This window comes from Elephas maximus, chromosome 6 (genome assembly GCF_024166365.1).
Source record: "Elephas maximus indicus isolate mEleMax1 chromosome 6, mEleMax1 primary haplotype, whole genome shotgun sequence".
NCBI classification, from domain to species: Eukaryota; Metazoa; Chordata; class Mammalia; order Proboscidea; family Elephantidae; genus Elephas; species Elephas maximus.
In genome coordinates, this window is record NC_064824.1 from 71,971,791 (window position 1) to 72,115,969 (window position 144,179).

Sequence of the window (144,179 nt, forward strand, 5' to 3'; positions counted from 1 at the left end):
GTTCAGCTGCTCACCAAATGGTCACCAGTTCCAATCCACCAGCCACTCCTTGGGAACCCTATGGGGCCCCTCTACTCTGTCCTATAGGGTCGCTATGAGTTGGAATCGACTCGGCGGCAAGAGGTCTGGGTTTTTTGGTTTAAACAGCAACTCAGTACCCTTTAAGTAATAACTCCCCAATTTACCATTCTCTTAGCCTCTGGAAACTGCTAATAATCTTTTGTCTCTCTATATTTGCCTATTTGGAGTATTTCATGTAGGCGTGGGTCATACAAAGGAGCCCTGGTGGCACAGTGGTTAAGCGCTCTGCTGGTAACTGAAAGGTTAGTGGTTCAAACCCACCAGCTGCTTCACAGGAGAGAGATGTGGTAGTCTTTTTCAGTAAAGATTACATCCTTAGAAACCCTATGGGGCAGTTCTACTCTGTCCTACAGGGTTGCTGAGTCAGAATCAACTCAATGGCAGTGGGTTTGAGGTCATACAGTATTTCTCCTTTTGTGTCTGACTTATTTTACTCAGCATAATGTTTTCAGGGTTCACCCACATTGTGGCATGTATCAGAACTTCATTTCTCTTTACGGCTGAGTAATATCCCATTGTATGTATGTACCACACTTTGTTTACCCATTCGTCTGTTGATGGACGTTTAGGTTGTTTCCATCTTTTGGCTATTACGAATAGTGGTGCAGTGAATATCAGCGTACCGGTTTCCGTTTGCGTTCCTGCTTTCAATTCTTTTGGGTTTTTTTTTTATGATAACCGTAAAAGTCCATGAAACATGATGATCTTTCACGTTTCTTGGAAACCTTGGCTAAGAGACATCCACTTCAATGCTCTGTGGAAAGAGAGAACACCACCTCACCGGGCAGCAGCCTCAGTCACGTGACCATGTCAGGCCTACTCAGGCTCCGCAAGGAAGCTGACAGCTCCACACCTTGTGGACTGTGACTGATTTCCTCACGTTAAAAGTTTGAAGTTGCTCTGAAGCTCTGAAATGTTTGTTTTGTTTATTGAATTTATTTTCTCATTTCTAGATCTACTTTTTAAAATCTTTTAGATCCAATAAATCTTAAAATCTTTTTAGGAATAAGATGTATCTAAGACTGGCCTGGAAGAAAGGCCTGTCGATCTACTTCCAAAAATCAGCCAATGAAAATTCTATGGAGCGCAACAGTTTCATCCACAGCGGATGATGGTGATGGTGCAGGACCGGATGACGTTTCCTTCTGACGTGCAAGGGTCGCCGTGAGTTGGGGCCGACTTGATGCAGCTAACAACAAGGTTGGCCTAAAGAACACATTCAGTAAGCACGTATTGCATGAATCATTGTAATTAAAGTTTTAAAAGCCTGATGACGAAATTAAAAAATGATCATATCCGACATCAGCTTTTTTCACAGAGAACTTTTCTAAGGAGTAAGAAAAATAGTAACGAGTTTATTCACTAAAAACCAAACAGCAAATACTATTTGTCTTTAAAAAAAAAACAACTGGTTTTACTGTGACTGAGTCCAGCAGATACCATCGAGGCACTGTCGTCAGATCATGTGATGCGGTATGTAGAATATTTGCTTAATAATCCACAGAATATGCAAAAACAGACAAAATGGTCATGTTTCCATCTCTGCTTCCCATTACGCTTCTTTATCCAAAAATGATGTCAACTACATCGCAATGACTATAGCATTTGGAACATTGGTAAACCCTTCCAATTAGAAATGTGCAACTGTAAATTAGATGGGTTTACATACTTTGCACCACTGTGCGCTCTCCTGGGATTTCTATCAAGCACAGAGAACTCAGATCGATTGAAGAGTTACTCAGTTGAAAGTTTCACCTCTGCTCTTATGTTTAAACTCCTCCTCTACCTCTACCTCTTTCCTCAGGGGAAGGGAGGTACCCACACAGAGTGTCACATCTGACTTCATATGGGTATGCAATCGCTACTTACCCAAAATAAGTTAAACAATATGTTCTTTATATTGAAAAAAAAAAAAAAAAGAGTCCTTCGTTACTCTGAGTAAGCACTCACATACGTAAAAGACATTCTACAGCTCTGCAAATGGACTGTGTGAGTTGCTAGTAGATTTCTCAGAAACAATACCTCAGGAGATAGGTCACCCTGGATTGCTGCCCCTGTAATACACAAGCACGCAACTGATTTCCTCACCTGCCGCACCTGCCGATGCCTGTCAGTGACCTTCTGGCAATCCTGTGCCGTATTGGTAAGTACATATTTCTGTTGCTTACCCATTCCTCTATCTCGTCTCGGGTGCTGAATTATAATAAAACCCCAAACCAAACCAGTGGCTGTCAAGCGCATTCTGACTCACTGCAAGCCCATGTGTGTCAGAGTGGAACTGTGTGACATAAGGTTTTCGGTGGTCGATTTTTCAAAAGTAGATCACCAGGCCTTTCTTCTAAGGCGCCTCTGGGTGGACCCAAACCTCCAACTTTCCCGTTAGCACCTGTCTTAATTATCTAGTGTTGCTATAACAGAGATACCACAAGTGGATGGCTTTAACAAAAAGAAATTTATTCTTTCATAGTCTAGTAGACTAGAAGTCCAGGGGAAGGCTTTTTCTCTGTGTCAGCTCTGGAGGAAGGTCTATGTCGTCAATCTTCCCCTGGTCTAGGAGTTTCTCAGGCACAGGGACCGCCCCCATCCAAAGGATGTGCTCTGCTCCCGGTCCTGCTTTCTTGGTGGTATGAGGTCCCCCTGTCTCTCTGCTCTTCTCTCTTTTATATCCCAAAAGAGGTTTGTTTAAATTATAGATTAATCTTGTAGATTGAGTCTATTTAACTGCCGGTAGTCCCATCTCATTAACATCATAGAGGTAGGATTTACAACACTTAGGAAAATCAAATCAGATGACAAAATGGTGGACAATCACACAACACTGAGTCATGACCTAGCCAAGGTGAGAGAGATTTTGGGGGACACAATTCAATCCACGACAGCAACCAAGTTCATTAACCATTTGCACTACCCACAGGCTCCTGAGTTATAATAACTATCCTTTAATATGTCACCCCTCCAGCACAGCCCAGTAATCAGTGCTGCATGCCCTCTGAAGCCTCGCTGTTTCTTGATAGGGGCCGGCAGAAGACTTCACTTCTTAGCCCTCTTGCATTTGGGCTGAGCCGTGTGAGTATTCCTGGCCATGGCCTGTGAGTCAAAAGGAGTGTCATTGCTGGAGTGAAACACAGAAAATGCCCTGAGGATCCTCCCAGCTAATGAGGAGGCAACATACTCGAGGTGGTGTTACAAGATGGTGTAGCCTCTGTTATCATGGAGTCCTGAGTCACCGTGTGGAGCAGAGCCCCCTACCAATTTGAGTGGAACATGTAACAAAAGCTAGAAGTAAATTGCTACTGTGTTAAACCATTGAGGTTTGGGGGTTGTTTATTTCCATAGTATCCTGGTGAATCCAGTGACTTTAGCTGGTATTGCTTTTGAGCCACCTGGACCAAATATTTCTCCTGTATATCTTCTGCCCATGCTTCAACAAGTTCCACTCTCCACCCTGGAGAAGGACACATGGTTTTTGATGCACAGACTCAGAACTTCTCTAGGAGGTGCTTTCTACCTAAAGAAACACCACATCCTTCTGCCCCACCTCAGAACATCTCTCCAGCTCTGCCCAAATGTGTTCATGGAATTCTTGGAAGATAATTGCTGGGACTTACTTTCAGGATCTTCCTCCCAGGGGAAAGCTCATGCCCAAATACCAGTTCTCTCAGGAAACTACCCTATCCTTCTTTGACCCCCCTGGCTCCTCTCCAGCCTCCTCTCTGAGTTCGATTCATTGCCGTTTTCCTAAAAATCAATCTAAGACTTGGAGCAGTATCTATTAGAGATGTTACATTCTCCCTCTATTCATAAGTAAACACTCGTATTTCTGTATTTTATCTCTTCTGTACAATAAATCAGCCACTTGCCACCAAGAGCCAAAAGCTGAAATCTGAAATTGAGTCCTGAAGTCACAAGGATGATTTCATACATTGGATCATCTATTTCAACTCAAGAGATTTCTGTGCAGACCTTCCAGCTAACACTCTTCCATACTCCACTTCTCATTTTCCAGGGTTTTCCTGCCTGTGGGTTTAAGTCTGCCCCTCTCCTGTTATTTTTAGATTTGATTTTACTCCTTTTAAAAGGCCAAGGGCAGAGGCTTAGGGAGGATAACAAGTGCCCAGAGGCAATCTCTAAACTGCTCCCTCTCCTGATTTCAAGATGAATAGACGTTGATACTCGGCAATGTCAGCAGAAATGCCCTCCCCATCTTGTCCGGCTTCCTCAGTCAGACACCTTTCATATTTGTGGCGCCTCGGATGCAGCTCTGTGCCTCATTTGGCATCTCTTTGGTCTTTTGCACAGGGGCGAGTGCCCTCCTCTGCCTCTCCTCGCTACGCCTCTGGCTAGGGGTGGAGAGGGAACAAAAAAATTTTCTTTTTAATTAAAAGCAGATGACTAATACATCTCAGTCATGGAAAATAATAGGAGTCAAACTGTCTCTCTGGCTCTCATCGGTGCACTCCCTCCATTGGCCTTGACTGAGCAGAGCAGCAACAACGCTAATCCAGCCTCCTCTGCTTTTTCCAGAAGATAGACATTATTTAAGCAGATGTCCACAGGGATTCCATTAGAAAGCTGTGCCTGTTCTTTCTTTTCCATTCACCCTCACGAAACAATTTCAGAGGTGGAAGGGAGCTTCTACAAGTATCTTATGAGGAGCTTCTATGACTGTCTTATCATATCTCCTATGAGGAGCCCAAGGACCAAAGAGGAAGGACAAGGGATATGACCAAGATGGTTCAGTCTATTAAGGTCTCTAGTTCCACCTTCCAAACGCTGAAACTGTCTGATGAATCAATGCTTCTCAGCTGCCCTAATACTCAAAATAGATGGAGACCCTGCCTTGTATGTTGGGTTCCTCAAGTCCTTGGGAGTGAGAGAGGTATAGCACATGCAGATAAATGCCTGTGGCTAAGCATCAGGCTTTCTCTCATTCTTCCAAACAATTTTGATGTTGTTACCTCCTTTTCGACCACTTTGTTTTTTGTTTTTTTTTTTCCCTCTCTCTCTCTCTCAACCAAATTCAGCCTTGTGCATACTCTATGAGCTTGAATGGTTTGTTTGCTTGCCTGTTTATTAACTTAAAGACAGTCTAATTCCAGATTTTTTTTACTTCATTTAGATTCAGACTTCCAAGTCACACTTTTAAATGTGTTTACTGTTAAAATGTTCTATTATCATATGTAATAATTCCAAAGGCCTGGTCTTTGCTCCAGGTTTCTCACACTTAGAATGGAATGCAACATTTTTTGTAGTGATAGCACTGAATACAGTTTTCTGTTATTAAACTCTTGCCTTCCTTCCTTTCCCCACCAAATGTAAGAAGACCATGGGGTGAGAGTGACCAAGTGAACTCACCTGTAGGTTATCAAAGAGACTAAGCCAGAGAAGTTCTGATGAAGACAAACTCTATCCATGTGGTGTGGCAGACAAAGAGAACAAGTGTTCTGGACTCTGTTGTGCACACTGGGAAATTTAGTTAGGACTCTTGATTGCAAAAGACAGAAACCTAACCCAAACTAGCTTGAGCAAAAGGAAAACTTTATTTGCAGGCTCACATACCCATATGGGAAGAGCAGGCATGCCACTGGACATCAGAGACCGCTGGGACCAAGGACTCAAAAGCCCTCAGCATGCTCTCTTTTCTCTGCACCTGTCTGAGTTGGCTTTCTTTCTCCCAGACTGGCTTTGTCCATGTAGTGAAACCATGAGGGATTAGCTCTCTCTCACCAATTCTAGTTTCAAAATCCTTGGCCTGATAAAGGTTAGGTACCTACTCCTACTCCTGGGTATGGGGGGTTCTTTCTCAGAGGAGGGGAAATCATTGAGGCCTCCATAGTCACCCTAATTCACATAAACCACATGTGTGGCCAAGGGCAAGTTCCTTAACTTCTCTAAGACTTGATTTCTTCATTGCAAAATGAAAAAATGGGAGGGAGCCAAAACAAACCTTCAAAGAGCTGTTGATCATTTTACATAGATGACCAATTTCAAAGGCTGGTGCAGTGCCTGGAATATACATGAGGCATCAATAAATGTTCATTTTCCTTCTAAGGTGAGTCTTAAAGTCAAGGAAGAAGTTATCCCATTAAAATGGAGAGGCAAATTATCTGTAGCAGATGGAACCAAATGGGAAATGATAAACAATTCAGAGTAAGAGCTGCTACAGGAGTTGTTAAAAGGAGGGTGTTACCTTAAATCATTCCTGCCCCGAAATCAGCCGCAAGATCTGTGTTCTAGTAATGGGGGGGCCAGCATTAGCTATTGAGGACCTGAAAAGCCAAATCGACCAATTAATCTGTAGTTCACGAGGCATTCTTTGGTATCGAGGGGAGGATTATTTCAGTCAAGTAACATTTTAGGGCCAACATAAAAAGAATTGTAAAAGACTTGGATTTTGATGAACTCTGAGAAGCAAAAGCTGCATGTGCTCATATTCCCTTTATCAGTCTTTGGAGGCAGGCCAGTGAGCATACCCAGCTGTGCAATAGCATAATCTCAATTCACTACAAGTTCTCCGAAAATATTCCCTATGTTGTCTCCCCTCATAGATTTCATCCTTAAGTTTTATGAGAGGTAAAATAGATTTCATATTATGCATTTCTTAGGTAAGATTACTACACCAATGGAGCACTGAAATCAGTAGATCATAAAATTTCCAGTTTTCCCAAAGCTTCGAGAGTTTAGTACATTTAAGATTTGGCACTTTTGCATTTGAATCAATTTGACTCACACTGACATCTGTTCTTGCTATAATCATATGAAATGAAGTGTCTTAATGATGGCACAAACTAAACTCTACCTCCTTTCCTTGCTCCTCATCCCTTTCTTTGCTATCTCTCATATCATCTGCTCCTCTAGTGTGTGATGTCTGAAACTCACCAGAATTCATGTGTTCCAGATTTTCATTTCCCTAAAAACTTGTGGAGTACTAATTGCACTGGCCATGCTCTTCATTGCCTAAGGTGTATGGAGTCTTGGTGCACCTGAATCTCACCACTGGTCAGGCTTTGACTCTGCCCAAATCCTGTCTCCAAGAGCCATCCCCTCCACGATGCCTTCTCTTACCCCTCCAGCGCACAGTCACATTTTTCTTTAAACTCTTACCACATCAGTATTTTAATCTTAATCAAAGCCTGTTGGGTATTACAATTTAATTTTTACACGCCTGTGTCATTTTCCCCAATATGTTCTACACTAATGGAGGTATAGGGCCTTGCTGTGTACTTGTTCCCAAGTGCCTTCCACAATGCGATAATGTTGTTAGGTGCCATTGAGTCGATTACAAATCATAGTGACCCCATATGACAGAGTAGAACTGCCCCATGGGGTCTTCTAGACTATAATTTTACAAGAGCAGGTCTTTCTCCTGTGGAGCCACTGGGTGCGTGCAAACCACCAACCTTTCAGTTAGCAGCTGAGTGCTTAATATTTGCGCCATTAGGGTTCCTTAATGCTGATAATAGAGACCCATAAATGAATGAATGAGTTAACAGAATAAACATTTCTATACAGGTTAGCATTTTTAGTCTGTGGGAATTAAGCCTATGTCAGACTTGAGTCTAATGACTAGCTCTGGGCTCAATCCTCCGGAGCAGAAGTATATGAAGGTAGAATAAAACCAGGGGCCATTAGGGATCACATGGAGCTGTGGATGGGCACGGGGCAGGAGAGAAAGGAGGAGATAGGCGAGGATTCAAACATCCTGGTCCAGGAACCAAGAGCCCTGCGTTCTGTCCCTCGTTAATCACTAAAAAGCAGACCTCACCAATGTATCTGCAGATTGCCACCCATTCCACCAGCCATAACCAGCTGCTGTTGAGTCAGCTCCGACTCACGGTGACCCCACGCACGGCAGAGTGGAACTGTGCTCCATAGGGTTTTCAACGGCTGGTTTTTTGGACATAGGTCTCCAGGCCTTTCTTTTAAGGTACTTCCAGGTAGACTCGAACTTCCAACCTTTTATAATGATTTGTACCACCCAGGAACTCCCCCAACTGTTTGTGAACCAAAATCTACTATCTTTGACTCAAATCTGACATAGACTTCAATTCCCAAAGACTGAAAATCCTAGCTTGTGTAAAGCTTGTGTAGGAGTATTTATTCTATGAGCAGAATAAATTCCTGGAGGGCTCCAGAAGCACTCATTCAAAGTATGAGTAATTGGCCCATTGTTGATCCAGCACAAGGCTTGCCACCCAAAAGAAAAACCACTTGCGGGCCTGAGGGATGCTGGGGTAATCTTGACAACTGTGGGCATGGCCATTAACACCACTGACTGGTGACCTTCAGAATTAAAGACAAATTTACTTAGAAAGGAAGACATTTTAGAGAAGCACTGATCGAGTTGACTTTACTACATACCTGAGAAGAACCACAACTGAGCATTGTGGGAAATGAGAGAAATTTGGTCGAATTTCTTTACCTCTTTAGAATCTACCCATGAATTCTTAACTCTTTAGAAGCAACAGCAACAAAACAAGCTAATATTATTATAATTACAAGATTCTCTAAAACTCAAACAGAAGCACTTCAGTTCCCCTTTTATTCTGATGCCCTAGGGAAGGAGAGGGCTGTTACTACATGGAGCATGAAAGTCCATAGGGTGAAGAAGAAAGCTATGGCATGGAGAAAGTCCCATGGAGGGAGGAGAAGTACAGTGGAGGAAGGAGACACCAGGAAAGGAGGAGAGATCTGACATTTGACACTCGTGTCCTGGTTCCCTCTTGAGGCCAAAAGCCAGGAATGGGGACCACCAGAGCAGTTTAGAGGAAATCCCAGAGCAGTTGGTCCCAGCTCCCCCCATACCCCCAAACACAGACTGAAAACCCTACAAGCTCCCCTTAGCGGAGCACTACAAACAGTTTGGCACCACCCAGGCAGGAGTTTGGAAACTGAGAAGTAGCCTCACAAAGTGTGGAGAGGGTCCTCTTCTTTCCATCAAAGCCAAGGCTGGTGTTGAGGGTGTAAAAGGCAAATTCCAGACAAATAAGGAGACTGATTTGGTCAGGCTGCTGCAATAGGCAGAGCACCCCAGACTTGAAGATCAGTTGGTGGTTTCCCCTAGATTTTATAGGGAGGATTCAACAAGTTACAGGTGGGGTGATTTATAGCTGAGATGGTTTTGCAAGCAGTAGAGTCGATCAGTTATTTGAACAGAAAATGTGTTTCTCTATGGCTTCTCTATGGACAAGCAGTTCTAATCCTAGCTAATCAACCGTGAGACAAAGAAGGGGAAGTTGGGGCGCCTGTGTCTGGCCTTATTCGTAGGTTCAGGCAAAAGGGCAAAGATCTGTGTTTGCCAAACACTGTTTGGCCTTGTCAGGGGGACGCCTGGATTTTCTGTGGGTCTTCGGAAAGCAGAGGAAGGGGCAGCCTGGACACCAGCTGGCTCACCGGTACCCTACCCACACCCGAGGGACCGCCAGAAGGAATCTGTGGAGTGGAACACAAGCTAGCATGGGAAGTGGTTGTGCCCATGTATCAGGCGGCTGCTGAAGGGATGCCCATGAATCTGCCCTACAGTAGAGCCCACAGCTACACGGCACTGTGGCCAATGCACATGTGGGGTGAGAACACCAGCCAGCTGCCAGTAGAGGAGAGACCTCAGCAGCAAATGCCGACAGGGCATCCCATGACCTGCCAGACTGGGGTCACAATGGAGGCAAGGACCCATAGGACCACTCAAAGACCTGGCACAGACCAGCTACTACCCCTCAACCCACCCCCACCCCCACCCACAAACACACACAGAACACCCAATCATCCCCTACACCAGCTTGGCTAGAGGAAGGGGGAGGAGGGAGAAACTTCCAAAAATTGATCATTTACCAGCAAGAACTTGACCTAACTGTAAACCAGACAATACTGAGGTATCTGTCTTTAGATTTCAAATCCAAATTGTTTCCCAGCCACCAAATCATCTGCTAAGTGGGGGTTCAAGAATAAACTGAGATCAGCTATACTCCATAAAAGAAAGCCATACTCCAGTACTGGCCAAAGTATGGCAATAGATTCACTGCTTTGGCTAAGTCATGCCGTACTGTGCTTTAGAAGATCTAGTACTACCTAAGGCTAAGTTTAGGATGAAAGGAGAGGGAAAAGCCTAAAACATGGGGGAAAAAAGCACACATTCAGCATCTCTCTATAAATATATTTACTTTAGCCTTTTTTTAACCAGATAAACCACTAAAAAAAACCCATTGCCATCAAGTCAGTTCTGACTCATCCTGACCCTATAGGACAGAGTAGGGTTTCCAAGGCTGTAATCTTTATAGAGACAGACTGCCACATATTTCTCCTGCAGAGCAGCTGGTGGGGTCAAACCTCTGAGCTTTTGGTTAGCAGTCTAGTGCTTAACCACTGCACCACCAGGGCTCCTTGCTAAACAACTAGCAACTCCAGGAACCTGAACTCTAAGTATTTGTTGTTCTAACATAGGCTTGTGGGTCTGACTCTACGCTCAGTGTAGCTTTAAGGCTGCATTTCCCAAACCTCCCTGATGCTAAAAACCAGGAGGTGTCAGCTAACAAAACTACAAACTGTGTCCAGGCTCCTCCCCTGGAGAAGTCTGCCTCAGCAGGGTAGAGTGGTAGGCAAGAATCTTTGTTTTTAACAAGTGCCCCCGAAAAAGGTTGGGAAAGACTGCTTAAGGCAATAGTTCTCCAAGCAGGGTCCCTGAACCAGCAGCATCAACATCACCTGGGAACTTATTAGGAATACTAATTCTCACCCATCCCCCACCTATTGAATCAGAAACTCTGGGGGTATTTTAACAAATCCAGGGAATGATTCTCATGCACAGTAAAGTTTGAGAACTACTACCTTAAAGGAGTCCCTGGATTGTGCAAAGGGTTGACATGCTCGCTCAGCTGCTAACAGAAAGGTTGGCATTTTGAGTCCACCCAGAGGCACCGCAGAAGAAAGCTCTGTCAATCTACTTTCAAAAAATCAGCCACTGAAAATCCTGTGGAGCACAGTTCTACTCTGACACACACGGCGCTGCCACGAGTTGGAATCGACTCAGAGTCGACTGGATGGCAACTGGTTACCTTAAGGAGGTCATGATAAGCAGGGAGTGAACAAGTTTCTTATTACAACTAAATACCATTCATCAATCCACACCCCACCCCCAAAATCGGCAAGGATATATCCAGTATCTCTGTGCCCACACTGTGTTAGATCACTACAACAGCAACCCCCAGATTTTTACAAGCACCTGGGCTGCTTTTTAAAGCTCGTGATGCCCAGGTAGCGCCTGTTGTTGTTAGGTGTCCTCAAGTCTGTTTCAGCTCATAGTGGCCCCGTATGACAGAGTAGAACTGCCCCATATGACAGAGTAGAACTGCCCCATAGGGTGTGCACCAGGTCTTCCTCCCATGGTGCCACTGGGTGGGTTCAAACTGCCAATTTTAAGCTGAGGGCTTAACTATTCGGGCCACCAGGGCACCTCAGGTAATATCTAATACCAATCAAACCAGAATGGGTGGGCGGGTAGGAGACGGGTGCCAGTGGTTTGTTTTGTTTTGTTTTTTTTAAAGATACTCACATGATTCCAATGAGCAGCAAAGCTTGGGAACCACCCTCAGAGCACTTAACAGGGCCTCTGAGATCAGACTTGCCAGAACAGTTAGCGATGGCAAAACACAAGCAAGTAAGAGACTAGGATAACATCTAGAAGGCCCATCACGGAGGTTTTTTGATTTATCCACTACTTCAAAAGAAGCATTTAGAAGTATAGTAGCGTAGGCAGCTATCCTTTATGGAATAAAAAGGTAGGAGCTGCTTCCCAGAAGTCACGGAGAATTGGGAACACGTCCTCTCCTCTGGAATGTTCCCCAAGACTCCTGAATTCCAGCTGGAGAATTCAGAGGGAGAAGAATAAAGGAGCCCTTCCCCCCACCCTTTCTAAACACTCCTGAGCACTATTAGCATTATAATTAACATCACATGCCCTAGGTGGTTAAGTGCTACGGCTGCTAACCAAAGGGATGGCACTTTGAATTCACCAGGCGCTCATTGGAAACTCTGTGGGGGCAGTTCTACTCTGTCCTATAGGGTCACTATGAGTTGGAATCGACTCGATGGCACTGGGTTTAGTTTGGTTGGTTTTTTGCCCTACGTGCTAGGTAAATAGTAACTGAGAAGGAGACGGAGTTCCCGGGCACAGAATGATGGTGAAGATGATGGTGAGGAAGAGGCTAGCTAGCCTTTAGTGAGAAGTTCCCGAAAGCCAAGCACAGGGCCTCACCAAAAAAGAAAGAAAAAAAAAACAAAGCCATTGCCATCGAAGTCCATTCAGACTCATAGTGACCCTACAGGACAGAGTGGAACTGCCCCACAGGGTTTCCAAGGCTTGTCATTTTTATGGAAGCAGATGGTCAGGTCTTTCTCCCACACAGGACTGGTAGGTTCCAATCGACAGGATCTTTCCTGTTAGCAGCTGAGCACTTAACCACTGAGCCTCCAGGGTCCTTTTCCAGCTTCAGGGACTTCAGTCACTTTCTTAGTTAATCCTCACACAGCAACTTCATTTTGCAGTGGGCAATCTGAGGCCACAGGACTTTTGTAACTTGCCCCTGGGTCACAACTGTGAGTGGCAGAAGCACTCACAAATCAAGATGCAGAAGGCTGCTGTGAGACAAAGACGCCAGCGGGCAGGAAAAAGGCTCAGGAATGCTCCAGTTCCCCTGGGGCCAGATGCATTGCCTGGTGAGGCACTTGGGAACTCGACCTCACCATCTGGTTTAATCCAGAAACGGAGGGTCCCGGAGAGTCCGGACGGTGGCGAGTGGTGGTGGGGGTTCGGGCAGTAGCCACGTCCCAACCACATGGAATACTTCCACGTACGCACAACCAGTACAGCCATAGCCAAGTATACCAGCCAAACAGGACCCCTGGCTTAGCCGGTGCAGATAAAGAGCGTAAGGTTTGTTGTGGTTTAGTAGATGTAAATTTTTTAAAAGCCCTTTAGCATCCACCTTAACCTTTAATGAGTTCCCAGACGTCTCTGTGGGGCCCGGGGCACGAACACTTCTAACACCGTCGTGAGGACACCCGCGGCTTCCCTCCCCCTCGGCCGGAAGGGCACCCGATCTGGGATCTGTTTGGAAGCAGATGCAAATTGGTGCAGACAGAAGAACCTGCCGGGAGGGTGGCTGGGAGAGAAGAGGAGAAATTCCTAAAACATGACACAGATTTATCTCAAATTTCACATTTGAGCTGGGAAAACACACCCAAAATTTAACCAACAGGAACGGCTCGTTGTTTCAATGTTGCAGGTTTTCTGTGGGCTAAGCAACAGGATCACAGTTTGGGCAACTTCAGAGCCAAAGTCGTCCAGCTGGGAGGGAGGGCGGAGGCCACCTACAGGACGGTCTGGACAGGGTGGGGCATCTCGGGAATACAACCAAAACACAGCCCGAGATTGCCGCTTCAAGGGATGTTAACCCAATAAAAGTTCGTGAGAAAGGACGGACTGTTGTATATTGTTTATTCAATACTATGGCCATTTTTTGCACAGATTTAAGGAAATCTGAGCAAAAGAAATAGAGGGGGCATCCAATGTGAGTGCCTATGTCAGGCAAAAGGCTCAGAACCCCAGTTTTGAATTTAAGGCAAGCATCAAACTAGCAACTATCAGTCAATAATTTATAGGGAAAACAGAGCTATTTGGATGCAAAATTCACCTAAAAAAGCTAAAAGTTAGCACTGCAAAGATCCCAATGATTGACACAGCATTTACAACTATTCCAGCCAGCCCACATGGAGTGCGCCCTCAAACACACACACCTGTCCTGAGGAAATTACATACAGTATCTCAGGTCACCCATGGTAACCCCACATGCTAGTTACCAATACTATTCTTTCAAAGGAAGAAACTAAGGAGGCCACATAAGAAGTAAGTATAGTGTCAGGGTTTGAGCCAGGCAGCCTGATTCCATAGCCCATCGTTTCTTTATATCTATATGACCTTTGCTTATAATATTAACCGCTGCTAGCCTTTAGCGGGCACCACCTATGTTCCAGGCACTGTCCTGCCCAGTTTATAGGTGCTAACTTAATTAATTTTCATTGTTATGAGATACTATCATTATTTTTTATGAATGAGGAAACTGAGACAGAGGGGAGAGGTGAATTTCCCCAGATGTCATTGGTAAGTGGTAGAGCCAGGGTTCAAAGCTAGGTAGCCTGACTCCGGGGCTCAAGCTCCTACCCAGTCTGTACAGCTTAAGAAACACAACAGGGTTGAGGGAAAGCACTCTTTGAGATCTGAAAGCATCAAAGAACTTCCCAAAAACTGATAAAGGGAATGAGAGAAAATTTCTATCTTATTGCCCATATTAAGAGGTATAAGGATTGTTATGAATTGAAATGTGTCCCCTCGAAAGTTATGCTGAATTCCTTGCCCCTATACCTGTATGACCCTGTTTGGAAATACGGGTTTTCTTTTGTTATGTTAATAAGGTCATACTAGAGTGCAGTGGGTCCTGAACCTCATTGCTTCTACCAGTACAGCCAATTGCTGTCAAGTCGATTCCAACTCGTGATAACCCCATGTGTATCACAGTAGAATGGTGCACCAAGACAACCCACATATTAAATATTAAATTCACATGTTGGCCAGGGGAATATGACAATCCACATATTAAATATTACTAAATCTTAATGTCTCTCATTTTAGGATGAAAAATGATTAAAAAGCAATCTATTTTCTTCCTGCTGCTGTTGTTAGGTGCCATTGAGTCGATTCTGACTCATTGAGACCCTGTGCGATAGAGTAGAATTGCCCCATAGGGTTTTCTAGGCTAAATCTTTTTTTCCAGGTCTTTCTCCCTCAGAGCCTGTGGGTAGGCTCAAACTGCCAACCTTCTCGTTAGCAGCCAAGCACTTAACCATTGCACCACCAGGACTCCTTTGTCTTCCAGTACTACAGTTTGAGTTCCTGTAGGCACGCCATTCTGGAACTCATCTGTTTGTGCCTCTGCCTGTCTTTACCATCTCCTAGTCCTGACATCCTACTCCTAGATCTTTTCTTATCCACACTTTTTATTCTTATTTATATTGATCATTACTTTTTGGCTGGGTTCTCCTTAAATCCTATCTGGAATGAGCATGTACATTCCTATATGTTGTGAATAGAAGGGATGTTAAGAAACTTCTTCCATTTAAAGACCTGCTATTTATAACACCCAGGGATATTTAAAACAAGAATTATATCAGGAATACATCGTACATTGTAACCCCATTGCCGTCTAGACAATTCCAACTCATAGCGACCCTATAAGACAGAGTAGAACTGCCCCATAGGGTTTCCGAGGAGCGGCTGGTGAATTTGAACTGCCGACCTTTTGGTTAGCAGCCAAGCGCTTAATCACTGCGCCACCCAGGATCCATCTGTACCTTGTAGAAGCCCTGAAAAATGGCCCTGTGAATGTACGGTTAATATTAGCCATGGTGTTAGGCCATACTGAAAGACCAACTTTTTCTAATAGAAACCTACCATTGCTTTATACAATAGGTATCTTCCTAAGAAGTTGTTATACATCTAGTTTTGCAAACCTGATTCTCCTTCGTGTGCATTAGGGAAGTTAACTGTTGAAAGGAACCTGCAGTGAATTTTAGGGGAAAGACTTGCATCTTATAATGTGAATAAACACATCCCTAGGTGGTGCAAATGGTTAACGCGCTCAGCTGCTAACTGAAAGTTCAGAGGTTCCAGTCCACCCAGTAACACTTCAGAAGAAATGCCTGGCAATCTGCTTCCAAAAAAATCAGCCGTTGAAAACTCTATGGAGCACAGTTCTACTCTGACACACATGGAATCACCAGGAGTCAGAGTCTCCTGGACGGAGATTGGCTCCTGGCTAACACATCTGCATCAGAATTTGAAATCTTCACTTAATGGATTTTCCTAGGATAAGGCAATCTCAGCAGACTAAAAGAAAGCCCCTAAAACAAACCCAAAATGCAAATCCTTTCCCTTTTAAGTCCTGTCTCAAGCCCCGTCCTGTATTCTCTCATGGTGGTCCCACTGCTTTCCCATGGAACTGACTCCATCAGCTGGAGATGCGGGCAGATGCTGACTGATGATCTTGCTTGTGCTGCTGAACTCGACTTAGGAAGAGAGTTCACTGTGCAAAAGCACACATTTCTCATCTCTCAGATGCCAAGTGTTCCAAGTATAAAAATACATCAACTGGCCACTCACCAGAATAAGATAGGCAGTGATCCAATGACGAGCTCGGAGGACATCAGTGACGTCACATTCTAACCAGGTGGAGAGCTGCAGTTCATAACAGCTAATCAACCAGAGAGCCTCAAATAGACAAGTTCTCCTTTTCTGGGCCTAATTCCTGCCTTCCCAAACTGGGAGTGCTTCCTCACAAAGCCCAGAAATCTGGATAGCTCCATGGAGCTGAAGACTAAAACATGCTGGAGGGGAGCCATGATTTTAACTGCGTACCATATGAGTAATGGAATTGCCATAGCAAGAGATGTGGTTTCCAGAAAGCTCACCCCATATGAGTGCACTCACACACCCCACCAGCATTACCTCCAACTCCTAAGGAGGTGGGTAACCTCTCTCTCTCTCTCTTTTTTTCCCCCTTCTCTGAATTTTAAGGGAAAATTATAAAATCAGGAGCCTGTATATCCCCTGAGACATTTAAACTTAAGCTGGACCCAGAACTACCCATGTATCACAGGCAACAATTTCACCCTGGCAGGGAAACGGACTAAGTGACTTAATGGGTATTTTCCATCTCTAATTTCCATGATTAAAAGAAAGAGGTTGAGAGGGGTACATGTGGAGCCTATTGTGAGTTTGCCAATGAATCCTAATTTAGATCAAAGAGAGTCTATGTGACACTGAACCATAAACACCCTAGTGTGCGTTACTTCAAGGAAGTTGTTAGTGTGTCCCCGATGGCTATTATGTGATATGGTTGCGCTCTAGAGCCTGCACCCTTTAATTACTAATATAGAAGAAAATCCCATATAAGAGAGAGGAATGTAAATGAGACCTCTGCTCTTTTGAACATTTTATGCATTTGCCAAATTAAAATTTGCTGTGGACTTTGGTTTTCCCCTGATCGCTGTTGGTAGGGATCATTTGGCTCTTGGGATTAAATCCGTCTTCCCAAAAACCATTTCCAATCAGCGTGCAGATTTCAGATCTTTGTGTATGCTTTGCAGTGAGACATGGATCATCAGAACCAGACTGGGAACCATTTCTTTGAAGTTTTCAAAGGTAGGCAAGAAATCCTCGTTCAAGCTCATCTTTCTTTGTGTCATTCGTTGTTAAAGGGCAGGTCACAGGGGCTGCAGCTGAGAGGCGGGCTCGTGGAGTCCAGAGGCACACTAATCCCACACCACTCCTGCACCACCCCCAGCGCGTCAATGGGGCTTCTGTGCAGAGCATGGGGTCTGGGTCTGTTGGGGACGTGGGTCTGGATCAGTGAGCGTGACCACACTCATTGAAGTGGAGGTTGCTCACAGTTAGTTTGAAAGCACAATTTCAAGATGAGGAGAGCCACAAATGTCCACTCAAACAGCACAGTTTTAATGATACTTCCTTCTCTAGGATTTATCTGCCCTCAGCCTATGTGTAGGAAAAAAAAAAAGAATTGATCACAGCTTTGCACACAAATGAAGGTCTGAGTTTAAGACCAGGCTCTGTACAAAGGCAAAGATGCTTATTAGACAGAATGACTACTGAAGATATTAACTATTCAGGGAGATTTGCCATCCCCAACGCTGCATCTCGTTCAGTAAAGCAAACGCCTTTTTTGCCATCTGTCTCCTACTACAAAGAGATAATAATAATAAAATCATTGCTTAATGAGTAAACTAAGTAGAGGATAATTCCCTGGTAGACCATATTGGTGTTCTTCTCCAAAGGATGCTATATTCTCAATGAGGCAGAGAACACTGGGGAGAGAGCGTGATCATGCACAAACAGGGACGCCTAAAATCAAAACCCAGTGCAGCATATGTCAGTATTTAAAGCCCCATCAAAGAAACATCCAACTTTTCAGCTGTAACCCAAATATAAATTTTCCTTACCCTGTCAATTAGCAGATTACAAAACTTCTGTAGCAGGAAGACCATTCTGGCAGCAAAGCCGTAGTGTTTGGAATGGGTCCAGGTCAGACAGATGGTGTGGAAAAGGGGTGCAATGAGACGTTCCATATCTGAGAGTCGACTGTTCTTCCATGCAACAAATGTAACCTTGGAAAGGCTGAGCCCCAAGGTAAGGTCGCCAGCCTCCCACACAGCTGGAGGAGCACACAGATGTCTAGACACACCCAAGTAGACCGTGGCAAGCATGACAATGGACTGGCCTGAGGGATGTGTTGAGGGAAAGGAAATATGGGGGAAAAAGTAAAGTCATATCTTCTCCTAGTAAGATATGATTGTTTAAATGAAGATGATAGAGAGTTCTTGCTCTCTTTGGAATGCTTACTGTGCTACAAGTACTCGGATGGTATAATTATGGGAAAAAACAAAGGATATTTGCTGCACTATTGTTCAATGCCATCGCTACCTGTCACAAGGTCCCTGGGTGGCACAAATGGTTTGGGCTAGACTACTGATGTCAACTAACAGCAACAACTAACCCCCTGTTATTGGCAGTTGGAACTCACCCAGCAGCACTACAGAAGAAAGGCCTGGCGATCTGCTTCTGTAAAGATTGCAGCCAAGACAACCCTATGGAGCAGCTCTACTCTGTAGCACATAGAGTTGCCATGAGTTAGAATTGACTTGTTGGCAACAGGTTTGGATTTTTGGTTTTGGTTTTGGTTTTTGGTACATGTCACAGTCTATTTGCACAACTGGCTTACTTACAAACAGCACCTACCCAGTTGCCTGATTCAGGAGCCAATGATTAATGAAGTTATTGTGCATAGTAATGATAAGGATGATAATCTCTGAGTTGAAAAGTGAGTTTTAAAATGTAAACATGAATTGGTGGCTTTTTTTTAATTAAAAAAATTAAATTCCCTTTCATTAAGATCAAAAACAAAACGACTTCATTAACTTAAATATTTTTAGGTCAGTAAAAGTGTCTTTGTTGCTTTCTCTTTAAATGAGCAGCCACTTGGAAACACCAACAATGTGCCAGACACTTTATATGTGCCAACACACTTAATCCTCTAAACTGCCCTGCAAAATGAAATTATCCTCACACTTCAGAGATGAGAAAGTTACGATCCAAGAAAGGGTCCTGGCTACACTCTGGCAGTAACTCTCAGCACTGGTATTCAAATTCAAGTGGTCTGGCTCAAAACCTGTTTTCTCTCTGTTGGTATTGTTAGGTGCCATCGAGTCAATTCTGACTCATAGCAAACCTATACGACGACAGAGTAGAACCATACGGTTTTCTAGGCTGTAATCTTTACAGGAGCAGATCTCCAGGTCTTTTCTCCCTCGGAGCCACTGGGTGAGTTTGAACCACCAACCTTTTGGTTAACGGCTAAGCACTTAATGACTGAGCCACCAGGGTTCCTACCAATTCACCAAGGAGAGAGAAGGCTATTTGTTGCAAGTTCCAAGTCAAGATTTTCTCTTCAAACAGAGGACTATCTGATGCTGAGATCAACTGGCCTAAATGCAAATGAACGGGTTGAGTTTATATCATACATATTTTGGCTAGCTCCAGATCTTGGCTAGTGAAACATGAATTTTGCACTATGAAGTGTTTTGTGCCCAACTACATGTTGTATTCCTTTAGTTAGTTATTCCTGAAGGCTCCCTGCATAACCGGGAACCTGGTTCCACCCACTGTCTGTCTTCTGCCAAGTGAGAAAGATAGGCAAACACTTAAGGTGGTTAAGGCATTTTGATCTTCTCTGTGCTCTTCTGATACCAAATCCCGATCCTTTTCCTTCTGCTACCTGAGTCCACTCACCCGTGCAGGCTGTGGAGGCAGAAATGGCGCAGAGAGGAAGACATTGAGGCCATGATCCTGACAATGCTGGACTAGGTTCTTTTTAGCTGCTTTAGCACAAATAGAACCTGTCTTCAGGCAGAGGCTGGGTTTTGTTTGACATGATCTGTATTGAACAAAATAGGAGAGAATTAACACATCAGCTCTGTCTACAATAAAACCCATTGCCATAGAGTCAATTCCAACTCATAGCCACCCCAATAGGACTGGATAGAACTGCCCCATAGGGTTTCTAAGGAGCAGCTGGTAGATTCGAGCTGCCAACTTTTTAGTTAGCAGCCAAGCTCTTAACCACTGCGCCACCAGGGCTCCCTGTCTGTGATAAAAAAAAAATTTTTTAGCTTCTGATTAAAGAGAACATAAGCCTTGCATTGAATTTTATGCTCTGGAGGCTTCAGAACCAAGGCAAAGTTGACCTGCCAAGCCTGGAATGAAATTTAATGGCTAGTGCCACTGTTTTCACTTCTGAACAACCTATAAGAAAGACAATCCAACGATTAAAGCAGCGGTGAACCTGGTCATCAGTGTAAACTTTTTAATCCAGACCCCTGCCCTCTATCCACAGCCTATGAAGAGGGTGAAAAAAGACCAAAAAAAAAAAGCACAAAAGGCTTATAAAAGTAACAATTGCTTATTTTAATGTTGGCAACTTATAACTGACAATTATGTTGTTAATTGATAGTTATTTCAATGAGTTGTCATCCATGTAGATTATTCAGATTAGCAATGTTGTTTTTGCATTGTGATTAAACCACTGGGTAACTGCACAAAGACTGTTGTATTTTATTATCGATTCATTCTACCATTTCAGAAGAGAAAAAGGGCCAAGCCCCTTTAAAGACACAGATGACTTTTAAAATAGGGTGGGATTTATAAAGCCTTGTTAAAATGTGATTTTTAGCAGCATGCTAGATTAATGAAATGCAATGTTTAATTAAAGAAATTCCTTTCTATGTAAATGAAGTATTAATTAGGAAGAAGGAAGTAAAAGAAGCGATCATTAACAGCATGGTTAGCAAGCATACCAAGGGAAAACATTGTTCCTGCCTAGGAAGAGACTAACGAAGAGACGCCAGGTTTGTCTTGGGACATAAGACAGATGGCTGAATAAAGGATGTAGCTGATTTCTTGTTAAGGCTGGGACAAGAGCAAGTAAATCCTCAAAGGAATCTGACCTGAAGGAAAGATTTAGAATAAATTCACAGCCCAAGACTCAACACCAATTAACACAACACCTTAAAAAAAAAAGCAACTTGCCTAAAAGTTTTCTGTGGCTTTTAAATCGTATAACAAGAGGTTGAATTTCTAAGTTTTTCTGCTGTATAGAAGCTTTAAGCCTTGTCCTTTTAATAGTAACATGAAAAATTGATCTTAGACATCAGCTGACAACTCAGGAAGGCCAGCATGCCACTCCTATCCTATGGGGCAGTGCTGGCCACAAGGTGGCAGCTGCCCAACTCTTGGGCAGAGTGACCTATTGGAACTAAACAGAGTCTAGAGGGCATGTCATAGTTTCTGCATGAGTCTGGATTAAAAGTATTCAAGTTATCAAGCTTCTCTTTATTTCCTCTTAAACTAGGTCAAGCTAAAAAGCCTGGCAGAAACCCTTGTTAAACTGGGGCAATAGTCCTTTTCATATTAACTGTACATAACCAGTTGCAGTTGAGTTTTTTGGTTTTTTTTTTTTTTCTCTTCTTTTTTTTAAATAATACTCTGTTGTGGTTTAGGTAAAAGTTTACACAGCAAATTAGATTCCCCTTTAGCAATCTTTACACAAATTGTTCCATGTCATTGGTTACAATTTTCACAATGTGTCATCATTCTCGTTATTTCCATTCTGTTTGTTCTGTTTCTACTGGTCTAGCTTCGCTTCCCTTCCTTGCCTTCTCATCTTTGCTTTCGGGTAAATGTTGACCGTTTGATCTCATGTAGTTAATTGTTTAAGGGAGCATATTACTCACGGGTAATGTTGTTTATTTTAAAAGTCAATCTACTATTTGGCTGAAAGGTGACCTACAGAAATAGCTGCCAATCTAAGTTCAAAGGTTATCTGAGGGCAATATTTTCTGGGTTCCTTTAGTCTCTATCAATCCAGTAAATTTGCCCTCTTTGAGGACTTTGAGTTTTGTTCTACATTTTTCTCCCATTCTCTCCAGGACCTTCTATTGTGTCCCTGATCAGAATGATAGGTAGTAGTAGCTGGGCACCATCTAGTTCTTCTGGTCTCAAGTTAGAGAAGGCTATGGTTTGTGTCAGCGATTATCATATTTTTATGCAAATAATGCACATCTTCTGCGTTTGTTTGCTGGTTGCTCTCTTCCCTCTTCTCCCCTGAGATATTTTCTTAGGTGCTGTATGCTAAATTTTTTTTTTCACAGCAACACGTGGAGAAGGATTGGCATAGCAGCACTTGTGAGGGTGCCTTGCGAGCAGGAGGGAACAGCCATCAAACGAATTTAGAAGGCATGCGTTATTTGCTTAAAAACCCCAGAGTCCTGTGGACTAGTTTCTGCTTTGAGCCTTGACTACCTTCATGCTGTTTTGTTACAGAGTAGAACTGCTCAGAGAGTTTTCCTGGCTGTAAAATTTTTTTTTTTTTTTTTTTAATCTTTACAGCAGCGGATCACCAGGCCTTTCTTCGATGATGCCACTGGGTGGGTACAAACCACCAACCTTTTAGGTTAGTATTCATCCACAAAACATTTGTGCCTGAGAGTTGAACAAATAAATAAATATATTGTAGATAAAGACATCCAGGTTTCTCACTGTCTGAGAAAGAAGTTAAAAATAAGGAAAGAGAGAAGGCAAGAATGGACATTGAGATTTTGGATTAGAATTGGAGGTACCAGTATGAATTTACGGTTTTTTAATATATACCCAGATGGCAGATACAGCAATGAATATAGATACATGTGTATGCGTGACTTAGTATGTATGTATTTCCTAGCTCCATCTCCTGAGAAGGCTTAGACGCAATGATACCCCAGTATCGTTAAGCACACCTAGCACTCTAATCTTGGGTTTTATTCTCCAGTAAAAATAACTGAAGCTCCTTGGAGAGGCGATTGCTTCCAGGGTTGGGGTAGAGAAAATATAGGATGAATCTGTGGCATCTTGTGGTGCCAAAAAGTAGGGAAGGACTCAAAAAAGGGATGAGGGTCTATCAAAGGGCATGGAAAACCTCCCAATAGCCAAAGTTGGAACAATTTGAACAACAAAATAGAGTATAGAATTATAATCCATAGAATAATACCCACAAGTCCATAATGACATCAATAAATAATTGAATACATAAATAAAGGAGAAGGGATAGCTCTTCCTTACTGAAAAATACCAACAACAGATGTTACAGGAATGAAGAAAACAGAAAATTACTATTAAAATAATATGGTGATAATTGTTGCAGACAAAATCCATCGATGGTTTCTAATATTAGTGGGTAAGAGTTTGAGGAGAAATGAAATATTTGCATAGTCTCAAAGTATCTTTCCCAAGATATTTACTAATTACAAAGAGAAAAATAGTAACTTTTCATCAGAGAAACTTAGCAGACACTGCTTTAAATTAACATTACCAGTAACAAGACAATGGACATCATTACCCGCAACATGCTATACTGAGAAGAGCATATCATTTCTGAAGTACCCTTACCAAAATTGCATAACTCAGTCTAATCCTGAGAAAACATCAGACAAACCCACACTGAAGGATGTTCTAAAAATGGCTGCCCAGTACTCTTCAAAAGTGTCAAGGTCATGAAAGAGGAACTGTCATAGAATGGAGAAGATGAAGGAGACATGACAACTGAATGTGATGTGAGACCCTGGGTTGGATCCTGGAATACAAAAATGCCATCAGTGGAAAAACTGGTGAAATTCCAATAAAGCCCTTAGTTTACTAGTGTCAGTGTAAATTTCTTAGTTTTGATTATTTTACGATTCTCATGCAAGACGTTAATATTAGGGGAAGTTGGGTGAAGGGTATACAGGAACTCTGTACTATTTTTGCAACTTCTCTGTAAGTTTAAAATTATTTCAAAATAGTTTTTTTTTAAGCTACGGGATGGAAGTGGAGGGTCTTTGAAGATTAAAGGGCAATCAAGGGGAAGAGAACAGGGCCTGGTGACATTTTATGAACTCCTGGACCTCTGTCTGAAGCTGGCTTACCCCAGGATTTTCCATTGTTCCTAGACAAGGATGTAAATAAACTTACTACACCTAACTCTATACTAGGGGCCCTGGTGGCACAGTGATTAAGAGCTCAGCTGTTACTCAAAAAGTCAGTAATTAGAATCCACCAGCAACTCCTTGGAAGCCCTGTAAGGCAGTTCTACACTGTCCTATGTGGTTGCTATGAGTCGGAGTCCACTCGAAGGCAACGAGTTTGATTTTGGTTTTGTAACTATACTAAAGATCACTGGTGGTGCAATGGTTAAAGTGCTCAGCTGCTGATGGAAACGTCAGTGGTTCAAACCTAGCAGCCACTCTACAGGAGAAAAGACTTCGTGATCTGCTCCCATAAAGATTAAAAAACCCATTGCCATTGAGTCGATTCGATTCTGACTCATAACAACCCTACAGGACAGAGTAGAACTGCCTCATATGGTTTCCAAGGCACATCTGGTGGATTTGAACTGCTGACCTTTTGGTTAGGAGCCCTAGCTCTTAACCACTGTGCCACCAGGGTTCCTAGGAAACCCCATGGGGCAATTGTACTCTGTTCTATAGGGTCACTATGAGTTGGAATCACTGATGGCACACAACAACAACTCTACACTAAATTTAGATACCAAAACTAAACCTGTTGCCAGCCAGGTTGATTAACATATTAAAAAGCCTTTAAGTGTTTATAAATATGCCCTTCCAATTGGCCCAACACTTCTGAATGCCACTATTGTCTATCAACAGAAATAGCTTTTTGCATAGAGGAACTACCTACCCAGATAGTGTGCTAAGAAATGTGGGAAAATTCAGCCCTAAAACGTCTTTTTATTGGCTGTGCCATAGTATATGAGATTCATACCTTCCATCTCCTTTTGGGTTAAGGCCTTGCAGGTCTCTGTTAAAATGTAAATACTGTGGCCCAATCTATAAATATTTATACAGCTTCTATCTAAAGATTTAATACATTATTTTTGTGGTAAAAATACATGTAATAAAGGAGTAATATACTACTAATCTATTATCAACCATCAGCAACTTAGCACCAATTTATTAACCAGATGAATTTCTGCCCCCTGGTAGGGTCCTGGAGGAATGGGACATAGGATGAGTAATTTTTCATGAAAGATCTGAAAGCGGGGGAGAAGAAGGGTTTGAAGTCTAAGGGGCAAGACTTGTCTAGCTCAAAGTTAGCAGGTGGAAGAAGAGAAAGCCTCGGGACAAAAAGGAATAAAGAATGTGACAAGGGACCTCACTGTCACCCACTCCGCTGTGCATCCAGGCTACTGTCAGACCAATCCTGACATTTAGGACTGTGTTAGAGGTCATAGAAGACAAAGAACAAGAGGCGGTAGTTCAGGGAAGAACTTTGCAGCAGCCATCAGATTCTCTTCAGTGGCAGAGCTACTGAAGCGAGGTCTGTACTGGAAAATTTTGTGTATACTGATATCTTTAAATTAGCATTGCCAGTAACGAGGCAGTGGACATCGTGTACCCCCAATATGATGTGCTGAGAAAAGCATATCGTTTCTGAGGTATTCTTACTGAAATTGCATAACTCAGGCTAATTCTGAGAAAACCTAAGACAAACCCAAATTGAAGGATGTTCCAAAAAATAACTGACCAGTGCTCTTCAAAAGTGTCAAGGGGTGGTGAAGAAAAAAGGACATGGAGGAAAACTTCCATTCTACCAGCATTCTACTCAACGAAAATAGAAAATGAAACATCTGTGTCCCTTCCCTCAGGGGCCCATGTACAGAAAATAGTGCCTATGGCAATTTAGTTTTAGATTGCTGAATGATCTCTCAAAACTGGCATGGAAACTGAGATGGCCAATAGAAGCTGCTCATTAGCGCCCCTCCTCAAGCGGCACCCAGGGAGCGCACACTACCTGCCATACCTTACTCACGCCTCCGCCCTCTTTTTTCTGCTAAGGTATTTACTGCAAAAATACTAGAGTTAGAGAGTTAGGGAAATCACCCCCCCCCCCCCCCCCCCCCGCCACCCCGAGTTGTTTCTCCCTACTGCTTTCAGGACAGTGTTAATGTGCAGGCCTCCTTCTAACATATTTTGACAAGGAGAAAGTGGCAAATTAGTACATTTCCTCTTTATAACGGTACAGACATATAAGCTCCTACCTATTATTTCACTAAAACAGAGGTTCAGAAGAAATTCCCTCCAGCCTTAGAGAATATAACCTGATGAAGATAACAAGCAAATGCCCCTTTTGGTTTTGCCCAAACTCTTTTCTTTTCTGCTGAGTTTTTTCTGGCTAGTGGTTGAAGCTGAGGCTCACTTTGGACCAATGGTCATCTGGCATCTTCTCAGGACTGCAGCCAACACCTCCATAAAGCACCACGGGTCCTTGGTGAGCCCAGATGAGAGCCTGAATTCCACTCAGTAAGGGAGCTCGGGCGATCATCGTAAGCATTTACCTCTTTGGTTTTTCCTTTCAGTATTCCCAATCGATTACATAATGCAGATGCTGGAAATAGAGGAGACAGCCACCTAGGAAGACTTAATTCGAGGCACAATCTGCCCTTAAGCTCTTCCCAATAGTCTATTCCTGCCCAATTTTTTTGCATTGAAGTTAAGGTATTGTGTTTCTAAACAATCTTACTAACTGCAGTGTGTTACTTTGGAAGATCTGCACGTTAGTAGCCCTACCTCAATCGTTGGACAAATATTTATTGACTGCCCACTATAGCCAAGCAGGAGTCCCTGGGTAATCTGCTCGGCTGCTAGCCAAAACGTTGGAGCTTTGAGTCCACCCAGAGGGACCTTGGACAAAAGGCCTGGAGATCTACTTCCAAAAAATCAGCCAAGGAAAACCCTATGGAGCGTAGTTTTACTCCGACACACACATGGGGTCGTCATGAGTTGGAATGGACTCAGCGGAAACTGGTTTTATACCTAAGCAGGTCCTCTGCTAAGCCCTGAAGAAATAGTGGTAACCGAGTAGATATGTAGTTTACTGCTGTCCCAGTTATCTAGTGCTGCTATAACACAAATACCGCAAGTAGATGGCTTTAACAAAGAAGAATTTATTCTCTCACAGTCTAGGAGGCCAGAGGTCAGAATTTAGGGTGCCAGCAGCTCTAGGGGAAGACTTTCTCTTTCTGTTGACTCTGGAAGAAGGTCTTTGTCATCAATCTTCCCCTGGTCAAGGAGCTTCTCAGTGCAGGGACCCCATGTCCAAAGGAGTGCTACTCTCCCGGTGCTTCTTTCTTGGTAGTATGAGGTCCCCATGTCTCTCTACTCGCTTCTGTCTTTTATATCTCAAAAGAGATTGGCTTAAGACGCAACCCAATCTTGTAGGTTGAGTTCTGCCTCATTAACATAATCGCTTCTAATCCTGCCTCATTAACATCATAAAGGTAGGATTCACAACACACAGAAAAATCACATCAGATGACAATATGCTGGAACATCACACAATACTGGGAATCGTGGCCTAGCCAAGTTGACACATATTTTCGGGGGACACAATTCAACTCATAACAACTATTTAATTTGCTCTTCTTTATCTATCCAACTCTTTTTCATTTTCAGCTTCTGAGACTCATCCAGAAACCCCAACTCTAGTTTAGATGAGCCCTCATTTACTGTCCCATAATATTCTGTGCAAAACTGCTCTGCCACTTAACAGTAAGGAGAACTTCCAGTTCCAAGGTTAGTTTACACATCTCAAAATCTCTTGTCATTTTCATTTCAGTTGTAAAGGACCACCACATAAAGTAACTCTTAAAACATCATTCTCAAGCACTACTCAGAGGGAAAAATTGATATTCATTGCACAAAACCCAGAAAAAATAACGTCTATATTGCTCATAATGGCAAATGCAGTTGTGGGTCATGGATTTGGTCTAAATCACTAAAATCCATAAAAATAGTTAGAACTTATTCATAAAACACCTCTTGTGAGACTTTCCATAAGAAAACTTTAGAAGGTAATGAAACATCAGGTAACAGGAAGAGCTAATTAACTTTGGCAAAATCCTTGATAGACTCTGCTTTATTATATTAATTAGGTACATCATGAACCCTACACCCATAGACACATGCCTTCTTCACCCAAGTTTCCAATATTGATGGGCAATAGAATTAGAGCCCTTCCTGCCACCAGACTTACATAGTCCGGATTTTATTTTTAAGTCTCACAATGTACCTTCTTATACCTTCCTGCATATTCCTGGGCCACCAGATAGGGTGGTTTCTGTAAGCAGATTCAATAGTTGAGAATTAAGACTGTTCAGGCCCCAAGTCCTACATTCAAAAATTGAAATTAAAACCAGACCTATAAATCATCGTGGAAAATGTAAAATCAACACAAAACTAGAGGGAAGAAAAATGATCATACAGGCTAAGAAAACCCTTTTATGTCTAGTTTCTTTCATTAAATATGGGGTCTTGGGGAAATTCCCAATATCTTGGGTTCAAAGCGCCCTTTCTACTCTTTCTCTTCCTTGTATTTTTTTATTGCTGATGGCCTTGGTCTAAGTTCTTAGATTTCTCAGCCCCATTAGCCATTTTGTATCCATGGTATTTATTATCATCTTGAGCTCTTGACGAAAGCAGAGAGGCAATTTTCCAGCACGATGAAACATTTGCTAAGGAATGACAAATACAATTTGCACATCTTCAAATGCAGCTGATTTTGACAAGATAAAATAAAATAAGATTACTGAGTATCTGGGCTTTATAATGACCCACTTGATTTCACAAACTAATTCAAAGGGAGTAGAGAAATCCACCAATTACCAACTGTCAAAAACATATTAAAAGGCATAGCAGCAAGCATGAAGTTAGTAGGTTAGTCTACGGAAACTTTGCTTTTTCTTGATTTTCCTCCCAATCTTCTGTTCAGTGCTTACTCTGTTGACAGTGCCCGTTAATGCCTAAGAACTGCTTTAATAATCTTGGAACAGGAAAATTAATTAGCATGTATTTATAACAAAGGGTGTATAGACATTGATGCTGTAATTGTATATTACAATAAAGAATATAATTCAATGTACTAAAAGACAGCTTGCCTGAAAACATGTTGTTGATTTGGGGATGTGTTCAGGGACGTAGCAATTTGGTAGTTGAAAAATAATTTAGGCAGCAAGCAATGCGGTCTGCTTACCCACACCACAGAGCAAATGTAATTAAAAGGGGGAATGGAAAATCCTGTGGGTTTGACTAAAAAAATTGAACAGGGACTTTTCCTAACTACAATCTTCTCTTGTTAAGGATGTCTGCATAGGAAAGTACTGATGGAAAGAACATGAAACAATCTGTCCAGACCCTTCCTTTCAACCACCTAGTCTACAGACAAATAATGAGAAAGGCAAAGATGGGTCTAGACTGTAAGACTAGTAAATTTAGATTCTTCATCTCCTTTGATAACACCCTCTGTTGGTCCCCTTTCAGTCTTTTGGCTGATTTAATATTCAAGAAGAAGAAGGAAAATAAAGCAGCTTGGGGTTAACATAAAAAGAGAAAGAATATTATTGACACAAAGCACGGCTTTCCTCTCCCTTTCCTGCTACCATTGGGTTCCTGCAAAAAGAACCAGAGATACATGATGGAGTGCTAGGAAGTCACCCTGCCTTCTCTTATAATTTATTCTACTTTCTTCATAAAGTTCGACATCTACTAGAGACTTCCCAGTTAACACGAGTTTATTATCCCAAGGTCTTGGAAAAAACGTTAGGTCAGCACGACTTGGTTATACTTTACAATCGACCCCCATCAGTGTCATACTCAACTAGAGGGAATGATCATTTTTCTTTTTTTTAAAGTTAGGCTTCTCCAAGGGGAGGTAGCTGAGGTGGGGTGGAAAACACATGAAAGCCAAGAGGACCCCGGCCACCTACAAGCTAGCCAGGAGCTGGGGACCTGGCAGGAAACAGAGGGACAGGCTCCCCATCCTCAGATTTCAGCTGAGGGAGCCGGGAAGTGAGCTGATTATGCAGCTGTGGAGTTCTTTGCTCTGAGCTCTGACTACTGCCATCCATTTCTGTTCCTCCCTGGGATGGGCATTGAGACTAGATCCACGCTCTGCCCTACTCAGTGGCTACATCCCCTTTACAAGGCATAGTTGTTGTCAGGTGCCATCAAGTTGATTCTGACTCGTACAGACCCCATGTGACAACAGAACTGCCCCATTAGGTTTTCTTGGCTGTAATCTTTATGGAAGCACATCGCAAGTTCTTTCTACTGTGGAGCCGCTGGATGTGTTCAAACTGTCAACCTTTCAATTAGTAGCCAAGCATTTAACTGTTGTACCACCAGGGCTCCTTCAAGGCCCGATAGGTCTTCCCAATTGACACATTGCTAGCTGGGGCTGTCCTGCTCCTGGTGCAGTGAAGGTGCAAAGGATGTATTTCTGACAGAAGGAATATAAGGCAGGGCCAACTGAACCATCAGGCACAGTGGGCACAGTGCCTAGGGCTCATGATACCTTTTGGGGTCCACAAAAATGTTTTAATATTTTTTTAATCTGAAGAAAAAAATGTATAATGATGAATACAACCTGGGATATATTTGTCTTTGTACCAATGCAGCCATAAAATATAATTAATTTTATTATTATTTTTTAAATGAAGGGGCCCCATGAAGGCCAAAGTGCCTAGAGGCCACAAAAGTCATAATATGGCCCTGACAGAATGTACAAAGCCAGAGGCAAGCAGGAAGGAACGTGAGGTATCTGAGGCAGTGAGAGAAAGCCAGTGTGGCTAGAGCAGCTAAGGAGGTGCAGACTCATCTGAGGAGAGGCTGAAGTGAGCAGAGGCCAGGCTATGATGAAGACTCCGAATGTTTTTTTAAGTACCAATAACAATGTACTAAGGAGTCATGGAGGTGCAGTGGTTAAGCGCTTGGCTGCTAAGCAAAAAGTTGGTTCGAGCCCACCAGACACTCCATGGGAGAAAGATGTGGCAGTCTGCTTCCATAAAAATTACAGTCTTGGAAACCCTATGGGGTAGTTCTACTCCATCTTGTAGGGTCACTGGGAGTCAGAATTGACTAGATGGCAACGGGTTAGGGTTTTATCAATGTACTAATGGATACCAATGATCATGAAAATGGCCCAGGACCAGGCAACGTTATACGCGAAGTTGCCATGTGTTAGAGCCGACTTCACAGCAACTAACTAAGGAGTCTGTGGGTGCTGCAAACAGTTAACACACTCAGCTGCTAGCCTAGAGGTTGGAGATTCAAGTCCACCCAGAGGCACTGGCAATCTACTTCTGAAAAATTAGTCACCGAAAACCGTACGGAGCACAGTGCTGCTCTGACACACATGGGATTGCCATGAGTCGAAAACGACTTGACAGCAACTGGTTTGTACTGCGTTAAGGCAATAAGAGCATTTTAGTGGAGTCAGGAGGCAGAAAGCGAATGAGAGTAAGTTGAGAATGAGAGATGAGAATGTGGGAAAAGTGTGGGCAACTCTTTCAAGAAGCTGATTGTGAAACAAGGCAAACCTCTCTCAAACTTCACTTACCCATGGGGCAATAGGGAAACTAAGACAGAAGAAACATTACTAAAAACAAAGGAGTTAGCAACCAGCGTGGTACTGCTAATTCTTAGAGGTCAGTGACGAGCAAGACCGAGGTCCTTCTGCAGCTGGGTACCTGACCATCTAGCAACTTGACTGAAGCCACCCCACGATTCTGTTAATTTTATGGCTGTCTGCAAAGGAACCGTTTTCTCTGCCCTTAGAGAGCAAAACCAGAGAGGAATTTAAGCCTGCAGATTGCTCCCCAGTATCCTTCAGAGCTGTGGGGAAAACCTCGGAAACGAAGGTGTGATCACACTGGGTCAGAGTCCAAAACACCAGCTCCAAATAATGCGGAGACTCCACAACAGCAGCGAGAAGTAGCCTCCTATAAACTCCTTTGGAGGTTCTTTCCATAAATCTGCTAAAAGGTCACGTAGCACCAGTGCTGAAGGGAGGCCTTGCCCCCACATCTTCGAGCATAGTCCACCATGCTGTGGTGGTCCACACAGGTAGTTGTGAACTGCTCCTTTCTTCCCCTCAAGCTTCTCCTCCCAGCGTCCTAAGTTTAAATTCGGGAATAGAGAAATTTTTCAAAAACTTTCTTTATCCTTTTTTTTTTTTTTTTATCAGGGAGATAATATGGGGTTGAGTGGGGAACCTAGAGACTTAGTAGGACAGAGAACAGAGGGGCCCCCAAATCTGCAAACAAAATAACAAGAAATGGGCCAGGGTGCAGAAACAAAGCCATTCCCCAGAACAGTGGGGCAGGGTATCTAAAAATAGCCCGCAAACTTCTTTAAAGTTGCCTTTCAGAAACAGTTGGAAAAGACCAGGCCCAGGGACAGGCACAGAACATCCACCTGTGACCGCTGTGTGACCTTCCACCAGGGGCAGTGAGGGGCTACAGCCCCAGCCGGGGAATTGAACCCAGTAAACGAGAGACTGCACAGGCACAACACCCCATAATAAGTCCTGCTACAAATCTCAGAGGCCTCTGGGGCAGGAGCCATCTTGGAAAGCTACTGCGTTAAATAAAGCTACCTTATTTAACATATCCCCGCCTGTGCCTATGAATAAACATGAATCTTTTCCCTCAAGAACTTTTAAAAACTCGGGCCTGTCTTCATTCTGTGAGATGAGGCCCTCCTTGTCTCTGCTTGCAAGCCTCTTCAATAAAGCTTTGCTCGTGTGGAAAACCGCGTGTCTTACCTGCTCATTCTTCACCAGTGAAAGGCAAGAACCTTATTCCGGTAACATTTACACCTACTACCCCTTCCTTGGAAACCCTGGTAGTGTAGTGGTTAAGGGTTACAGCTGCTAACCAGAGGGTTGGCAGTTCAAATCCGCCAGGGGCTCCTTGGAAACTCTATGGGGCAGTTCTACTCTGTCCTATAGGGCCACTATGAGTCGGGCTCGACGGCACTGGGTTTGGTTTTTTTTGGCCCCTTCCACCGTGACTCATCATTCTAATGATGACTTACTTAAAGGGCAGAATATTACTTTTTACTTCTTCACCAGCTGTGACTCTAGCTGCTTTGTAGTCTCTAGCCTCCATTTTAGGGTTAACTGTCTCCAATATTAGAACCTATCTGAAGAGACTTTGTCTAGAACAACAGGCCCCACAAGCACCTTCTCTTTCTCTTTGTTTTTCCTTACTCTGAGTTTGGCCTATCAAGTAGTCTTGGGCTTAACCCTAGAGTTTGAGCAAGTGAGCCCTTATGTTCTTTCTTTGTATGTCGTAAAAGGTTTATTAGGTACCCTCATAGATATAACTCTGTGCCAAGCAGACAGAGGCCCTACACTCAGGCTCTCACATGCTTGGGGGTATGATGTTCCAGATGTCACATCTGTGGACACTTAGCAGAGTTTTGCTGTAGCTTTTGGAGGAACACATTTAAGGGGGGGAAAAAAGTTAGTCCTCCCCTAACTTTGCAATAAAGGGAATATTTTGTTAGAGTTGAAAAGTGCAGGCAACTAGAGGAGTCAGACACAATTTTTAAGTCAGAAAGGTTGTGGAGTCAGAACGCCACCAGCCTCTGACTACACTCCTTCAGTAGAGAGACTATGAGTGAATTTTATCCCAAGCGACAAGCTTATAGTGTGCATTCAAATGTTTGTTGAATGAAGGAATAAATGCCCTTAATCCTATAATTCCATGAAGACAGCGGTGGTACTTGGGGTAATCATACAGGATGTGAACCCAGATCTGGATTTGAGTTCACATTCTGACATTTACTGGCTTTGTGAGTTTGAGTGATACTTTACCTAAGCCTGATCTATAAATGGAGATAATGCCTACTCCACCTATATCATAATGTCATAAGAATCAAATGAGGTTACATGTAAAAAAAAAAAAAAAAAAGGTTAGGCGAGGACTAACTTTTAAAGTATAAAACCTTTCACAAAAGGAGCCCTGGTGGTGCAATGGTTAAGTGCTCAGCTGCCAACCAAAGCTTGGTGGTTCAAACTCACCCAGCCGCTCTGTGGGAGAAAGACCTGACGATCTGTTCCCGTAAAGATTACAATAAAAAAACCCTTATGGGGCAGTTCTACTCTGTCACATGGGGTTGCTATGAGTTGAAATTGACTTGACGGCACCTAACAATAACAAAACCTTTCACAGTATTACATAACAATTAAGTGTATACATTTTGGATTTAAACATACCTGGGCTTGTGTCCTGGCTCCGCTGTTTACTAGCTATATGACTGTGGGCTATTTACCTTTCCAGTCCAAGCCTGGGCTTTCTAATCCATAAATGGGGGTTATAGTAGCATCATCTTTATAGGGTGATTGTAAAGAGTAAGTAAATTAATGCATGTAAACCACTTCCCACTGTGCCTGGCACATATAAACTACTAGTAAATATAAGCCCTGGAGAAATTGGTATTCGTACACTTGGAAATAATTATGGTCATCAGTTGTCTGTCAGCAAATATTAACAAAACTGCTAGTTTTTGTATTGTACCTTTTCCCTTTTTATTATGAAGCATTTCAAGCATACATAAACATAGAAAACAATATGAACACCTACGTGTCCACCATCTAGCTTTAAGAACCTTAACATTTTTTAACATATTTTGCTTATTTTATTTAAAAAGAAACCATTGTAGTTGAAATCTACCGCATAGCCCTGACTCATTTCATTCCTCTCATTTCCCACAGGAGTAACTGCTGCCCTGATTTTGATGTTTATCAATACCATGAGTGGTTTTATATGCTTATATGTATGCATGCATAAGCAATATATATATAGGATTGTTTTCAGGTTTTGAAACTATATAGATGATATACTGTACATAGCTTTCTGGGACTTTTTTTTTTAACATTTTATTGTGATTTAGGTAAAAGTTTACAGAACAAATTATCTCTGTATCTCCAATCAACAATTAATACACAGCTTGTTTGGTGACATTGGTGGCAAACCCCTGAATGTGTCAGCACTCTCCCCCCTTCCTCCCTGGGCTCCCCATGTCCATTCGCCCAGCTTTCCTGCCCCTACTGTCCTTCTGAACTTTGCTTCTTAGGCAAATGTTACCCTGTAGGTCTCATGCAGTCGATTGTTCTGTACATTCCTTACTGGTGTTATTGTTCATTTTATAGGCCTGTCTATAGCATGGATGTAATGTGATATCTGGGGATTATTTCAGTTCCAAGTTTGAAGGGTGTCTAAGGGTCATAGTCTCAGGGTTTCCACCGGTCTCTATCACAGCAGTAAGTCTGGTCTTATTTATGAATTTGAATGCTGTTCTACATTTCTCTGCCACTCTCAGAATGGTTGGTAGTGGTAATCGGGCACTTCTGGTGCCAGGCTAGTGGAGGCTTTGGACTAATTGTTTCCTTGAGTCTTCCATTTTCTTCATTCTCCTTTGCTCCAGATGGGAAGAGACCAATGGTGGGACTTGTTTTTTCACTCGTGCTTTTGAGATTTACCCATGTTAACATACGTTTCTCTAATTTATTTTAAATGTTGTTTGGCCATTGAATGACTAGTATATCAGTTTACCCATTTTCTTGTTGATGGGCATTTCAGTTATTTCCAATTTTTGGCCATTATAAACAATGCTGTAATGAAGTACTTGACATGTTCCCTTGTGCCTGTGTGTGAGTTCTCTGAGGCATATATCTAGAAGTTGAACTGCTGGCCAGTAGGATATTCTTATCTTTATCAGATATTGCCAAATTGTTGATCTCCACAGTGTACGTACCAAATTACACTCCCACCAGCAGTGTATGGGAGTTCACATTTTTCCAGACCTTCCCCAATCCTTGACCTTGACAGATTTTTTTCCAGTGAAAAACAATAAAGAAATTTTATTTAGGAATTTGATGAAATGATTCTAAATTCATCTGGGAGGACATCAAGCAAGTATAACTATGAAATTTAAAAGTGACCAGAAATCCTAAGCCAATATATATAAATTAATACCAGTTTGTATAACCAAACAGTCAAAAAGATCAAAGCGTTACTCATTAACTATAGTGTAGTTTTCTGACTCTCCTTCGACCCCTGTCCAGGTAAGGTATCCTCATGCAGCAAAAGCCCTCTTGGCTGGGATACTGTAAGGAAGGTTCAATTCCATCTAGCTACCTTCCCTTGTATACACCTCGCCAAAGGAATGGAAGTATCCTGAGACCAGAAGGACTAGATGGTGCCTGGCTACCACTACCAACTATTCTGACCAGAGACAAAATAGATAGTCCCAATTAGAATGGGAGAAAAATGTAGAACAAAAGTCAAACTCCTAAAAATGGCCAGATTTACTAGACCAGTAGATACTAGAGGAACCCCTGAGACTATCAGCCTTAAAAACTTAGATACCCTTTAAATGTGGAAATGTGCCACTCCCGGAGGTCACCTTTCAGCCAAATAACAGATTGGCTCATGAAATAAACAATTATCACGCATGAGTACTGCGCCTCTTTTAATGAGACCAAATGGTCAATGTTTACCCCAAAGCAAAGATGAGATGGTAAGGGGGGAGGGCAGCGAAGCAAGATTAATGAAAACAGAACAACCAGAATGGAAATCATGAGAATGCTGACACACTGTGAAAAATGTAATCAATGTCACTGAACAATAGGTATAGAAATTGCTAAATGAGAACGTAATTTGCTGTGCAAACTTTCACCAAAAAACACATTATATTTTTGAAAAAACTCAAAGTGGATGCTATGGATTGAATTATGCTTCCCCCCCACCCCCCCAATTATGTGTTGGAATCCTAGCCCCTATACCTGTGGATGTAATCCTATTTGGGAATAGGGTTTTTTTTGTTATGTTAATAAGACCATATCATTGTAGGTGTGTCTGAAACCTAATGACTTTTGAGAAATAAAAAGCAGTTTAGACACAGAAGCATAGAAGCACAAATGGGGAAAGGATAAATGCCATGTGGAGATCACCAAGGAACGCCAGGGCTAGAGAAGCTGAGACAAAGATATTCCCCTAGAGTGAATGAATAAAGCCTTCCCCTAGAACCAATACCCTGAATTTAGACTTCAAGCCTCCTAAACTGTGAGAAAATAAATTTCTGTTCATTAAAGCCACCCACTTGTGGTATTTTTGTTAAGGAGCACTAGCTAAGACAGTGGGTTAATAAGATAATTTGAAAAGCAAAATCATAAAATTTTTACAGGAAAATATTTTTATCACACTAGGTAATTACTTCAGAAAGACAGAAAAGCCACAAATCATAGATACAATAAAACTTGTGCAAAGCAACACATACCTAAAACACCGTAAAAAGATAAGCCCCTAAGTTATCAGCCCACACATCCCTGAAATAATACACAGAATTTATTAGGAATATTTAAAAACCAATGCAAAACGCAAATAACCCAGGAAAAAATGTGCACAGGATTTGAACAGGCAATTTTTCAGAGAAAGAATGAATGGATTACAAACTCATGAAAATATGCTCAATCTCACCGGAAAACAGGGAAATTAGAATTAAAATCACAAATGAATTATCATTTCACATCCATCATGCTGGCTAAAAATATAAATGGCAATATTAGGATCTCTGTAAAAAGAGATTCCCCAGTTTGCAATCCACTTATACAGCAGACTGGGTGATCAACGTCTATCTGGGCGGGACAGGGGAAGAGATATGGAGGCCACAGTTGGGTATCCAATACTTCTGTTCCTTGGATGAAGTGAACACCACGTAAGGTAGGTAGCAGGAATTGAACCTTCTTTACAATATCTCAGCCAAGAGGGCTGTTTGCTACATGAGGATACCATACCTGGACAGGGGTTGAAGGACAGTGAGAAAAGTGTGCATTGTTTCTACTACAGTTAACGAGTAATGCTTTAATCTTTCCTACTATTTGGTTATACTAACTGGTACCAGTTTATACATATATATATATGCCAAAAAACCAAACGAAACCCACTGCTGTCAAGTCGATTCTGACTCATAGCGACCCTATAGGACAGAGTAGAACTGCCCATCTTTTGGTTAGCAGCTAAGCGCTTAACCACTGTACCACCATATTTACCTATCTGGCATAGGATTTATCATTCCTTTTTAATTTCATAGTTATACTTGCTTGTTGTCCTCCCAGATGAATTTAGAATCATTTCATCAAATTCCAAAATAAAATTGCTTTTTTGTTTTTCATTGGAAAAAAAATCTGTCAAGGTCAAGGATTGGGGAAGGTGAGGAAAAATGTGAACTCCCATACACTGCTGGTGGGAGTGTACTTTGGCACATACACTGTGGAGATCAACAATTTGGCAATATCTGATAAAATTAAAGAATACCCTATTGGACAGCAATTAAACTTCCAGATACATGCCTCAGAGAACGCTCACACACAAGCACACGGAACATGTCAAGTACTTCATTACAGTATTGTTTCTAATGGCCAAAAATTGGAATGTCCATCAACAAGAAAATGGATGAACTGATACACTACTCATTCAATGGCCTGACATCTAAAATAAATTAGAGAAACGCATGTTAACATGAATTTCAAAAACATGAGAGAAAAAACAAGTCCCAGAAGGCTATGTACAGTATACCATTTATATAGTTTCAAAAACATGAAAACAATCCTATACATATATTGCTTATGCATGCATACATATAAGCATATAAAACCACTCATGGTATTGATAAACATCAAAATCAGGGCAGCAGCTACCCCTGTGGGAAAAAGGAAAGGAATGAAATGAGACAGGGCTATGCAGTAGATTTTAACTATGTACCTACTCCTCACTTACCAACATGGTTAGGTTTCGAAGATGAGATTGTTATGCGAAAATCGGCATTATACAAAAATGGAAGATGACCACATCAGATCACAAAATGGACAATGACTACCTCATTATGTAACTGCCAAATTATAACATTGCATAGCAGCCAATTTACATCATTACATAACTGCCAAACCACTGAGAATCATGGCCCAGACAAGTTGACACATAACCTTAACCATCACAACCAACATTACTCTTGCCTCATAACTCGGTTTGTTACCTAACTCGGTTTGTTACAGCCAGACATACGCAGTTAATGTGCAAAATAGGATAGTTGACTTTTTACTATCGTCAGAAATGAGAAACGTAGGATGAGACGGTCAGTGAGTAGTAGGTGTATAATGGTTTCTTTTTAAGGAAAACGAGCAAACCTGTAAAAAATGTTAAGATTCTTAAAGCTAGATGGTGGACACACAGATGTTGATATTGTTTTGTTTCTGTATGTTTGAAATGTTTCATAATAAAGAAGGTACAATACAAATACTAACAGTTTTATTAATAACTGCTGACAACCAGGGTGATAGGTGAATGAATTCATTAATGCATGATGAGCACAATTATTTCCAAGTGTAGGAAGAATATTGATTCCTCCAAAGCGTGTATTTACGGATACTTAATATATGCCAAAAGCCCTGGTAGCACAGTGGTTAAGCATTTGGCTGCTAACCAAAAGGTCCACAGTTCAAATCTACCACTCTTCTGTGGGAGAAAGATGTGCCAGGCTGCTTCTATAAAGATTGCAGCCTTTTGAAAACCCTATGGGCAGTTCTACTCTGTCCTATAGCGTTACTATGAGTTAGAATTGACTTGACAGCAGTGGATTCAGGTTTGGGTCTTTAATATGTGCCAGGCACAGTGGGAAGTGGTTTACATGCATTAATTTATTTACTCTCCACAGTCACTCTATAAAGATGATGCTACTATAATTCCCATTTTATAGATTAGAAAACCTAGGCTTGGATTGGAAAGGTAAATAGCCCATGGTCATACAGCTAGTAAACAGCGGAGCCAGGACACAAGCCCAAGTATGCCTAAGTCCAAAACCTATACACTTAATTGCTAGGTTATACTGTGAAAGGTTTTGCTATTGTTAGGTGCTGTCAAGTCAATTTTGACTCATAGCAACCCCATGTGACAGAGTAGAACCGCCCTATAGGGTTTTCTTGGCTGTAACCTTTTACAGAGGCAGATTGTCAGGTCTTTCTCCCTCAGAACCTGGGTGAGTTTGAACCACTAACCTTTTGGTTGGCAGCTGAGCGCTTAACCATTGCACCCCCAGGGCTCTTTTTGTGACAGGTTTTACCTTTACTGAGGAGCCCTGGTAGGGTAGTGGTTCACAGCTTGGCTGCTAACCGAAAAGTCTGCACTTTGAACCCACCAGCTGCTCCAAGGGAGAAATACATAGCAGTCTGCTTCCGTAAAGATCACAGCCTTGGAAACCCTGTGGGGCAGCTCAACTGCATCCTATAGGGTCAGTATGAGTCAGAATCAACTTGAAGGTAACAGATTTACCTGCACTAACGAATCGAGATGAAAACGTCAAAGAAAGTTATCAACAGTAAAAATGGAAAAGATGCAATTAGCGTAACTTAGAATTTTTAAAGGGTCAGAATGTAAGGAAGAATATTGTTGGTTGTTGTTAGGTGCCGTTGAGTCGGTTCCGACTCATAGCGACCCTACGCACACCAGGATGAAACACAGCCCAGTCCTGAGCCATCCTTACAACCATTGTTATGCTTGAGCTCATTGTTGCAGCCACTGTGTCAATCCACCTCGTTGAGGGTCTTCCTCTTTCCCACTGACCCTGTACTCTGCCAAGTGTGATGTCCTTCTCCAGGGACTGATCCCTCCTGACATGTCCAATGTAAGACTCAGTCTCGCCATCCTTGCTTCTAAGGAGCATTCTGGTTGTACTTACAAGACAGATTTGTTCGTTCTTTTGGCAGTCCATGGTATATTCAATATTCTTCGCCAACACCACAATTCAAGGGCGTCAATTCTTCCTCAGTCTTCCTTATTCATATTAGGTAAACAATATTAAAAGTTTGAGACCTGTTGAGTCCAAATAATGAAAAAAGAGACACCCATGTGGTTGAAATATTAATTCTAAGGCTAATGCTGGCAGAGTCAATATACCCAAAACCAAAACAGACACAGACACAGCCCTGATAAGAGAGTGTCTTTTGAGTGTAGACGAGCAACTAAGTCTTTTAATCATGGGCATTTTACTGGCCTTCAAGACCTACCTCTTCTGACTCATTCAGCCTTGATAGTAAACTCTCCCTCATCAAAACCTGACTCATCTGGCACTAATCATGACAGTTAGCATTTTTTACAGCAGGAAGTCACCAACTACTTCAAACATTTGTAGATCTTATTCAAGAAGGGGCTGTATCTCAGATGTCTTTGTTGGCATTATTTAAGTAAGGGGGGAGGCATCTCAATGTAAGGTTTTAAGGGCATCTTATCAAAGCCAAAGGCAGGAAATGCAGACGGCCACAGAACACTGAGACAAAAGCTCCAAAGGCAACAGAGACAAATGAAGCCTTCTCTTCCTCTTTTCTGGGGTGCTATTCTCTCATTGTTTGCTTTCTTCTCTCTGCTCCACACACGGATTCTGTACGTAACCTCCCAATACATCAGTTTTCCAATTCCAAATTCTCAGGAGAAGTAACGAATTAGCCCAAGTTTAACCAGATGTTCACTCCTTGTCCAGTCATCTAATCAGTCTATCCCTGAAGGTAGCAGAAATAATACTCAGGAAAGGGAACATAAATTGGACAGATATGCTAAAAGGTGTCTACTCCAACACTTCCTATTTCACTGTTGTCTATTAATTGTAGACTGAGACATTTTTTAGAGAAATAAGTTGTATTTCTTTGATGACCTTTTTCAAGTTTAAAACCACTAAATTCTATATATTATCTTTCAATCAAAAGGAACCTAAAGATTTTTGCCTGGTTCCTAGAAACGTTAAAATAGTATAGAGAATAACTTCTTCAAGAAGATACACTTTCACGTGCTTCATTCTTTTCATCCTTTTAAACAGGACAATCACTTCAGGCACATTGCCCACTATCTGTTTAGATTCTAAATATTCTCTTTTCACATCTGACATACACACACACACAAACTCCCTTATTATGAACGAGAAAAGCCAATGTATGACCCGTATTAAAGCAACGGATCTCCAAAGCACTGGCCCCATCACTACAGCAGTATGAAATCCCGAGTTCATAAACACATTTAGAAAGAAAAAAGGTACCATTTATTCAGTCCCTACTATATATATCCTAGGCGCTATGCTTAATGCTTATCATTTAATCCTCACAACTCTATGAAGAGGGCTAGTTATCAGATTTTTAAGGGTAATGAAAAAAAATTTTTTTTTGTACTTTAAGGTTTACAGAACTAGTTTCTCATTAAACAGTACACATTATCTTATGACATTGGTTACCCACCCCATGACATGTCAAAACTCTCTTCTCGACCTTGGGTTCCCTTTTACCAGCTTTCCTGTTCCCTCCTGCCTTCTAGTCCTTGCTCCTGGTCTGGTGTGCCCCTTTAGTCTTGTTCTATTTTATAGGCCTGTCTAATCTTTGGATGAAAGGTGAACCTCGGGCGTGACTTCATTACTGAGCTAAAAGGGCGTCTGTGAGCCACATTCTCGGGGTTTCTCCAGTTTCTGTCAGGCCAGTTAGAATTTTGTTCTACATTTTTCTCCAGCTCTGTCTGGGATCCTCTATTGTGATGCCTGTCAGAGCAGTCGGCGGTGGTACCCAGGCACCATCTAGTTGTACTGGACTCAGTCTGGTGAAGGCGGTGGTAAATATGGTCTATTAGTCCTTTGGACTAATCTTTCCCTTGTATCTTTTTTTTTTTTTTTTAACTTTTATTGAGCTTCAAGTGAACATTTACAAATCAAGTCAGACTGTCACATATAAGTTTATATATACCTTACTCCGTTCTGCCACTTGCTCTCCCCCTAATGAGTCAGCCCTTCCAGTCTCTCCTTTCGTGACAATTTTGCCAGCTTCCAACTCTATCTTCTCATCCCCCCTCCAGACAGGAGATGCCAACACAGTCTCAAGTGTCCACCTGATATCGTTAGCTCACTCTTCATCAGCATCTCTCTCCTACCCACTGTCCAGTCCCTTTCATGTCTGCTGAGTTGTCTTTGGGAATGGTTCCTGTCCTGGGCCAACAGAAGGTTTGGGGGCCATGACCGCCGGGATTCCTCTAGTCTCAGTAAGACCATTAAGTACGGTCTTTTTGTGAGAATTTGGGGTCCCTTGTATCTTTAGTTTTCTTCATTCTCCCATATTCCCAGAAGGGTGAGACCAATGTTTTCTCTCCGACAGCTGAAAATTAGGTTCTAAGAAGGTAAGAAACCTATTATCAGACATCTAATATGTAGCTTAACAATGATTTTGAAGAGAAAGGAATTAAAAGGTAGAGATTACACAGCTGAAGGAGGCAGAGAAGATCCCCTTTGCAGCATATTGTTTGTAACACCATAACTGTAATTTACAGTAGTGAAATGGTATGAATCATGTTACATGACAGCATACCATGCAGCTTTTTAAAAACATTCAAAAAATTTGTTATGGAGAAAAGTTATTTTATAACTGCAAATAAAAATAGGAGAAAAAGCTTGTGTATCTTCTAAACCCCGATTTTGCTATGCATTTTAGAAAAGCAAAATGAACAATGGTTATTTCTGGGCAGCTTAGAGATCATTTTAATTCTTTTATACTCTTAACAGTCAATATAAAATCACTTTCATATAGTCAGAAAATGCTTTCCAAGACCTTCCTCAACCAAGCATCTGCCCATCTTTCCTTCACCACTATTCCACGCTGTCTCCATAGCGGTTTCTCCTGCGCGCTCAACTGACCAGTCTAACTTTTACACTCTTAAATTGCTTAGAAAGATGTGGAGGTGACTCCTTATTGTCAAAATCAAGGCTTTTCTCACTCTTCATCTGACTTAACCTCTCTACTGCATTTGATGTTTGTCACCACACTACAACTTCTTTACCAGTAGCCTTGACTGCTAGCCTTCCTCCCCCAGTTCCTTAAGTGTGGTTGTTTCCAAAGTGCAGTACTTTAGCTCACAGATTCCCAGTGCAGCGTTTGGATGCTCTGGCATTGAATGAATTTAACATTTTTCTCAGGAAAAAGCTCATGATTTCAAAAAGATTAGGAATCAGGCAAAGATTAAATTCTGAACCCCTCTACAATTTAATAGCCTCTCCTCCGAAACTTTTCCACTTCACCTCTCACAAATTCCTCAATCCCTCTTAAACCATACTGACCCTTTGTTAATGCCACTTCCTTTGCTGACCGTTCACCATACTTCTCCATGTAGAATTTCCCTCTGCAAAACACTAGTATACATTTAAATTATACTGAACTGCATGCAATCTGTCTGAACAAGTGGCCAAATCAGTATTTGTCTTCCCAACACTAAATAAAGGCTGATTTCACTGAACTATCAAGTTTTGTCCCCAAAATATAAGCTACCTTGTTTTACACTGATTGTCAGACAACTAAAGACTTACTACAAATTCACGGTAACAAGTTTTACATGCACTATTAAGTAAAAAATTCCTTTATGTTGAAGATACTTCTTCACATAATTAAAATTGAAAACCAAAATGTCTACTAGCTGGTAACATAAGCAACAATGTGTCAATTTTAAGACCAAATGCTATTAATAAATTCCAAAATCATTCATATAAAAACCCCCAAATTTCAAACGACACTGAATAAAAAACTTTATACAACAAAAATTCTGGAATCCTAATCAAGCAGTATAAAGATTTGAACTTTAAGACTCAAAGGGGAGGCTTGCTCTACTTACGTGATTTTCACTCAGGAGTGTTCAGCAGAGCAACTTGAGAAGCTGTTTAAAAATATACTTCACCCCCAGAGATGCTGATTTAGTAAAGGGTTGGCAGGTCAGTGGATTTCCTAAACTGCCTCCCAGCATTCTCTGATAACAACACTGGTTAAGAACTATCTCCTATGAAATGTCTGTCATGCTGTCAGCTTATATGCACATGTATTTCCAAGTATCTTAAGTATTTTCACTATTTTGAAAGACCAAAGTTATTTACAGGTCACATAACTTATTGCAATAGGGGTAGTTCTTTTTAAAGTTTTTTTTGCTTATGTGTTTTTTGAGTAACTGGAAGTTATTAAGTGTTGATCTAGGAAAAAAGATTTTTTAAGTGATAAAAAAAAATTGTACTGTATACACAGTACAGACACCTAGTCTACTAGTAAGAATATGTGATAGATTTGTACGTAAATATACTGAATATGCACCAAAAAATTAAAGCAGTTGACAAAACACTTATTAGTTCAAGAGTATGCTTGAACTTAAAATCTTATACATAATATCAAGAATAGAAATTTTATAACTAGGAAAAAACTGACTTCAGAGTAATTCTCCACATATTGTTTCTGGAGTATATTTAACATTTTTGATATAAAAATATTTAAAATCACCTGCACTGAGGCTGAATGCTAACTTCTGTTAGGTAAAAGATCTAAAGCTCACTGGTATACCCCTAACAGAATCACAATATATCTTAAAAATGAAAAACAATTTTTAAGACTACTTACTTTCTTCATTGCATTCATGCTCCAAGAACTCTTAAATAGGCTTGGAAACCCATGGATGAAAAATGCTCACTAAACTTATCATAAAAATTTCAATATTATTTAAAAACACATCTACTGTAACACTCTAAAAAGTTTTATGTTCTGACCTGAGCATTTTGCTCAACTGAGCAACCTCCTCACATAAGCCTCTTTATATAATCCTCAATAATAAAAAATTAGAGATTATCTGAAGTTTTTAAGTTCAACTTCTAATCCTGAAAGAACATCAGAGCATTCCACTGATTCATTTCTATGATTCCAATAGTTCCTATTTCACATCACACACTTCAGTCTTACATTTAGAAAAATTTTGTCCATGTTTGTGTATCTAAAGTTGTCCTATGCATTCAAAGATATTACTGATAGTGTTTATTTAGATCGGACCTGGAGAAGACAATGAAAATCATAATCCCCACTGTAAATATATGAAAAAGAATTTGGTTTTTACTTTGAAATATCCAAAATACAGTCATACTTTCTATTTTTCCTTTCCTGGTATCTTGCCCTCATCATGATTAGACATACACAACCCAAAACACAATCTTTTCTAATAATTCTTGCCACAGTTACCAAAACATGGCTTCTGTTATCTTTTCTCAGGAGTCTTAATTAAATTCAGGTTTTCGATAAATCAAAATATTCTGCATTGTTTTAACAGGAGAAGCAAAAAAGGTTTGCAAAAGAGCAATGATAAAACTGATGAGTCAATGAGTTAAGGGTTAAAAGGTTTTTTTTTTTTCCTAAGTTACATCTTACACACTCCCTCTTAGGTGAAAAATTAGTAAGCTGCCAATGGCTCCACACATTCCTTTTGAAATAAATATACCTGTTTACAATAATTTTAGTGCCTGACACATAGAAGAATGAAGGGCTGGGATGAAAGGCCACACAAATTTTCTTACCCCTACCACTGCAATATTTTAAATGCATAGGAATACAACAAACTCAAAAGAAAAAAAAAAATAGTGTTTTATTAACTACCACACTGTTATAATACACTTTAAACGTACAATAAGGTAGCCTTTAAATTTGAGGTGGTCTTAAGAATAACAAATGAACAGAATTCCAAATTTTTCAAATAGGTGAACTGTTGCAGTTGTAAGTATACATTGAGGAAAATTATATAGCTCTTACAAGACGACCAGCAATGTAATTTTATTTTGTACATTTTAATAACTGAAAATATAAACAATAATTAAAAGATAAAAAGAAAATACAGCATAATAAAAACATATGTTTCTCAATTAAATGTACTGGATACATATAAATTTTAAGGGAAGAAGCAAAAAAGAAAAATGGTTGATATTTAAGTGCAGACTGACTACCTAGACAAGACAAAAAAAAAAAAAAACCCTTAAAAAAATATCATAAAACCTCTAGTTTTCTATGACTAATATCCATATGGTTGGAGTATTGTCACTATGGAAGTGATTTTGTTATGTTTGCATATGTTATTATACTTTACTGGTAATTTACATGATGGCTTTTAAGGCCCTGGCAGACATGGTTTTTGGAAACAAGATTGAGTAAAAATCACTGCTAAGACGCAATACACCTTATTTTTTTGGTCCTCCAATATTCAAGAAAAGGGATAATTCACTATAACATCTTTCTTACCACCCAAATGCCTCAACCTATACATTTTAAACTTTTTTAAACATTGGTTATATTGCCCAACTTCGTTATTGAAAGAATATTAACGAGACATTATTTTGGCAAATTAAATCTTAAACATGGCTTTTCAACAGGATTTAAAAGGTGACTATCCCTAGAGTTCCATGTTAAAATGTAGTTTTCAAAATCTTACAAGAGTAATGCTTAAAATATTGTACATAGTTAACCTAATTAAAAGAATTAGCTTCAAAATGACAAATTGATAAGCTAAGTAAAGCCTACACTATGTAACATTTGCTTGGAAACTTGATTTGTCAGTTATGCATAATAAAAATTCCAGTCATCAAGAAAATTACAAAAAAATTTTTTTATCATAACATGATTTCTTTCACCCACCAACTTTTTATCTTACAATAGATAAATACCAACATGTTCTCATTTTTACACTAAACCACACAGGATTGATGCATTTGGTTAGACTACCATTCGCATTGTTAAATTCAATTTTCTCTTTATATAACTTGGTAAAATTTCATTTCTTCTAGATTCCAAAAGTACCTACAAAACCCATGCAATTTTACCATTTTTAATATACTATGGAATATCATACAAAGTAAGGCATTTCAGTGTCATGTATAACCAAGTTACTGTCAATCCAAAAATTTTTGCACATCAATAAAAAGATATCTAAGAACTTAGGAACAATATTCTTCTCACTACTGTATAAAAATAACCACAATGAATAAGTATTTGCGTAGTATTTACTCCATTGTCTCATTTCCAGAAACTGTGACAAGCTGTAAAGGTATTTCAGTGTTGGTAAGGATATCTTGATTGCTGGTGGCGGAAGTATTAACAGTTCCTATCCCTGAAACAGAACCTTGTTGAATATTTGCAAGGATAAGTGTTGTTCCTCCTGCAGTAATCAAAGTATCATCTCGCGCAGCTTCCACAGAGGCCAGCACTGTACTGCTAGAGTGAATACCTTTTTTATTCTGATGTGTTTTAATATGTTTGGCAAGGTGGTCACTTCTCATAAAGCGTTTTGAACATTCTGGGCAAACAAATTTCTTCTCACCTGTTAGGAACAAAATAAAATAGTCACTTAGTTTTAAAAATTCAACATTAATATACAAATCATCCTCTCGAACAAAGTAAGCCAACACCGATGGATGGGGAAGATCTATTACAATTGTATTCGGTTCATGAGCTATTCCCACAAGCTCTCAAAGGATAGCTCTTCCTCAAAATAAATCTGTCACCTTTATTTTTTGATGAAAAGCAACCTTCAAAGTTATTAAATACATGGGATACTCAAATTTGACTTTAATGCGTCAACTATGCTAAAATTTTGCAATACCGGTATATTACAAGACACCAGTTTAAATATTACCATCTCCTGTAACACCTATTTAACCACTAAATAAAAAGTACATTGTTTGAAACTATATTTAGGATGTTAATATGCCATATCTATAATACTAAATCTTCAACAGTTAAATCTGAATTCAAGTAACTAAACAGAGTACTTCTGGATTAAACTAAAAGACAAGCAAGCTTGAGGTCCAAGGAGATTTGAGTTATCCCAAGAATTAATAGAGACAGCTAGCTGATGTGATTTCAGCTGGAAATATCAAGAGCAAGCCTAATCTATCAGTATATTGTTACAAGTTAGTAATAAGACCCTGGTGTCTAAATTTATTGCCCACCATAAATAAACTTTTCAAGTACAAAAGATAGGCTCAACATTTGTTATACTGAAGACCCACTTAGCAAGAGAATTACTATAAGAGAAGGCAAAAGGCTAACCTAAAAGGAGTTCAGATAGAAATCAATCAATAAACAAAAATCTAGTAAACAATTATTTTCTTCAAAATGTCTTAAAAAGCTCTTGTTCCAGCACCTCTACTCTAGGTAGGTCCTCAGACCTCATGTCTGAATTACTGCAATGATATCCTACTTTTTCTCTCCAATCCAACAATCAACGCTAGACAAATTTTCCTTAAATACCCATTTTATTTACATTACAAAACACCATTGTACTAAGTGGTGTAGGAATGCAAGGGAAACTTGTAGCCAACAACCAAATAGTTCAGATATTCCCTGCCTAACTTAGAAGAACCTCTATAATGTGGCACAACCATACTCAACAGAAATATGTAAAACTCCATCTTCACACATGTTGTTCTAATTACAAGATAGTTTTTCACCTCTTCTATTCACATATATCTTACTCGTTTTGGAAGTGTTTCCCTGATCTTAGAGCATCAGTCCTGAGAGATGTTCCATGACAAACAAGGATTGATTGGGTTTAGAAAATGCAACGGGTTTTTTTTATACATTCTACGTCCATCCCTTCCCCCACAAAAAGATCCACGGTCATCTTTAGCATCCAATTAAAGGTCCCAACAGAGATATGCTGCAGTGAAAGTACTTGTAACCCACACTTATTTGATCATAAACCTTGTTCCCTTTTTCTGTTATTCTTTTTTTTTTACATTCTGCTGATCAAATTCCACCGAGGGAAATTCTGTTAGGGCTACCTTAAGGTCTAATGTACCAGCCCACCACCAATGGCTACACCTTATTATTTCAGGCTATAATCATCTCTGGCTCTGATTATACAAAGCAGCACAGACTATAACACAAAACCGTTCACTTTCTTAGACTACTTGGAACACTTACATGCAGGTAAACCTTGTGTCTCTAGCTACCTGATGAAAGAGATAGGAAATAAAACAAGTAGAGCATCTGTGTACTACTCCATATGTCTCAAATTATTTCATATAATATTTAAAGTCAATATAGGAGGTGTGAAAGCAGTCAGAGATGTGAGCTTATTTGCTTAATAGAGAACTTGGATTTGAATCCAGATCTGGTAGGCTTAAAAACCCATGCTCTTCATTTTACCATGCTTCTTCCTTCTAAGCTCTCTAGGGGCTGTAAATACATAATGTATTTTTAATTCTCCAGTGTTAAGCATTGACTGATTGAGCACCTAGATCGTTTACATGGTATCAGGAGAAAAACATCTCCAAGCTATATTAAGTTAGGCTTCAGGCTGAGTCAGTCCCAGATGCATTTCATGTAATAACCACACAACACTATCTTAAGAACAATCAGATAAAAGAAAAAGAGTCATAACAACAACAATGCCTAGGTTATTCCTCAGTGAAACAGAAGTAATGTCTTTTGCTTACCTCACAGATACTAAAACAATGGAAAATGACTGAACTTGTCAGAAGGGATTATTCTTTCTGATAGTGTTAATGGGAATGAAGGATCATGAGTAAAAGCAGACAACTAATTAAAAATTTTAACAAAATAAATAATAGTATAAATGTGGCCCAAGACACTCAACAGTATCAACAAAAACTAACCACAGTCTGCACAAAATTAAACTTCCTAAGATGAGCCATGACGGCTTGTTCTTTGAAATTAGTGTTTTAAAACTGGTACTACTAAAGATAGAATATTAATATAATTAGTTATATATATATTTTCAATTCTTTCATTTAAGTATGCTAAAAGAAAATTTCAAAGATGTACATATCCCTACTGTATTCATTTTAATCTATTAAAAGCATCAGTAACCTGTATGTGTTCTTCTGTGCCTCTGTAATTCATCACTTCGAGTGAATCTTTTACCACAGAACATCCAGTTACAAACAAAAGGACGCTCCCCAGAATGCCAACGCAGATGAGCTCTCAGATGTGAGGTCTTCCCATAGACTTTACCGCATCCTGGTATGTGACAAATGTGTTGCTTCTTTTTCCCAAGATTGGTACCTCTAAAAAACACACACAGAATAATATATACTTATTTGAAAATATTCAAATGGTCATTAACACTATATCATATACCCTCATGTTGAATTTCAAATAGAAGGCAGTGAGGGTCGACTGGAAACCAAGACCATTTTAAATCAATTTAAATAAAATCTATGTATTTCAAACATAGAGGTTTTATCTATTATTTTTACTCAAGAATCAATGTGATACTGCTGTCCAAATATGTAAACATATATAAAAACTGTGTTATTAAAATGACATTCATACATAAAAACTGTATAATAAAGTTATTTACTAGTCTATCAGAACCATTTACAAATTCTATGCATAGGCCCAATCCAACTAAGTTAGGTGTATGGGTACTTGAATGGTCTTTATTCAAAAGTCATGATGTCATCTAATTAAAAAATAAATAAATCAAAGATTGAATGCATAATTGATCACAGGCACAACTGAAACATAGATAGCTTAAGCAGACTTTAAGTTAACACAATTTAAGCATATTCGTGTATTTGTATGGCCCACCTCTGAATATACACTGACTTGGATAAAGTCAAAGAAAAAAATCTAGCTAAAGCTATGGCATTAGCTCCTTTAGCACTATATGAAATAAGTATAAACCAAAATTACATTTACAGTTAAAATTTCCTTCATATTAACTATGCAAAGATATCCAAAATTATATTATATACAAGAGATATCCTAACCATTTCAACATTGTGAATATAATAAAGTTTTCTCCACATGCCCAAATCTGACTGTTATATTTCAGCACTTGATATCAAGAACAGGGTTTGCAAAGTATGTGCTCAGATGGGTTAAAGGAGGTATCTTAAGACTAAGCAAGAAGAAAACTGTTTTGATTCCAGAAATGATATTCGAATAGTATTAAATAGCTATACAAAATGTTATTCCTCAGGCTTTTAAAAACAAAAAAATCAGACTAGTTATTGAATAAAGTAAATTTTTAGAAAATATGACATTTCCACACATGGATTCTCAAAATCATATTGTATAAACTTTGCAATGCTTCTCTGTGAGATTTTTTTAAGTTCATTTTTAAAACTCCCCAGCCCTCCCTCCCCCAATCTCACAATCTCAGTGTATCCTATAAACCTTCCAGAGCCTGCAAATCTTCCTGTATACAATATACCTATCGTTCTTCTAATTTTACTGGAAAAATGCATATTTCCCCACATTTATATTTTAATGTACTCACACTCAGTAGCATGTGAAATTGCCATAGGACAAACAGTGCTAAACGGTGCAGTGCTGGCTGTTAGATGCCATAGGTGTTCTGAACAGGGAGACATCAATGTGGGCTCCAGTAGTTAGAGAAGGCTTCGTGGAGAAGGTGGGTAGGATTTAGATAGAAAGGAGGGAAGGCATTCCAGGCAGAGGAATAGCATAAGTAAAGACAAGGAGGAGTCATGCTGTTGTCTCAAGGGCAAGGATGTCATAATCTAACACAATTCTAGTTTCTGCTCCAGTCCACCCCCAATTTCTCTTGAAACTCTCTTCAAAGAGTTGAGATGAGTAAAACAGGTTTTTCTGGCTCATTTGCAATGCCAAAGTCTTAACCAAAGTCAGTATTGTTTCCATTTAATTTACTTTATTCTTAAATAGCCCTAAGAAAAAGAGCAAGGTTTCTAGTTATTGGTGTACAAATCAATTTTACATATTGTATTCACCATAGCAATTTCACAGAGAACCCAATTGAATTCATTCTTGTACTCAATGGCTTCTTGCTTCTCTTCTAAGTCTGTCACTCAGGTGTAACGATGTGTTTTTATAAACTCGAAAGTGCTATTTCATGAACTTAGCAAAATCTAGCTTGGGAGCACTCACGAAACACAAGACTGTAACTGATTAAAGCAACAAATCTGGGCTCTCAAAGAACCAAGAAGTTAGGGAAAGACATTTTCAAATGAATTATAAGGAAACACAAGAGCAAAACAGTCATAGTTTGAAAGTGGGACAGGCATCTAAGAAAAAAAAAAAATGGAGGAAGGGACAAATATATAATTTCGGGGGAAAGGCCTAGGTTCAAGTTCCTATTTAAAAAGACAGGAACTAGATATGCATTTACCGTATGTGATATAAAGGAAGGGAAAGAACTGAGGTGAATTTCTCAACAAACTTCAGATAGGAAAAGACTTAGTCATAAATTTTCTCGTGATTTACATAACCACACCACTAATAAAAAAAACCAAACCAAACCCTAATACCTATTTCCAAAAAAAAAAAAAAAAAAAAGGCCCCAAGGCCTTACAGCCTTATAGTCGAATCCGACTCATACGGACCCCCCATAGGGTTTCCAAGATTATGTAAATCTCTACATAAGCAGACTGTCAGTTCTTTCTCCCACGGAGCCACTGGTAGTTTAGAACCACCAATCTTTCAGTTAGCAGTCGACTGCTTTTAACCACTGTGCCGCCAGGGCTCCTTAGTAATACCTACTACATAACCCTGAGAAGTTTTAGGTTTCTAGTCTTGAGTGCCTAAATTTGCTCCCAATAATTTAATAATGCTAAGATAAACTAAATTCTGGATAGAGGGACTAAAGAAACTAAGTAAATCCTTTTGTTTCCGTCTTTCTTTTGTACAGGTGGGAGAAATAGGACACGAACTAAAATGCTGACAGAAGAAAACAGACTTTGAAAAATTATTTTTAAAATACAAATTGATGTTTAAGCTACACAAAACCTACATAATGATAATGCTTTAGAATTTATTCTACTTTATTATAATATTTGTCTCCTCTACTAGATTAAAACCTTTTTGAATGTTGGTTCTGCTCAGTAAAAACTGGCTAAATGATCAAATAAATGGCAGAATGAAAAAAATTCTGTTTATATCTTACCTTAAGTAAAACGTAAGCAAGTAAAATTTAGCTCTCTAAAGGTGAATAAAATTTAGTTTTTTTAAGACATCACCTTCCCAATATTATTTTGTTTTTAAGAAAATTGCTGAGAAAAAGGCCAATATTTAAATTTTTTTTAATGTAACACCTATTTCACCCGTGCAGAACACTTTCAAATATTTTAAACTTACAATATATGTTATGCTTTTACTAATAAGATGTAACAATCGTCATTGATATAATTGTACCTATGGTATATATAAACTGAATTTTGTTCAAATGAGCTCTAAGAAATCTAGTTTTTTTTTTACGCCAATTTTGATTGTTTAAAATACTAAGTTATCAAAAAGTGAACTCACAAAAGACCTAGAAAAAATATAATTACTTTTATAATCCTTGAGATACAGAAGACTTAACTTTAAATGATGGAACTCTTTCTTTACTTGCATAATAATACATTTTGCAAACCACTGACATAAACAAAGATGAAAGACAATGTAGAACTGGGCAAAATGCAGTTGCACATATGACAGAGTTAACACAAAACAGTCACAAAATACAATTCACAAAGAAAAAACGACATGCAAAAAAGTTAAATCTCACTAATTAAAAAAAAAAAACATAACAATACTGAGATACTATTTTTCATCTATCAGACTTTAAAAGGCTGGCGGGGGGCGGGGGGGCACGGAGATAATATCCAGTGCTGGCAAGGGTGTGGGAACGCAGATATTCCCGTACACCATTTGTGGGGTACAAACTGATACAGCCTTTCTAACAAATTACCTTTGACCCAGCAATGCCACTTTTGCCAAATTGTATTAATGTAATAATCAGACATATGTGTAAGAACTATAATGATGACAATAAACAGCCTAAATGCTCAACAAAAGATGTTAAATTATTACACATCCACACAATAGAAAACTATACCAAACCAAACCTGTTGCTGTCCGATCAACTCCGACTCAGCAACCCTACAGGACAGAGCAGAACTGCCCCATAAGGTTCCCAAGGAACAGCTGGTGGATTTGAACTACTGACCTTTTGGTTAGCAGCCGAGCTTTTAACCACTGTGCCTCTAGAGCTCCACAGAACACTATATTGTACAGCCAAAAAAAAGATGTAGATTCTATATAGACTTGCAAATTCGGTCACATTTTTCAGAACAAAAGCAGACATGTAAAATAGTGAGAATAAGACGATTCTACTTTAAGTATTTATAAAGTCTAAAAGGATTATCTACAAAAATGTTACAGTGGTTATCCTGAAGCGGGGTAGGATTTTAGTGGTTTTGTTATTTTTTTTTAAATACTCTTCCATATCTCTGAATTTTTAATGAGTATGTATTAATTTTATAAACATAAATGTAAAAGATTTTCACTTTAAATAAAAGAATAAGTGAAACACAGGCCAGGCCCTGACCTTCAATTAGATTTGATTTTCATAAATTATTTATCTTGAAAGCTCCTTTGAAATGATTACTGAATTTCAGAGAAAATTACTATATACACAGAATTTCATGCTTACTATTTAAATGGATCAAAACATTTTACAGGACAAATAGGAATTTTAACAATTAGTTGCCAGTAAATACAAATTATCTAAACATCAGAAGATCCACTTGGGAAGTAGTACAGTATAGCGGTTACAAGTTTGGAGTAAGAAACTAGGCCCACCATAAAACAAAACGAGACTAAAGGGGTACACCAGCCCAGGGGCAAAGGCTAGGAGGCAGGAGGGACAGGAAAGCTGGTTAATAGGGAACCCCAGGTTGAGAAGGGAGAGTGTTGACATGTTGGGGGGGTTGTTAACCAATGTCATAATATGTGTACTAACTGTTTAATGAGAAGTTCTGTTTTGTAAGCCTTCATTTAAAGTATAATAAAAAAGAAACCGGGCCAAAATTCCAGTTGTGTGTGCTCTTTTAAGGGTCATTCGACCTCTCTACACCTCACTTACATAACATTGTCTGAAAAACAGCAAGCTGACAACGTTGGCAGTTATTACCCATTTTATTAACGAAATCACTGGCCGGTATGCAAATCAGCTAATAAGACAAACTCAAAGACAAAGTTAACTGTGTTAATAGTACACGTTTACTCATTATTTTTCTACTTAAACTGTGTATTTCTGAGAGGTGTATTAAGGCCTTTCACTATGACAGGGGATTTGGTTAGTATATCTTCAGCTTTTTAAACAATCTGAGTTATAAACTTTTGTTCTATATTTTAAAGCTGTGCGAAGAGGCACCAAGACTATTAAATCTTCTTGGCAGAATCTCATATTATTAACAAGAAATTTATCTGCATCTATCTGATGCTTTTTACCTTAATCCTACCCTGCCTGATATTAACATTGCTATATAAATTCTTTTTTGTTAGCATTTGTCTAATAAATCATTTTTCTATTCCTTTATCTTCAATATTCCTTTGACAATTCATTTGAGGCGTTCCTTATAATCAACATAGGGCAGGATTTTGTTTTTTAAGTATGATCTCAGAGTCTCGACCTCTTCATCGTTAAACTTTAGCTATTCACACTTAATATATCACATTAGTAATCTGTTTTCAGTTTATTCCTGTCATGTTATTCTGTCTTAAAACTTATTTTTACAACACTGGCTTGAAATACTACAGTCTCACTTTTCAAAAAATTTCACCATTAAGACTTATTATTCATATTTGTTTAAAATGGAAATGCTTATGCTTATCGACTATTTCTGAAATTCGTAACTTATTTTTATATTACTTCCATTCTTAAGCTAAGAATCAACTTTTTATCTGTGTTTTAGCAAGTCCCATTGCTGGTTTGCGAACAGGCTAAATTCTGACATGGACCTGTTAAATGACATCAGCCAGCACTTTTAAAAAGTGCAAACTGAATAATTTCAATTTTTCAAAACCTGTTAAATGGCATCAGCTAACACTTTTAAAAAATGCAAACTGAATAATTTCAATTTTTCAAAAAGTCATTTACATCTGAAAATTCAATTTCATATATTTTGTTCTGTAACCTTTTCTGCCACACTCATACAGACACACATCCAAAATGATCATGTAACGAATACTTTTCCATATTAAGTAGCATGATGGCATGCAGTACTTTCAACATTAGGGTGATATTAGCACTCTTTATATATAAAAAAAAAAAAATAGAGTATGTTTCATATGTGCATACCTCCCACCACCTTCTTTACAGTTGGGACAGGTGCAAGCTACCCTTCGAAGTCTTTTTCCTTCTTGATGTTGTTGGTCCCCTTCTTCATCTACCACCTGTACTCTTAAATGTGTTAAATCATTGGTATTCAATGTAGAATCACCACTGAGCTGCCACTCTTCAGGATCAGGTTCCTCTTCCTTGATCCTAATATCTGAAGAAAAAAAACAGATACAGATGAGAAGCAGCCCACTGGCCCAAAAAGAGAGCATGAGATTTGAACCTCTCTAAGGTAATGTAAATAATGTGTAAGAGTCAAAAATCTGTTTATGGAGCAGTCACTGTTCCTCATCGTGGAGTATTCTTTTCAAAATAAACTATTTTATTCTAAATGTCCCAAAAAAGGGAATAAAGACAGCATGACAACCTGATTTGAATAGATTCAATAAGAAAAATAGGGAATGTTTTTTGAGCAAGATGAGTTATAAGCTGAAAGCAATATGAAACTTCAATTATAGTTGTTCGTCAATAAATCCAATGGTCGATTCAGAGTGGGACAAAGTCTAATGCCTTAAACGTCTCTTTGACAGCCTGAATCAATTGTGCCTATGTGTAGGTACTATATATGATGCAAAAGAAGGCAACATTCACTTGACACTGCTACTCCTAAACTTAGGCTTTAAAAGTCAACCATTACTAAAATATCTGTAGTAGCCACAAAATATCACTGTAGGCAGGAGCTACAGAAGTCCAAGAAACAGTTTCTATTTTCAAGGAACTTTATTGCAAACAACACTGAAAAACAAAATAGGCATGCAATGGTGAAGAATGGACATGGCAGGAATTGTCATTTCTCAGCAGAGACAAACATCTTTAAATCGATGATGATAAATGCAAAGCAAACCCATCGCCATCAAGTCGATTCTGACTCATAGCGACCCTAACGGACGGAGTAGAACTGCGCCATAAAGTTTCTAAGGCTGTAAATCTTTACGAAGCAGACGGCCACATCTTTCTCCCATGGAGCCACAGATGGTTTTGAACTGCTGAGCTTTCGCTTAGCGGCCAAGCACTTACCCAACTAACCACTAGAGCATCAGCATTTTCTAAGTGAAACTAAGAGAACAGATCAACTGAACTTTCTTTTCATTTCAGGAGAGTGATTTTTTAAAAAGAAACAATAAAATCATTTAGAACACTGACTATAACCACCTTCAATGAAACATGAACTCCTGTAGATTTTTATTGATATAAACTAAAAATCTTAATGAAAACTGATTATTTTAGGTCTACATTTTGGCAAAAATAACCAAGGCACTTAACTGTTTGCACCACCCAGGGACTCCTCAACTAAGGTGAAGACTGAGAAATGATTCTTGGATTTAATAACAATGTAGTAATCACTGATGATCTTGACAAGAGCTGTTTCAGTAGAGAAGGGAGAAAAAAACTCTGTTCAGTTTCAGGAGGATGGAAGACCAATTAGAGACAAGAAGTACAGATGGCTCTTTCTAAGAGCTTTGTTGTAGAAGTAAGCATTATAAAATGGCATTAAAGTTCCTAGGCTAATCTGAAAACTCCCTTTGTCTCACTCCTTTGGGAGCAAGGGAGAATGAAGAAAACTAAAGACACAAGGGGAAGATTAGTCCAAAGGACTAATGGACTGTATCTACCATGGCCTCTACCAGACTGAGTCCAGTACAGCTAAATGGTGCCTGGCTACCACCACTGACTGCTCTGCTCTGACAGGGATCACAATAAAGGGTCATGGACAGAGCTGGAGAGAAATGCAGAACAAAATTCTAACTCACAAAAAAAGACCAGACTTCCTGGCCTGACAGAGAACGAAGAAACCGCGAGAGTATGGCCCCTGGACGCCCTTTTAACTCGGTAATGAAGTCACTCCTGAGGTTTACCCTTCATCCAAAGATTAGACAGGCCCATAAAACAAAACGAGGCTAAAGGGGCACACTAGCCCTGGGACAAGGACTGGAAGGCAGGAGGGGACAGGAAAGCTGGTAATAGGGAACCCAAGGTCGAGAAGGGAGACTGTTGACATGTCATGGGGTTGGTATGTGTATTAACTGCTTAATGAGAAGTTAGTTTGTTCCATAAACCTTCAACTAAAGTATAATTAATAAAAAAAAAAGCTCCTAGGCTAGCCCGTAAGATAGATTTAATACATAAGAGTACCTGAAATAGTGTAAACTTGCCATTATATTCAGTAGAAATACTTGTATATTGGAAGTATTGAGATCCATATTTATCCCTATTCCCAAGAAAGGTTACCCAGCCGAATGCAGAAATTATCGAACAATATCATTTGTATCACATATAAGCAAAATTTTGCTGAAGATCATTCAAAAGCAGCTAAAGCAGTCTACCGACAGGGAACTGCCAGAAATTCAAGTCGGATTTAGAAGAGGACATGGAACCAGGGATACCATTGCTGATATCAGATAGATCCTGGCTGAAAACAGAACACCGGAAAGATGTTTACCTGTGTTTTCTTGACTATGCTAAGGTATTGGACTGCATAGGTTTTAACAAATTATGGGTAACATTGGGGAAAATGGGAATTCTGGAACACTTAATTGTATTCATGAGGAATCTGTACATGGATCAAGAGGTAGTCTTTTGAACAGAACAAGGAGATACTACATGGTTTAAAGTTAGGAAAGGTATGTGTCAGCGTTGTATCATTTCACCATACCTATTCAATCTGGATGCTGAGCAGATAATCCGAGACGCTGGATTATATGAAGAACGAGCATCAAGATTGGAGGAAGACTCATTAATAACCTGCGTTATGCAAATGACACAATCTCGCATGCTGAAAGTAAAGGGGACTTGAAGCACTTACTGATGAAGATCAAACACCACAGCTTTCAGTATGGATTACACCTCAACATAAAGAAAACACAAATCCTCACAACTGGACCAATAAGCAACATCATGATAAATGGAATAAAGATTGAGGTTGTCAAGGATTTCACCTTACTTGGATCCACAATCAACATCCATGGAAGCAGCAGTCAAGAAATCAAAATAACGCATCGCATTGGGCAAATCGGCTCCAAGAGATCTCTTTAAAGTGTTAAAAAGCAAAGATGTCACCTTGAGGACTACAGTGCGCCTGACCCAAACCATGGTGTTTTCAATCCCTTCATATGCATGTAAAAGCTGGACAATGCGTAATAAAGACCAAAGAAGAACTGATGCCTTTGAATTCTGGTGTTGGCAAAGAATACTGAATACACTGCCAAAAGAATGAACACATCTGTCTTGAAGGAAGTACAACCAGAATGCTCCTTGGAAGCAAGGATGGTGAGACATGTTGTCAGGTGGGATCAGTCCCTGGACAAGGACATCATGCTTGGTAACATGCAGGGTCAACAAAAAAAGGGGAAGACCCTCAACAAGATGGACTGACACAGCAGCTGCAACAATGGACTCAAGCACAGCAACAATTGTGAGGATGGTACAGGACCAAGCAGTGTTTCATTCTGTTGTGCACAGGGTCGCTATGAGTCAGAGCCGCCTCAACAGCACCTAACAACAACAACAACAACAATATATGACCACTGCGGATTGAATTGTGTTCCCCAAAAAGATGTGTTCTTATCCCTGTAACCTGTGAATGTGTCCATATTTGGGGAAACAGTCTTTCTTTGAAGATAAACCAAAAACCTGCCCCATCGAGCTGATTCAGATTCATAGCAACCCTACAGGACAGAGTATAACTGCCCCATAGAGTTTCCAAGGAGCGGCTGGTGGATTCGAATTGCCAACCTTTTGGTTAGCAGCCAAACTCTTATCCACTGTGCCACCGAGGATAGTATCATTGAAATCATACAGAGTAGGGTGGATCCTAATCCCTTCTGAATGGTGAGTTAAAAAAGGGGAGAACAACAGAGATAGGGAGACACACGGGAAAGACACCATGTGAAAATATACATGTAAGCAGGAAACGAACGCCAAGAAATGCCAGGAGCCACTAAAAAAAGAAGCTAGGAAATAGGCATGGAAGCACGAACAATATGGTCAATACACCAATTTAGACTTTTAGCCCCCAGAACTGTGAGAAAATTAATTTCTGTTCTTTAAAAACGCACAGTCTGTGGTATTTCGTTATGGCAGCCCTAGGAGACGAAGGATTCCATCTTACTTGGAATCCACAATCAATATTTGTCAAGCATTAATAACTCAGGGCATGCTGAGATTTCTATTAAAAATATTACCAGAGGGAAACATAAATGCCTTCCTCCTAAAACTAATTGCTAATTATTTATCAATAGAGCTAATAGAATATTTAAGATAAATTCTAAACTTGTTTATCCAGAACAGAACATGCATACTTAATAAATACGAATTACATCACTGTTGATAAAATGAGACATTCTCCTTTATCAATAGCATATCATTAGGATTTTGTTGCTCTTATCAAAGTCTTTCATATTCTCTGCCTTCAATTTTTTTAAGCACTGATGAAATTACTTCATTTGATTTCTAAAAATTTTGTTTACATTTTCCCTTCCATCAGTTTCACCTGCCATAAAAATTACCTAAACAACTAGGAAAAATATCTGCCTTAAGCATTACGCTTTTTTAAGAACTATCTATATGGGATCAAATTGATTAACAGCAACCAGAAAGATGCAACAGGGGCATGGGGGGCAGTGAATTTATGTCAATAGGGGACGAACAACTCAGAAAAAGAAGGTGGGAATGGTTATACAACTCAAACAATGTAATCGTGACACTAAATGGTACATGTAGAAACTGTTGGATTGATCTATGTTTTGCTGACCATATTCTCAACAACAACAAAGAAATAAAATTATATTTAAAAATAATTGGGGCAAAGAAAAAAATCACCTAAACAGAATTATAGGATAATCCTTCCTGTAAGACCTCATATATTATTTTAGTTAAATTTCCATTCATAGCTATTTAGATTACTATGGACATTTCAGAGTTAGGGACATTCCAATTTTTCTTTTAAGGGGATAATGCTAAATTATAGGCATGAGTCCCTAAAAATATAACTTCACTAGCATAACCAAAAGGAGCTAACATTTTAGGGGAAAGTTTCAAAAGTAAATTTTCATTCCTTTGCCAAATATAATCAAAACACATACTATCTCTGCGTTAATATTAAGTAAATCTCTTTCCCCTAAAGCCCTATCTCCTCAGATTTAGATTGTTACTTTTCTGTAACTAATCCCTCCCTTCTCCCCCGCCATGTGAAACAAACCTTTAACTTTATCTCTATCTTTAAAAAAAGACTACTTTTCTATAGTAGTTTTCCAAATTAGCTTCAGTTTTTCTACCCAATTGGGGATTATACACTAGTAGCACTAGTCCTCCTATTATATCTAGATAACAAACTTTTATAGGATACACACATATAAACAATTGTAAATGACTAGTTCTCTAACATGCCTTTCAGAGTATCTCATTTTATAATCGTACCACAAACACATGAAAAAAACAGAGTTGCAATTAATACATTACTGATAGTGAAATATTAAGTTCACCTTATGTAATCTGAAGTATTAGAGTAGGTCCCCATTAAGGGAACAGTGTTCTACTCTATCAAATGATAGCTAATAACACGTAAAATGTTCTGCTTGTCAGACACTGCTGTAAGCGCCTAACAAATATTAACTCACTTCATTCCCCTATCCCAAGATTAGTATTATTCCCCATTTTCTAGATGAGAAAACAGAAAGTTAAGTAGTCTGCCTGAGGTCACATAGTTGATAATGGATGGAGCCAGGATATTAGACAAAGAATTGTGCACAACTATACTGCAAGTGGAAACCCTGGTGGCATAGTGGTTAAGTGCTATGGCTGCTAACCAAAAGGTCAGCAGTTCGAATCCACCAGGCGCTCCTTGGAAACTCTACGGGGCAGTTCTACTCTGTCCTATAGGGTCGCTATGAGTTGGAATCGACTCAACTGCAATGGACAGTTTGGGGGGGGGGGCGGATATTGCAAGTATTGCTATAGTTCAGTTCCCTACCAGGGTCAGCTGATAAGAACAGCAGTTTTAAGTTCGTGTGTGTTGTGATTTTAATTACAGTTTGAGCAAATCAAATTATTATGACTTAAAAGATCTGGGAAAATCTCCCCTGTTGCTTCCTAGTCCCATGAAGGACTTACTTTAGGAATTTCACAGATAAAATCTTCAATTTCACAGGTAAGAAATTGAGAACAACTACAAAGAATACACAACATATTATTGCTGATAGTCCCTGGGTTGTGTAAATGGTTAATAAGCTTGGTGCTAACTGAAAGAAAAGTTGGAAGTTCAAGTTCATCCAGAGGCTCCTTGGAAGAAAGGTCTGGTGTTCTATTTCCAAACAATCAGCCACTGAAAACGCTATGGAGCTCAGTCACACTCGGACAAGCACAAGGCCGCCGTGAGTCAGAGGCAACTGGACAAGAACTGGTTACTCTTCCCTAAGGTGCCTCTCTTTTTCCATTAGCTTTAGGGGCTAGCTTTCTTCTTCAGATTCAAAAAACAATAAAGAAAAAATACCTTAAAGTTACTGTAAATCCACTGCCGTCGAGTCCAACTCATAATGAACCCCATAGGGTTTCCAAGGCCGTAAATCTTTACAGAAGCAGACTGACACATCTTTCTCTCACAGAGCCACAGCCAACCTTTCCGTTAACAGTCAAACACTTCACCACTGCACCAACCAGGCTACTAAAGTTACTACACAGGGTTTAAAAAAAAAATACGCTGTTCTCCCACCATTCCCAAAGGTTAATACAACACCAAAAAGGATGCTAGTTCCTAGTAAGTCCTAAGTGCTATTCAAGAAACAGCAGGAACGTGATTTGTTATAAGCACTGATCATTCACAACTCTCACTATTCAAATCGTAACAGCACTGACTATTCATCGTTTAAGAAATTGATTCAACTTTTAGAGACAACTAAAGATGATCTGAAGCCCTGTTATGAATAAGTATTTAAACTGGGTGATACAACATTGCTCTCAATTCAAACGAGCAATAGCTATAGCATAAACTGGATCCTAAAGTAGTATAAATTCATTTTATCAACATCAAACAGCCTGGGGTTCTTTTCATTAAGTGTTAATTAACTTACTACTTACTCAAGCTACAACGAATGCGAGTTACGGGTTTTTTTTTTTTTTTGGTACATCGCATTGTTAGTACTGTGTACTACATAAATGTTGCAGTGCGTAATTTGCTGATACTATCCTGCTTAGGTATTCACTGGCTGATGTTCAAAGATCAGATTTATAAAGATACTGATAATAAAAGGCAGGAACAATGAAAACTATTAAGATAAAAAAAGAGGTACGTGACTTACATCAGAACCGACTTACAACAGAGTCATCACAAGGGAGCCCCATTTTAAGTCGGGGGCTACCTGTATATCATGTTTTTTTTTTTGTACATTAGGTGAAAAAGAGGATAAGCAAAAAAAAAAAGAGGAAGATCCTCAATGAAAGGGACCGACATAGTGGCTGCAACAATGGGCTCCAGTGTAACAATCGTGAGGACGGCACAGGACCGGGCAGTGTTCCGCACTGTCGGACAAAGGGTCGCTACGTGTGGGAACTGGCTCAACGACACCTAGCAAGAGGTGAAAGTTTACAGAGCAAGCTAGTTTCCCATTCAATAGTTTGTGTACAAAGTGTTTCATGACCTTGGTTTTACTCCCCACAATGTGTCAGCACTCTCCCCATTTCCACCCCGGGTTCCCCATTTTCTTTCATCCTGATTTTCTACCCCGCTCCTGCCTTCTCACCTTTGCTTTTATCTCATATAATTGATTACTCTAAGGACTGCATTCCTCTCTGGTGTTCCTGTTTATCTTATGTGCCTGTTTATTGTTTGGCTGAGAGGTGGTCTCCAGGAGTGGCTTCAGTTTCAGGTCAGACGGGTGTTTCAGGGCCATAGTCTTGGGGGTTTCTCCCGCCAGACCAGTAATTCTAGTCATTTTTGTGAATTTGATTTTTTGTTCTACAACTTTCTCCCACTCTGTTCAGGACCCTCTTTTGTGATCCCAGTCAGAGCAGTTTTGGTAGTGGAAGCTGGGCACCATCTAGTACTTCTGGTTGGTCTCAGGGTTCTATAGGCGGTGGTTCATGTGGTCCGTTGGTCCTTTGGACTAATTATTCCCTTGATTCTTTGGTTTTCTTCACTCTCCTTTAATCCAGACGGGAACAGACCAACCGCTCTATCCTAAATCACCGTTCGCAAGCTTTTAAGACCCCAGACGCTATTCACCAAAGTAGGATGCAGAATGTCTTTATGTACCATATTGTGCCAACTGACATAGATGTCCCCTGAATCTTTTAGCCTAGAAACTTCATCCTCCAAGGTATTTGGTTATGTCTAAGACATTTCCCTAACTATATCCCTTGTGTGCTCTGAGTCACACCTACAGTCAATGTATGCAGAAATACCACCAAATTTCAATGTGCCGATGGGTGTGTTCCCTTACATCCTACATGCTTCTTGGCGTATGTATCTACCTATTTGTCCATTCGTAAATTATTGTTTGTTAATACTATTGCTGCAGGATTATCTATGCTATAGGTTACCATAGTTACCCTTTATCCTTGCATTGCATTACTTTCAGTGTTCTCTCTTGCCTTGGTCGTACCATGCTGACTTCCCCCTTACTATGTATTGTCTTTTCCTTCTCCAATATTAACTTGTGTTTTCTATCTAATTGGTAATTTTCCCTCCCTCCCCTTTCCGTCTTGGTAACCCTCAAAAACCTTTTTTTTCCAGTGTGTAAACCTTATATTGTTACTTTACAGTAGTGGTCTCATACGGTATTTGTCCTTTTGTGACTGACTTATTTCACTTAGCATCATGTCCTCCAAACTCATCCACACTGAGATGTTTTGCAGATTCATCATTATTCTTCATCATTGAGTAGCATTCCATTGTGTATATGTAGCACAGTCTGTTAATCCATTCATCTGTTGATGGGCATTTAGGCTGCTTCTATCTTTTTGCTATTGTGAATAATGATGCGATGAACATGGGTGTGCGTGTCTATTTGTGTCAAAGCTCTGATTTCTTTAGGGTAGATACCTAGAAGTGGAGTTGCTGGATCATATGGTATTTCTATTTGTAGTTATTTTGAGGAAGCACCATACCATTTTCCAAAGTGGTTGTACCATTTTACACCCCCCGCCACCAACAGTGGGTAATAGTTCTAATCTCCCCACAACATCAACATTTGTTATTTTTGATTAGTGCCAGTAATACCCAGGTGAGATGGTGTAAAAATGGCATGGAGGTGGCATCTGACTCCTCTAGCTTCACAAGAGGGATGGAAAATCAAGATCAACAGCCCAAGACTAATTCCTATGAGGCAGAACTCAGACATGCCTCATCTCTCTGCCATCTTTACCAATTCTGACATGAACCGTCCCTCCCCACAGCACTCTCTACTTCTCTGCTGGGTTCGATAATTCATTGCAGTGGCCACACAGAACTCACAGACAATACTCATGATTATGTGGCTTATTAGAGAAGTGACATGTTACAATTCAGGAACTCTCAGGACACAGTTCTTCGCTCAGGACTGCCTCTTCTCAGGACGCAGGCACACCTCTCTCTGGCCCCGCAGCCTCTGCCCTGCTTGGGCAATCGTTACCAAGCACTTTTAGCTCTGGTGGTAAGTACCTAGAGGTACCCCACTCTGCCAGTAAGCCTCAACCCAAAGGCACTCAGCTCTAGCTCCATGAGTTGGCAAACCTAGCTCCACGAAATGCCCAGATGGGTCCTACTCCACCAGCAAGCCTCCTGCCAGAAGGAACTCAGCGTTCTCACTCCATAGGATGGGAAGCCCACCACACTGTCTCCTGCCACAGTTTCTCTGCCACTGCTTCTCACCATCTTCAGTGTTAGACCTCTCTCATCAGTCTCCTGGTTCTAGGAGCTTCTTGGCGCAGGGACCCAGGTCCAAGGGGCGAACTCTGCTCTTGGCTCTTCTTCCTTGGTGGTGGTGAGATCCTCTCTTCCCACCTCTGGATGGCTCATTTTTAAGCCTAGCAGGGTAGCAAAACTGACCAATCCCCTTGATGGGCCACAATTAGCTTATTTGCAGAGTTACAAGACCATGGTGAGAAAGGGCATATAAAAGCGATCCATCGCACTGCAGGCCACCCCCTTGTTTTTCTAACCAAGGCTCCTTCATACTTGGAGGATAACTTCCCCCTCCCAATCATTTTACCAGTCCAAAACAGTCATTAACAAATCAGTCCCTCAGTAGGGCAAAGGAGACCTAAGGCTGAAGTTACCCAGGTACCAGCAGCCATTCAGGTCTGCTACAGGTGTCCATCTGATCTGGTGAGGTTCTCCAAGAGTGATTTCAGCTTCACCCTTTCTGGTGTCTGATAGAATTTAACTGAGAAGATCGTTCCCTTGCTCTGAAACTAACAAGGTATCAGCACAGCAAAACCTTTAAGGGACTTTAGATTCAGCCACTGTACTCAAGTTCACCAGTGCCTCCCCCTTGGTCCGCTCTTTCACACTTAGCCCAAGCCCGGTGCCGTTGAGTCGATTCTGACTCATAGCGACCCTACAGGACAGAGCAGAGCTGCCCCACAGAGTTTCCAAGGAGCACCTGGCAGATTTGAACAGTGGACCCTTTGGTTAGCAGCTGTAGCACTTAACCACTACGCCACCACGGTTTCCTTCACACTTAGAGCTTCTACAATTAACAGTTTTTACAATTACAATTAACCTTGTTAACGACCAACACTCACAAATGAATCATATAATCCTATCGGCATCTTCCCCCGCCTTCTCTTCCCCAGACCCATCAGAAAAACAGCGATCTATTCAGTGGGGATCTTCCTGTGTACCCCTCAATCTGAGTGTGGGCACACCCACAAAAGCATGTAAGCCAGCCATTTCATGTCTTTATTCCCCCTCATCCCCTCCTCGTTTTAGACAGCCAACATTTAAATTGCCCATCCCCATCAAATCAGTGCTCTGAGGAGAAAAACATGTTTCTTGGTCTTGAAGAATCTTCTGTTCAAGTTGGAACTTTTGAGCATCTGCATCCATATACCAAGTCTAGTCCACAGCAAGCCATCAAATTGCAGCAATCTACACTAGCTCACAGTGTCAAACATCTTTCTCTTCATTTGGTCGCATTCTGACCAGCTCATTCCTAGCCATTCAAGCTAGGTCAATGGGCTCCGCCCATAAACTAATGAGTCCACACAACTCTCTGCACTTCTGACCAGCCAACCGTTCCTCTTACTCACTCATCCCTAGCATGTGCGGGCTAAGCCAACGGGTGCTAATGGAACATGTCAAATTCAACCCATTTCTTCCTTGCTGAACTTCCCCCACTTCCACTCATGAGTGGACCCAGGTGGCCACCTGAGGTAAGCATACTAGGTAGGCTGCCTACTCATCAGCTCCCTTTAACTTCTAGAAGGAGGTTCTGATGGGCACTTACTTTTCCTGCCTTGATGCATCCAAGGGCAAACCCCTAGCTCTAAATTAAAAAAAAAAAAGTCACTTTTTTCTCCTGCAGGTCCTTCCTTCAAATGCAAATCTCCTGACTCCCAAAGTGTTTGGGTGAGGCTACTGCATTCAAACTAACAGCCTGCTGCTTCTTTCTGGCAAATACTTCGCAGCTAGCAAATTAAAAAGGCGCACATTTTTTTACATAAAAATACTGTACACATTTACCTAATTTCTGCAGCAGGAATGTCAGAATACAGTTTAATATGGTATTAAATGAATCTCTGAACACTGTACTAAAAACCTCCAAAGTCTAGTGTTTAAGGTCTTGTATCTACTTTTGAAGTTTTTCTGCCTTCTTCCCATCTCTGGTGATATCAACACTCCCCATCCCCCACCTGCCAGGCTACCACACAGATCACCCCTTCTGTGATCCTCAATTAAGGTTTTTGTCACCTTAGGTGGGCCATGATTTTCAGTGGTTTGGCAGTAGCAGTATGATAATATGATCATGATGATCAGATTTTGATATAATGTCATCACCTCCATGGTGGAATCTGCTGTAAGTGGCCAAACAGGGAGTTTCGGGCGGTGGGGGGCGGGGGGGGGGGGGCCTGCATCCAATATAGGCAGACTTTCTGGCAAAGCTGGTAGCTTTTGCTCGCTCTGGATCCTGCAGCTGGTTCCTGTTCGTCTTACCTCTGGTTCTTGGGACTTGAGCTAACAGCTTACCCAAGGTCTTGTCTGCAGACCTTGGGATTTACAGGTCTTCACAGACTGTCAGCCAGAGCCTTGCTATATGACTTGCCGATCTTGGGTTTGCTAGTCCCTGTGGATATGTGAATCAGGAATCTCCATCCCAACCCATGAATTTGGCCAGCCTCTGCAACTGCATGAGCCGTTTCCTTCATATAAATCTCTGTATATACACTTTGCTGGTTCTGCTTCTCTAGAGAATCCAGCCTGAGACATCTCCTAATGGACATCTTCCATGTCAATTTTAAACCTGAAAATTAGCAAGGATTGCTAAAACTGTATATATAAAAAAACTATAATGTAAAAACTGCATAAATAGGTCTGAAGAACAGATTTGAGGCTTCTCCCATTGTTGTTAGGTGCCAAGGAGTTGGTTCCGACTCATAATGACCCTATACAAAATGGATCGAAACCATGCCCAGTCCTGTGCCATCCTCACAATCATTATTATGTTTGAGCCCATTGTTGCAACCACTGTGTCAATCTATCTTGTTGAGGGTCTTCCTCTTTTTCACTGACCCTCTACTCTACACCAAGCATTATGTCCTTCTCCAGGGACTGGTCCCTCCTGATAACGTGTCCAACATACGTGAGACAAAGTCTTGCCATCCTCGGTGCTACAGAGCATTCTGGCTGTACTTCTTCCAAGACAGATTAGTTCATTCTTCTGGCATCCATGGTATATTCAATATTCTTCACCAACACCATAATTCAAAAGTGTCAGTTCTTCCTATTTCGTTGTCCAGCTTTCAGGTGCATATAAGGTGATTTAAAATACCATGGCTTGGGTCAGTCGCACCTTAGTCCACAAAGTAACATTCTTGATTTTTAACACTTTAAAAGGTCTTTTGCAGCAGACTTGCCCAGTGCAATATGTCTTTCATTTCTTGGCTGCTGCTTCCATGGGCATTGATTGTGGATCCAAGTAGAATGAAATCCTCAACAACTTCAATCTTCTCCATTTATCATGATGTTGCTTAGCGGTTCAGTTGTGAGGGTTTTTGTTTTCTTTATGACGAGGTATAATCCATACTAAAAGCTGCAGTATGATCTTCATCAATAAGTGCTTCCAATCCTCTTTCAGCAAGGTTGTGGCATCTGCGTATCACAGGCTGTTAAAGAGGCTCCCTCCAATTCAGATGCCATGTTCTTCTTCATATAGTCCAGCTCCTCTGATTACTTCCTCAGCATACATATTAAGTAAGTTTAGTGAAAGGATTCAACCTTGACGCACATCTTTCCTAAACCACACAGTAACCTGCTGTTCTTTTCAAATGACTACCCCTTAGTCTATGTACAGGTTTTGCATGTGCACAATTAAGTGTTCTACAATTCCCCTTCTTTGCAATGTTATTCATAATTTGTTAGGATCCACACAGTCGAATGCCTTTGCATAGTTCATAAAACAGAGGTAAAGAGCTTTCTAGTATTCTCTGCTTTCAGCCAAGATCCATGTGACGTCAGCAATGATATATATCCCTCATCCCATGCCCTCTTCTGAATCCAGCTTGAACTTCTGGCCGTTCCCTGTGTTTATACTGCTGCAACCGTTTTTGAATTATCTTCTGCAAAATTTTACTCGTGTGTGATATTAAGGATTATAAAAATGGCTCGAGGGCACTGTCTGAGCTCCTCCAACCCCACAGGGAGAACCAAGATCAACAGTCCAAGGCTGATTCTCATGAGGCGGAGTCAGGCATGCCTCCTCTCTCCCTTATCGCTACCAGTTCTGATGCTAACTGGCCCTCCCACAGCACACTCTACTGGGTTCGATAATTCATTGCAATGGCCACACAGAATTCACGGACCATACTCACAATTATGGGGTTTATTAGGGAAGTAACAGTTACAATTCAGGCTCAAGAACACTCAGGATACAGTTCTTCAATCAGGATAGCCTCTTCCCAGCTGTGCTCGCAGGCACACCACACTCTGGCCCTCAGTCTCTGTCCAGAGGCACTCAGCTTTCTCTCTCTGTGGGCTAAGAAGCCCACGGCGCCATCTCCTGCCGCCAGGTCTCTCCTGTTGGTCACTCCTTCTTTGGTGGTGGTGGGCTCTTCCTCCCTGCTCTGGAATTGGCTCTCTTTTAATGTAAAACTGGCCAATCCTCTTGGTAGGCCACAATTACCCTATCATATAATCACCTGGGTGGGAGTTACAAGCCCATGGCTAGAAAGGCCACACAAAAGTAATTAATGGCACCACAATGATATTGTTTGATAAATTCCATTCTGTTGCATCACCTTTCTTTGGAATGGGCACAAATATGGATCTCTTCCAGTCAGTTGGCCAGGTAGTTGTTTTCTAAAGAAACACCAATTCTCAAAAAGAAATAAAGAAAAAGATGGCCACAGTGGCTATATCTGTGTTCCAGCATAGCGGCTCTCGAAGAGTTTCCTTTCAGAGAGGAGCCTCAAAGGACACTATAGGTGTCGTCGGAGAACAGAAACATATGAGGTACCAAGGTCTCATATAAATCAGAGCAATCTCATTAGGATTCGTTTTATACAATGGGGTTCTCCACCTAAGATTTCATTTAAGGAAATGGTTCTCCTGTAAGAGTGAAATAAGAGTGATGTCACTGCCACTGCTGCTATGGCTAGACAAAATAACCGTTTGCATTTTTCCTGGTTATTTAAAAAGACTCCCTTTTAAACAAAAAGATTCCCTTTCCTCAATTCTGTGTTCGAAAGGATTTATTTTTTCCTAAGGATTAATCACTTTCTGTAGACTGTCAAAAATCTTAATTTGAGTTGATACCACCGGAAACAGGAAACACTGCCCTGAATGATCCAGGAATCACACCTGTATACAGCTCTGAACAGCTATTATATTACAAGTTTCATTTTTTTCTATTTTTCCTGTCTTTTGCCTAATCTTTTTGCATATTATCTATGTAAGAGAATACTTAGCCCATGTGTGGGCTGGCTATTTTGAAAAACATAAACCAAAAAAGAGGAATCTTGGCAGTTTTAAATTGTACATTTGAACTGTACATTTCTCTTTTGTCCTCACATTTCAATGTACTCAATTCAAGCATTTACTGAGCACCTACCAAGACAAAAATTATAATGTAACGCAGTAAGGACTAGTGAGATTGTGCTACAGTAATAATCCCAAAGTCTCAATGGCTTAACATACACACTAATTTCTAACTAGTGTTTACATATCCATTTTAGATTGGTAGGAGGATCTCATCAGTCCCTCAGGAAACTAGGCTCCACTTGACACATGCTTGCAAGACCACCTTGCCAAGGAAGGTAAAATGGAATGTGGTGAATCACATTCTGCTCTTAAGCCCACAATGTATTGGCCACAATATGTCACGTGCCGTGCCTAACTTCAAAAATGACGGAAAAGCGTAATCTTATCCTGTACTTGGAAGAAGAAAAGTGGACTACTTACAAAGAATCGTAAGTCATCCTTCTGGTCAAATATTCAATTTACTCTTCTTCCCATGTGCAGAATACACCTCTTCTCTTCTTGCTGAAAATAACCCAAAAATCCCATCTAGTTACAGCATCAAGCTGAAGGACCAAGATCTATGGGTGATGTTGTCCAGACATGGTCCCTTCCATCCAGAGACTTATTTACTAAAAAGAAAAGTTGTCTACCTCGCTTCACACACAAAAAAACACAACGGTAAAACAAGGTAGGTACAATCATTATTAAAAAAAAAAAAAGACTCCTGTTCGGAAAAGAGGAAGAATGGGAAACGTAACAGTCACTGGTTCACAGCAATTTGTGAACCTAGCTGAACAGATAGTGCAAGGGCCCTCTCTCCTGGGGTTGGGGAATGCTCTGACCGCTCCTTGACAGAAGTTCCTCAAGTACAATATTCTCTGTCTCTTGGCTCTGCCCTGAGTTTTTCCTTAACTGTTCTCTTCCACCACAAGGGAAGCAGACATCAGAGAAGAAGTCCTCCTCAGCTGAGGAGCATTCTAAGCCAATTTGTTAAAAAAAAAAAAGGTGGGTGGGCAGGGAAGGGGAGGACAAGATCATTAAGGCTTAAGTGGTTACATTTTTGTCAGGCTTTGTGCCATGCTTGTGGTTTCTTTGGCTATACTACTCCCTGAAAAATTTGGGGCTCTGTTAGATTCTAGCCAGTTTCAAGTTCATGTCTAGAACCACAAATTTTTGTAGATATGCTTCTTAACCAAAAAACCAAAACCCGTTGCCATCGAGTCAATTCCGACTCATAACGACCCTATAGGACAGAGTAGAACTGCTTCACAGAGTTTCCAAGGAGTGCCTGGTGGATTAGAACCGCCAACCTTTTGGTTAATAGCCGTAGCTCTTAACCACTATGCCACTAGGGTTCCATAAATAATGCAGTACTGATAATATCTAGACCTGATAGGCAATCCATGTAGATGCTTTTCTGAGGAAAATTAATAAGTAGGCAAAACTGAAAATCAACCAACAAAGTAACCCAAATCAAAACCATCTGCTCAATCCAAACCAAACTTTCCAATGCCAGACATCAGGGAAAAGAGACACTTGTTTCCCTATTGCCCCAAAAATATATTTCCCACTAATATTTTATAATTCTAGAAAATAACAAAATGACAGAACATTCTCATGTTTTTCTGCAAGCTTTATTTATGCTAACAGGGTAGCTAATTAACTTGTAGCCCCCTCAAAACTATTTCCAAAAAAAATTCATTTTTATAATTCTCTTGGCTCAGTTTATCTATTCCAATCCTCTCTATCACACTCAATCCTTCCAGTTTTTTGTCCTGAGATCCAGTCCTATATCTGTAAAAAAAAAAAAAATTGCCATCAAGTTTGATTCCGATTCATAGCAACCCTACAGGTCAGAGTAAAACTGCCCCACAGGCTTTCCAAGAAGCACCTGGTGGATTTGAACTGCTGACCTTTTGGTTAGCAGCTGTAGCTCTTAACCACTGCTCCACCAGGGTTTCCATATCTATACTACCAACGGTCATTTCAACACTGCACCACAAATTCAATCAATTAAAACGAGAATCGCTTTACCTTCCCACCAGCTGTTTCCCCTCGCAACTCTGCCAACTATATGACCTTGCTTAAAACAATGGACTCGTCTTTTATCCCCGATGGCCAATCACCAAAACCTGTAAATTCAGCCTTTGCAATTTCTGGCATTCCTCCTTAATACCTTGATTACTTTATCCCTGTATAACTGAAGTGGCCTATCTTCTTTTGTAATAATTTTCTCCCATTCCAACCTATCACTGAAGTATGTCTTCCATAGTATTGATTTATACTCATGTTATTCCTTTGTTCAAAAAACTTCCAAGGGTTCCTAAAGTCAAGTAATAATAAAATTTTCACCAATAGTATTCACCTCTCCACACTCCCTCACCATACTTACCGAAATGCATTCTATTAGCCACTACTGCCAAACAGCCCAAGTTCTATTTAAGCTATTACAGCCATTTCCTAAAATGTTCCTCACAATTATCCAATGAAATACTAATCTCTACAGATGTATGATCTAAAAAAGGAAAAAAAAAAAAAAAAAGATGCTTTCTTTTCTTAAACAGAGGTTTATTTTCCATAGGATTTCTCAGAAACTTTAATATGCTCATGAGTATTTTTATAACTTATTTAATAATACTTATTAAGATCTAAGAGAGCCCTGGTGGTACAGTGGTTAAGCACCCAGCTACTAACCTAAAGGTTGGTGGTTTGAACCCACCGGTTGATCTGCAGGAGAAAGATGTGGCAGTCTGCTTCTGTAAAGATTTACAGCCTTGGTCTGACAACAGAGGGTCCCGGCCAGAGCAAGAGAAAAATGTAGAACAAAATTCTAACTCACACACACACACAAAAAAAGACCAGACGTACTGGTCTGACAGACTGGAGAAACCCCAAGAGTACCCTTTTAAAACTCAGTACTGAAGTCACTCCTGAGCATTACCCTTCAGCCAAAGACTAGATAGGCCCCTAAAACAAACAAGTAATACACGTAGCTCAACCATGTATACAAGACTAAACAGGCACAACAACCCAGGGGCAAGGCCGAGAAGGCAGGAGTGGACAGGAAAGCTGGACGAATGCAAACGGGGAACCCAAGGTCAAGAAGGGGAGAATGCTGACATGTCGTGGGGTTGGCAACCAATGTCACAAAACAGTACGTATATTGTTTAATAAGAAACTAATTTGCTCTGTAAACCTTCATCTAAAGCACAATAAAAAACTAAACAAAACAAAGATTTACAGCCTTGAAAACCCTATAGGGCAGTTCCATTCTGTCGTGTAGGGTTGCTATGAGTCGGAATCGAATCAATGGCAAGAGATCTGGTATTAATATCTGACAAACCATTTTGGGGGAGACATGCTGGGCTAATAAACTATCTTCTGAACAGGCTGTCTCTCTCATATTGCTTTCCCTCGTTAAGAAAACATCTTCCCCTCATCTCCCTACCTATCCAAATCCTGATCCTCCCTTCAAATTTTCCCTCCTCTAACAAGTGGCCTCATACGACTGGAGTCCTCTTTGATCTCTCACTCCTCTGAACTTCTACACAACTATTTGTATCATGCAATTTGGGAACTTGTTACACTGATTCATACTGACATCTATCCATTGATTTATATTGTCGATTTTTGCTTATGTCTGCTTTAAATGTTTGAACAAATTTGTAACATCCTTGAGAATATGGACATGTACACACTTCTCCAGAAACCCTGGTGGCATAGTGGTTAAGTGCTACGGCTGCTAACCAAAAAGGTAAGCAGTTCAAATCTGCCAGGCATTCCTTGGAAACCCTATGGGGCAGTCTACTCTGCCCTATAGGGTTGCTATGAGCCAGAATCGACTCGACGGCAGCGGGGTTTACATACTTCTCCTGCAGATCACAAGTAACATTTATTTGACTAAATACAGTTCATCCCAGGAAACTTGTTCACCTCTTCTCTAAAGTTTTTGAGCTCTTACTATCCCTTTGCTCAAACAAAGGTACCAAAATAAGCATGAAGAGCATTTATAAAAACAAACAATTATCTAGCTTTCCCCTTCATACACAAGAAAAACCAAGAATTCTAGGACACGGGACAGCATCAGCCAGATACCAGCCTAGGTAAAGAACTCTCAATAACAAAACAAAGCTAAAAAACATAAAATATGGAAACACAGACGTCAATCTGTAAATGATGACAACGTCAAAACAGTAAAAGGGGGAATAAATGGTATAGGTATAGAACTTTCAAACGGAGAGGAAGTCAAGGTGCTATCAAGTAATAAAAAACTGGTTCAAACTTAGGATGGATAAATTTCAAGGTAACCACAAAAAAAAAGTTAACAAACTCATAAAAAAAAGAAGAAAATCACGGACTCAGTAAACACAAAATCTGTGATAATGAAAGAAACGGGGGGAAAAAAAATCCACAAACAAAAGGAAATCAGCACAGGAAAGAAAGAGAAACAAGGAAAACATCATCACCACACACAAAAAATAGGTACAACAATATGACGGCAGTAAGCTCATACCCATCAATAATCACACCAAATATAAATGGCCTAAATGCACCTGTAAAGAGACAAAGTGGCAGAATGGATTAAAAAAAATATATATATATGACCCATCAATATGCTGTCTTCAAGAGTCACAGCTTAGACACGAAGACATAAATAAAAATCAAACGTTAAAAAAAAAATCAACTAAAAATACACTAATCTCAGATAAAATAGACTGTGAGGCAAAAATTAACCATAAAAGACAAGGAAGGACATTATATAATGATTAAAGGGATAATCCACAAGAAGACATAATGTTAATCAACATCCACACGCCCAACAAAAGGGCTCCAAAATATACAAAACAAGCTTTAACAGCAATGAAAAGAGAAATACAGTTCCACAGTGAGAGTAAGGAGACTTCAACACACCACTCTCGGTAAAGGACGGAATATCTAGAAAGAAATTCAACAATGATACAGAAGATCTAAAGGCCACAGTCAATCAACTTGATCTCACAGACATTCATAGAACACATCACCAAACAGCAGCAAAGTATACATTCTTTTCCAACACACATGGAACATTCTCCAGAATAGACTACCTTTAAGGCTACAAAGCAACCCCCAATAAAATCCAAAACATCAAAATAATATAAAGCATCTTCTCTGATCACAATGCCATAAAAGCAGAAATCAGTAACAGGAAGAGCAAGGAAAAAAAATCAAATACATGGAAATTGAATAACACCTTGCTTAAAAACAACCAATAAATAGATCAAAGAGGTTATAATAAAAAAAATTCCTAAAATCAAATGACAAAACATATCACACCAAAACCTTTGAGATACAACAAAGACAGTGTTAAGAGGTCAATTTATAGCAATAGATGCACACATCAAAAAAGGCACAAAATAAAAACACTGGCTATACAACTCAAACAAAAAGAAAGAGAACAGCAAAAGAAGCCACAGCCACCAGAAGAAAGGAAATAATAAAGACCAAAGCAGAAATAAATGAAATAGAGAAACAATGGAAACAATCAACAAAACCAATAGTTGGTTCTTTGAAAGGATCAACAAGTAGTAGACAAACCATCTGCCAAAATGACAAAACAAAAACTAGAGAGGATGCAAATAGCCCAAATAAGAAACGAAATGGAGGACACTGCAACAGATCTAACTGAAATAAAAAGGATCATAACGGAGTACTATGAAAAACTATACTCTAACAAATTTTAAAACTTAGAGGAAATGGACAAATTTCTAGAAACATGCTACCTACCCAAACTAACACAAACTGAAACAGAAAATCTGAACAGACCCATAAGAAGGGAAGAGATAATTTAAAAAAAAAAAAAAAAAATCCCAACAACAACAAAAAAGCCCTGGCCCAGACAGTTTCACTGGAGAATCCTACCAAACATTGAGAGAAGAGGTCACACCAAACCAAAACCAAACCCACTGCTGTGGAGTCAATTCCAACTCATAGCGACCCTACAGAATAGAACAGAACTGCCCCATAGAGTTTCCAAGGAGCGCCTGGTGAATTCGAACTGCCGACCTCTTGGTGAGCAGCTGTAGCACTTAACTACTATGCCACCAGGGTTTCCGCCAATACTACTCAAACTATTTCAGAGATAAGAAAAGAAGAAATACCCCTGAATTCATTCTATGAAGCCAGCATAAGCCTGATACCAAAGGCAGACAAAGACCACAAAAAAAGAAAATTACATACCAATATCTCTCATGAATATCAATACAAAAATTCTCAACAAAATTCAGCATCGTATCAAAAAAATAACACACCATGACCAGGTGGGATTCACAGCAGGTATGCAAGGACAGTTCAACATTAGAAAACCAATCAACATAATCCATCACATAAACAAAACAGAATAAAAAAACCATATGACCATCTCAATTGATGCAGAAAAGGCATTTAATAAGGTCCAATGTGCACTTCTGATAAAAACCAACAAAATAGAAATTACAGGGAAATTTCCTTAACATATAAAGGACATCTATACAAAATCAACAGCCAACACCATTCTCAACAGAGAAAGGCTGAAAGCATTCCCCTTGAAAACGGGAACAAGACAAAGACGCCCTTTATTACCACTCCTATTTAACATTGTGCTGGAAGTCATAGCTAAAGCAGTAAGGCAGGAAAAGGAAATAAAGGGTATCCAAGTTGGAAAGGAAGAAGCAAAACTATATTCACAGATGAGACAATACCATACACAGAGAACCCCAAAGATTCCATAAGAAAACTACAGGAACTAATACATTCAGCAGAGTAGCAAGATACAAGATCAACATACAAAAATCAGTTAGATTCCCCTACACTAACAAAGACAACTCTGAGAGGGAAATGAGGAGAACAATACCATTTACAACAGCTCCCCGAAAGATAAAATACTTAGCAATAAACGTTATCTAGGGGTGTAGAAAACATACAAAGAAAACTACAGAACACTGCTGCAAGAAACCAAAAGAGACCTACATAAATGGAAAAACATACCATGTTCTTGGACAGGAAGACTTAACACTGTGAAAATGTCAATACTACCCAAAGCAATCTACAAATACAATGCAATCCTGACCCACATTCTAACAACATTCTTTAATGAGACGGTAAAACTAATCACCAACTTCATATGGAAAGGAAAGAGGCCCCATACAAGTAAAGCATTTTTAAAGAACAAGGTAGAAAGGTAGGAGGTCTCACACTTTCCGATCTCAGAACCTGCTATACCGCCACAGTGGTCAAAACAGCCTTGTACTGGTACAACGACATACATAGAACAATGAAACAGAATTTGGGAACCCAGAAGTAAATCCATCTACCTATGCACAGCTGATCTTTGACAAAGGGTTGAAGTCCATTAAACAGGGAAGAGAAAGTTTCTTTAACAAATGCTGCTGGCAAAACTAGATATTCACCTGGAAAAAACGAAACAGGATCCGTATCTTATACCATACACAAAAACTAACTCAAAATGGATCAAAGACCTAAACATAAAACCTAAAATGATAAAGATCACGGAAGAAAAACTAGGGACAATGTTAGGAGACCTAATACATGGCATAAATATAATACAAACCATAACTAACAGTGTTGAAATACCCTAAGAGAAACCAGAGAACTAGGCACACCTAAAAATTAAACACTTATGCTCATCCAAAGACTTCAACAAAAGAGAACCTACGGACTGGGAAAAAAATTTTGGCTACAACATATCCAACAAGGGACTAACCTCTAAAATCTATAGAATACTTCAACACCTCAACAACAAAAAAACAAATAATCCAATTTAAAAATGGGCAAAGGATATGAACATACACTTCACCAAAGATGACATTTAGGCGGCTAACAGACAAACGAGGAAATGCTCGAGATCATTCACCGTTAGAGAAATGCAAATCAAAACTACAACGAGATACCATTTCATGCTCACATTACCAGCACGAATTAAAGTAACATGTTGGAGAAGTTGCAGGGTGACTGAAATTTTCATGCACTGTGGTGGAAATGTAGAATTGTACAACCACTGTTTTAGTCATCTAGTGCTGCTGTAACAGAAATACAAGCGGATGGCTTCAACAAAGAGAAGTTTATTTCCTCACAGTAAAGTTGGCTAGAAGTCCAAATTCAGGGCATCAGCTCCAGGGGAAGGCTTTGTCTCTCTGCCAGCTCTGGACAAAAGTCTTTGCCATCAGTCTCCCCTTGGTCTGGGAACATCTCAGCGCAGGAACCTCAGGTCCAAAGGACATGTTATGCTCCCAGCGCTGCTTTCTTGGTAGTATGAGGTCTCTCTGCTCACTTCTCTTTTATATCTCAAAGAGACTGGCTTAAGACACTATCTAATCTTGTATATGTCATCAATATAACTGCCACTAACCCATCTTATTACATGGTAGTGATAGGATTTACAACACACAGGGAAATCATAGCAGATGATAAAATGGTAGACAATCATACAATCAAACAAGGGAATCATGACCCACCCAAGCTGACAAATATTTTGGGGGGACACAATTCAATCCATGACAGCCACTATGGAAAACAATATGGCGCATCCTTAAAAAGCTAGAAGCAGAAATACCATACAATCCAGCCATTTCACTCCCAGGAAATACCCTAGGGAAATAAAAGCCGTCACACAAACAGACATATGCACACCCATGTTCACTGCAGCATTATTCAAAATAACAAAAACACGGAAGTGACCTACATGCCCATCAACAGATGAACAGATAAACAAATTATGGTACATACACACAACAGAATGGTACAGAACAATTAAAAACAATGCTGAACCCACAAAACAATCTCACAACACGGATGAACCTGGAGGGCATTATGCTGAGTGAAATAAGTCAACCACAAAAGGACAAATATTGCGTGAAACTATTATTGTAAAACTCATGAAAAGGTTTACACACAGAAACAATCTTTTTGGTTACGATGGGAGGAATCACTTATCAGATAGCAGACAAGCATTAATTTTGGGGAAAGCAAAGACAACACCTGATATAGGGGAAGTCAGTACAAATTGACCAAGGCAGTCATAGAAGCTTCCTAGACACATCCAAACACCTTGAGCAACTGAGTTACTGAGGCTGAGGGCTGGGGACCACAGTCTCGAGGGACATCTAGGTCAAATTGGCATAGCACAGTTTATAAAGAAAATGTTCTACATTCTACTTTGGTGAGTAGCGCCTGGGATCTTAAAAGGCTGTGAGCAGCCGTCTAAGATACATCTATTGGTTTCATCCTGTCTGGAACAAGGGAGAATGTAAAAAAAAAAAAAAAAATCAAAGACACAGGAAAGTATTAGTTCAAAGGACTAATGGAACACATTAACCACAGCCTCCACCAGCCTGAGCCCAGAACTAGATGGTGCTCGTCTATCACCACTCACTGCTCTTACAGGGATCACAACAGAGGGTCCCATACAGAGCAGGAAAAATACAGAACAAAATTCTAAATCACAAAAAAAGGCCAGACTTACTGGTCTGACAGAGACTGCAGGAACCCCCAGAACTATGGCTCCTGAACCCACTGCTAACTGAGAACTAGACCCACTCCTGAAGGCCTCACAGCCTCCACCAGCCTGAGCCCAGAACTAGATGGTGCTCGTCTATCACCACTCACTGCTCTTACAGGGATCACAACAGAGGGTCCCATACAGAGCAGGAAAAATACAGAACAAAATTCTAATTCACAAAAAAAGGCCAGACTTACTGGTCTGACAGAGACTGCAGGAACCCCCAGAACTATGGCTCCTGAACCCACTGCTAACTGAGAACTAGACCCACTCCTGAAGGCCTATGAAACAAACAATAACACACATGAGGAACACGGTTCTTAATTCAATCTCTTAATTCAATCGGGTAATGGACACAGGGAACCCGGGGAGTAAAGGGAACGGGAGAGAGTGCTAACATATTGCAGGGATTGCAACCAGTGTCACAAAACAATTTATATATAATGTTTTGAATGAGAAACTCTAGTTTGTACTGTAAACTTTCACCTAAAGCAGATTAAAATTAAAAAATAAAAGAAAAACCAAGAACACTCCACAGTTTAGTATGACTGGCTAGCCCCTGAAATTTATCAACTAGCATTTTTATAGTAGAGGAAATAAAGCAGGGAAACAGCCTCAATTGTCAAAATCCATCTTCGAAGTTTTAATAGAGCCATAAAATCTTCTTGCCACTTATAGAACAAGTATTCACACCCAGTCTAAGCTATTATTATGAACAAGGCTCACTAGCCCCACCCTCCCCAGGAATTTTTATCATAATAAAGGTTCAATCCTACTTCCATGTTAAATTTCTTTAAAAATAAGATTTTAATAATCCAAGATTTCCATTACTTGGTATCACAGATTGAATTGTGTCACTCCCCCCCCCCCCCCACCAAAATGTCTGTCAACTTTGCTAGGCCATAATTCCCAGTATTGTGTCCACCATTTTGTCATCTGATGTGATTTTCCTGTGTTGTAAATCCTATCTCTACGATGTTGTGAGGTAGGATTAGTGGCAGTTATGTTAAAGAGCCAGGACTCAATCTACAAAATCGGACTGTGTCTTAGGCCAATCTCTTTTGAGATATGAAAGAGAGAAGTGAGCAGCGAGACAGGCAGGGGGACCTCATATACCACCGAAAAAACATTGCTGGGGTTCCTGCGCAGAGAAACTCCTAGACCAGGGGAATACTGACAAGGACCTTCCTCCAGGGCCAACAGAGAGAGAAAGCCTTCCCCTGGAGCTGGTGCCCTGAATTCAGACTTCTAGCCTCCTAGAGAGTAAGTTTCTCTTTGTTGAAGCCATTCACTTGTGGTATTTCTGTTACAGCAGCACTAGATAACTAAGACACTCGGTAACATTTTAGACTTTTTATTACAGAAAATCACAAACATGCAAAAGTAGAACAGCATAACAAACCTCAGCGTACCCATCACTCGGCTTCAACAATCAACTCTGAGCCAACTGTTTTCATCTACACACTATGCTGCCTCCATATATTTTGAAACAAGTTCCAGATATAACATTTTAACCACGAATATTTTATTTAACACTGAAGAACATTTTCCAATCTCATTATGTTATTTTTAGAATATGTACATGAAATCTATAGTGTTGAAAAAAAATATTTGGGGGGAGATAACTGAATTCTTCTATATTCCCTCGTATACAAGGACAATCTAAAATTCTTTTTTCCTTCTTAGGTTTTCCCCACAGGTTTTTAGGTTGGTTTCTGAAACACAATTCTAATTGTCAAGGTTTTTAAAAGGCTACATATTTAACACAATTACACAATTAGTGGTGTGAAATAAACAGATACCTAACGTCTCACCTATCAGAACAAAGTTAGTTACTTTGAAAGCAAATAGGTAAAATTTACACAAATCAATGTGTATTCTGCATCTATTACTGATATCATTTATTCATCCATTCTCCAAAAGAAAAGCACAGAGATAGATGAATAAGAAATAATGGCTGCATTCCAAAAAGAGACAAGTTAACTCTAACAGAAAACAAAAGAAACACGTGCTATTACACATGCAGTAATTTAAAGGATGCAGGAATGAGGAAAGGCTGGGATGAGGCAGTCTCTGAGCTAGGTCTTGAAGATGTCAGCAAGAAGGTTACTCTTCTACCCTTCTCTGTTCCAAAAGTTCAATGTTAGCATACCATTTACTACATTATATCAAAATCATCTACTTGTCTGTCTAATCCAATGGTTCACAACGGGGAAGTGGGGTGGGGTGCTGGTAGGGATGTTTGCCCTTCAGGGACATTTGGCAATGTCTGAAGCCATTTTCTGTAATGACTGGTATCTTGGTCTGTGTGTATGATACTTGTTATCTAGTAAGCAGAAGCCAGGGATGCTGTTAAACATCATACAATGCAGAGGACTGCCCTCGACAACAAGGTATCATCAGACCCAAAACGTCAATAGTATGGAGGTTGAAAAATCCTGCTCTAACCTGTTAGATTATGAGCAACTTGAGCGCAAGAAGTATCATACTCATCTTTGTACCTCCAGCATCTGGCACACAATAGGAGTTCTACATATATTTGGACACTCAAAAGACCAATTTTAAGGCAATGAAAAAGTCAGGAGAGTTTTTAAAAAGGGAGTACAAATCAGTGTTTAGAGAAGGTGACTGATACAAAGGATATACTGGAACTTCCAGTATCTCCCAAAATTAAAAATGCAAATATTCTTTTTTAAAAAATGTATATATTCTCTAACACAGGAATTTTGCTTCTAGGTGTATACGCTTCAAATACACACACTTGCTCTGGGGCGGGGGGGGATACATGTGTATAAGGAAATTCACTGCAGCATTATTAGAAGTGATAAAAGACTGAAAACAAATGCTCATCGACAACGGTCCTACTGAGTTAACTGCAAGACATCTGTTCCATAGATTACTGTTGTGTTCAACAGATTACTCTGCCACTGCTAAGAACAATGTAGCTCTGTACTTGTAATACCAAGAAATTCAACATAAAGTGGGCAGCCTCACTCTACCTGATTTTAGAACCTATTATGCTGCCACAGTAGTCAAAACAGCCTGGTACTGGTACAACGGATACACAGACCAATGGAAAAGAATTGAGAATCCAGGCATAAATCCATCCACGTATGAGCAGCTGACACTTGACAAAGGCCCCAAATCAGTTAAATGGGGAAAAGGCAGTCTCTTTTAACACATGGTGCTGGCATAACTGGATATCCACCTGCAAAAAAAAAATCAAACAAGATCCATACCTCACACCACACATAAAAACTGACTCAAAATGGATCAAAAACCTAAATATAAAATCTAAAATGATAAAGATCATGGAAGAAAAAAAATAGGGACAACGTTAGGAACCCTAATACATGGCATAAACAGTATACAAAACATTACTAACAATGTACAAACACCAGAAGAGAAACTAGATAACTGGGAGCCCCAAAAAAATCAAACACCTATGATCATCTAAAGACTTCACCAAGAGTAAAAAGATTACCTACAGACTGGGAAAAAGTTTTTAGCTGTGACATTTCCGATCAGCGTCTCATCTCTGAAATCTATATAACACTGCAAAAACTCAACAACAAAAAGACAAATAACCCAATGAAAAATGGGCAAAGGATACAAACATGCACTTTGCTAAAGATGACATTCAGGTAGCTAACAGATACACAAGGAAATGCTCAGGATCATGAGCCATTAGAGAAATGCAAATCAAAACTACAATGAGATTCCATCTCACTCCAACAAGGCTGACATTAATCCAAAAAACACAAAATAATAAATGCTGGAGAGGAAGAACAAGACGGTGCCCGGCCATAACAGACAACTGCGCTGACAGGGAACACAACAGAGAACCCCAGAGGGAGCAGGAGAGCAGGAGGATGCAGACCCCAAATTCTCATAAAAAGACCAGACTTAATGGTCTGACTGAGACTGAAAGGACCCCGGTGATCATGGCCCCCAGACCTTCTGTCGGCCCACAACAGGAACCATCTCCGAAGCCAGCTTGTCAGACATGGATTGGACTGGACAATGGGTTGGAGAGGGATGCTGGTGAGGTGTGAGTACCTGGTTCGGGTGGACACTTGAGACAATGTTGGCACCTCCTGCCTGGAGCGGATATGCAAGGGCAGAGGGGCTTAAAAGCTGGCAAAATGGTCATGAAAAGAGAAAGTGGAAGGAGGGAGCGGGCTGTCTCATGGTGGGGGGAGTTAATTGGGAGTATGTAGCAAGTTGTGTATCGGTTTCTGTGTGAGAGACTGACTTGATTTGTAAACTTTCACTTAAAGCACAATACAAAGTATTTATTAAAAAAAAAAGATGGATTTAAGACACACACACACACACACAAAGAAAATGCTGGAGAGGCTACAGAGAGACTGAAACACTTATACAGTGCTGGTAAAAAAAAGAAAAAAAATTTTTTTTTAATGGTACAATCACTTTGGAAATCAATTTGGTGCTTCCTTAAAAAGCTAGAAGTAGAACTACCACACGATCCAGCAATCCCACTCCTTGGGATATATCCTAGAGAAATAAGAGCCTTTACACGAACAGATACATGCACACCCATGTTCACTGCAGCACCGTTTACAATAGCAAAAAGATGGAAGCAACCAAGGTGCCCATCAACAGATGAACAGATAAATTATGGTATACTGACATAATGGAATACTATGCATCGATAGAGAACAATGATGAATCTGTGAAACATTTCACAACATGGAGGAATCTGGAAGGCCTTATGCTGAGTGAAATTAGTCAGCTGCAAAGGAGAAATACTGTATGAGACTACTATTTTAAGAACTCAAGCAACAGTTTCAATGGAGAAGAAAATGTTCTTTGATGGTTACGAGAGTGGGGAGGCAGGGAGGGAGTGAAGTATTCACTAGTTAGATAGTAGACAAGAACTAACTTAGGTGAAGGGAAAGACAACACACAATACAGGAGAGGTCAGCACAACTGGACTAAACCAAAAGCAGTTTCCTGAATAAACTGAATGCTCCAAATGCCAGCACAGCAGGGGCGCGGGCTTGGGGACCATGGTTTCAGGGGACATTTAGGTCAACTGGCATAACAAAATCTATTAAGAAAACATTCTGCATCCCACTTTGTAGAGTGGCATTTGGGGTCTTAAACGCTATCAAGTGGCCGTCTAAGATGCATCAATTGGTCTCAACCTACCTGGAACAAAGGAAAATGGAGAACACCAAAGACACAAGGTAATTATGCGTCCAAGAGACAGAAAGGGCCACATAAACCAGAGACTACATCAGCCCAAGACCAGAAGAACTAGATGGTGCCCAGCTACAATCGATGACTGCCCTGACAGTGAACACAGCAGAGAACCCCTGAATGAGCAGGAGAGCAGTGGGATAAAAAAACAAAATGCAGACCTCAAATTCTTATAAAAAGACCAGACTTAATAGTCTGACTGAGACTAGAAGGACCCTGGAGGTCATGGTCCCCAGGCCTTCTGTTAGCCCAAGACAGGAACCATTCCCAAAGCCAACTCTTCAGACAGGGATTGGACTGGACTTTGGGATAGAAAATGATATTGGTGAAAAGTGAGCTTCTTGGATCAAGTAGACACATGAGACTGTGTGGGCAGCTCCTGTCAGGAGGGGAGATGAGAAGGCAGAGGGGGGTCAGAAGCTGGCTGAATGGACATGAAAACAGAGGGTGGAGAGGAGGGTGCTATCTCATTAGGTGGAGAGCAACTAGGAGTGTATAGCAAGGTGTATATAAATTTTTGTGTGAGAGACTGGCTTGATTTGTAAACTTTCACTTAATGCACAATAAAATTAAAAGAAAAAAAAAAAAAGAAATTCAACGAAGTTTTAAAATGCCAAAGCATGGCCATAGCATAGGACAATTTCAGGGAATAGGGGAGAATATGTAGATATGGTAGTGTTTGTAAACATATCCTTCCTTCCAGAGATATTCTATACAGAGACGAACCGGTGGATTAAGATGAAGGAAAAGAGACTTAACTTTTTAGATTATCCTTTTACACCTTCTGAATTTGTGTCTTGTGCCAGGTATTACCTATTCAGACAATAAATCTTAAATGCACGGGAAAGAGGAAAGACTTACAGGCACAGACACAGACTAGATGCTGTAACAATACCCCAGGAGACCAGTAAGAGCCAGACTAACAAAACGAAATGGAGAGGAAAAAGAGAACGCAGGAATATGACAGAGAACCAAAGGACCTGACACTTTTACCAATGAACAGAGGAGTTAATCCTGAACCTATATCCAAGCAGCTAAAAGTAATGAGGAAAAACACCACTATGTATTTAAGTGGGCACCCAGTACTGTCCTGTAATTCTACATTTCACCAGTAATTTCACTGTCCAACTGAGATAACTATTTCATACCTCCTCTCCTTCTCCTCAAATTTCTAACATCTGCCCCCCCAACCCATCTAAGCTGTTCTGACAAAAGGAAATTAGAAACAATCTGACAAGAAACATCTTATTTTCTTACCAACATATCTGCATCTGTACATCTCTACCCTATTTCCTTCCCCCATTATTACATATGTTATCCCCACACCTACCTGTGGCCAACCACCATACCTGTGGTCCTGAATTTCATCTTGCTTGCCTTCTTAACAACCTTCTATTACACTCTCTTCTTCTGCATCATTAATTTCTCAATCTTCACTGAAACTTTCCCAGAAAAATCCTCCCTTGACCTTAAGTCCACCTCCAGCTACATGTCTTATTTCCACATTCCTCCTCTTTTCAGAAAAACATTTAAAAATATTTGTCTGTAATTAGCGTCACTACTTCCTCTTCCCTCATTCTCCTTTTAAGCCTTTCTACTGATGCTTTCTTTCCTACCACTCCCTCCACAGAAAGCTCTTGTAAAGGGTCACCAACAACCACTATCTTGCCAAATCCAATATCCTCGTTCTCTCCCATCTTATGGAACCCTCTCCACAATATCTGTCATTAACCAGTTAAGCATTCTCTCTTCCTCAAGTAGTTTATTCATTTGGCTTCCAGGATATCACTCTCTCCTGGAAGCTCCTCCTGTTTCCTTTGTTGGCTCCTCTAACTTCTCACCCTTTAAATATTGGGAATGCCCTAGGACTCAATTTTTAAGACTTTCTCAATTTTAGTTATTTTACATTTCAGTCTTTAAAAGTCCCATTTGGTTGTTTTTCAAATCTGTTATGCCACTTTTGCTATACACCTAACTCCTCACTTATCGACCATCTCATTATTCGACATTTCACATTTACAGAATAGTAAAAAAATCTACTGACTATTTTGCACATTAACTAGGCAGCAGCTTTGGTGCATCCTCTCCCTCAAGCAGGGTTTCCAAGTGGCCTCCAGGAAGCTGCGTCCTGCTGCCCCGTGCCCTCCTGCCAGTGGGTGTGCGTGTGGCTGGCCTCCTCCACGGCCACAGCCTCCAGGTGCAGCACAGGTAACACTGACGCAAGTGCCTGTTCTAAGTTTCCAGCTCCTATGCAGTCTGAGGCCCTGCAATTCAAAACTGCTGAGGTGGGAAGGAAGGAAACAGGCACCTGAGAGGGTGTCTCAAAGAAATGCAGCAAATTTAATAACATCCCAAAGTGAGCAGAACTGGGCCTGAAGCTTCCACCTCAGCAGGCCAGAGGCGCAGGCAGGCTCCCAGAGCCCTTGAAGGCTCACCAAGCCCAGAGGGCAGAGCAGGCTACTCACAGCAGATCTCATCCATGGGGGTGATCACATTATCAAATCTCAACGGGGAATTGACTATGAACTCAGGGCTTGTAGGGGTGGGAGGGGAGCCCTGGAAGCAGCTCTGTGGAAGAGGCTCTGATCCATCACAGGAGGAAGGTGAAGTGGGTAAACCACAGGCCCTCTAGGCACACAGCCCTGCTTTCTTCAGCTTTGTCTCCTCTACACCTCCTTCTCCTCAGAGAAATAATCCAAAAGTGGACTTGTCACAGTAAACCTTCATTATTTATTATTTCTATGATTATGTTTTCTAAATTAAAAAAAAAATCAGACAAAAGGATGGGCTGAAAACAAGAAGACCCATTTTCACATAAGGCCAGTTTCCGTATAACAACCTGATCTTTGGAATCTAACCTGATCTTTGGAACCTATACCCAGGATAAGTGAGGAGTGGGTATAGTTTCCAGCACTCCTGTCAAACATTTTCAAGCTTGCCTTTTATCTCCTTGACCACAGTAAACATAGCTGTTTTAGTCTGTTTGATAATTCTACAATCTGGAGTTTCAATGGGACCACTGTCTGTTGTTTCTGCTGGTTCTCACTCAAAATGTCTTGTCTCTTTATGCCTGGTCATCTTTGACTGTTTGCTACACACCACACTTGAAAAATCTGGAGAAATAATTTGAGGCCCTGGATGATGTCATTTTCCAACTTCTTCATCAGCACCTATATTCTTTCCCTACTAAATTAGTAATTCTCAAACCAGCTGCACTACGAATCACTTGGTAACTTCTAAAATACATCTTTCTTAGGCCTCATGGAGAGAAATTAAATTAGAAGGAGGGTGAGCACAAGTTATCGGCATTTCTTAAGGTTCCCTGAGGATTTTTACCATGCAGCCAAAGGCTGAAAAGATATGATCTGAATGATTTCAACTACATAGTCACATTTACATACATTAGCGACTCCCAAATTTTTATCTCCAGTCTAATCTGAAATCCAGATTTTGATGGTATCTATTTACCTGAACCATCCGGCTAAATGGATAGACAGATCTAGTTGGAACTAGATGGTTCAAGTAAACATTTGGATACCTCATACCTACTACACACCCACTGCCGTCAAGTCAATTCTGACTCATAGCGACCCTACAGAGTAGAACTGCCCCACAGAGTTTCCAAAGAGCGCCTGGCGGATTCGAACTGTCGACCTCTTGGTTAGCAGCTGATGCACTTAACCACTACGCCACCAGGGTTTCCTGGATACCTCATGGGCATTTCAAATTTAACACAGCCAAAACAGAACTCTTTTCACCCTACCCCTCCTCAGGCTTTCCCTATTACTATTCTAGCCAAACTTAACTATCTTCCTTTGCCTTATTACATCAGCCTTGCGCTTATTCTTGTTACCATCTCGCTCCACCACCCAATCTGCCATAGGGATCTGAAGTGATCTTTTAAAAACATAAAATCAAACCATGTCATTTGCTCAAAACACTCCAAAGTTTCCTATTAAACATGAAATAAAATTCAAATTCCTTACCATTAAGGGCAATATTATCTGGTCCCTGCCTATTTCCAATCTCATGTTTTCATAACCCTCATTCATTAAATTCCAGCCACCTTGACTCAGACTCTCTTCCTGGAAACACTTTCCTCTAGATCTCAATAAGGCAGGCTCCTTCTCAATGTTCAGTTCTATACCTGAATTCCATCTCCATACGAGAGATATTTCCTTACCATCCTATCTAAGATAGCCATCCATCCTCTATGGTTTTTCTATAGTCCTTGCTATTCCATAGCCCTGTTTTACTTTTACCACAACATTAATTATCTAAAATTACACTACTGGCTTGTCTGTCTTCTCCCCCTAGAACACAAGACTCTTAAGAGTGGGGACTTTGTCTTTTTCACTGTGTAGCCAAAGACCCTAGAGAACATCACCTGAAATATTGCAGTATACCCTCAAATATTTGTTGAATGAATAAATAATAAATAACGGCTGACCTCTCTGGGCTACTGGGAGGATGATGATATATTCATAAAAGAACTTATAAGATTTATGGAAAAAGCCATCATGTATCAAGTACCCTCAAAAAATGAAGTTGAATACAAAAACTGTCCCCCAAAACCACTAAGTAACTTAGAGAACAAGCTATAATAAAGTTCTTCTCTTAGACTAAAAGTAACATGGCACTTTACATATATAAAAATAATGTATCAAAAAAGCATTCTATCTGACAAGGATCACAACAGAGGGTCCCAGGACAGAGCTGGAGAAAAATGCATAACAAAATTCTAACTCAAAAAGAAAAGACCAGACTTCCTGGCCTGACAGACACTGGAGAAACCCTGAGCCCATGGCTTCCAGACACCCTTTTAGCTCTGTAATGAAGTCACTCCTGAGGTTCACTCTTCAGCCACCAAAGACTGGACAGGAATGTAAAACAAAATAAGACTAAAGGGGCACACCAGCCCAGGGGCAAGGACTAGAAGGCAGGAGGGGGCAGGAAAGCTGGTGATATGAAACCCAAGGCTGGGAACGGAGAGTGCTGACATGTTGCGGGGTTGTTAACCAATGTCATAAAACAAAATGTGTACTAAATGTTTAATGAGAAACTAGTTTTTTCTATAAATCTTTGTTTAAAGTACTATTAAAAAATAATAATAAAGAAAGCATTCTAAGAAAGATCAGATATCAGGTGATTTCCATTTTGTTGTGTCCACCCAGAATTCTAACTTTGCATTCTTATTCAAGGCTACACTGTGGGATAAATTTGGTTAAGGATAAATGGAGTATACTACTTCAGAAAACAGAGAGAAAATTAATGAGAAAAACAGCCATTTTTTGAAGATGCATTTAATGAGTTGAATTAGTTGACCTAGTATTCCACAGTTTAAATCACGTAGCACAAATTAATACCGTACTGTTACTTACCAATGTTACATTAAACATGTTTGGAACTGCTAGAAAGTATCACCGTCAAGAAATTAATCCTAGACCTTTTCCATAAAATACTAAGTAGAAACAAGTGTGACCAGAAACATATATTTTAAAATGATTTTATTTTAAAAGTTACATGATGTAGACATTTTCCTAGTCACAGATATTATAATTTAAAATTCTCATTTTCTTCCACAATCTGTTACCACTGCACCAGAAGACTTGTGAATCAGTACAAACCAGACTTCAAAGTTTCTAAACTCTTTTAGAAAAAAAAAAAAAAGTCTATTAAGAACTTATATGTACTAAAACTCACCATGGCCAAAGTTAAAGGCAAACGATGGGGAAAATATATGTAGTGTGTGACAAAAGATTAATATCCTTAAGGTATAAAAATGGCTAACAAATTAGCAGCGGGGAGAAAACACTCAAAGGGACAAAGGACAAAAATATGAAAGGCAATTTGCCAAAGAAACATAACCAATAATCATGCAAACACATGTTCAACTTCCCTGATAATCAAATGCATAAAATTCTATTTTTAACCACTCCAAAATCTGTCTGTTTGATAAAATATTCCAATGTTGGAGAAGTATGCAAAGCCTATACTCATTCAATGCTGGGCAAAGGGCATTTTTGCATTATGTATAAAAGCCTTAAATATAGTAACACTCTCTAACTCAGTAACTCAACTTTTAGTAAGTTAATTCTGCATTAAGGGAATAATCAGGGACATGAGTGAAGATTTCTGTATAATAGAAAAAATAAAAAATAACCTAAACACCCAACAAAAGATTAGCTGAATAAATGATGAAATACCCATACCACACTTACTAATGCAACCAAGTTATAATATTGTAGAAAACCACTGATGTGGGGAAATGAAAACAATACATTGATCAGCTGAAAAGCTGTAAAGCTGTGGTGTGTAACAGATATGCCCCTCAGTGGCGCACACAGTTCGGACTCGGCTACTAACGTAAACGTTGGCGGTTGCAACCCACCCAACAGTACCACAGAAGAAAGCCCTGAGGACCTGCAACCATTAAAATTACAGCCAGGAAAACGCTATAGCACAGTTCTACTGTGTCACACACAGGGATTTCAGGAGCCGCAATGGACTCAATGGCAACAGGTTTGCTATTTTTTAGTACAGTAGAAAACACCAATTTTCTAAAAATGCTTAGTATATAATCCCCAGTACCGTCAAGTCAATGCACAGAAAAAAAAGACTGGAAGACTATATAGCAGAATAAATCAGTAAAACCAGTTGTGACTGAGTCAATCCTGACGCATGGCGACCCCAAATATTGCAGAGAACTGTGCTCCACAAGGTTTTCAATGACTGATTTTTTCAAAGCAGACAGCTAAACCTTCTTCCGAAGTGACTCTAGGTGGACTCAACCTCCAGCCTTTTCTTTAGTGGCCGAGTGCACTGATCATTTGCATCACCCAGGACTCCATACTGCACAAAAAGAATTTACCAGGTTTTCTGGCTGTGAGATCACTAATATATTTTTTTCCTGTTTTCTTTTTAGGGCTTTCCTGAATTTCTACATCTACTACTACTTTTTCTTTGCTACATTTCTTCTCTTTTCCTGTTTTCTAATGGATTGATAATTTTCTACCTCCTGTCCCAATTTAGGAGCCCTGGTGGCGCAGTGGTTAAGAGATTGGCTGCTAACCAAAGAGTCCTCAGTCTGAATCCACCAGCTGCTCCTTCGAAACCCTATGGGGCAGTTCTACTCTGTCCTACACGGTTGCTATGTGTCGGAACGGACTCCACGGAAATGGGTTTGCTTTTTTTGGTTTGGTCCCAATTTAGAAGCTAAAGATTAATTTTTATTTTCTCGGTAGTTACTTATATCCAAACTATCAATTTTTGTAAAACAGCTAAAACTATTCCTTATAATTATCCTAAAAATGACAAGAACCTTTACCCACAACCAATCCTTCATGAACTCCCCCGCCCATTTCGTTGTTTTCAACTGTAGATTTAATTCTATTTCAACAGATTAATAATGATTACTATGGATTAGAACACACAGACTTTAAAAAAGTACAGCTCACGATGACACTTAAAAAGAGAATCTCTGATGGTCGCTAAAACACCAATTCATCCTGAGAACAGACAGAGGAGTGAACCTCACAGTTGACCTTTGGTTATCCTTATTTCTGGATAACCAAACACCTTACGGGGAAAAGGTTTTTATAGAAGAATCGCAGCTTCGAACACAAAAAGAATAAGAGAATTAGAAAATAACCACTTCGCAACCCTTAATAATGAGTTCAATGTCAACAAGCAGAAGTTGCTAAGACTCAGGAGCACATCAAATGCAATATAGTCCTTGTTTGAATCCTAATGTAAACAAACAATTCTAAAAAACACATTTTTTAATCAATAGGGGAAAACTGAACACTGCCAGGACACTAGGTAACATTAACAGATTGATGTAAATTTGGGGAGTCTGATAAAGGTATTTTGTTTATACAAAAATCCTGAACTCATTCGAGCAGCACTTCTCAGACTTTCTGATCTCAGAATCACTTTGTTGTTGTGCTGGACTCAGAGCAACCCTATAAGGACAGAGTAGAACTGCCCAATAAGGGTTCCTGGACTGAAATCTTTACAAGAATAGATCATCAAGTCTTTTCATTCATGGAGCCACTAGGTGGGTTCAAACCGCACCTTTGGGTTAGCAGCCTAGCACTTAACCACCGTGCCAGCAGGGCTCCTTAGTATCACTTTAACTCTTAAAAACTACTAAGGACCCTCAAAGAGTTTTTGTTTTTGTCTCACACCTATTTAGAAAGACTGGGGCTGGGGCGAAGGAGCCCTAGTAACACAGCAGTTAAAGCGCTCAGCCGCCAACCAAAAGGTCAGTGGTTCAAACCCACCAGCCGCTCCGCAAGAAAAAGACGTGCCAATCAGCTTCCATGAAGATTACCGCCTTGGAAACCTATGGGGCAGTTCTACTCTGTCCTATAGGGTCGCTGTGAGTCCAAATCGACTTGATGGCAGTGAGGTTTTCATTTGGGGCTGGGGAAAAAGAGTTGACTACAAAGCGGCCCTTCGGGGGATGTATGTGATGAATGTATGATGTATAATGAACCTCTCTGAAGGAATTTGGAGTGTGCAGGTGTGATGAATATTACAGCTTGATTGTGGTGGCAGTTACACACTATACATTTGTCAAAATATACAAAAAAACTTTAATTAAAAAAAATAACTGCACTGAAAAGGGTGAGCTTTACATAAATTATAAAAACTGGGAAAAATTTGTTTTAAAAAATTTGAGTTCAAATCCACTCAGAGGCACCTTCAAAGAAAGGCCTGGCAACTAAAAGGGACCTACTTAAGTAGAAAAACATACCTTGCTCATGAATAGGAAGACTTAACATTATAAAAATGTCTATTCTATCAAAAGCCACCTATGTATACAATGCACTTCTGATCCAAATTCCAACTACATTTTTTAATGTGATGGAGAAACAAATCACCAACTTCATATGGAAGGGAAAGAACCCCCAGAGAAGCAAAGCATTACTGAAAAAGAACAACAAAGTGGGAGGCCTTACTCTGATTTTAGAACATATTATACAGCTACAGTAGTCAAAACAGCCTGGTACTGGTACAACAACAGACACATAGACCAATGGAACAGAATTGAGAACTCAGATATAAATCCATCCACATATGAGCAGATGATATTTGACAAAGGCCCAAGTGTCAGTTAATTGGGGAAAAGATAGTCTTTTTAACAAATGGTGCTGGCATAACTGGATATCCATCTGCAAAAAAATGAAACTGGACCCATACCTCACACCATGCACAAAAACTAACTCCAAATGGATCAAAGATCTAAACATAAACTCTAAAACGATAAAAGATCATGGAAGAAAAAATAGGGACAATGTTAGGACTGCTAATACAAGGCATAAACACAATACAAAACAGTACTAAAAATGACAAAGAGAAACCAGATAACTGGGAGCTCCTAAAAATCAAACACCTATGCTCATCTAAAGACTTCATCAAAAGAATAAAAAGATTCCCTATAGACTGGGAAAAAATGTCAGCCACGACATCTCCCACCAGCGCCTGATCTCTAAAATCGACATGACTCTGCTAAAACTCAACCACAAAAAGACAAATAACCCAATTAAAAATTGGGCGAAGGATATGAACAGGCACTTCACTGAAGAAGACATTCAGGCGGCTAAGAGATACATGAGGAAATGCTCTGGATCATTAGCCACTAGAGAAATGCAAATTAAAACTACAGTGAGATTCTATCTCACTCCAACAAGGCTGGCATTCATCAAAAAAACACAAAATAATAAACGTTGGAGAGGACGTGGAGAGACTGGAACACTTATTCACTGCTGGTGGGAATGTAAAATGGTACAACCACTTTGGAAATTGATTTGGCATTTCCCTAAAAAGCTAGATATAGAACTACCACATGACCCAGCAATCCCACTCCTTGGAATATATCCTAGAGAAATAAGAGCCTTTACACGAACAGATATATGCACACCCATGTTTATTACAGCACTGTTTACAACAGCAAAAAGATGGAGGCAACCAAGGTGTCCATCAACGGATGAATGGATTAATTATGGTACATTCACACAATGGAATACTACGCATCAATAAAGAACAGTGATGAATCTGTGAAACATTTCTTAACATGGAGGAACCTGGAAGGCATTATGCTGAGTGAACTTAATCAGATGCAAAAGGACAAATATTGTATAAGACCACTGTTATAAGAACTTGAGAAGTAGTTTAAACTGAGAAGAACACATTCTTATGTGGTTACGAGAGGGGGGAGGGAGGGAGGGTGGGACAGGGTTATTTACTGATTAGATAGTAGATAAGAACTACTTCAGGTGAAGGGAAGGACAACACTCAATACAGTACAGGGGAGGTCAACACAATTGGACTAAACCAAGAGCAAAGAAGTTTCCGGAATAAACTGAACACTTCGAAGGTCAGCAAAGCATGGGCAGGGGCTTGGGGACTACGGCTTCAGGGGATATCTAAGCCATTTGGCAAAATAAAATCTATTAAGAAAACATTCTGCATCCCACTTTGAAGTGTGGCATCTCACGTCATAAACGCCAGCAAGCGGCCATCTAAGATGCATCAATGAGTCTCAACCCACCTGGATCAAAGGAGAATGAAGAACATCAAGCTCACAAAGTAATTATGAGCCCAAGAGACAGAAAGTGTCACATGAACTAGAGACTACATCATCCTGAAACCAGAAAAACTCGATGGTGCCTGGCCACAACCCATGAATGCCCTGACAGGGAACAACACAACAGAGAACCCGAGGGAGCAGAACAGTGGGATGCAGACCCCATATTCTCATAAAAAGACCAGACTTAATGGTCTGACTGAGACTAGAAGGACCCCGGTGGTCAGGGTTCCCAAGCCTTCTGTTGGCCCAGGACAGGAACCACTCCCAAAGCCAACTCGTCAGACATTGGACTGGACGACGGGTTGGAGAGAGATGCTGATGAGGAGTGAGCTACCTGCACCATGTGGACACCTGAGACTGTGTTGGCATCTCGTGCCTGGAGGGTAGATGGGAGGGTAGGGGGGTTAGAAACTGGCAAAATGGTCACAAAAAGAGAGACTGGAAGGAGGGAGCGCGCTGACTCATTAGGGGGGAGAGTAAACAGGAGTATATAGTAAAGTGTATATAAGTTTATATGTGAGAGACCGACTTGATTTATAAACCTTCACTTAAAGCACAACAAAATTAAAAAAAAAGAAAGGCCTGGCAATCTCCTTCCAAAAAATCTGCACTTGAAAATCCTACGGTGCACAGTTCTACTCCGACACACATGGGGTGGCCATGAGTTGGAAATCGACTCCACAGCAAATGTTTTAATCATTCTAACAATACCAATGAGTTGACTCCTCAAAATTTCTAGGACACATTAAAAAAAAACAAATTGAGGACTCCAAAGGGTCTTTGTTTATGTAAGTGTACCTATAGGTATATTAGAAATCAAAACTGGGATATTTAAAAATATGTATTAATTCATTTGAAAATAACAACTCATTACACGTTAACATGAACATCCTTTAGAAAAAATAACTATTTTCATATAAAAGTGAGAAGACCTTGATGCTTTTGCAAACCTCTTTACTACTGGGCTTATAATAGCTGGATTTTCATTTCTGCTTCTGCACACAGTCTGTCATGAAACATCATGTAGCCTCTAGAAAACTCCACTGTACACTACTGAGATGAAATAGGGAAATAACCTCTTGGTGTTACGATGAAAATAATTTCAAGCTCACCGACCTCCATGAAAGGGTCTCAAAGACCACCATGAAAAGGCCTCAGAGACCCCCCGGGGCCCCCAACCACACATTGAGAATCACCCATTAACACTTTCGCATATATTTATTTAATAAATGGGATTTGCGGAAACCCTGGTGGCATAGTAATTAAAGGCTACAGCTGCTAACCAAAAGGTCAGCAGTTCAAATCCACCAGGTGCTCCTTGGAAAACTCTATGGGGCAGCTTTGCCGTCCTATGAGTCAGAACAGACTCAATGGCAAGGGGGTTTGTTTGTTTTTTAAAATGGAATTTGCTTTAAAACATTCCACGCAAAAACAAAATTTTAAATGGTGGGAATAGGGGAAACAACAATGACAAAACGTTGATAACTACTAAAGCTAAGAAGTGGATACATGGAGGTTCATGTGTCTTTTTCATGAATTGCTTTTGTGTATTTTTTAAATTCTCTATTATTTTTTACCTTAATCAGTACAGCTAAAATAGCAATTTTTTTATTCAATTCTGTGGTCACTACTATTTCTTGCATCCCACTTATCTATTCTGAATCCATTTTAAAACTAACTACTTGATCCTTTAGTAGTTATTTCAGTAAAAGTTCTTCATAATAAACCCTCAATCCTTGTATATTTTAAGTGTCTCCATTAAACCCTAATTCCCGAGTAGTAGTTTAATCGGATATGGGTTCTGCACTGCCGGTTCTTTTGAAGATATTACTCATCTTCTGGCATTTGCTGGCTAATGAGAAGTTGTAGGTCTCTTATTTATTAATAATCTGTCTTTTCTCTGTGTGAACACTTATGATTATCTTTCTCTTTAATTTCATTATAAGTCACAAGTAGACTTATTTTACTTATCTTACTCGATACCTGAGGTAAAATTTTGGTCTGTAGCCTGTTTTTTCAACACAAGAAAATTCTCAGCCCTTATCTCATCAAATATTATTTCTCTGCCATTCACTCTATTCTTTTTCTGAAATTACTATGCTGGTGGCTCTCAATCTATAGTCCACGTGTCTTAATTGTTCTGTCTTTGTCTCTGCTGCATTCTGGATGAAGTCCTCAGTGTGATATTACAACTCACACTCATTTTCTTTCTGTATGGTCCAGTCGACTCCACAGCACTGGGTTTGTTTTCTCTTTACGGTCCAGTCTAAAGGTTATCATTTTTAAACTCCCCCCAAAAATTTTTTGGAATTTATCTACTCTAAGACAACACTGATAATAAGAAACTTCACTACCAGTAAAAAAGGCATTGCGCCAATTACACATGACTCACCATGGATTTTAAGATGCTCTCTGATTTGAAAAATGTTAAAGTGTTAGATAATGTGTGTCAGAGAATCAATGAAATATAAGCTTCTCATTTCCAGGACTCTGAGGGTTTATTTTTCATTATCTACGTTCTTATTTCACAACTTCTTTTCTATAAATGCTACTGCTTCCTTTATCTCATTGGCAATTATAAACATACTGATGTAAACTCTTTTGACATTGTTCTTCAATCTGACATGAGTTCATCTCTTAATTATTGGTTTTATTGGCTATTTTTTAATACATTTTGCTTTCTTTACATATTTTGGAATTTTAGTTTGCAGGCTCATCTTAAGTACAACTTTCTTCTCTCTCTCTGTATTCACGCTTCTACGTCTAACAGTTTTTCCAAGTGCCTCCACCAAGTCTCCTGACCGCAATGAAGAACCAGGTCTTATAACGGCTTTAGACTATGTTGATGTCCTCCTGCTTCCCTGTGTGTCCTTTTCACAACTTTGTAACATACAATTTCATTTAAGCCATACCTCTGGGAAACAGACAATAGCAACTTTTTTCTTTTAGCACCACTTTAACAAAAAGGACCCCTACTCCTGCCCATAGTTTTAAGCAGCAGATACATCTCTGGGTCCCTCCTCATGTAGCATACTTTTATCTATATTAATAGATAATTAAATAGGATATAATTCCCGACCTAGATACATAGATATTTTCAACCTGATACAATGAAAAGTAACTAAATATTAAGCAAGATTATTAGGACAAAAAACTATATGTGAGGCACAATTACAACAATATAAAAAATGTATGTGACACCAAGTCTTGCTCCTTTCTATATTAAATCTTTCCATGTTATTTTCCATACCAAGCATGTATTACTTTTATAAGCAGACAAAACAAATTTTAATAAAATACAGAAAATAAAAAATTATAAGACTCAAAAAGAATAAAAGACATTGGAAAGATACTGTAAATCCACACTTTGCCTTGTTCCACCCAGTTTCAAATACACAGCAATGAGAGACAAATTAAAAATAAAATTACAAAGACAGATGATCTCTGAAACAGCATGTATTTCTCAGTAGGCCAAAAATGGATAGAAACACAAGCAGTGTGGCCTACTAGGCTCTCTGTTCCAAAGAGTATAGGGATTTGGCTCCTAAGGGGTACTGGCATTAAAAAGAATCCCAGAGAATTCACCACTTAAAACAGGGCTTAAGTAGGGCTCCTTTCTGTTAAAGGAGAGATAGGAAAGGGGGGGAGGGAAAAAGACAGTCAAAGAAATTCCAGAGTCCTAGTAAAAATGTGCCTTTCACGTATTTCTGGAAAATTGTTATGTTAATTCCATACTTACCAAAAGTAAAAATGCAAACCAATGACACTGAACTTTAATTTAATCATTTTAATCTGGGCATACTAGGCCTAACACAGCTAAGAAATTTTTACTGATTTTCAGATGCAAAAAACCCACCCTAAGATATACTCACTCCTCACTTATTGACATGATAGGGTCCAAAGACCAGGTCTTTATGCAAAGATCAGCATTATGTGAAAAATAGCGTTTGGCCGTATCACGTGACAAAATGGAAGATGACTACATCATGACACAGCTGCCAAATTACACCATTACACAACTGCCAAACCACTGAGAATCACAGCCCTGCCAAGCTGACACATATAGCCTTAACCATCAGAGCTACCATTACTGATATCTTGGGATTTGCCGTCTTTACTGCCAGATGTATGTCATTAATGCGCAAAATAGTCAAATAACAAGGCAGTCAGAAAGTGAGGTGTAGCTGTAATTTATCATCCTTCTCACCACTTAAAAAGGCAGTACACCAAGGGTTACTTTTCCTATTACCAAATATCCCCAAAATTTCCTTGGTTTTATTACTAAAAATGTTGTATACTACCCAGCATTTTTATTACCATTCACTTTAACTTTTACTTTCTCAAACTCTTTCCCTATTTCTTTGACATTAGGACAAAATTCAAATTTAATGGCATTCTTGCCACCATTTAATAACTGAGTTACCACTTAAAATTCCAATTTGTATTTGATTCAGATAGTGTTTCTATTTCGATAGTATTTTAGAAATATCTGACTTTACTAAAGCCCTCAGTGCTGTATGACAACATAATTTCAGGACCAACTCCCATTATCTGCTGCAGTTACTTACATTCTATAAAGTTATCAGGAACACTGATTTAGCAAATAGTGAATGAATGCTCCTAGGGGAAACACTGCAAGTCTTTGGTTACAACATTTTTGTCAACTAATCAATATATAGCCTTGTTTTATGTATGTTTCTCTTGAAAGACACCTTACTTAATACACACTGTTGATTTATTAACATTAAAATCTCATAGCCAATAGCACTATAACTCATGCCTAAACGAAGCTTTATCTAAGATATGTTCTCCATAAGGCACATCAAAGCCTTCTTGTGCTTAGGATCACCACTAGACAATAGTTCAGTACTACATTTGAAGGCCATTTTTAACATGGAAATCGACAAAAAGCACAAAACTGAGAACAGAGTAGCAATAAATATTCTGTGAATAGGACACCTGTTTACCATATGCAAGCTGAAACAAGAAGGCACAATGTCCTTTTATCCAACCTCAACTGAGAAAGTGCATGTCAGGTGGCTCAAATTTTTTATCACTCTACCCAAGCATTGATTTTGAGGTTCTGTGAGTACACAAATTCACAGTACAGAATCTGCAAATAAGGATCTACTGTATCAGTATTTGGAGTCCTGGTGGCACACTGGTTAAGAGCTCAGCTGCTAACCAAAAGGTCAGCAGTTTGAATCCACCAACTGCTCCTTGGAAACCCGATGTGGCAGTTCTACTCTGTCCTATACAGTCGCTATGAGTCAGAGTTGATTCAACAGCTCCTTGGAAACCCGATGTGGCAGTTCTACTCTGTCCTATACAGTCGCTATGTATGAGTCAGAATTGATTCAACAGTACTGGGTTATAGGTTCTGATATTTACTGTATTAGAAATTATAACAAAAATTTTGAAATTTTATTCTCCTAAAAATAAATCCATTACATGTAAACATAATTAAGTTTTATGAAGAACTACTTCCCAAAAACAAAACAAAAAATTTAATAAGGCCATGTCTTACATTTTTGCAGACCTCTTTTAATGACTAGATTAAAGGAAGACAGAGTCTCACCTGCTTCTTCAGCTCAACTGTTACAATAGATGGTTTGGGTCGTGGTATATGAAAAACATTTAGTCTCCCAAAAACATACAGTTGAAAAAGGGAGAAATAATTCAAAAGCCTTTCCAGACAATTGTGGATATTCTCTGATACTACACCAAATTTGACAAGCAACAATTTCTTAAAGGTCAGTTGCAATGTGGAATTTGAAACCATATCAGTAAACTTTCCATACTCTGTTATTTATCTTGAACTTTAAATAATCTGAACGTATAATTTTGTAGCATAGATCAGGTGGTCATTTGAAAAACACTTGTTCACTGAGTTATACAGATCTTCCAAATGTTGGCACATTTCATTATAATATCAACAAAATTCTATTTCTGTTAATATCACCACTAATCTTATCAAAAGTATTTTTAAGTACTGGAAAGCTATCAAGCTCATGGTAATAGATTCATACTCTCTAAATTCTAATTTTCACTTAAAAGCCAAAATTTTTATCATTAGCCACAAATACTGCCAGTTTTTTTTTTCGTTCAGTGAAAGGCTTACTTCATTTTTTTTTTTTTTTGAGAAAGTATCTGTCATTTAAATGCACGAGTCTCAATAACCCTAATTTGTCAGTTGTTCTTCCAAGTAAAAACTGCGTCCCACGAATACAGCATCTAGTTGCTCTTGCAACTCACACAACTAACCCAAGTGAGCAACTGAAGGAAGAAAAGTACTTTTCAGAGACAATTGTCTTATTTCGGTACGCAGAAGTGCTTTATTAAGGCATACTACCCATTTCATCACTAAGAATAATAAAAAAGACATGCAGCAGATAGGACAAATCAAAACCACAATAAGGTACCACTTCACACCCACTAGTATGGCTGAAATAAAAAAGATGGACAATAACAAGTGCTGGTGGGGATACAGAAAAATTAAAACCCTCATAAACTGCTTGGAGGAATGTAAAATGATGCAGCCAGTTTGGAAAACAGTTTGGAAATCCCTCAAAAAGCTTAAACAGAATTACCATGATCCAGCAATTCCACTCCTAGATATATGCCCAAGAGAAATGAAAACATAATGTCTACTCAAAAAATTGTACATGAATGTTCACAGCATTATTCGCAATAGCCGAAAAAGAAAAACAACCAAATTTTTATCAACTGGTTAAGGGATAAACAGCATAGTATATACATTAGGAAGCCCTAATATTACTTAGGCATAAAAAGGTATGAAGTACTGATACGTGCTACAACACAGAACCTTGAAAACATTACGCTAAAAGAAAGCCAGACACCAGATGCCACATATTGTATGATTCCATTTATATGAAGTATTCAGAACAGGCTAATCCATAGAGACAGAAAGATTACTGGTTTCCAGGGGACAGGAGGAGGAGGAATAGGGAACTGACTGCTAGCAGGTATGAAGTTTCTTTCTGGGGTAATGAAAATGCTCTAAAATCAGACACTTGTGAAAGTTGTACAACTGTGACTATACTGAAAACTACTGAATTTCAGTATACTTTACCAGGATAAATTTTACGGTATGTGAATAAAGCTGTTTTAACAAGGGACTAACAGACCACAACTACCACAGCTTCCACCAGACTGAGTCCAGTACAACTAGATGGTGCCCGGCTACCACCACTGACTGCTCTGACAGCGATCACAATAGAGTGTCCTGGACAGAGCCAGATGAAAATGTAGAACAAAATTCTAACTCACAAAAAAAGATCAGACTTACTGGCCTGACAGTGACTGAAGAAACCTGAGATCATGGCCCCCTTTTAGCTCAGTAATAAAGTCACTCCTGAGGTTCACCCTTCAGCCAAAGATGAGACAGAACCATAAAACAAAAACAAGACTAAACGGGTACACCAGCCCAGGGGCACAGACGAGAAGGCAGGAGGGGGCAGAAAAGCTAGTAAAAGGGAACCCAAGATCGAGAAGGGAGAGTGTTGACATGTCGTGGGGTAGGTAACCAATGACATAAAACAGTATGTGTACTGTTTACGGAGAAGTTAGTTTGTTCTGTGAACCTTCATCTAAAGTTCAATATAAAATAAATAAATAAAGCTATTAAAAAAAAAAGGTGCAGCATTCAAAGGTCAAAAATTAGTTATTAGTAATAACTATTTTTATTGGTTCATCAAGGACATTCTTCAGTGAAACTGGTATTTTTAAAGGCCATGATCATGTAAGTACAAGATCGTGAAGAATACCACAATACTAGTACAGTTTGGTGCCAATGCCTCGATTCATGCTAATACACCAGCAGTTTTATCCACCATTGCTTATGACCATCAGTGCAAGGGTCAACACAGTAAAAAAGGTAGCTGACTTCTTAGTATTATTATGTAAGTAGTTTTGACATCAAGAACCTCTGAAGAGGGCATCAGGGATCCCCCAGGTCCGAAGACCACGCTTTGAGAACTGTTGCTCTAAATCATAACTTCAGAAGGCTCAAATGCAATTGCAGGCTTTCTAAATCCAGATCTCAGACTCCAGGGCAACCCCAATGATCTGAACATTATTACAAATTTCTCCAAAAAAAAAGAAAAGAAAACATTTAAGGCGTAACAGGTGTCACTTTAATAAATTAATCTCAAGTTTTTCCATTTAAGAGTTTGGAATCACTGACCCAATGAAAGACTTAAATAGTACAGACGTCACAAAAACCCAAATACAACTCAGAGTAACGAAAGTAATAAAGTTCAGGTTATAAACCAAAAAAAAAAAAACCAACCAAACCCGTTGCCGTCAAGTCGATTCCAACTCATAGCAACCCTTAAGGACAGAACGGAACTGCCCCACAGAGTTGCCAAGGAGCGCCTGGTGGATTTGAACTGCCGAACGTTGTTTAGCAGCCGCAATGCCTAACCACTACACCACCAGGGTTTCCAAAATTCAAGATACAGTGCACAACAAAACATCCATAAAATGCTATCTAGACAAAAAACATTCATACAGTAACAATAACATTAGCTCTTTTCCAAGTTTATTACTTCTTACACAACATTCAAAGAACAGACTTCTGAAATTTCTACTCATACTACCAATAGAAATATTGCTGGCACAGCTAAACACAATGTCCACTACACACTAAGAATAAACCATCACAGAATCAAAGAATATTAGATCTTGAAGCAACCCTAGATATAGTCACCATTTTACATGACAGAGATACTGAGGCCACAAAATAAACAAAAGCCTTGGCCAAAAATCATATAACTAGCTAGTGGCTGAGACAGTATAAGCAGTTTTTACCCTCAGTGTGTTTTCACTATGCCAACCTGATTCTCCAACCAAATATAACACATTTAAAACATTTAACCCACATCATACCAAGGCCAACCAAGACACCCCACTTGCCATATAAAACTTCAGTTAATCCTGACAATACTAATCAGATGTGAAAACAGATATAAAATTGATAGGGGGAAAAAACTGCATATGTAACTGGTTCAATGGAGAAATTAGTCTTCGACTTCAAAACTTACAAACTTTCAATGGAGAACAATTTGGAACATGCTTTGATGTCTACTTTCGTAAAAACACTGGGAAATGTATCATCACTTTTAAACAGAGCCAGATGCTGACAAACATCTGAAGTAAAAAATTCCCCTACATGGTAACAAATCACTGACTTTATCTATGGTATTTTTTTTATGACATGACTTAAGACACACAAAGTATGCTTTTCTAACAAATGTTGTATTAAAATAAACGTACCTGCAGGACTGTCAGCAGTCTCTCCTGGATGTAGCTGTATACCAGTTGAATCTATAGAGTTTACTGTAACTGTCTGTAGATTTGGCAACTGACCAGTGCTTAGACTAACTGGAGTTGAAGTCAAGGCTCCACCTGCTGCAACTTGACCAAGTGTGAGCGTCTGAACAGGCGTCAGAGTTATTTGTTGGGCAGCAGTATTCTGTATTTGTAAATTCTGCAAGTTCTGGACCCCTTGTACTTGAAATGTTTGCCAAGTTATCTGTCCAGAAGGAGTCACTGTCTGTGCCTGAATTAAAAAGGTTCCTGGATTCAGCTGCAATTGAAGATTTTGCAAAGCCTGTTGTGATATATTTTGACCGCTGGCTTGCACACCATGGATTGTCTGTGGTGTAATACCTTGCACAATTTGGGCTTGACTGGTTGGCTGCTGAGACTCTTGAAGTTGTAGATGCTGTACAACAGGCTGTGCTGTAGAAACCTGAATATTCTGAGCCTGTGTCTCTTCAGAAACAGGCGACTGGATATAATTTCCCTGAAGATCTGAAGAATGCACTTGCCCACTGGAAGTGGTCAAGCTATTTGTGTTTTGTTGTAATATACCTGTACTATCTATAGTAACAGGCAACTGTGATGAAGAGGATGTTGGCACAAATAAATCTGTATCAGTATTAGTTTCATTAATATCCGGAGAAACTCGCTCACCAGTCCTTTCTGAATTGTCTGAACTATCCATAGCTTGTCCTGTGTTTATCAAATGTCCATCGGCATTAATGCCGGCAGTCATTGTCTGAGAACTGCCAGACAGTCCCAAAGAATCTAGATCGACACTATTGATTGGTACAAAGGTAATATTTCCTGGCAGGCCAAGAGGCACATTAGCAACCACTTGGGTTTGGCCAGGAAAAGATGAACCACCAATTGCAACTCCCTGAACCTGGACCTGACCAGTCTGTGGTATAAGATTCTGGATATTAGTAGGAGGTGTTCCAGAGGCAAGTAAAGTTTGATTAGAGCCAGGAATGATCTGAATTTGACCACTTTCTTGATTTATACCCCCGTTATCTGAAGAGCCTGTGAAACCAATCTGAACCTGCTGACCATCTGTTGACTGAATCTGTGGTATTACTTGATACTGAACATTGGACACTGTACCATTTGATGACTCTGATCCTGGTGCAACTGAAAATATTTGTTCATTCTGCAAATTCTGAAGGGGAAGGACATACTGCCCACTCGGAGTAGCAGCGCTTGGAATCTGGACTAGATTACCAGCTTCATCTTTTATAGTTGTAGGTGTGGCTGACAAAACCTCCCATCGATTTGGTGCTCCTCCTAACTGTGCAGAAGCCAAATCACCTGTCTGGATGAAGAAAACAAAAAATATTACGTGATTTATTTCTGGTATATTTATACCAACCCTCAAAAAATTCTAAAAATTGGTATAAATCCTACTACTGGACACTAAAAGTTATCTTAATAACACAGTAGAGTTTAAATACATAAGCAGTGATAGGCTACAAAAATTTTCACTTTCAGTTTTGTTAGTTACTACAAAGATGATTCATCTGAATCCTATTTGAATAGGGAAAAAAATCTCAATCAGAATATTCTGTTTTACGACCCCAAACTGATCTAAGATCATTAATGGTATACGGTTCTTAAAAAAAAAAAAAAAAAAAAAGGTGGAGGTGGCCAGAAAAAGATTACGCACAGCTCAAACCAGATATACCTCAATCACTGGAAAAGAGTTCAAAGAGCATGTAACCCTCTAAAAATATATCACTAAATCAGGCACGTTTTATTTATGTACAGAAAAGAAACAGTTTTGTGCAGTGCCTTCCAAGTTTTCAAAATTAGAATATAATGTTATTATTGCTATAAAATAATTACAGCTATTCTTTTATGCCTTGTATTAATGCACTCAAGAGTAAACTCGTGGCTAGGGTTATTCCATCAGCAAGTCATCAACTCTCTTTTTCTTAAGAACTAGTAGGAAAAAATGAAACCTTAAAGTAACCTAATGAGGAAAGGTTTTTGCCCTATAACCACATGGCAAAGAAGCCTCATCTGAAAGGTTTTTCTACAGAGCGAAAGCTGGAGGATATAGACTATGGCTTTACCTGCTACTCTAAGTTTGCAGCAGAATGCCAGGCATACACATTTTGTATTCTGCGACCTGTTAGAATCTTAGTTATCATCCCCATATTTTATAGATTAGGCTAGACTACAAAAATATCAAGGTAGGAAAGCAGAAAGCAATAAAAGCCTACATACCAACATCATTAAGGTAAAAAATTTTTAAGGGAATAATAACAGTATTCTAAAATTCAACTTTTATATGCCAAGTACTACGGTAGGAGTTATAAAATTCTATCATTTACTCCTTAAAACAATCCTATGAGGTGTTATTATTATCTCCACTTCACCAATTAAGAAAACTGAGGGACAAGATCACACACCTACCAAATGGCCGAGACCAGGTTTAAAATCAGGCCAAATCTAACTCCATAACTGGGGCCCTTAATCCCTCTACCATACTTGTCTCCCACTAAAACATGGGGAATGACAGCCTCTACTTTTATCTAGGCCTATCTGTGATCTCCTGTAACTTCACTTATCACTAGACAATGAAAACAGACATATCTAACCCAGCATTCTCAACCTAGAATCCATGCCTGGTCCTCAAAGGATCTATGAATCCTCTAAAATAGACAAACTTCTTGAGGAAGTACAATCTTGGGCGGGGGTAGTAATCCAAGGTTTCATCATAGTTTCAAAGGGTCTGTGACTCTAAAAAAGGTTAAACACTTCTCCTAACATAAACCATTTCACAAAGTTTAATAGAAATATTGTAGACACGAAAGATCTGAAGTTTCTTAAAGAAACTCGCTGCCTAATTTTCATGTAGGCCCCTAGTCAGAAGTATACATTTCAATGGATAAAACACGTTTTAATGTCTCCTTCTTTAACATTTCAGCGGAAACCCTGGTGGCATAGTGGTTAAGTGCTATGGCTAACCAAAAGGTGGGCAGCTCAACTCCACCAGGCGCTCCTTGGAAACTCTATGGGGCAGTTCTACTCTGACCTATAGGGTTGCTATGAGTCGGAATCGACTCAACCGCAACGGGTTTGCTTTTGGTTTTGGTAACATTTGAGCACATCTAACAAGATTAAGGAAATCCTGGTGGCGTAGTGGTTAAGAGCTACGGTTGCTAACCAAAGGGTCGGCAGTTTGAATCCGCCAGGCACTCCTTGAAAACTCTATGAGGCAGTTCTACTCTGTCCTATAGGGTCGCTATGAGTCCGAATCGACTTGAAGGCACTGGGTGGGTTGGGCCAAGATTAAATAAGCATGTGAACAAATCCATGAAACACACAATCTATCTTCAGATAGGTCACAATCTACCCAAAATGACTTACACATACATGCTAATACAATGTGAAAAGTGGTGCACACTAGCCATTTGATCACAAAAGAGCTATTTTACATAATTTTAGAATAAAATGTTAAAATTTCAATGTGAGGAAACAGGAATACACAGAAGCATTAACAAAGATACAGAAACAATATCACAGACAAAAAGAAACTCTAAAGAATAATATATAATTTGACATTCAAAAGGCTCCAGAAAAAGACTGATTCTTAAAAGTAACAGAGAAGAGGACTAGACATTTATATCAGGGCCTGCAAATGGTTTCATAGATTCTGCTAAGGAGTTTGGACTTTATCCTGCAGACAGCGAATGAAAGCTGTATAAGCAAGTAAGTGGTACCATCAGATAGATGTTTTATAAAAGAAGACAAACCAAGGCCAAGTAAATAAGGCTGAAAAAAACGCAGAGAGAATGTAGGACCCAGTACAAATGTCTATGCCTGAACTAAGAGTATTACTGTCTTTTAAACACAAATAATTAAAATTAAAGTCACATGACATCCTTCAACTTCTATCTGGTATAAAAACCACAAGTTCAAGTCATCTTTCTCAATACTATAGTAACAATTCATGCTTCATTTCATCAATCTCTTGGAATTTTAAGTAAAGATATTTAAATCTATATATTAAAGTTTATACTAAAATCTTCACTGAAGTGTATCTAAAATCCAATCCTTATCTTCTCATGAAGGCTGTTACCTTCTGAGACTCAACTGTTGAACTTTTTCTAACCAGCATTAAGTTTACAACTATTCAAATTATAACCAAGAATAGAGTTTCTCACACACAAATGAAATTTTATAATACTGTCATTTTGTTGCTTTTTCTTCCTCTTAAAAAAAGAAATTCATGGCATCCAAAAAATTTTTTTTCAAACAGCAATAAAGGCTGATGATGATGGCAGGTTAAATATTCAACCTTTAATAAACATCTTTCTAGTCAAGAGATTCCTTGAAAGTAAGTACAACTGCTCAAATGACAAGTCTAATTAAATGCTGCCCAAAAGCTAACTCCTCTCCAGAGGCTAAAGTACCGTTTTCCCCAGCAATGCAGGCCACTGACTGAAAAAAAAATCCCTGAGCCCACGACAAAATGATGTTTAACAAAAGTTTATTCTGAACTTTTCTGAATAAGCCTAAGGTGCAAAGTAGGCCAATATTCATGAAGCACAAGCCTGGGGGGAAAAAAATCAGGCAAGGAAAGGATTCTCTTTTGTGACTTGAATTTGCTTTTTTTTTTTTTTAATTTAATAAATATTAGATTCTTTAAAAGAGATGGGGAAAAAAACTGAATCAAAAAAACTGCTAGACTTTCATGACTTAAGGTACAACTATGCTACTGGGGAGGCTCGACATCGTTACAGAAAAAGAAGAGAACTCGTAGCTGTGTTTTAGTCCTAGCTAGAACTGTGTGTGATTTGAGACAAGTTTCAATTTCCTCACGTTAAAAACGGAGGGAAATAGTACCTTGCAGGGTCATAAAAATCAAAAGAAAATGTTAAGCTTTATAAACTGGAAAGCACTATGCTTATGTGAAAAGATTTAGAAGGGCATCCATTACATGCCTAGCACAATCCCTGTATAAAGTTTGATCAATAACTACTTACTAAATGATTAAAGACATTTTATTTCAAGATTATCACAAAGAAAATGATAGAAAAAGTAGATCAGTAAAACTGACTTTGAGGTATTAGAGACTTCTAAGGAAAACTCTGAACCAATTTTAAACCTATTTATTTCCATAATTCCACAATGAATGAGCCCCAAATATTTCAAAACTACAGCCTACTAATCTGTAGAAGAAATTCCATCAGCAGCATACCACTAAAAAAGATAAAGTACACTAAATACCAAATGGGAAAGGGATAAATTAGAAAATCTCTGGAAACCAAAAAAAGTTTAAAAAAATGTTTTGATGCTAGGTTATTGGAAATACTACAGAAAAATAGGAAGAGACATAAAAATACATAAACCAGGCAAGAACTACTATTAAGTTTGTTTCTAAAACAATGATTTGCTCAACAAACCTAGAAACATGTAGTTGCAAAATAACCCTCTATATAACCATTTACAAAAACTCAAAAGAAAGATCCACCAGCGTTCCTTTCAGTAACTCTAATTTTCTTACCGGACAACTAACAAACAAAACAACATCTAACATGGAAGTTGGCATTATTGTAAAAAGTTCTCATTGAAAGCACTCTAAGTCTCCATCTAAATATAAACATGGCCACGTGATTAAAAAAAGGGACTACAACCTAAAGTAGCCCTGGGTGGAACCAGCAATGACATGGCTATAGTAATTCATTACAAGGGCATTCTCCAGTACAACAAGGCATAAAAACGAAGGGGGCTGGGATAGGGAGGAAAAGAAAAGTTATCTTCTCAAATACCTGCGGAAAAGGAAAAAGAAAAAACTCATGCCACATGCATATCCTTTGGAAAAGATTATTAACTTCTCAGTTCCCACAAATAGCTTTTTGAAAGCCAGAAACTGGCAATGAAAGAGTAGGTGTAAGTGAAAACAAGCGTGAACCATGCTTAGGCAAACACAAGTTTTTTAAAACCTTCAAGAAATACTAAAATAATTCAAAAAGATTTCCTTTAAAAACACTGAGCCAATGAATTAGTTATAATGAGATGGTAGGCCTTAGCTTAATAGTAAAAATGACCTCTTTTTGAAATAACCTATTATTCGTGTTTTAGCTCACGAACACTGATGGACTAAATTACTGAACACTAAATTTACAACCTAAACTGAAGATAAAACAATGACTTCCTTAATATTTACTTGTACACTTTCTTAACACTAAAATACAAATGGAACGACCAAACTAAAAGCCCACGAAAGTTCACACAAATGCAAACTGGGCAAATTAATACTTACATAAAAGCCAACTTTTTTCTATTTTCTAATTTATTACTGCAATCAACTACACAACTTTTAGTAATAACATACAAAGGAACCTTTCTACTAAAGCATGTCTGGGAGTCCATGTTGTGGAACCACACTGTAGGTGAGACTGGTTTGTGATTGGATCTGTTCGATATTGTACTTGAAGTAATAACCAAACACTCTTAGTCAGCATCCAAAATGAACCTATATTATAACAAATTCCAAATGAGAGTTAAAGTAAATCTCCAGCACAGCTAATTGGCCTTTCAAGGCCCTTTTAATCTAAACTGGCATAAAGTTGAATTCTCTGTGTATATTTCCACTTGATTTTAAACACAACAATATGTCAATGCAATGTGGGATCCTGGGATTCGATCCTGGAACAGAAAAAGGACATTATTGGAAAAAGTAGTGAAATCCAAATCAAGTCTAGAATTAATAACATATTACCAATGATAACTTCCTAGTTTTGACAAATATTTCATAGTTGTGTTAACATTATGGGAAACTGGGTGAAGGGTTCATGGGAGCTCTTAATACTGTCTTTGCCACTTTTCTGTAAATTTAAAATTATTATAAAATTAAAAGCTTATTTAAAAAATAACAAGCTCTCTGCAACCCTCTCTAATACCAATAATTTGAATAATTAAGTTATCCAATCACATTTTTAAATGGGAAAAACATGCCCACCAGCTCACCTAAATTTTTCCTCTCATTTTGAGATGCAGAGATCTGAAATTCATTTTTGAACTAGAAAAACAATTTTCCTATTTGCTAAGGCAAACATATTCAAGCTGACGGTACCAATTTTACTTAAAGTGAAAAATTTTGTGCACAGATTCCAAAAATACAAAGAAAAAAATGCTCCAACTGATTCTGGCTGATGTTCATCTGGCGGGAAATGCGTCTCAGTAATGATTTGGTAGTCTAGAGGAGGAGCTATGTCAGGGTTGGGGCAGAGGTATGGAAACAACTTCCCTACAAGTAGATGGCCACAGCTGGCTAAAGTTGGAGACAGAACTCTATTCCCAGGTCTGAGACTCACACATATACATATTTTTCGCAAATAACTTCCTCCTTCACATCTTCCCCTCCCCCACCCTTCCCCCATCTGTGAGCTGATATCTAAACTTGTTAAGTTTCAGCCACAAGAAATTTTTTGTTCTATTTTAAAATATAAAAATAGGTAAGTAGAAGCAATCTACTTTGCAATCTTACTTATGTAGTAGTTATCTAAGATAAACAGTCAATCTCCTTTAACACTGAGGGGCTAGAGGGACAGTTAATAAAAAAAGGCTTACCAATCCACAGGTATCTTCCAAAAGAACAATACCTCTCCCAAACATAATTTTATGTTTTTACATTTTAATCGCTTATAAAAGCACAAAATAAAAAAATACTTTCAAAACATTAAAACTGTTCACATCCCCCAACGGTATAATCTAAGACACTAAAATCACAAATATTTAAAAACAGTGTACCTCTAGTTTAACGTTAGCTTCACTTTTAACGCCTAGCTATACTATTTGCTGCAAAATATACCAAATATCAAACTTTACAGGAGCTACTGAAAATCACTACACAAACCAATTCCTACCATGCACCTCAGATAACGAAAAATACTTAATGTGAAAGTGTTTCAATCATATTAATACGTGAGCACATCTACAGGTTCAAATACGAAATTCACAATTAATCTAAAACCTGTTTCCAGTTAATTTGTAGTGAGCCCTCCCATCACATTGGCCAGTTCCTTCTGCCCCCGACACTCTAAAAACATACAAAAAAAATCTCACCATTTCTTATCAGAGAAGCAAGGACAATACAGCTTTGCCAACCAAATTCAACTATTCCTTGTAAATTCCTTACTTGTACTTCTTTAACACTGTTATCATTCAATCTCAAAAACCAAAGAAATATGCAAGTAACTCCGTCGATTCCAACTGCCGCTAATTAAATGTTTCGCTTACTCAGAAAAAATTATTGCGAATTTTAGTAGTCTGCAAAAACTAAAATTCAACAATGCTGAACAGCCACTTAAAAAGCACTTAGAAGTGTTCGCCCTGCCTACGAAAGAGTAATTCACAGTAAGCCTTCACTCTTGTTTTATGATTTACGAATTCAATCAGTAAGATCTAATAACTTCTAACAGAAAAAGCTCCAGGTTCAAAAATACTAAATACCGAAGACACTGCCTCTATAGTTGATACCATGGCCGACAGGCCGTGCTTGAAAATTTTGTAGTTCAGCGAAGGAGTTTTCGGCACTGATAGGAATTGCTCAACATCCATTTTGTAGTCCTCTACCCCCCATCTCTAAGACTTCATTTTGAAGCGAATTCAGAGCGAGGTGCCGCAGTGACAATCTGGAGAGAGCCTAAGCAGCCTGCTGCTCTGAACAGGCATGCGAACCCACAGGAAAGGGCGCCCTGGCTGGCGAGCCGTCCGCTTCGGGGGAAGGCGCGGGCGCCAGGAAGGCCTTTTGGGCGGGCGCGCCACAGGCCCGGGATGGCGGGCGCGGGGCCTCGGCGGGGGCGGGCCGCGCGCGCGGGACTTACCGCTCCGGCGGCGGCGGCGGCGGCGGCGGCGGGGGCCCCAGCTGCGGCGGCCGCCTCCTCCTCGTCGTCGCCCGGCGATGGCGGCCCTATCTTGCTGCAGGTAGCGGCCAGCAGAGCGAGCGGTGACGGCTGAGTGTCCTACCCCCGATGGGCGGGTTCAGAGAGGGAGACAGGGGGAGGGGTGGCGGTTAGGGTCGGGCCGCCGCTAGGACAGGAAGTGCGACTCGGTCCTCGCAGGCTGTGCCCGGGCCAGCGCCAGCCCGCGCTCTCCTCCTCCTCCTCCTCCTCGACTCCGGCTCGCGTCCTCCCGCTCGCACGCACGCCCAGCAGCACCGCCGGCCGTCCGCGGGAAGGCGGCGGCGGGCTGCGCGCCGGGCCTGCACCTTCCGCCCGGAACCCACCCCCGGGAGGGCGCGCGCGCGCACACACGCACACACACTCACACACACACACTCACACACACACACAAAAAGGCGCCGGGAGGGGGCAGCGCGGGCGGGGTCGGAGCGTTGGCGCCTCGGGCGGGCAGCTCCCGGGGCGGGGGGAGGGGAGGAGGGACGCGCGGAGGGAGGGGAGAGGCGAGGGGAGGAGAAAGCGGCGCGAGGGGGGAGCCAGGCCAGGGCTCAGCCGCTCCTCACCTGGGCCACCGCCGCCGCCACCGCGCCGTTTCCGTGCTGCTGCTGCTGCTGCTGTTGCTGCTGCTGCTGCAGATACTCGCCGTGGTGGCCGCCGCCGCTGCCGCCGCCGCCGCTGTCCACGTCCAAGGCAGCCATTTCCTCTTGTTTCACGGGCTTTTCGGGAGCTGCAGGCACAGCGCGGAGGGAGGGGGGAAAGGAAGGGGGGTGGAGGGGAGGGAGGGGGCCCGCGGGCCGAGGCGAAATTACTCCGAAAGCCCTGACCGAGTCCCCTTCCCCTCCCCCACCCGCCCCCCGGCGGCGGCGGCGGCGGCTCCCTCCTCCCCTCCTGCTGCTGCCCCCGCCCGCCGCTGCTGTAACCCTCCTCCTCCTCTTTCCCTCCTCCTCCTCCTCCCCGCACTGCCCCTGCCCCCTCTCCTCTCCTCCCCTTTCCCTTCGCGCCGCTCGCTCTCACTCGCGCTCGCTCCTCTCGCACCGTCAGTCACTCACACACGCTCGCCCGCCGCCCGCGCCTGCACACAGGGGGATGCGGTCCCGGCGGGACTGGGCCGCTCGGCGGGGAGACGGCGCTGCTGGGCTTAAGGGGTGGACGGTGGCTGGCGGGGAGGGAAGGGAGGCGAAGGGGAGTGCGGCTTTCTGCCTCTCACAGACACTCGGTCACACGCACGGAGCCGGAGGCGGCGGCCCCGAGCTGGCTGTGGTCGGCGGCGGCGGCGGCGGCGGCAGCAGTAGGGGTTGCTCTCTCGGCTTTACGTACCGGTCATAGTGTGTTTAGGGCACCTCAGGCGGGGCTCCCCGCCGCCTTACACATGGTGAGGAGCGAAGGCGGCGGGAGAGGATGCGGGAAGCGGCGGCGGACACGGCCGGAGCGGTCCGGGGATTTTTTTTTCCTATTTTGATTGACTGTGCGGGAAACACAAAAGGTGGAGCCTCCAGCCCAAAAGGGGGGAAGAGGGTGACAGCCTGCCCGGAAGTCCCGCCCCTCTTCTCCCCGCTCATTCGCCGCCAGGCTCTCTGCCGGGTGCACTCATTGGTCTGGACTCCCGTCCGTCGCTCGGTCAGGCGGCGCGCTTCCTGTTTGCCCCCGGGGTGGAAGGGGAGAGACAATAAGCGGCCGAGGCGGCGTAGCTTCCCGGCAGCGGCTACAGCTCGCCCGTTACCCCGCTGTGGCCGCCTGGCTCGCCGGCTGCCACTGCCAGGCCCGAAACACAGGCCTCTCCCACCTCGCAGGCGCTCGTAGCAGGTCCCGCCAAGCTGTGGGAGAGCTGAGCAGGGGAAGAAATCCGTCCCCGCTGGCTCCGACTCCGCTCGACGCGTCTTCCATCCCGCCGGCAGCCGCAGCCGGATCTCCCCAGGGCCTAGCGCTCTCCGAGCCGCCGCTTCCCTGCGCTGTCTAGAGGCCACCGCCGCTCAGCCCGGGGCTGCTGCTGCGGCCGCTGCTGCTACTTAGCAAACCAGACCCGCCCCACGAGCCCGGGGGGAGGGAGCTGGTATTGGGGGAGACACCCCCTCCGAGGCTGGAGGAGGATTTTCTCACACACTTTCAGTTCGAGGATTCACAGTCAGTGGCATCTCATTCCCATCCCCCTCAGTCCAGGTTTCCAAACCATCTCCCATTTTTACCTATCCTGAGGCAAGCATTTAGAACACATTAGGAAGAGAGCTTTAATTCTGGCCAGTGTCACCAAAACATTTAAAGTATATTTCATTTCGTTTCTGGTGTCTATATGTATTCAGTGGGTAGAAATCCAAAAAATTAAATTTCACCCTCGTCATAATAATATTGTTGCTCAAACGTATATTATTCCCTGCTTCTTAATCCCTCTTGGTACAAAACAAATATCTCCTGAAGTCCATGAACTGCTAACAAGTTAAAAATAGTAAATTTCAGTGAAGTATGCCTTTTTTTTTTTTTTTTTTCTTGGAACGTTTTAGCTGTATTTTAAAATCTTGTTTCATTTATTGGATTAAGTTAACACTCCTTCAGTAGTTGGCATCCTTGATATCCTGCTATCGTCCTGGGGGTGGGGGGAGGGGGGAGAATTGCTCTGCTTTGGTTTTTGTTTTTTTGCTAACTGAGAGACATCCCCGCCTATTTAGATGTAGTTGCCAAGAAAGAGGTTAAATGCAAAGGTGGAAACGCTGTCCATGATACACCTTTTATTTGACATCTGACTTGAACAAAATCGGTGTTCCAGTTACTGTGATTATCGCACTTCGTATAATAAATGAAGCTGTGCTGAGGGCTGGAAGATGCCTGGGGAGAATTTAGTGGGTTGTGAAGCCCAAGCACTTCAACTAGATTTTGTGGGCAGGGTTTTTTTTTTTTTAACTGAAAAAAAACTCTTAATCCGTTTATGAGAAGCCGAGTTTGCATCTCAGTTCTAAAGCGCTTATACTTGAGGCCTATGCTCCTGGGATGGGAAACGTTGTTTGGTTCTTTGGCTCTTAATTGTACAAAAGATAGAATTTCTAGGGAATTGACCCAAAAAACCCAAGGATGCAAAAACGAGATTTGAAATTCTGAGTCCAAGAATAGGGTTAATCTCTTCTAATAGCAGTCTCTTGGGTCTCATTTTTAAGTAGTTGAATAATACAAATGATGTAATGAATGAACAATATGGAAAGATTGTACACTTAAAATTCAAAGGAAAAGAAAAATGTCGTAAAATAAGCTGATTTTTGCAAAAAAATTTTAAAAAAGAGGGACAGATGATTTGCAGAGAAGGCCAAAGGTGAAAACAAGGGGAGGGGGAGAGAGCGTGGGAAGCTATAGGATCATCATCACTCTTTGTTCTTGCCTGGACACGTTGCTTAGAGGGTAGCTCTATCCCTAGAAAGAATATTTAAGGCATTCTCGGGTATTTTTTCGAGAGTGGGGATGTGTTTTATGGGTCTAAACACAACACCTTCATGCCCATTTTGCAAAGGGTTAGTCCATCCACCACAGGGAGCTACAGGAATTAAATTTATTTCCTCATTGATACCAATTGACAAATGGCATGAAAAAAATTGTTTTCAATATTCTTTGGTCTATGGACCATTCTGACGGTACAAAAATACTTCATCTATTTTTCTGAAAGAGAAAACAATGCCCCAGAACTAACTTGCCTGCTTTTGAAGCAACGCATCACTTAAAAAAAAACCAAACCCAGTGCCCTGGAGTCGCTTCAGACTCATAGCAACCCTATAGGACAGAGTAGAACAGCCCAATAGAGTTCCCAAGGAGCGCCTGGCGGATTCAAACTGCTGTCCCTTTGGTTAGCAGCCATAGCACTTAACCACTACACCACCAGGGTTTCCAGTGCATCACTACTACATACATAATCAGAGGACCCTCTCAGGCCACACTTAAAGTTATTGTTACGGACTATGTTAAGATGGCTGGAAATGAAGATAGTCTCTGGAAAGAACACCTTTCCTCAGCTATTCCAGTACTGTAGTCAAATCTTGAAATACTGTTTATGTTAATTAAAAGGTATTTTTTTTTTAGAACAGGGTAGCCTGTCAATACAACTGTTACATTACATAAACCTGTTGCCATGGATTCTATTTTGACTCGTAGTGGTCCTATCTATAGGACAGAGTAGAACTGCCCTATAGGGTTTCCAAGTGAATTCAAACTGCCAACCTTCTTGGTTAGCACCAACCTCTTGACCATTGCACCATCAAGGCCCCGCTACATTACATGTCCACTGCCATCGAGTCAATTCCGACTCATAGCGACCCTATAGGACAGAGTAGAACTGCCCCGTAGAGTTTCCAAGGAGTGCCTGTCGGATTCGAACTGCCGACCTCTTGGTTAGCAGCCATGGCGCTTAACCATTACGCCACCAGGGTTTCTGCTACATTACATTACATAGGAACCCAGAATTGCAAAAGGGAGACACAGTGCTGAATATTATTTATACTTTGTCCTTCCCAAAAGTGATTAGAGAATGCTCTGTACTGGCCACTGTTGGCATCGTATCTGGATGTCACTTTATTTTCCTTTATCCTCAATTTCCTTATTTTCATTTTTATGTTGTTTTTTTTTTTTTAAGTATTTTGTTCTTGTTGAGACTATATCCAACAAAATGTACACCAGTTCAACAGTTTCTACATGTACCATTTAGTGACATTGATTATATTCTTCAAGTTGTGTAACCATTCTCTCCTTTTCTGGGTTGTTCCTCCTCCATTAACATAAATTCATTGCCCTTGTCTTAAACACTAGCAAGCGGCCATCTAAGATGCATCAATTGCACTCAACCCACCTGGATCAAAGGAAAATGAAGAACACCAAGGTCACAAGGTAATTACGAGCCCAAGAGACAGAAAGGGCCACATAATCCAGAGACTACATCAGCCTGGGACCAGAAGAGCTAGAAGAGCAAGATGGTGCCCAGCTACAACTGATGACCACCCTGACAGGGAACATATCAGAGAACCCCTGAGGGAGCAGGAGAGCAGTGGGATGCAGACCCCAAATTCTCCTAAAAAGACCAGACTTAACAGTCTGACTGAGACTAGAAGGACCCCTGTGGTCATGGCCCCCCAGACCTTCTGTTGGCCCAGGACAGGAACCATTCCCAAGGGCAACTCTTCAGACAGGAGTTGGACTGGACAGTGGGATGGAGAGGGATGCTGGTGAGGAGTAAGCTTCTTGGATCAGGTGGACACTTGAGACTATGTTGGCACCTCCTCCCTGGAGGGGAGATGAGAGGGTAGAGGGGGTTAGAAGCTGGTGAAATGGACACAAAAAGAGAGAATGGAGGGAGGGAAGAGGCTGTTTCATTAGGGAGAGAGCAACTGGGAGTATGTAGCAAGGTGTATATAAGTTTTTGTGTGAGAGACTGACTTGATTGGTAAACTTTCACTTAAAGCACAATAAAATTAAAAAAAAAAAATTCACTGCCCCTTAAGGTTACTAGCAAATCTTTCTAGTTGCTGTTGTCATTTTGATCCCATATAGATAGTTCCTGAAAGAGCATGGTGCTCAAGGCAGACCTATTTTACTAGTTAAGAAGACTTCATGGGATACTTTTGGTTTAAGGTTTAAAGATTATCTCAGGGCAGTAGTTTCAGGAGTTAATCCAACCTTCATGGCTCCAGGAAATCTGGAGTCCATGTGAATTTGAAATTCTGTTCTGCATTTTCCCTTTTTTGATCAGGATTCTTCTTTGATCAAAATGTAATGATAGCTGGGCACCATCCAATTTGTATGTATTTTTGTAAGTTTTTTTGAATCCTTTGGAAAGCCTGGCATGGAGTCTTTCACTCATCTTCAACCCCTTTTCTCTCCACAAAAAGAGAAAACCTCTTGACCTCAAATAGATTCCGACATGACAATCTCATGTATTATGGAGTACAACTGCTCCATAGGGTTTTCTTAGCCATAAGTTTTACAAAAGCAGATGGCCAGGCCTTTCTTCCATAGTGCCATTTGTAGTCCAGTGCAAACCATTTGTGCCACCCAGCTGACCTGCCTCACAAAGAGAAGAGGCCAGCAAATACTGTTTGATCCACATCTGCAAGAGCCTAGCCATTCTCTGTGGAAAAAAAAAAGTAGCAATGCCTGATTAACTGCATCACACCTGAAGGACTATGACCTTTCCTTCACTGTTCCTACTTCAGCTTTTCTTCCCTCCTGAGCATCTACTAAGTTGACCGTATGAAATTGCCAATATTCAATCATATTCCCTTAAAAGGCGGCAATTTTGTATAGTTGAACCCAAATCAACATCTCTTTAACATAACCTTTGTTGCTATGATTATGACCTCCTTTTATCCACCCCTAGATCTCTTTAAGGAGCCCTGGTGGCACAGTGGTTAAGCCCTCGGATGCTAACTAAAAGGATGGCGATTTTCAACTGACCAGCCACTCCCAGGGAGAAAGACATGGCAGTCTGCCTCCATAAAGATTTACAGCCTTGGAAACCCTATGGGGCAGTCCTGCACTGTCCAATAGGGTCACTATGGGTTGGAATCACCTTATAGCTGTGGGTCAGTGGATTTGGTTTTGGCTTTTGGATCTCTTTAAACTGTTCACACTAGATTCCAAAAATCTTCAAGTTTGTTCTACTTACATAATCAATATCATGTTTCAGAAACATGTTAGTTTACATTAACTAGGTACGTCCAACCCCCTTTACACTTATTTTCCCTATGTTCTCAAAAATACACCCCAAAGGCCACATCTCTCTTTTAATCTACTGAAAGGGAAGGGTAACATTTATGAGATTTTTCTATGTGGCACGCTCTTCATATCTTTAGTCTTATTAAATCCTCACAAGCTTTAAGAGATTAATATTATAAATTTCTAATTTTTCAGATGGAAAACAAACTCAGCAAGATTGTGTAACTTGCTTAGTGTCACTTTCGAAGTGGCGGAGTCAGGATGAAAATCCACATCCATCAGTCTCACCAATCAGCACATCAAGTCCTTTTAAATGATTAGCTTAAGATATTCATCTATCCGTTATGTGAAAAGTAAAGAAAAAAGAAATAAAAGATAAGAAAACACGGGAAAGTAAGTAGGTATTTATAGATGATCTTTAAAGCAATTCTTCCTTAGAATGTGAGCTCTTGTGTTAGGGGTCATGTATTTTGAATGCTCCTACCAATACCTAACACATTGTGGATGTTTAATCAGTATTAAGTGGGTAGAGTGTCAAGACGATTGTGAGAAAATGAATGATGAATAAAAAATTAAAATTGACCAGTAAATACTGTATGATAAAATTTCTTTGACCTTATAATAGTTCACCTCTTTCAAGATCACCTTCCCCAAGTGAGTTAGACCCTCATTTTCATTCAAGCTCCACACCAACGATATTATGGTACAAAAGAACTGATGCCCTTGTAATTCATGAAATCCTATTCTCTTTATCCAGGCCCTTGACATTCCTTGGTATTCTAAAAATTCTAATTATCCACATTACATCTGAAGTCGTCTTCACATCAGTCCAGGAAGCTTAGACCACCGACACTGAATTTCTGATTCACTGCGATTTTCTGACAAATCTGTCTTATATGTTTATAACTTGTTAATAATCTTAGTAGAATATCAAATGCTAGAAAGATTTTTGTTAATAATCTTCCTTAAAAGAATTTAGAATGCTAGAAATTCTCTTGGTTTCAAATTACCAAACAAGACACAGCTTAAGAGCTTTACTTAAAAAAATAATAGGTAATAAATAACCTAAAATGTGGTGTCCTTAGAGGAAGTGTATTCGTGCTTTATTTGAGGATTCAATTTTTTACTTTCCTTTAATCCTTATAAACCAGACATATACATCAACTATTCTCAAAAGAGCCATCCATACCCAACACCTAGCCAGAGAAGGTAATAGGAAGAGGCATAAGAATGAAGTGGTAAGGCGAAGGTTGGCTAGAACTGTAGAAATCTTGAGAACAGTTTTTACCTGCCTTGAAGGAATAGAATTTTTCCATTTCACCCTAAAATGGCTGAAATGCTGCACCATGCCATCACCCCATTTTAACTCAAGAGCCAGAGTAAAAAATAACTGTAATTACACATCTCATATGTGTGTATAATATATGCATATGTAAATAGGGTCGCTATGAGTCGAAATCGACGGCACTGGGTTTTTTTTTTAATGTGTAAATGTTTATATGTATTTATAAGTAAAGTCAATTTTCATAATAGCTTTTTCTAAAGCAACATGTTTTCTGATTATAGTAGACAAACCATTGAAGGAGTTTTAGCAGGGGATGATTTAACTTGAGTTTAGGAAGCTGTCTCTGGTAACAATGTGAAAGAGATTAGAGAAACCATAAAGTGGAGACAAAAAGTAAACCTTTTAGGAAGTTACTGCTGTAGTCTAGGCTAGGACAGAGGTGGTAAAATGGAAAGGAGAGGGAAATGGCAAGCACCTGGCTTGCTTGTCTGCCTTCCTTATTAGATGTTACGCAGCTTGAGGACAGCAACCTCTTTATTCATTGTTGTTGCTCCATTGGCTAGAACAATACCCAGCAGATGGTAAGTGTTTGCTGAAAGAATCAATAAGCAACCACTCTGAAGTAAAACTAGATGCACACACTCAATTATCCACTGTGGTAGGCAGAATAACAGCCTCCCAAAGGTGTTCAGTATACCAATTGCCATCCAGTCAATCCTGACTCATAGCAACCCCATGAATGTCAGAGTAGAACTGTGCTCCATAAAGTCTTCAATATCTGATTTTTTACAAATCATCAGCCCTTTCTTCTGCACGTGTGACCAAATTAATCTTCCTTTGCTCAGAAACCTTCAGCAATGCACGATCTAATGTGTACAGTGGTATCTGTCCCACATTAGTCACTCTGACTTGGAGCCTTTGGAGTCCATGGGTAGTGCAGATGGTTAGCATGCTCAGCCGCTAACCCAAAGGTTTGAGTCCATTCAAAGGCTTCTTGGAAGAAAGGCTTGGCAATCTGCTTCTGAAAAATCAGCTATTGAAAACACCGTGGAGCACAGTTTTACTCCGACACACATGGGGCCAAAATGAGTGAGAAATCAACTTGGGAGCAACCAGTACCCCTGAGCCTTTACTCACTCTGCCACCGAGATTGTCCCTCTCACTCCCCTTTGCTCATGCAAATTTTAACAAGCCTCTAAGTTTCAATTCAAGTCTTAACCTCTTTCCATAAAGCCATTGCTTCCATCTATTAATAATTCCCTCATCTCTGACTTTCCCTTACACTTAGAGTATGTACCCCTCAATATTATACTTAATCCGTGACTGTTAGCATTACCACCCCAATTAAAATCATAAACATTTCATGTACAAGCATGATGTCTTACTTTTCTTCTGTGAGCATTAAGCAGTGATTCTCAAGAAAGGAAGAGGTATAGTTTAAAAAAACAAAACGGTTCTTATGGCCACTAGGCCTTTTCTTTTTTTAAAGCTAAGACATTTTACTTATTCTGATTTTCAAATTTTAAAGGAAAATATGACATTTTTATGCTTTATCAAAAGAAGCATGATGTTTAATAAAGAGAGGTCAGAAAACAGTTCTACATTATTGAGCAAATAGAAGATAATGAACAATATGTATTGAACTATTCACTGATTACAATAAGCTGTGAATTATGATATTTTCAGAATTTAAAGTTTTAAATTTTTATTTTAATGGGGAAAGTGTTAGTAATATGACCTGCTCATTGCAAAGCAGCCACAAAACTAGGGTTCACCAGCTGAACAAATCATCAAAAATTTATAAGGGAATCTTTAAATGTTTTTGTTATGTATCATTCATTACATATAAAAGAATACGTGCAATGTTTATAAGGAGCTCTGGTGGCACAGTAGTTAAAGCACTCAGCTGCTAACTGAAAGGCCGATGGTAAGAACCCACCGCTTTGTGGGTGAAAGATGTGGCAGTCTGCTTTCATAAAGATTTACAGCCTTGAAACCCTATGGGGCAGTTCTACTGCGTCCTACAGGGTCGCTATGAGTCGGAATGGACACAGCAGCAGTGGATTTTTGGTTTTTTGGCAGTGTTTATGTATATTATAAAGCACGATAAATAAAAAATTAGATGATTCCATCACCTAATTTAAGTGCTTTCTGGTATTGATAGACCATGCATAATTTAAATGTTGTATCATCTTGACATAAGCCTTTAGGTGGCACAACGGCTTGCACTTAACTACTAACTGAAAGGTTGGCAGTTCAAATCCACCCAGCAGCACCTAGGAAGAAAGGCCTGGTGATCTACTTCCCTAAGATTAAAACAAAACAAAAAAACCAAACCCACTGCTGTTGAGTTGATTCCGACTCACAGCGACCCTATAGGACAGAGTAAAACTGCCCCACAGAGTTTCCAAGGAGCACCTAGTGGATTCAAACTGCCAGCCTCCTGGTTACCAGCCATAGCACTTAACCACTAAGCCACCAGGGTTTCCTCCGTAATTTTACAACCATTTAAGATCCTATGGAACATAGTTCTACTCTCAAACACGTGGGGCTGTCATGAGTTGGAATCAGCTCAACAGCAGCAAGTTTGGTTTTAGTTTATCATCCTTGATAGCAAGTATCCTTGATTCTGTTCTAATTGTATGTATTTCAGTGAATTATTAGTCTAGAATATAAAAAAACATGGTATTTCTTTACATTTTATATTCAATATTCCTCTTACAGTATTTGAATTGTTTTATTTCTAAAATGGCTATTTACTCATTTTACGAGTTTTTACTTATTTCCTTTATGTTGAACATCCTGATTTCACATTCCAAAACTCAAACGCATTGCTGTTGAGTCGATTCCAATTCACAGCAACCCTATAGGACAGGGTAGAACTGCCCCATTGGGTTTACAAGGCTGTAATCTTTATGGAAGTAGACTGCCACCTCTTTCTCCCACAGAGTGGCTGGTGGGTTCAAACCTCCAACCTCGTAGTTAGCAGCCAAGCGCTTAACAACTACGTCACTGAGGCTCCTCTGATTTCACGTCGCTACTGTGAGATAATCTTTCTTCTTCATATATCTTCTACACTGAATTGAATAAGCCACTTATCTGCTTACTTTCCTAGTCATTTCATTCCTTTTTTTGTATTGACTGTCCCTCCCTCTAGTTTTGTGTAACAAGCCTACCGTATGTTCCTTCTTCCAAGTCACTGAATAAAATTGGTCCTAATATTGATCCCTGGAGCTTTGTTATCCATCCATTCCAAACTGTCACACTTTGATCTCAAAGTCAGTATTTAATCTACTTAAGTAGTTCATCCCTAAACAATACTTATCTAACTTCTAAATTAGTTGTTTGTATAGTATTCTTTTCATGGTGTTTTATCCCAAAGTCCAAGTAATTGGCTTATGGCTTCTCTCAGCTGATATTTGTCATTAGGTGCAGAAGGTATTTCACACCACTAAGGCAGATATAATGTGAATCCATGCTAAATCTTTTTAAATTAAATCATAACTTTCCAATATTTGCAATGGTGCATTTCCTAGAAAATTTACTCGTGTCTTGTCCTTCATGGAAGTTAAACTTAAGAATTCTGAATCTTGTACGTAGAAGAAAAAAAAATTAGGACTTAGGGAATGAGCTGTCATTTAATAAGAGTTTTATTAATTATATCACCTCTATCTTTATTAATGAATTCCAACATCTATGAAGAATTGAGAAGAAAACGTTTGAAATACAGTAGTCAAAATCTAGTAGAATAGTAAAAATTCACCTAAAACTTTACCTAAGAAGAGTGAGTTTTAAATTATACCTTAAATTTTTTAATGGAAAAAGTAAGTAAATAGAATCCTCACTTTAAAAAATCTAATAGAATACTGAAAGTGAAAGACTATATGAGAATGACTTACAGGACGGTACAGGGTCATGTACTGACAGAGGCTTAATACGTGCTTGTTAAAGAGATGAAAGCCTATGAACAAAGGCTCAGGAAGGATATTTTGAAAGCAGGTAAAATCCATGCATAAAACAGTGCGATGACTCTACCTGATTTCAGAAGCTATTATACAGCCGCAGTAGTCAAAACAGCCTGGTACTGGTACAACAACAGGCACATAGACCAATGGAACAGAATTGAGAACCCAGATATAAATCCATCCACGTATGAGCAGCTGATATTTGACAAAGGCCCAGTGTCAGTTAATTGGGGAAAAGATAGTCTTTTTAACAAATGGTGCTGGCATAACTGGATATCCATTTGCAAAAAAATGAAACAGGACCCATACCTCACACCATGCACAAAAACTAACTCCAAGTGGATCAAAGACCTAAACATAAAGACTAAAACGATAAAGATCATGGAAGAAAAAATAGGGACAACTCTAGGAGCCCTAATACAAGGCATAAACAGAATACAAAACATTACCAAAAATGATGAAGAGAAACCCGATAACTGGGAGCTCCTAAAAATCAAACACCTATGCTCATCTAAAGACTTCACCAAAAGAGTAAAAAGACCACCTACAGACTGGGAAAGAGTTTTCAGCTATGACATCTCCAACCAGCACCTGATCTCTAAAATCTACATGATTCTGTCAAAACTCAACCACAAAAAGACAAACAACCCAATCAAGAAGTGGGCAAAGGATATGAACACACACTTCACTAAAGATGATATTCAGGCAGCTAACAGATACATGAGAAAATGCTCTCGATCATTAGCCATTAGAGAAATGCAAATTAAAACTATGATGAGATTCCATCTCACTCCAACAAGGCTGGCATTAATCCAAAAAACACAAACTAATAAATGTTGGAGAGGCTGCGGAGAGATTGGAACTCTTATACACTGCTGGTGAGAATGTAAAATGGTACAACCACTTTGGAAATCTATCTGGCGTTATCTTAAACAGTTAGAAATAGAACTACCATACAACCCAGAAATCCCACTCCTCGGAATATACCCTAGAGAAACAAGAGCCTTCACACAAACAGATATATGCACACCCATGTTTATTGCAGCTCTGTTTACAATAGCAAAAAGCTGGAAGCAACCAAGGTGTCCATCTACGGATGAATGGGTAAATAAATTGTGGTATATTCACACAATGGAATACTACGCATCGATAAAGAACAGTGACGAATCTGTGAAACATTTCATAACATGGAGGAACCTGGAAGGCATTATGCTGAGCGAAATCAGTCAGAGGCAAAAGGACAAATATTGTATAAGACCACTATTATAAGATCTTGAAAAATAGTATAAACTGAGAAGAACACATACTTTTGTGGTTACGGGGGGGGAGGGAGGGTGGGAGGGAGAGGGTTTTTTACTGATTAATTAGCTGATAAGAACTGCTTTAGGTGAAGGGAAGGACAACACTTAATACATGGAAGGTCAGCTCAACTGGACTGGACTGGACCAAAAGCAAAGAAGTTTCCGGGAGAAACTGAATACTTCAAAGGTCAGCGGAGCAAGGGCGGGGGTTTGGGAACCATGGTTTAGGGGGACTTCTAAGTCAATTGGCAAAATAATTCTATTATGAAAACATTCTGCATCCCACTTTGAAATGTGGCGTCTGGGGTCTTAAAAGCTAACAAGCGGCCATCTAAGATACATCAATTGGTCTCAAGCCACCTGGAGCAAAGGAGAATGAAGAACACCAAGGTCACACGACAACTAAGAGCACAAGGGACAGAAAGGGCCACATGAACCAGAGACCTACATTATCCTGAGACCAGAAGAACTAGTTGGTGCCCGGCCACAATCGATGACTGCCCTCACAGGGAGCACAATAGGAAACCCCTGAGGGAGCAGGAGATCAGTGGGATGCAGACCCCAAATTCTCATAAAAAGACCATACTCAATGGTCTGACTGAGACTAGAGGAATCCCGGCGGTCATGGTCCCCAAACCTTCTGTTGGCACAGGACGGGAACCATCCCCGAAGACAATTCATCAGACATGAAACGGACTGGACAGTGGGTGGGAGAGAGATGCTGATGAAGAGTGAACTAATTATATCAGGTGGACACTTGAGACTGTGTTGGCATCTCCTGTCTGGAGGGGGGATGGGAGGATAGAGAGAGTTGGAGGCTGCCAAAGTTTTCACGAAAGGAGAGACTGGAAGGGCTGACTCAGTAGGGGGAGAGCAAGTGGGAGTAAGGAGTAAGATGTATATTAACTTATATGTGACAGACTGACTTGATTTGTAAACGTTCACTTGAAGCTCAATAAAAGTTAATAAAAAAAAAACAGTGAAATGAAAACATGTACAAACTTTTTAAAAGTTTATTTAATGTGTGCAATTAAAAGTGAATGCATAAAAAAGGCCAAACGAATAAACCCAGAGTTCCCTGCAAACACATACATCTCTGAGAATACAACAACAAATAATAGGAAGAAGAGCTGTGCATATTTCTGTGTATCTGTTTTATCCACTTGAAAGCAGGGACAAGCAGAAGACTTAGCACATAGTAGGACTTCAATCAATTTGTTGAATAGATAAATATTTAACATCTTCTAGCTGTGCTATCTCATTTTAGTCAGCTATCCCTAATTTGCTTAGTTTTTATTTATTATTTTTTTAAATTTTGGAATAATTTCAGATTTAAAAAAAAATTAAAGTTAACACAGTTCTCGTCCACCTCTAATCCAGACTCCACTAATGTTAGGTTGACCAGCCATCCCAGCTTGTCTAGAACTGTTACAGTTCTAGCACTGCAAGTTTCGTGTCCTGAGAAACCCTTCAGCCCCAGGCAAACCAGGATTGTTGATCAGCCTAGAATATTAACATCTTGCATTACCATGGTACCAAACCCATTGCCTTCGAGTTGTTTCCAACTCTGAGTGACCCTGTAGGAGAGGGAAGAACTGCTCCATAGGGTTTCCAAGGCTGTAAATCTTTACAGAAACAAATTACCACATCTTTTTACCTCTGAGCGACTGGTAGGTTCCAACTGCTGACCAGTTCGCAGCCAAGTGCTTTAACCACTGCGCGACCAAGGCTCCTTCATAATATTTCACGTTGTTAGGTGCTGTCAAGTTGGTTCTGAGTCATAGCTACCCTACGTAGAACGGAATGAGGCACTGCCGGGTCCTGCACCATCCTCACAATTGTTGCTATGTTTGAGCCCATTGTTGCAGACACTGTGTCAGTCCATCTTATTGAAGGCCTTCCTCTTTTTCGCTGACCCTCTACTTTGCCAAGCATATGTCCTTCTCCAGGGACTAGTCCTGCCTCACAACATGTCCAAGGTACGTGAGACAAAGTGTCGCCATCCTCACTTTTAAGGAGCATTCTGGCTGTACTCCTTCCAAGACAGATTTGTTCATTCTTCTGGCATCCATGATATATTCAATATTTTTTGCCAACACCATAATTCAGAGGCATCCATTCTTCTTCAGTCTTCTTTATTCATTGTCCATCTGTTGCATGCGTGTAAGGCGATTAAAAATACCATGGCTTGGGCAGACACATCTTAGTCCTCAAAGTGACATCTTTGCTTTTTAGCATTTTAAAGAGGCCTTTTGCAGCAGATTTGCCCAATGCAATGCGTCATTTGATTTCTTGACTGCTGCTTTCATGGACGTTGATTGTGGAACCAAGTAAAATGAAATCCTTGAGAACTTCTATATTTTCTCACTTTATCATGATGTTGCTTATTGGTTCAGTCGTAAGGATTTTTTTTTTTTTCTTTATGTTGAAGTGTAATCCACACTAAGGCTGTGGTCTTTGACCTTCATCAGTAAGAGCTTCAAGTTCTCTTCACTTTCGGCAACAAAGTTGTATCATCTGCATATAACAGGTTATTAGTGAATCTTCCTCCAATTCTGATGCCATGTTCTTCATATAGTCCAACTTCTCAGATTATTTGCTCAGCATACAGATTGAGTCAGTACAGTGAAAAGATACAACCCTGACGTACACCTTTCCTATTTTAAACCACGCAGTATCCCCTTGTCCTGTTCAACCGACTGCCTCTTGGTCTATGTACAGGTTCCACATGAGCACAATTAAGTGTTCTGGAATTCCCATTCTTTGCAATGTTATCCATAATTTGTTATGATCCACACAATCGAATGCTTTTGCATGTCAATAAAACACAGGTAAACATCTTTCTGGTATTATCTGCTTTCAGCGAAAATCCATTTGACATCAGCAAATATAATAATACTTCATAGCATAGATATATTATTTAACATCCTTGTCGGTAAATCTTTGTACAGATCCATGATAATTTCCTGAGATGAAATTCCTTCAAGTAGACTTGCTGAATCAAGAAGAATACACAATGTTAAGGCTTCTAATATGTACTGCCAGATTACTCTCCAGAGTAGTTTTACAATCTGCAACCATAAGTAATTTATAATAGTACCCATTTCTCCACACGCTCATCAACTCAGTGTTTTACTTTTAATCTTTAACAATTTGATAATTTTTTAAAAATGGCTTTTTAGTAGATAAGAAACTTAGGTGGCAATGAATTTATGTTAATGGGGAAGAACAACTCGGAAAAGCAGAATGAGAATGGTTGCACAACTGATGGAATGTAATCCATGTCACTGAACTGTACATGTAGAAACGGTTGAGTGTACAATTTGCTGTGTATATTCTCAACAACAAAATAAAATTATTTTTAAAAAATGGCTTGTATTTCTCTGATCATTAGTGAGGATGAGCATTTTTATATGTTTAGTGCCATCTGTATTTCTTATACTGTGATTTGGAGCCCTGATGGCTCAGTGGTTCAGAGCTCAGGCTGCTAGTCAAATCCACCAGACACTCCTTGGAGACCCTATGGGGTAGTTCTGCTCTGTCCTATAGGGTTGCTATGAATCAGAATCAAGTCGACGGCAATGGCTTATACTGTGATTTACTTGTTTATACCCTTTGTCCAATTTCCTATTGAGGCATTGGTCTTTTCCTTATTGATTTGAAAAGTATATATTAATGATATTAAACTTGTTTACTCATGTATGTCTCAAATATTTTTCCTCAGTTCGTCATTTGCTTTCTAACTTTGATATTCAGACATGTGGATCATTCTTATTTGTTGTCTGCCTTTGGTAGCTGTTTTTGTTTGGTTTTGGTTTTGGTTTTAGTATTGAGCTCAGTTCTGAATCCTGTTTGTTCCCGTGCAGGGCAGCGCAAGTGAGTCTACCAAGTTCTGTAGCAAAGCAATTTCATCCCAAATTGAAAGTGCTCCCTTTCTTTCTTTTTTTAATAATATTTTATTGTGTTTTGGGTGAAAGCTTACACAGCAAACTAGGTCGCCATTTGACAATTTCCACACAAATTGTTCAGTGACATTAATTACATTTTTCACAATGTGTCAACAATCTCTTTGTGTTCTGGTTGTTTCATTTCCTGTCCTCTGGTTACCCTGCTCTTTATCATCTCATCTTTGCATCAGAGTAAATGTTGACCTTTTGTTTCCCGTATAGATGATTTTTCAGTAGAGCACTGTCTTAGTCATCTAGTGCTGCTATAACAGAAAATATCACAAGTGGGTGGCTTTAACAAGCAGAAATTTGTTTTCTCACAGTTTAGGAGGCCAGAAGCCCAAATTCAGAGTGCAGGGCTTAGGGGAAGACTTTCTGTCTCTGTCGACTCTGAGGGAAGGTCCTTGTCTCTTCAGCTTGTTTCCTGGTTCCTTAGAGACCTCCATGCGGCTTGACATCAATCTTTCCACATCTCTGGTTCTCTTGCTTGCCTGCCTACTCTCAGGGTAGATGAAGTTGTAGCTAAGATAGGCTATCGGCCTTGTAAACTTGTTTCTTCTCTGAAATTTTGTTACCTTCTTACTCTTCTGCTCCTGACTCGTAGAGACCAATGGTTGTATCTTAGACGGCCACTAGCAAGCTTTTAAAACCACAGACGCTACTCACTTCACTGGGATCCAGAAGATGAAGTTTGTGAACTATATTATGCAAACTGACTGATTTGTCCCATGGGGCTGAGGTCCTAAACTTTCAAATCTAGAAAACCAGTCTTGGAAGGAGTTTGGTTATGTCTGAGGAGTATCTGTAGTTATGTCTTCAATTAGTTTATGTGCCTGCACACACGTATCTGTATTTACACCTACATATGGAAACCCTGGTGGCGCAGTGGTTAAGTGTTGCTGCTGCTAACCAAAGGGTCAGCAGTTCAAATTCACCAGGTGCTTCTTGGAAACTCTATGGGGCAGTTCTACTCTGTCCTATAGGGTCGCTATAGTCGGAATCGACTTGATGGCACTGGATTTGGTTTTTTGGTTTATAATACTTCAAGCTGTTCTCACATATGTATACACCTGAACCTACGCATATACCTATATGCCTATACCCATACATATGTGATCCTGCACTCATTTTTTGGTCTTTGTTGGAGTTGTTGCCATCTTACAGATGTCAAATTCTTTACTACAGGCATCCTTTTCTCTTGAATTCTTCTCAATGACATGGTTCACTTTGGTCATGCTGTGCTTGCTACATCCACATTCGGTGCAGAAAGCGCTCCCTTTCTTAATGAGGCAATGCCCCTGAGTCCTCACAGGCCCAAGTTTGAGGAGATAAAAAAGAAGTGACAGAAAATTCAAAAGCAGCCAAATTCAGGCTGCCATCAACCTTCAAAGAAGTAAATTTCCAAGATAGCAATTACCAGTTACCAGCTGCCATTGAATCAATTCTATAGGGTTTTCAATGGCTGATGTTTTAGAAGTAGATTGCCAGGCCTTTCTTCTGAGGTGTCTCTGGGTGAACTCAAACTTCTATCCTCTAAGTTAGCAACCATGCACATTAACCATTTACACCACCCAGGGACTCCAGGACAGTAGTAACCCTCAGTTTAAAAGCCCATCTTTTAATACAATTCAGCTCTAAATCCTCAAAAATAGTCTGCCTTAATGGCAATACAGAGTAGGAATTCACAACCTATCCTATTCTTTGTCAGTGCCTCACTATCAAGTCCTTCCCTAAGGCTCTGGACTCTCTCTGGACAGTGACAAGTAGCCTGAGCTCTTAAGTTAGGGTCAGGGAGGTCAGGATTTCTCTTCTTGTTTCCCCTTCTCCTTACCTTCATTTTAGGATGTTTTTGAGCAAGACAATTTCAGGGGAAATGTCAGGATTGAAAATTATTAGAAAGAACAGGAGAGATTAAAAAAGTCATCGTCTTCTCCTTCTTCTAATGAAAATCTTTAAGACAGCAGAAGTTTTGCAGTAAATTTAAGCCAAGAATAAAAGAAAGAAAGAGTGGGGTGGAAGAAAAAGAGAAAGAAAAACTTAAGGCAAGAAGAAGGCCTGGTTCACAGCTGGTAAACATAGCTGCTGTGTGGTATACATAGAGAAACTTCAGGAAGGCTCTGTCTCACACATTCACCAGAATATCTCCCTGCCACAAACTCATAATAAATGATTCATTTCTAAAGGACCTGATCCAATGCTCAGATAGAGTGGGTATTTGCAAGTAACTGTTAGAAATATAGCAATTCTTGGGCAGTGCTGAGGTCTATGAACTAAGTGATTGTCTTCAAGTCTTCAGAAATGCAGGCTGCCCTCTAGAAATAAAGCGGTGCCGATGGACTGCGAGAAGAATGGACAAATCTGTCTTGCAAGAAGTACAGCCAGAATGCTCCTTAGCAGTGAGGATGGTGAGACTTTGTCTTGCATACTTTGGACATGTTATCAGGAGGGACCAGTCCCTGGAGAAGGACATCATGCTTAGTAAAGTAGAGGGTCAGCGAAAAATATAAAAACCCTCAACAGTGGCTGCAACAATGGGCTCGAACATAGCAACAATTGTGAGGATGGCACAGGACCAGGCAGTATTTCGTTTTATTGTACATAGGGTCCCTAGGAGTTGGAACCAACCTACTCACTATTCCCAGAAGCTAGTCTAATTCAAAAGTTGCAGATCAGAACTCAGCATTCAGCCAGCAACTCCAGGTATCACATCCGTGATTCCAAAAGACTCCAGCCCAGCTCGTGCTCAATGAACTTGTGTTACATAAATATTTTCTTAAACTCTTATAGACTGCCTGCTTTCTACAGTTTCCTTGTTTGTGACCCTTCTTTGCCATTTAGCTTCAATATTAAGACAGGGTAGAAGGGGAGTGGGAGGGATATCCCAAGATGAGCCTAAGCTGGGCTCAGAGCCAGGATACAGAGTCGTCTGGGCCTGTCTGATGGGCTTGCCAGGAGTCTCTCGGCATGAGGGATAGAGAAGCCTCATAGAAAATAACATCCTGAGGCAGTGGGTGTGGGGGACATATCACAATGCTGGAATCACCAAGGAAACTTTTAAAAATATATACTGTATACCCTCCACATATACATCCTCCATTCCGATTGTGCATGTTTTGTGTGTGTGTGTGTATGTGTGTACATATATGTGCACTAGAAAGAAGCACTGCTTTAGCACCAAAATTGGCCCTCAGAGTTATGTAGGTCACCCTGCATCCGGAGTACCACGGGCTCCAGAGAATGGTGTGGCTTCTATATGTGGGAGCTCTGGCGGTGTGGCCCTACCACTTGTAATCCTGAAGACCAATGGCTTCAGGACAGCAGGCATTGTCTGAAGCAGGAGTTCTTGAACTAGGAGCCATGAGCCCCTGGAAGTGATTTCAGGGCCAATGAACTCCCAAAACTGTATGCAGATTGTTAGGTGTATATGTTTATTTTTCTGGAAAGAGGTTCCATAAATTCCAAAAGAGAATATGATCCTTAAAAGGCTGAGAACTACTGCCCTAGTGACGTCCAAAAATATTGGGGCAAGCAGATTTTGTAGGCTTCTGAGAATGCTACAGTCATGGGTTGAATTGTGTCCCCCCAAATTACGTGTCAACTTGGTTAGGCCATGATTTACAGTATTGTGTGGTTGTCCTCCATTTTGTGATTTTCCTGTGTGTTATAAATCATAACCTCTGCCTGTGGTTAAAGAGAATTAGGTGGGATGTAATACCCTTGCTCAGGTCACATCCTTGATCCAATGTAAAGGGAGTTTCCCTCGGGTGTGGCCTGCACCACCTTTTATCTTATAAGAGATAAAAGGATAGGGAAGCAAGCAGAGAGTGGGGACCTCAGATGACCAAGAAAGCAGTTCCGGGAGCAGAGTGTGTCATTTGGACCTGGAGTTCCTGTGTGGAGGAGCTCCTAGTCCAGGGAAAGATTGATGACAAGGACCTTCCTCCAGAGCTGACAGAGAGAGAAAGCCTTCCCCTGGAGCTAATGCCCTAAATTTGGGCTTCTAGGGCTGGGGTTTTAGCCTACTAGACTGTGAGAAAATGAATTTCTCTTTGTTAAAGCCGTCCACTTATGGTATTTCTGTTACAGCAGCACTAGGTAACTAAGACAGCTAATATGGTAGATAAGGGCCAAAGCCAGAAAAATGCCATTTTCTTCAGTTAATGTAAGTTGTTTTTACATTGAGGTTATCAGTGGCCTGGTGAAACTTTGGTATGTGAAAATATGAAATCCCATCTGTGTTTCAAGTCCACTTCAAATGTTTCCACCTCTTTCAGAGCCAAAAATCATTGCTTTCTTGCCTAAGCCTTGTTTGTATGCCTTTTTTGTGTCATTTAACACTTTTTATCTAGTATTTTAGATGTATACACACCTCTTGTCTCTTCTACAAATTATAACTTCTGAGAGTAGGAACCATGTGTTATCCATCTTCTGTCTTACTACGTATCCATCTTCTGTCTTACTACGTCCAACACAGCACGACAACTTAGCTGTCATTGGATGAGGGAATGAACAAATCATAAATCCATCCTATCTGCCAAGCCTTTTTACCCTCGCTACTAAAAGTGCTTCACCCTTATTTCCTTGTAAATCATGAATTTTGAATGTTTTCCTTATGATTTATCATGTCCTAGTCAATTGATTTACTTATTTATAAGACATCCGATATGTGCCTGCCTTACCTGTTGCCTTGCCTATAAACTGCTTAGAGGGCAAGGATCATATATAACCCAGACTGTGTAAACCTGCATGTCTCTTGGGAAGAACACACGGGGCAAACCAACATATATACTACCCTGGCGTCTGTGTCTCACAGCCCAGGCACACACCCACGAGGAGATGTTTCATAAGAAGACAAAGACTCAGACAGAACAGGAAGCTAGTAGGAAAAAGAAGAACAAAAGCAAGTACTAATGTAGGAACTGGAGTCCCTGGCTGGTACAAACCGTTAATGTGCTCTGTTGCTAACCGAAAGTTTGGAGGCTCAAGTCCACTCAGAGGTACCTTGAAAAAAACGCCTGACAATCTATTTCTGAAAAATCAGTCATTGAAAACCCTATGGAGCACAGTTCTAACATACATGGGGTCACCATGAGTCAGAATCAACTCAATGGCAACTGGTAACGCAGAAACTGAGCCAAAAAGCAAAATCATCAGATTATGGAATTGAGTTCTGAAGAGAGAAGCCTGAATGTTCTGTACAAGGAGGAAGCAAACGAGAGAAGACCGCTGGGCCCCAGAGTGGGTGTGGCTGCACAGCAGTTCCCAGCACTGGAGTTGGCCCCTTCTGTGAGCACTGCCAGGTTTCTCCTAACCCTATTTGTTTTTCTGCTTATTTGTGTCAGGCTTTTTTTGTGTTCAGAAAACCCTGGCTACAATTATTATGCATAAAATGATGTTCATGAAATCATTTTATGTAGTAAGTCTCTTTTCAGACAAAGAAGAGCATTTTAAAACTATCTGAGCAGAGCACATTCCTGATTGTCTGAGAGAGGCACCCACAGAAACATGTCGGCTTTCTCCTCTCTTTCTCCTTTTCTTCTCAGTTCAATATCTACTTACATATCTACCTACACATTAACGCACCCTTAGCTCTATACAATCAAAATTTCCAGAGGATTGCCTGATCCTGCTGACCGGTTCAGCTAATGACCAAACTGTGTTACCGTATGATTATTCTAGGCTTTGATTAATTACTAACGGGCAGAGTCAGAAATGTCGGACCAAACCATTCCACAGGCAAGGGTTAAGATAGGGAAAGCACCAATCCAAGCCATTTAGTGACCCTGATGGTATAGTAGTTAAGAGCTCGGCTGCTAACCAAAAGGTCAGCAGGTCAAATCCACCAGCCACTCCTTGGAAACCCTACGCGGCAGTGCTACTCAGTCCTATAGGGTGGCTATGAGTAGAATCAACTTGACACCAACAGGTTTGGTTTGAATAGTAGCTTAGGTTGTGATTCTAAACAAACAACTACTACCCAGAGATTGGAGCCCTGGTGGTGCAGTGGTTAATAGCTACAGCTGCTAACCAAAAGGTTGACAGTTCAAAACCCCCAGCTGCTCCTTGGAAACCCTACAGGGCAGTTCTACTCTGTCCCGTAGGGTCACTATGAGTCAGAATCAACTTGATGGCAACGAATTTTAACCCAGAGATTAGGAGCCCTTATGATGCAGTGGTTAAGGGCTTGGCTGCTAACTAAAAGATCAACAGTTTGAACCCACCAGCCGCTCTGTGAGAGAAAGATGTGGCAGTCTGCTTCTGTGGAGATTCACAGCCTTGGAAACCCTATGGGCAGTTCTACACTGTCTTATAAAGTCACATGAATTGGCATTGACTCAACAGCAATGAGTATACCCAGAGATTGGCCCCAGGACCCAGAGTCCCTGGCTGGTGCACAGTTAACATGCTCGGCTGCTAAGCAAAAGTTGGAAGTTCAAATTCACACTAAGGTGCCATGGAAGAAAGGCCTGGTTACCTACTTCCAAAAAATCAGCAGTTGAAAACCCCGTGGAGCGCAGTTCTACACTAACACACACGGGGTTGAAGGAATGACTGTACGGCAACTGGTTAATGTGAAAAAGTTACCTAAATTGGATAATCTCACATAACGCTTTTAGCTTAATATAAATTTTAAGTATTCCTTGGGCATTCAACAAGCATTTATTGAGTGCCTATGTGTAGGGTTCACAATCACATAGAACAAAAATTCCTGCCCTAAGAGTGTTGACATGTTGTGGGGTTGTTAACCAATGTCATAAAACAATATGTGTACTACCTTTTTTGTTTAATGAGAAGCTAATTTGTTCTGTAAACCTTCGTTTAAAGTACAATTTAAAAAAGGAAAAATTTCCACCCTAGCAAAGTTTACATTCTAGCAGAAAAGAGGCCCATCCTGGTGTTATCTGTCACCCCTTGAGGTAGTTATGCATCTTCCGTAGGTCTCAACTCTTGGAGGTCATTATCTTGTTTTCTGTTATTTGCAACTCTGGGCCCAAAATGAGTTTGTTTTCAACCCCTTAGGGCTTTGGATGAGCAGGGTCTCTTCATTTCTGGGTCCCAAGTCCAACCCAACCCTCTCCTATATGTACATCTCATCACCATCGAGTCGATTCCAACTCATAGCGACCCTATAGGACAGAGTTAACTGCCCCATAGGGTTTCCAAGGAGCACCTGGTAGATTATAACTGCTGACCTTTTGGTTAGCAGCCATAGCTCTTAACCACTTCACCAGCGTTTCCACCTATATGCACATGCACTAATTAACTGTGGCATTTCCTTCCCCACCTCAGCCTGTGTCTTCTTACGTTCTGGCCACTGGGGACCTCTGATGACCTAGAGAGACTTCCAGGACAGAGTTTGGGAAAAATATGAGAGATCATCCAGTTTATCCCGTTTACGTCCCAGATGAGGAGAGTGAGACCCAGAAAAGTGAAGTGACATGCCAGTGCCACACAGCTGAACCTGGGCTTGTTCACTCGCCCCTTCCTCCCAGCCTAGTGCTTTTCCATCAGATCAAGAACAGAAGTGGAATCTAGCAGGGCTAATAGAACCAAAGGTGGCCACAGAACACAGGTATAGCAGGTAGAGAGGGCTCACACTTGAGCCCTCTGCAGATGAAGGAGGACTGAATATCTTGTCAGAACCGAAATCTACCCTGGACTAGGTTTGAGTACCTTGGTATCACATCATCTTTATCACCTCAAAAGGATTAAAAGCATAGGCATTGGAGTCAGATTTCCTGAAAGTTACTGGGCCTGTGAAACCAGTGATTTTTTTGAAAGTAGATCACCAGACATTTCTTCCAAGGTGCCTCTGGGTGGACCTGAACCTCCAACTTCCAGTTAGCAGCCGAGTGCATTAACAGTTTGCGTTACTCAGAGCCTTCACTGGATCTATATGGCAGGCTATAGTTAAGTTAGAGTTTAAAAACTTGTGTTCCATAAACTAATCCATTTATATGTTTTTACAATTGTTTTCTCAGCTTGTTAGGATGAGCTAATTTTGAAACAGTCCAGTGTTGTCACAGCTGGGCTGGACTACACTAAAAGGAAAAGGAATTTTTCTAGATCTCACTCAGTAATGGGACCAGAAAGAACAGCTGTCTGAGGACAGGACTGATGAATGTGGAACAGAGAGAGATGAAACCATTACTATCACTTACTATCCAAGATTTTTCCCTTAAAGAACCCTGAAGAAACTAAAAACTTTAAGAAGAAACCATGTGATCTAAAACACCTACATATAACTCATTAGCTTTTCATAGTCCTCACCAGCTAATCAATTAGCCGTTAGCAAGAACATCAGTTTGGCAACAGAAGACTTCAGTTCTTCATGTACCCGTTTTGTGACATGGGGCAAGTTCCTTAATTTCTCTGAGCCGTGGTCTCTCTTTCCACCCATAAAACAGAGGTAATAAAACCTGCCGGATTGTCCTCCTGACACTGCAAATTAAATGAAGGAGTATGTAAATGCTTTTTATAAACTGTAAAGCACTCTGAAAACTTCATTATCATTATCAACTAACATTCAACTTGAAGACTTTCCTAATTAAACTCATTCTTCAGTTTAGCAACACTGAGAACTCGATTCTCTGCTTTGGGGGGTTACATATTACCAAAGTCAATTATTTTTAACTTCAAGGAAACAAAACAAACTCCTGCAGGTGTGATCAGGTGAATGAAGAGGTTTTCTTTTTTTAATAAAAGATGCAATTTCTTTCCCTTATCACAGCAAAAGTAAAACAAAATGAGCTACTGGGGTGAGTTTTCATACGTACTTTATGGAGCAGATAAGATTTTGTTTACTCAACTGCTGAGTGCTGGGGCAGAAGAAGAGTCTGTATTCTGCTCAATGTCAGCAGCCGAGCTCTCAAAAGGGGTCATATTTTTGACAGCTGGGAAAATCTTGTTCCTTCAGACTGTGTACTTGTATTTTCCACCATAAAAAAATGCTTATTACTTAGTCCCGAATTGCACGGAGACTTTCTTTGCTGAGATAAGCAAAGCTTCGCCACTTTCGGTAGCTTTGATCCCACACTGATTGTACGGATTTGACTGCCCAAACAAGTGTACTGATGGGCAGATGTTTATTAATGTGCCCTTGACAGAGGGATACTCTTACAGTGGGATATTTCTTAAACCCACATCTGCCTATCTCCGGGGCATAATTAACATTATTTTTAAAATTGCACCCTGTACAGCACTGCCCTCAGGGTGTTAATAAAGAAAATGAGCACATTATGACAAACAAAATATTATAGAAAAACTGTTAATAAAGCTTTCACTAATTAAAAATAAAACCCAAAACCCACAACCCACTGCCGTCAAGTCAATTCCAACTCATAGCGACCCTATAGGACAGAGTTGAACTGCCCCAATTAAAAAATAAGAACCCATAAAATAGCCTTATTCCTGGGCCACTGGGAAGAGCAAAGTCCTTTAGCCACGAAGACTGGGGCAGTTTAGAAAGAAAACGCTTTTCCTAAGCAGGCACTGGTGGACAGAAAAAGGACTAGAGGAGGATCACAGCAAGCTTTATCAGGAGCACATTATTTCTCCAGCCAGGCCCACAAAAGATCCCTGAGTTCCAGTAACAGCCCAGTACTACCATGATGACCATACATAGGTAGGGTCATGTTTGATTTGAGATATATAATTCACCTTTAGGAGTCTCTGGGTGATGCAGCTGGTTACCGTGTTTGCTGCTAACAGAGAGGTTAACAGTTCGAGTTTACCCAGGAGCTCCTCAGAAGAAAGCCCTGGCAATCTACTTCTGAAAAAAAAGTCACTGAAGACCCTATGGAGCACAGTTCTATTTTGACACACATGGGTCGCCATTAGTCAGAATCGACTGAAACACAACTGGTTTTATTTTGTTTTTATAGTCCAACTTTAAACTACTAACTGAAGCCTTCTCTGTTTAACTTTCCTACCTGACTTAACTGATACCGCCTCCTCATTTTCCCAAAATAGGAAAACCTCTATATTACATTAAAACTAAAATTGAACTTTTCCATTTCACATGTTCTTGTTGCTGTCTGCTGCTGTTGGGTTGGCCCTTGACTCATGGCAAACCTGTGCACAACTGAATGAAACGCTGACTGGTCCTGAGTCATGGGACCCTTGTGATTCATAGGATTTTCATTGGCTGCTTTTCTGAAATAGATCACCAGGCCTTTCTTCCTAGTCCATCTTAGTCTAGACGCTCCACTGAAACATCATAGCAACACACAAGCCTCCACTGAGAGACAGGTGGTGGCTGCACACGAGGTGTATTGACTGGGAACTAAACCTGGGTCCCCTGCATGGAAGGCAAGAGTTCTACCACTGAACCATCAATGTCCCCCTCTATTCCATATAGAAAATACATAACATATAACTAAAAATACATACACCTCCTCCTCACTTATTATCTCGTTATCTGACATTTCACATTTATGACAATAGTAAAGTACTTACTGTCCGACTATTTTGCACATTAATGACGATCATACAGTAACAAACACCAAGGTGTGAGGGAAGAGTGACACTGGCTGTGATGGTTGAGGTTATGTTTCAACTTGGCTGGGTCATGATTCTCTGTAGTTTGGCAGTTATGTAATGATGTGGTTTGGTATGTATGCAATGATGTAATTTGGCAGTTATGTAATGATGTAGTCATCTTCCATTTTGTGATCTGATATAGTCATCCTCCATTTTCACGTAACACTGATTTTGCGTACAAATGCACCCATACGTACAAATGTACACACACACACAAGTACACACATACACTCATACATGTATATCTATGAACTTTCAGATCTTTGCACAGATCAGACAGCACAGGAAACATAAGTAATCTTCTGGTCAAAACACAAAGCCAGTCAGCTCACTGGGCTTCCTTAAAGTAAGAGTGCACTCTAATTTTTCTTTAAGCATCTACAAGGTTTTGCATTACTATCAAAATATTTTTGGAGATTCTGTAATTTTTCTCCTTTTCCCTTGCCTTCTTATTTCTGGCAAGGCCTAAACCCCAAAATATCTTTCCTCTGGGATACTGAAATATCCCAAAGCAGCTGCCAGAGATATAGCTACTCAAAGATTTGGGACAGATTTCCAAAGAAGGCCACTTGCAATTTCACTCCTTTGAGTCAAAAG

The 144,179-nt window shown here is 40.2% G+C and overlaps 1 protein-coding gene across 1 annotated transcript; it reads right to left on the reverse strand.

The window, feature by feature from the left end:
* Positions 1-46,567: 46,567 nt before the first annotated feature.
* SP3 (Sp3 transcription factor) lies at positions 46,568-117,273 on the reverse strand. The gene is made up of 7 exons (XM_049887467.1): positions 117,182-117,273; positions 116,428-116,591; positions 115,790-115,927; positions 106,905-108,264; positions 57,066-57,258; positions 50,825-51,021; positions 46,568-48,308 (listed from the first exon to the last, which is right to left on the reverse strand). The coding sequence occupies exons 1-7, from the start codon at positions 117,186-117,188 to the stop codon at positions 47,992-47,994; spliced, it is 2,376 nt and encodes a 791-aa protein (XP_049743424.1). The 5' UTR covers positions 117,189-117,273; the 3' UTR covers positions 46,568-47,991.
* Positions 117,274-144,179: the final 26,906 nt, after the last annotated feature.

Bases quoted from the DNA above. Each gene is read 5' to 3' on its own strand.
- SP3 (XM_049887467.1), bottom strand. The intron at 115,928-116,427 runs GTGAGGAGCGGC...CATCGGGGGTAG, and splicing joins TGGCGGCGGCGGTGGCCCAG to GACACTCAGCCGTCACCGCT. The intron at 57,259-106,904 runs GTACGTTTATTT...TTTTTTCTTCAG, and splicing joins GACTGCTGACAGTCCTGCAG to ATATTAGGATCAAGGAAGAG.